The 144,179-nt window shown below is 39.1% G+C and overlaps 4 protein-coding genes and 1 long non-coding RNA gene across 5 annotated transcripts; 3 read left to right on the forward strand and 2 right to left on the reverse strand.

The window, feature by feature from the left end:
* The first annotated feature begins 6,177 nt into the window (after positions 1-6,177).
* On the forward strand, positions 6,178-24,831 carry LOC115434717 (uncharacterized). Its single transcript, XR_003937581.1, has 3 exons — positions 6,178-6,189; positions 19,776-19,779; positions 24,701-24,831. It is a non-coding gene; the product is annotated as an uncharacterized LOC115434717 (long non-coding RNA).
* An 8,255-nt stretch (positions 24,832-33,086) lies between these two features.
* On the forward strand, positions 33,087-64,841 carry jag1b (jagged canonical Notch ligand 1b). The gene is given in 28 exon segments (XM_030155170.1): positions 33,087-33,425; positions 33,671-33,976; positions 40,343-40,394; positions 43,105-43,304; positions 43,306-43,363; positions 43,819-43,879; positions 46,492-46,588; positions 46,590-46,623; positions 46,711-46,834; positions 49,818-49,930; positions 50,558-50,671; positions 50,772-50,885; positions 51,336-51,382; positions 51,865-52,038; positions 52,487-52,637; positions 53,530-53,694; positions 54,272-54,385; positions 54,536-54,649; positions 54,820-54,933; positions 56,569-56,685; positions 58,184-58,211; positions 58,642-58,727; positions 59,358-59,471; positions 59,972-60,081; positions 61,030-61,269; positions 61,861-61,992; positions 62,220-62,361; positions 62,946-64,841. Coding segments are annotated over 28 exon segments (3,654 nt in total). The 5' UTR covers positions 33,087-33,368; the 3' UTR covers positions 63,422-64,841.
* A 663-nt stretch (positions 64,842-65,504) lies between these two features.
* On the reverse strand, positions 65,505-100,782 carry slx4ip (SLX4 interacting protein). Its single transcript, XM_030155171.1, has 7 exons — positions 100,426-100,782; positions 93,060-93,149; positions 92,613-92,739; positions 77,820-77,897; positions 75,627-75,715; positions 67,538-67,644; positions 65,505-67,442 (listed from the first exon to the last, which is right to left on the reverse strand). The coding sequence occupies exons 1-7, from the start codon at positions 100,450-100,452 to the stop codon at positions 66,695-66,697; spliced, it is 1,266 nt and encodes a 421-aa protein (XP_030011031.1). The 5' UTR covers positions 100,453-100,782; the 3' UTR covers positions 65,505-66,694.
* Positions 100,783-103,199: 2,417 nt separating this feature from the next.
* Positions 103,200-106,592, forward strand: mkks (MKKS centrosomal shuttling protein). Its single transcript, XM_030155168.1, has 4 exons — positions 103,200-104,361; positions 104,972-105,153; positions 105,234-105,344; positions 105,436-106,592. Exons 1-4 carry the CDS (start codon positions 103,380-103,382, stop codon positions 105,862-105,864), a joined length of 1,704 nt encoding a protein of 567 aa, XP_030011028.1. The 5' UTR covers positions 103,200-103,379; the 3' UTR covers positions 105,865-106,592.
* A 1,376-nt stretch (positions 106,593-107,968) lies between these two features.
* Positions 107,969-117,487, reverse strand: memo1 (mediator of cell motility 1). The gene is made up of 9 exons (XM_030155169.1): positions 117,042-117,487; positions 115,251-115,332; positions 115,082-115,150; positions 114,857-114,969; positions 114,258-114,369; positions 113,689-113,831; positions 113,466-113,542; positions 112,836-112,940; positions 107,969-112,637 (listed from the first exon to the last, which is right to left on the reverse strand). The coding sequence occupies exons 1-9, from the start codon at positions 117,100-117,102 to the stop codon at positions 112,506-112,508; spliced, it is 894 nt and encodes a 297-aa protein (XP_030011029.1). The 5' UTR covers positions 117,103-117,487; the 3' UTR covers positions 107,969-112,505.
* Positions 117,488-144,179: the final 26,692 nt, after the last annotated feature.

The following is a 144,179-nucleotide window of genomic DNA, read 5'->3' on the forward strand; positions in this document are numbered from 1 at the left end:
ACATGAAACTGTTGTATCCAGTTCCTATCCAACTACCCCCACCCACCCCAAGTACTGAACCTTTGTTAAATTTATATACAGCCATACATAATACACTTATGTATTTGTCTGACAATTTGACAATTTTACTCACTAGTTACTTTGAAAACCACATATCTCCAGATGTGCTGCAGGATAAAGTGTTTTTAGAGATTTGTCACTTATACATAAGCCAAATTTTGGTTTACTGGAAAATTGATTTCACTGAGATATATGATTCTTACATGATTCATTGCTGTAGATTAAACTGCATAATTTAAAGCAGATCAAACGAGCTCAACCATAAACATCTACAGCAATAAAATACAACATAAACTTTATATATTGTATATGTAGCACTAATATTTATCCCCAAAACATCATATATATAATAGTAAAGCACTAACAATTTTACAATTTTACTAACAGGGACAATTTTACTGCACAGTCACAACTTTTACTTGTCATACTGCATATTGCATAAATGTATTTTGACTATACTTACTACTTTTACTCAAGTAAAGGCTCTGAATAATTTTTCCACCGCTGACCACAGCTCAAACAACGAAATGGTAAACCGGTCAATGTCCTGGGGTTTGTTTGTGTTCTTGTTGTCCTACTGCGATGCATTTTGTTGAAGCTACTTTCTTTTGCTCTGTCACCAGCTATTGAGATGAATGCAGTGAACCTCCTTTAACACTGAACAGACAGCAGCAGAAAACCAGCGTGGTCGAGCAAACACTGACAGTTCTGTGTTTGAAAGCCTGTGAGTGCTTACTCCAGAACTTCTGATGGTTTTATGTTGCGTCTAGACTTTAATAAGTGGTTGTGTTTTCCTGAAAGCACACCCCAAATCTCTTCTAAAACTGCTATGGCGATGCTTTAGTAATAAAATACTACATGCATGTGTTGTTGAGCTGGACTCAAATAAACATGTTCCTAATAGACCCAAATGTGGTAAACCTACCGAAAGTACCCTGTCATCAGAAATAGCACCCAGTCAGTGTACGCTTCTCCTCGTGCACTACAACTATACTTTGAAGAGGTTTTTATGAAATAGATAACATAAAGACTGTAAGTTTGGAGCTTTCATACAACCCAGCATCCAATATTAATGCCTGCACTGGCTCATGCAGCTGGCTAAACAAATCTGCATTTAATATTGTATGAATGAACTACAACTTCAGCAACTCAGCTCTATTGTTTTTAAGCTTTTTGGATCATTTCAGTGGTGTTCAGATTTGGAGGGATTATACACATGAATTTAATGACTGTGGTAAAGATGGCAAAGTTACTGTAAAGTGGAAAGCATGAATACTTTGCATTTTGTAAAGCCCAGACTCAAAAGCGTAATTTCAGTCGAGGGAAACTTTTACCTACTTTGTATTCCTTATAGGGGTCATATTTTGCTTTTTTAAATGGAATTATGCATTTTAAAACATTTCCGTGTGGTCTACATAAACTGTAAATGCTATGTTTGGGTCTGAATTCTTCATTAATTAAACTCCACAGGTTAACCCTTCAACCCTATTTCTGAGTAATGACACCAGAAAGGTCGTTTTGAGCACTGGCCCTTTAAATGCAAATGAGCCACTTCACACCCCACCTCCTCCAGTTTGTTGACCTTACTGCTCTGTCCCATTTCTCCGTACTCTGGGAAATGTTCGTTGGAGGTCTTGACCTTATATGTGCAAATGTGACGTAACTAGTTATAGACCAACAAGAAGTGGAAGGAATTAAAACTGGTTGTAGAAATCCATTCGATTTATGCTAGAATGACTATAAAAATAGCTTTGCTGCACCTGGAGGGTTCAAATTCCAACTTTTTGAACTATTAAGGTCTCCAAATACACAAATAAATGTACCAAAGACAAATAAAAATGGGTTTAGCAAAATGTGACCCCTTTAACATAACATTACATTGTTCATTCGCCAGTGAAATTTCCAAAAAAGAGATATGGCTGAAAGGCTCTCTACTAATTTTTATTTGAAATTCAGCAGCATCGTAAAGCTCAAGGTAAGTGTTTGGACTCTCTTACTTTATATATAGTGGAACTACATAATGTAAATGGGTATGTTTGCTCTATACAACTCAGTGACAGTTAATTAGATATTTTAAGATGTGTTAAAGTTAATACTAGATTGCATCTCAGACTGATGTGAAGTTTTGCAACAGAATTAACACTGTATTGCAGTAGCTGTTTAAAGTGGCCTAATGTAAAAAAAATTAAACTGGAAGAGAAGATTAAATGCTCAATATTTAAGATTTTTTTTTTTCATGTTGTCTGTTTTGAGCTAAGAGACAGTTCTGCTCCTGCAGTTGAACAAGCCTTTGACTTCTTGCAGTCTGCATTTGGTGCTGTTCAGTCTCATTTAAATCAGCTAAGGCTAGTGTTAAATACAGACAAATCCAAAATTATGGTCTTGTCAAATGGAAAACGGCTTCCCTCTCAACTCCCTAAAACAAACTGCTTATCTTAAATGACTGCACCGCCTCAAACACAGATATGGATCAATTTGCAAATCAGTGGAGTTCCTCAAGTCATGCTGTAACTCTGCAAATAAGGCTTTAAGCACATGAGCAGCAGCAAATTTTACAAATTGAACCTTTTAATTTTAAGCTAGTTTAAATGTTTGGTGCAAAAATAATTTTATGAGGTTTAAAAATGCAGCCCATGAGTTTTTTTTAGTTAAGTTAAGTTTTAGTTTCTTTTTTCTTTACTATGTAATATTTAATTGGGATTATATATTCAAGGAGCTATTTCTTCATAAAGATGACAAAGTACTATAATGATTACATATGGAAATGTACTGTTCCGTTCTGAATAATTCATGTACACGTGGAAAAAGAAAGTTAAGGGCTATAATATGCCTGTATTGTTGAAATACAACCCACACACTCCTCTAACAGTAGTTTATGAATTAGTCTGGTCATTAAGATCTGGACACGCTGATACATTTATCTACCATCTGGCTCACCTGTGACCCAGTTTGATTATTCCTGCAAACCAGATCCACCATCAGATAGTCCTTCTCTCAAGAGACTCTGTAAGTGTATAGGCTTAAGTCCCGGTCCTATGCTGACCTGTCGTTAACCTGAGAGGATTTTCTTTAGATGTCAGTGAAAAGCATTCAAGTATGCCAGATTGAATTTCTCCTTTTCTGACTTTTCATTTCAAAGCGATAATGTTGAGTAGGTAGAGAAATCCAAGAAAAAGGACAGTTTTGAGTGTTGGATTGAAACTTTGAAATACATAAAGATTATTTCTTAGCCATTTAAAGCTTTGAGGAAAACAGGAAAAAAACATACCTTAGATTATGAGCATATCTGAGTTGAGGCTGCTGTTGAAGTGCTAATAACAAGACGCAAACTGTTCACAGGCTCAGACTCACCGTTTCTCTTTCTGTTTCTCTGAAAGGATCATTATAGAGGTGGAAGTCCACAGAGGAAAGAGAGGCCTTTGGTGTTAATCAGGTGCTGATTGGCAGCATGGGAGCCTTTAAGAGGTTGGAAGACCTGAAGAAAAAAGGGTCATTATGCCTGAATACCACTGCATTTCCTCCCTATTGTTGTCACTGGCAGCACTAAGATCATGTCATAGATCTGGTTTCATCTTTATCCTCCTAGGTTCAGCATCACTGAACTTAGATGTGCACTAGTCACTTTAAAATCCCAGTCCTGCTCTTATTTCAGGTAAAAGCACAAATAGCAATGTCCAAAATGTCCCAAAACTGAAGGAAAAATCCTACTTAATATTCTGTTGGAGGTGGAGCTAGTTTGGACTTCCTTATATTCACATTTATATACAGGGATATTAAATAAATCTAAAGGGTCATTACTTTATTAATCGGAGAGAAAAGAAGAAAAGCAAAGATCTGGTAAACAAATATGTTTTCAGTTCTTGGACTGTTCCTCTAATATTTGATCTGGTGAGATTTTGGATTATGTAAACATTAAATTGAAAAAACAAATGCTATTTGGTGAAACATGAGCATGAGTAGGAATATGAGCCTGTCTTGTTGCTGCTTTCTGTGAAACATTAGAGACTAAAAAGTTAGAAACAACAATTTTAGTCTTTAATTAAGTTGGAAATTGAAATGCTTTTTAAATTACGAATTGCTTCAGATCTTCATCATGTTCAAAGTAGTCGCTTAATGGAGTGGAAGTAAAATAATGACTGCACTTATAGTGATTTTCCACAACTTTACTACATACACCTGAACTCTAAGACGCCTTTCTCTCCAACAACGATACAAGCTACTGAGATGTGACTGAATCTCACTGGGAAAAACTGGATCCCACTCTTTCATCCCCAATTAAAGCCCCTTTACAATAAATATACTCTCAAGATCTTTTAGGAAATGGGACACGGGTTGGTTAATTGGAGGGCTGGCAGGGTTAAACACATCCCTCAGCATTACAATCTGTCACTCTGCAGCCATGATAGTGGGATTCCAGCTGAGAACGTCCAAGGACACTTAAAGCTATAGACACTGCCACCCAGCTGTGTGCTGTTCACCACACACGACTTCACATTCCTGCTTGTGTCTAATGCATTTTGGAGGTGCTGACAGCACAAACTGTACTGCAAAAACAGCCGTAAACAAAAGATAAAAATATATGTACATATAGCCAAGTGGTCTTATATGAAGCAACAAATATACCAACAGAGTAAGTAAACTGGATGCCAGAGAAGATGCCAAAATTTACATTTAAAGGGGTCGTATTTTGCTAAGCCCACTTTTATTAGTCTTTGGTACATTTATTTGAGTATTTAGACCCTAATAGTTCAAAAAGTTTGAATATGAACCCTCCAGGTGCTGCAAAGCTATTTTTATATTCATTTTGCCAAAAATCAAGTGGATTTCTACAACCGGTTTTAATTTCTGCTTAATTTGTTACGTCTATAACTAGTTATGTCACAACATTTGCACATATAGGGTAAAGACTTGATGAACATTTCTCTGAGTACACCGTAATTGTTTGTCAGCAGCACAGGTTGTAGTAAAAGCTGAAAATATGTCCAAACTTTGAGTCGATTACCTAAAATGTTCAGTCGTTGGTTGAACAGGACAGAGCAGCACAGCCAACAACCTGGAGGGGGTGGAGTGAGAAGTGGCTCATTTGCATTTAAAGGGCCAGCGCTCAAAACAACCTTTCTTGTGTCATTACTCAGAAATAGGTTGAAGATGGACCTGTGGAGTTTAATTAATGAAGAATTCAGACCCAAGCATAGCATTTACAGTTTATGTAGACCACAGGAAATGTTTTAAAATACATAATTCCATTTAAAAAAACAAAAAAAAACAAAAAAAAAAAGCAAAATTTCACTTCTTCAGGACCAAGTGGCGTCCTTCAGGGCTGAGCATTGAAGTCAGTGTGAACGTGAATGAGTCAAAACCTGCACTAGAATGACCAGTGGGGGCCGAGTCTAAAAAAGAGTCCATGTCCATGGAGCGTCTGTACAACACAAATTACATGTTTACGGCCTGGTATAAATGCCAGTTTTTGTCTGTATAGTTCAGTTGCCTCTCCAAGACTAATGTATGGGGGTGAATTTTTGCATAACTGACATGATGAATATGCATAAATGAAGGAGTGGCAGCTATGATTGACAGGTGAGTGTCTTTGTCAGCTGTGTTTTGTTAGCTTTGACTAACAGCTAGCGTTAGCTGTGCTGCAGAGTCAGACATTTTGAGCTCTTGTTTATTGAATTAAACTTATGTTATTCCCTAATGGGCAGCTCTGCCATCGAGTCATGTTTAAGGAGTTACCAACAGACAGATTATGTCATGAATTTTCCTTTTTTTTTTTTTTTTTTTTTTTTTTTTTACAGTGTGCAACTTAGCTGCATTAGCTGATGTTAGCATCATTGCACACTAAATTATATGGTCTGTCAGTCAGCTAGCCTCTTAATTAGTGCAGGTAATTAGTGTTTCCCCTCTTTTTCTTTCCAAACTACTCTAAATGCAAATTTGGGCATTTGCTTTATAAAAAAACCAAAAAACAATGTGGCGACGGATATCTCCTGCATCTTGAGGGTGAATATGTGATGACAGAAACATGTATATAGAGGTTATGTTTAAGACAGATGTAGTACTTTAAAATGGAGATGGTGAAAACAATCTTGTTCCTTTGCTGACATATTATGCAAGTCTTTAGTCAAGCTTGTTACTGCTTAAAATTAACTCTGTGTTGAGATAAAATATACTTTTTGTAAAAAGCTGATTTTTTTTTTAAATGAAAAACTTTCTTGATAAATTATGTGTCTTTTACAAAAAAAAAGCATAAATAAGGCTCTTTTATGCATTTAAGTTCATTTTTGCACATTACTACATTATTTTAAATATCTACATTTTAAAAAACGCTAAAATTTAAATAATCCTACAACACATTTTTTCAATAATCGCTTTAGTTTTGCCATCTAAACTCATTTCAATCACATAGACTTTTTGCTGTTTTCCTCTTCCTCTCTGGGCCTCCCCATGATTGAATTCTAGTTCTCGTAGTTTACCTCTGCCTGTTTAACCCCAGGCTCTCACAGGATGTGGCATGAATTACATGCACACACCGTTCTGCTTAGATTGTAATCTTTTGATAATATACAGCCCATTTCCACGGTGCTACATACAGCTGATAGGTACGGAGTTAGTGTAGTTAACGCCTCCTTTGGCATCCAAGTAGCCTAAGTATTGCATTAAAATTATGTGTCCCAATGAAGCAATTTTGAACAAGATGCTCTGCATAGTTTCATTCTCCTGTTTACTCTTTCTCATGGCCTAATTGCTGTATTTTCTTTAATTAGGCTAACACAACACAATTGTACATGAATACATCACAGTTTGATTAGTTTTCCATTGAGATGTTGCAAGATAGCAGTGAAGATAGTTAAGGAGGGAGGGGGCTGTCACATATTTGCTGCCTTGTTTTAACACTAAACGAGGGGTGTTTTCTGCTCTTGGCAGTTTGTTTAACCACTTATATGATTGGATTCTGCTCATTAATTTTCCTTCTGACACAGCCCTATGTTAATCATTTTTTAACTGTTCTTTTAAACTGCCACTCTCAACATCTATCCAATGATTTAATGTTGACATTACACAGTGAGTTGTTTTTCTGCCACTGATATATTCTATTCCTTTGATGCAAAGAAGCGTTGTAATTCATTTTAACCAAATTAGTGCTTCATGTCACATTAGATTTGATATGGTGAGGTTTGGGTGCATTCTGTTAGGAGCATGTCTGGGCAGTCAGTCCACAAAAATGTACTGTATATCTTTACAACAGCTGCACTACGTAGGATGTATGGTCACCTTGACTAACCAAAAAGTGTAAAATAACATCCAAAAAGCGTTACTTGTATATATTTTTAACATCTTTTAGATAAATTGGACTGCTTAGTATTCTTAGAATAAGCACTTTCATTGTGAATCAGCAAGATTCTTATCATTACTACCATTAGGCCTCCCTCTCCAAGGAAACACCCAAATACATAGCTCATCTCGATAAGATGCCACTTTGAATAAACATTAGCCTGAAACTAATGCAGACATGGCAGTCTTTTTGTTGCATTTGCCTCATACCACTTTCTCCTCTTGTAACTGTCCTGTGATTTCCCAACACTACGCCAGTAGCCTCAACAGCCACAACCCATCTGTGTGCTGGTCACCACACCTATAAGACACACCCACAGGACATGGTTTGTGCCTCAAAATATTGGAAACATTAGCTTTCCTTCCATGTGTTGGGTAAACAAATATTTCAGTGGCCAAATAAATCCATCAACCATACTGAGAAAGGGTTGTAGCATAATTGCAAAAGAGACCACCAAATTCATCCGGTACGTCATTACATTCAGATTCACACTCGTTTATAATAATTTGTGGTTTGTCATACTTTCTGGTAATGCACTGAAACAAAAGAAGAGGACTAGCAGGACCCCGGATACTGCAAATGTGCCTTTTATTATTTGCGTTTCTCCTTCAAACTTTCACGTTTGTTTAAACAGTTCTGAAAGAAATATCCAGATCATTTACCACACTGAAAATACACAAGTAAAATTTATGTGGAAGTTTGTAAGCATTATCAGCAAAGCACACTTCAGTTATGAAAAGCAATAGTATTTCTTTTGCAGTAAAATTCACCCTGTCAGTGTTTATCTGTTACATGTGAGGTTATTGGCTTCATATTAGAGCTGCATTAGTGTATTTTACTGCTGTAGCTGTTAAACGTTGACTTCATTTGATCTGCTTTATGTACTATTGGGTAGATATTTTAGTTCTCTCAAAAAGTCAACTTGACTCATGAGCTGAGAAAAAAAATTGTAGAAACATGGTTTTAAGGAAGAACTGTAATCTGCACAATAACTACGTTTGTCAGACAAATATAGTGGGAGTCATGGCAGATAAGTGTAAAACTGAATAACTCAAAGTACAAATCACTTAAATGTATACTTGTACAGCAAAGTAAAAGTACTCAATTACATTCCAACTACACACAAGTGGAGCACCACTTATTAAAAAGTTGTTTTATGTCCTGGAGGGGATTGAAGAATGAATACACAACCACAGAGTCATATTGAAAGCTGTTAATGTCAACTCAGTCTCTTAAAAATTATATTCACCATCAGTGAGTTTACAATGGTGTTTTATGGGAAGCACATTGCAATGAGTGCATTTTTTACTGCCATAACAAACTGGTATGAGAACAAACAAACAAAGCCTGTCAAAATAAATCTCAACGCAAGTATATTTCCTTTAAAACATACAAATCCCATTTCTAGAAAAGTAGTAGGAGTATTTTCTAAAAGGCACTACAAACTAAAATCTGTTTTTAATGTTTGTACTGATGCCACCGAGTTCTCTGGACCTCAGCTCATCTCACATGAACCAGGGGTTCAGTGTGTCAAAGATAAAGAAGAACATCCAGACTGTTATCAACCAATGGGTGAATGATGCAGAGGGAGCATTTGTGATGGCCTGGGGGTGCATCAGTAGCCACAGCTCAAATGCATATGACATATGGTTCTTTCAGGTTGATGTCTGGATATTTCAACAGGCCAATGCCAGACCTAACACTGCATGAGTTACGCTCCATAGTTCCCAAATGAATTAAAAGTATAATAAAGAGGAAATATGATGTAACGTCCTGGTAAACTTGACTGAGTTAAAGGCATCAAAATCTATTTATAAAATCGAAGGTGATCAGTACAAACACTGAGTCTTTTTTGTCAGTCAAATACATTTTCAAGTGAATTAACAAATAACAGATTTCATTTTCATTGTATTTAACAAAATGCCACATCTTTCCTGGAAATGTGGGTTTGTGTCTGACAATACAAACTATATTAAAAGTAAATGATATCTTGGGATAGTGCCTTTTTTTCTTTTAAAAGCTTGTTCTTTTTAAAAACTTGTACACGGCAGCACCATGAATGGTTTGACACAGTGGAAGGATGCAGGCCAGCTGTGGTTCTGGTCCAGCCGTTTACTTGTGTGGGTCCAGACAGATCAGTGTGAGGGAGGGTTTGCTGCTGTGAGCCTGCTCCACCTAATCCCAGGCTGCATTACTCAACCGGTCCAGTCAAACAGCATACAGACGTGGGGACTTCCCCTTCCCTCTATAGACATAGAGGAATACTGTATTGCCTCATGCACCACTGAGGTAATATCATTACTTCAACTAAATCCTGCAAAGCCTAACCTGAATATTGTCTTAAGAGTCCAAACCACATTCTGTGAGTTCATATGCAAAGACCAATTTGTCATATGAAATTTTAAAGCAATAACGTTGCAATATTTTTAAAGCATCTAAACAAATCTCACGGTGCAATGTAACCAAGCTTTTCCTGGTTGTAACACTAGTCTGCTGAGAGTTCTAAAGCACAGCACATTATGACTCCTGCCAAAAGTATCGAACAATGCTTTTAGTCATTTTCATGTTTTTCCCCCTGATAGATACCAAATCAAACCTTCTAGAGGGGAAATCCATCACATGGGTGTGCAGCAGTTCCACGAGGTATTGTGTCTTGCACGCAACTCTAAAATTACTGCTATCCACAGTTACTGGCAGTCTTTCAACACCTGCAGGGTGTTGAGGGGTGTCATTTCTAAAAAGCTCAGAACACCATGGGTAACAATGTTCATATCTGTTGGAACATGGCTCATAAAGTCAAACGCCTCTTATCACTGGGGCATAAATATATGTGAGTTTCTTTTACATTATCTTCAGGTTAAATAGGTGAAAGTCACAGTTGATTAGTATGACATATTGTATTCCATTAAAGCAGTAATACATGTGTTTTCTGTGTTAGTCACACCACAGAAAAATTTAATCAACCATCCAGCCAAGGCTGAATGACTCAATAAATTGCCAATTATATAAAATTAGGTTTAAAAATTGCGAAAAAATAAAGCAGTATTTTCTGCCCTGGAAGGCTGATGGTAAGTCAGCTGAAGGTGGAGAAGCAGACACCACAGACACAAAGCATGTATCAGTGTGGACAGAGGCAGCAGAGACAGTCATGATAAGATTCTAAATACAGCACACACTTAAAACTGCAGTTCGTCAATGTAATGGCCTCAGTTTGGTGTAATTCTAGTGGTCTGAGACTGTACGTACTTCTATGGAAAACTGATGCAGATTTTGTCTAATCACTGGTGCTTTCAGGTAGAGGCAAATATGGGGTTAAATATGTGATCGACTGCTGAACTTACTCAGTGAAATGTGACTCCATTGCTTGACTCTGTGGCTCAAAAGCCTTGGATTGTGTTTTCCACAACAGCATGAAACTATGTCAGGTCATTTATATTTATCTTTAGTCTTTTGATTTGGACAGAGAGGAGAGAGATGCAGAAGGACAGTGCATTTTATAGAATTCTGGCTGTTTTTCCCCCTAATTTTGGGTCTTGCTTTAACAGATTTAGATCATTTCCAGTTTATCTGTATCACTGAAAAGCATAACTTAGCAGTTATTGAGTGGGACAACCAGTATAGATGATGCATTCTATGTTTTATACTGTTACAGTGCAGGAATCATATAATAAATATGGCTCCAGTGCCTCATCAAATAACCATTTCTGTCCAGCCCAAAAAATTCTTAACACAAAAACTGATGAAAAACTGTTCTAACCTATAATTCAGTTCTTCAGCTCATATTCTTTTCATCTTTCCTGTCCAGTAATCATTTTCTGATGCACAATGTGTTCAGAAAGAAATCTCAGAATTTATTTTACATGGACTTCAAGAAGTGTGAACCTCAGATTGGCTGCTGTAAAGACACACAGGTTAATGCGGGAACAGCACACAAAGTAGAATCTGGTTCAACGCTGACATATTTCCTGCAATAGATAAATATGAACTTGAAGCAAAGCGTTTGGTCTATCTCTGAAAACAAACAGGGCCATATATTTCACTTGGAATAACAGAGATCAGCTGTATCAACAATGGTCCTCCTACTGCAGCCAGCCACCTCAAGTGAGAAATCAAGTCTGAGAACTGTCCTCTGAGTGTATTTGAGCAGACATGAGGCAAAACCATTGTCATCCAGCTGAGGGGGGATACTGAAATTATCAGGATTTGATACTTTAGACTGCAATCTGGTTCAATAAGCAGTCTTAATTCAACACAAGTGTCACTGCTTGAAAAATGTTCTAGCAAAATAATAACAGTGGATCTTCAAACAGACACAGCTGAAGAACACTTCATGGCTGTCATGATTTGATGGCAGTATTATGCTGGAGAGGCCTGCCTAACTTTGCACACGCAAATAATCTGTCTGCTGTTTGCACTGGCACAGCTGTTTGCATTGCCTTTGTTCAGCTGTCTGTGAGCTCCCTCCCTTTCCCGGTTTGATAACATAATACTTTGAGCGTGTTTCTAAGGGGTAATAAAATGAGAACGAGCCACTATCTGCCTTTTGATTGAGCAACATCAGATTTAAACGCATCCAGTCAACCTGGAACATTTTACTATCCAGTGTTTTTTCTCCCATATATTCTGAAGACATGAAGCGTGTAGTTGAGTTGAAAGGCTCTGAGAATTATTTTCTTTTCAAGTTAAAACCAAACCTCAAAGAGACACAGATTTGTGAGTCTTTGAAGTTAACTCTGTCACTCAAAAACAGAAACTATGTCAGAAGGAGAATGTAAAAGATTCAGCTCTAATTTGCGCTGCCTATAAACAACACCATAAAATTAATAACACTAATTTGCCTCTGTGAATACATTCTGTTGGAAAATAACAGGTTTCTTTTTTTTGTTTTTGTAATCAACACGAACCTTGAAAACCTGTCAGTGAGAACTACTTGTTCATTGTACAATTACTATACTATTTATTTTGTAATGATTTCGTTACTGAAGTGTAACTCATCATATTTGATTGCCTGTTTCCGAAAAAAAATCTAAAAAATAGCAAAGCAGGAAAGTCCTAAAATGCATTGTAATGTAAGAGTTATTTTGTCAAGGCCAGACACCTTGCATTCCTGCAATGACATACAATCTCAATGAAAGTTATCATTCAAGGATCTGCAACTTTGTGGCCCTTCCTTCCATTGGCAGGATGTCTGGAGTTTGCATTCCAGCTCTCATAAGTTTTTTAGGTTTCGGCAATAAACGTGTTTTTGGTACTGTTTGCCTTGTTTGTTTGTTTTTTTTTTTTTATTTTCTTTATTTTCAAATCCCAGAAGACTTTTCTGGATCTAAATACAAAATCAATAAATACTTAGATATGAATGTAGCTTCTGAGAAACATGCATGAAAACCTCAAACTTTAGGTAGCTGTACTACACTGTCTCCCATAAAGTTGGAATCATTTAGTTTTCAGACACATTCCTCTTTTTATTCCTATTTCTACACATCAGTATTCACCTTTAACCAGATGTAACAATTACATACTGAGTCCCAGTTACTTTATCTATCAAGAAAAAAAATCCCATTGTCACAATTATTACATGAGAGGAAGTAAAAATATTTTATTCCAACTTTATGGGCAAAAGTGTATTTGTAAATCTTGATATGGATTGTATTTCTGGCCCAAAATATTGGCATTGTGTGGAGCCATGGTTGCAGAAATGACAGCATTTTATTCTTGTGTTGTGTTGTTAGTTGTTTTATTCTACTTATGAGGTTTTTCCACGTTTAGATTAAGGACTGTAGTTTTCTCAGTAGCTGTCAGAGCAACTGCACTTATTTTATATAAAGCTGTTAAATGTAACATTCATCATGCTTGAAATATGAGGAATTATTTTTTTCTGTGCGTTTTCTTTGTCCAAGAATGGGTGGCCCCACATGTGCTCTCCTGATTTAGGAGGTGGGGGTTTCTGATTTTTTTCTGTGGACAGAGAAATGGCATTTTATTTCATAGAGGGTCAAAGGATTGTGACCCAGTAGCTGCACCTTTGACCTAAAAAAACCCCACTGTCATTGTCAAGTCTGTCTGCTTGTCTGTGTGCCATCAGTGATGCATCAGAACAACGTGTTGACTGACAGGATCAGTGCTTGTCTGGTTTCTTGGTTTGGAGGAGATCTGATGATATGCATACACACTATTAAACACATATAGAAAGAATTAGGCTGCAGATACTTCAGCTCAGGAAGCTGCTGCTCTCGCATAAGCATTACAGCATGCTTAGTCACAGACCTGGAGGCTATAGTCTGGGGGGACTCTGTGTTTTGTTTCAGTCATCAAAGCTATTGGGTTTAGGGTCTCCTCTCTCTGCCGATCACTCAGCAACACTCATGGCCACTCGGACCTGAAATTTTACCCCAGGCTGCTGAGTGGAGAGGGTGGCGGGGCTGAAGAGACGTCTCCCTGGCCTTGCTCTGCACTGCCGGGGGTCACTTCGCCATTCTTCTGTTACACAAAAGACTTCTTCAAGTGCCTGTGTGACAATGGTCTTTAGATCACTGGGGCGTAATGATTGCTGGTTAACGTGAATGCACTCCATATTAATTGAGCCAGAATTAATATGAAGTTTTTAGCATTTTTTCAAGTTGGCAAGGAGACTTGTTAGTAGTGTCTAGTAACCATGACTGAATGTTTTCATCACTAATTTATTTTTTACATAGCAGACATTATTGTGAATCATGAATGGTAAGGCTGGTCCCAGACTTGGACTCCATTCTGAGTCTGCTAATGAGCACAGCCTCTCACTTTTAGCAGTAAGAGCTAACATAATGTCAAGCTCCTCATAATGAACATGCACAAACCACATGTCTACAATAGGAGTGAAGCATGATTTCACAAGACAAGCCTTTAACTTAGCACAAAGGAATGTCAGATGTGCTGACACAAAAGATCTCCCGATTTTCTCACTGATTTACATAAAGCATAAAGCACTGAGGGAGATGAGACATTCAAGCATTAAGCACACCACATTAAAATGCATTCAGGAATTCTGATTAGGTCAGAATGAAAAACATTATCAAATAAAAATAATTAAAACAAGGTTTGGATTCTATGGTTTCCAGACTGTTTTTGTTTAGCCGCCATCATAAACAGAGTTTGCTGGGTCTGTCAGTGAATTACAAAAACATTGGGCCCCTTCTGCTGTGCCGACCTCGATTCACAGATCCTGTGAGACTTGCCAGCAGTTCGCTCTCTTTCAGCACAAGTCGACTCGGCCAGTGACAGACAGGCACCGTCGTGTCAAAACACTGTCTGCTTCTGCCAACCTATAGCCTGCTCCAGACAGCATGCAGCGAAGCACAGTTTCACTGCCACCCTCAGCATCACTTACATATTTAAACATACATTCTCATGTATCACAGCACCTGCAATTTATTAAAAAAGCATTATGTCTCATACTTGTAAAGCAATACAGCAGCCTTGTCTAGTTATCAGAGGAGGCAAAAGTACACACATTCTTTATTCTTGTAGAAGTAGCGACACGTGTAAATGTACAAGAAATGATTCAACTTCTTAATTCAATTGAGAGTGAAAAAGTCCAGGTACTGACGGGGACTCAGAAGTGTAGAGGTGAATCTTTAAAGGACATTTCTGTGGCTATTTTGCTGCAAAATTAACAGAATCTCATGTCATCTGAATATACTGTGAAGACTATTCAACCATCATACTTTAAATTCTGGGAATGACTAACATTAATTTTGCCACAAGGTGCAAATCTGTCAGTCTGTCCTTTTATATAATATTCTTTCTGTCGCATTTTATGATATGCACTGATGGATAATCCAAGGGATCATCGTTTTTATGGGTTAATATCCAGTGCATAGGTTTTAATCATTCTTGATATTGTGAGAGAATGTGATAATGCAGCATAAAATAATCCGTAACTCCCCCAATGCATTAAAACTCAAGTAACAAACCTGTTTTGAAAATGAAAGGAGTAGAAAATGAAGATGTTTGTGTTCAAAAGCTGTGAGAAAATACCTGAAAACTCTATTCAGGTACTAATAATGAAGGATTTGTACTTTGTTGTTACACCCCCATCAGTTCTGGTTATCGGTGAAACGTTTACACTGATAAATGACCACTAATCACTATTCTCTCTCTAATCTACAGCCTTCTTTATCTGCTCCACCCTTCTAAAAAAGACCACTAAATATTTGACTCAGTCTTATCCTGCTTCCCCCTCAGCTAACTTTAACTACCTGTAGCAGCATTTTAGTCAGATTTTTTAAATTCTCTGTGTTGTTTGCTTTGCTTTGGTGTTTTGGACCATTTAGTACAGAGCAACCACAACAGGACAGAACCGGGCACAGATGCCAGTTTGCTGCAACTGGACACCTCTTCAAAGAGCTGTGAGTCTTCCAAACATGCAGACCTATCTTTTTGCTGACCTGAATTCAGAGGGAAAGACTCACACTAAATGTTGAGTGGATGTTTAGCCTGACTGTGCTTTAAAGGGGTCATATTTTGCTAAACCCACTTTTATTAGTCTTTGGTTCATTTATTTGTGTATTTAGGGACCCTAATAGTTCAAAAAGTTTGAATTTGAACCCTCCAGGTGCTGCAAAGCTATCTTTATATTCATTCCGGCAAAAATTGAGTGGATTTCTACAACCTGTTTCAATTCCCTCTTAATTTGTTATGTTTTATAACTAGTTATTTCACGACATTTGCACATATAAGGTCAAGAATTCCGATGAACATTTCTCAGAGTATGCCATAAGTGTTTGTCGGCAGCAGCAGTTGTAGTCCATACTGAAAATATGTCCAAACTTCGAGTTGATTACCTAAAATGTTCAGTTGTTGGTTGAACGAGACAGAGAAGCACAGCCAACATTTCATTTGCATTTAAAGGGCTCAAAACGACCTTTCTCGTGCCATCATGTAGAAATAGGGTTGAAGATGGACCTGTTTAATTAATGAAGAATTCAGACCCAAGCATAGCATTTACAGTTTATGTAGACCACAGGGAAATGTTTTAAAATGCATAATTTCATTTAAAAAAGTAAAATATCCCTCCTTTAAGAAAATCGCAGCTTGTTTAAGGTGCTTGAGATCAGATGGACACATAAAATTAATTACATGGAACCTCAGACAAAGCCCAGCCAAATAAAACCCAGTATGTTGTATTGGGATTTTCTCCAATTTCTTATTTTACTTGATGCATTAAAGGCAGAGTTATCACATGTGGAAATGTGTTGCTTTTACATGATGTAGGAAACATGTAGATTTTGGAAGGAAACAAAACCTTATATAATTTAACTGTCAAAGCCTCAAAGTTACAGAGCATAACTTACTTCCCAAGGTTTGTATTCATTTTATAACTCTAATCCCTTGCCTTTTGCTGTGTTTACTGTTACATATCTAAAATTCCTGCCTCCATTTGTGTTTCAGTTTAATTTCCAAGAATAACTATAAACTAACAACCAGAACTCTCAAGACAGTCATTTTTGTTATTCTTTGTTACACAAACATGCAACATTCACATTGCAACCTGATGAAAACTGATAATTTGAAAAAATACTACACATTACAATATGTTGTCTGTACGACACCCACACACGCAATGCCTACATGCTATTTGTCATCATGCTGTGTGGAAAATATTGCTCGCAGTGACAGCTTTATGACTACTTCACACAGTATTTTAAGAGTCATGGCCAAGGAAAAAAAAGAGATGGCCATAAAACTCTCCTATTGCATATTAAGCCATAGTGAAATTTAACCATACTGAGGTTTACCATTGATCGGGTGTCACTGGTTCTATTGAACTGACTGAACAGAAGCGTGACATAGTCTTTGTCTCCGCAAGCTTGGAAATTTGTCTACAGAACAGAATATGACATGTTAAGTATAAATCTGGTCAAATAAATTAACAGTCAAATGTTTGTCTTCCAGCCCTCAGTCTTTGGCTTTACATCATTCAGCTGCAATTCTTTTTTCAATAGTAGATGTATTAAAAACAAAATGAAAAGCAGAGCTGAAATAAGTGCTATAAAATGGGGAATACACTTTTTGAACACATACCTTCAAACATGTTAAGTTAGGAAAAAGAAGTTTATTTTATACAATGTTCTTCATGTACATGGGAGACAGAGTAAATCTCAAAAGACTCATGATCTGAACATTCTCAGCAGCAGATCAGCTCTGTGGTCTGAGGATCTGCAGAGACAAAAATTTAACCACAAAATTTTGGGGAGTAATGAGCAACGTTCATACGCATTAACCAGACATAACTCTGGAATGTGGTTGAACATTTTCCTTCATACATGACAATAAACCAGTAGAATAAAACTACTAACCAGTAGAATTAAAGCTGTCAACTGGGACAACATCATTAGTGGTACAGATGTAGAAGAAGAATTACTCCAAACGGTACATCAGTAGCACTAAAACTAGGCACTTATTTCTGGACTTTTTATTAACCCTTTATAGGGAACTCAAAGAAATACTCTGAAATTCAGAATTTCAGCCTTAGTTTGTTATTGGAGAACATAAAAAAGACTTTATTACTTTTGTGAAATTAAAAAAAAGTATTGTTATGTAGAAAATTAAGGTCAATGAAGTTACCGTATTTGGTTCCTTAGCCATAAGTGGCAAAAACCCATGTAAGGTGAAAGGAACATGTATTTTAAAACATTGGAACATCACTTTTAGAACATTAGACCATAAGTACTGATCCAGACACCTGTCCACATCCACATTCTCCCTCTGAACATCATTCCTTACATTAGTACCATTACTTCATGGTACCTAACAAAGCAGGTACACTCACTGTTCATGCAGACGTGGACCTTACAGACCACATTAGACCTGAGATTGTTGCCTCACTGTCATCACTGTAACTGTTGCTGTCACTGTCTTGTAATGTATGCGGAAATTACCAAAAATAGTCACTTGCTCGATAATGGGTAAATCTATGCTAATCACCTCTGATTTTATAGTTATACATCAATATACAGCAAGTGCATGCTTACTATTAAAGTGTATTTCATTACAAACTAGAAGAGCACTTGGAGAGCGCAGACCTCCGCCAATGCAGATCAGTGCCCTGCCCCCCGATCACCACCAAAATTTAATCATTTGTTCCTTGTGCCAGTATCAACATTTCCTGAAATTTTCATCCAAATCTGTCCATAACTTTTTGAGTTATCTTGCACATGGACAGACAGACAGACAGACAAACCAACACCGGCAAAAACATAACCTCCTTGGCGGAGGTAATAATTACACTGCATCCATTCATTTTCTGAACTGCTTATTTGTTATAAGGATTGTGAATGCACTGGAGTTTATCTCAACTACCTGTAGGTGAAAGCGGCATACACCCTAGATGTGTTGTTCATCACAGGGTTGACATGTACAGCTGAACGTCCATTCACATCAGTATGGGGAGAACATGCACACTGACTGGTGCTGGAATTGAACCCAGGACCTTCTTGCTGCAAGGCACTAACAACTGCACCAGTTAAATTACTCACAATGAGTAAGATATTCTAAGTCAGGGGTGTCAAAGTCATTTTAGTTCAGGGGCCACATACAGCCCAATATGATCTCAAACGGGCCGGACCAGTAAAATAATAGCATAATAACCCATAAATAATGACCACTCCAAGCTTTTCTCTATGTTCTACAGTGGGAAAAAAGTTAAATTACATTATGAAAATACTATCCTTTAAAAAATGTGAATAGCATGAACAACCATGAACAACCTGAAATTTATGAAGAAAAATAAGGGCAATTTTAACAATATTATGTCTCACCTTATTGTTTACACATGTGCATGACAACTTCCAGATCACAGTGGATGTACAAAGGCACAAAACATTTAGTAACAGGCAGAATATTGATAAAATTTCATGTACTTCTCTTAAGACATTTCATGTTGTTCATATTTGTTTAGGTTATACATGTTATTTGTGAAAAGATCATTTGTAAATGTAAACAATTTTATGTGATTTTACTTTCTTTGTTTTTTTTACACTAAAATCTTATTATTTATAGGTCATTCTGGTAGTATTTTACTGGTCTGATCCACTTTAGATCAAATTGCACTGCATGTCACCTCTGAACTACATTGAATTTGACACCCTTAATTGTTAATATATTCAGTGTAATTTTTGCATTTCACAAATTCCCCTGACTGACCAAATCGTTTTGACATCCCAGTTTTAAATTTGCAAATACTAAAAGTGTTAATGAATGTGGTGTTCACACAATACCCAAAGGAGTAGTTCTACATGTTTATGAACACTTTATGTAGAAATGAAATCTTTAACCCATAAAGACCCAGTGCTACTTTTGTGTCAGTTCCCAAATGATTTTTTCTCTCTATTTAACTTTTCTTAAGTGATGTATCATCATTTATTATAATATTATTCTCTGTATTTTGCATTTTTTCAGTGAAAATCATCTATTTTCTTTTATTAAATTCACTGATCATGTAGATTTTCTTAAAAGGTCAGATTAAAGTTTAGGGTTATTATATCAGAAACAGAAAACTGAAGAAAAAGTGATTTTTCCAGCAAAGATATCAATAACTGAATATAAACCCAGTGTGTCCATCCACTGTCACTGATCCAACTCCATGGGTTTTACTGGTGAATCAATTTTGTAGAAGATGACGGTGTTTCCACGGTAACTTTGGAGCCTCTGAACGTCCAAATGGGTCATATCTGATGACCATGAAAGGATGATGAAGTGTATTTTACACCAATTATTTACATATATTGATAGGATTAGAGGATCAACAGGTATTAAATAGTTATATCAGTAAATGGCTTAGGTCTAAGGCGGATGTTTGGGTCTTTGTGGGTTAAGTATATAGAAACATAAAAGCTGTGTGATATCTAAGCACAGACACTTTTGTTTTCATATTATGTGTGGACCGGTAAGCTACACTGCATAATACAGTGGAGCCTAATATGATGCAGACACACTGAAAGTATATGACATATGACAGTCTGTTGATTTTAGGAATGTTAGTGTATTCTGATTACCTCCTATAAATTGTAATTGTAACTAAATACAGTTAATCTTGTTCTTTATTCTAACGCTGTTACATGCAGTGGTGGATTTTACATGGAATATCTAAACCATCTTTGTAGGTGTGGGAGGGAGATGTGGGAATCCTCATTTATATGTAAATAGATTCTACAAAAGACCCACAAAAATAATTTAAATTCCTTTTTCAGTTCAATCCAATATAATTTCTATAGCCCAGTATCAGAGATCTACCTCAAATGGGTTTTACAATCCATACATATTACACCTTCTGCCCCAGCCCCAACTGCCCCCACCCCCCCAACCCACCACAGAGGAGGAATCCCTCCTCCAGGTTAGACAGACATGTACAGACATTCAGATTAACAACAAATACAGGGGGTTTATGAATATTATGTAAAATAAGAATGTAAAATGTACATGAAGTGGAAGCGGTACAAGGCCTGAAATTCACATCTACGCCATGGGACCAAGACAAAAAGATGGGAACAGTCAGACATCACCAGGACAGGAGAAACTGAGCTGTATCCAGGTCAGTGATGAAGGGGACAGCGATAGGCAGACATCAGGCTGACTGATGATCCGACCTCAGGCATCGAAGCTAAAAAAAAGACAGAGACGGAGGCACATGGCTAAAAGCATGTGCAGTGAGAGAAAACAGAGGATTAGAATGATATTTTGTGGTTAAGAATATTAAAACATACAATATTATCCGTATCAATAATGTATATTTCAACCCATAAAGACCCAGTGCTACTTTTGTGTCAGTTCATAAATTATTTTTTCTCCACATTTAACCTTTGTTAAGTGATTTATCACTATTTATTGTAATATTATCTCCTTTGTTTTGTACTTTTTCAGTGAAAATCAGGTATTATGCTACATTTTATTTACTGATCATGTAGATGTACATAAAAGCTCAGAGTAAAGTTGAGGGTTATTATATTAAAACAGAGAAAACTGAATAAAAAGCAGCTTTTTTTTTTCAACAAAGATATCAGTAATTGAACATAAAAACACATGTATCCATCCACTATCAATAGTCAAACTCCATGGGTTTTACTTGTGAATCAGTGTTGTAGACGATGACCATGTTTCCACGTTCACTACGGAGCCTCTGAAGGTCTAAGTGGGTCATATCTGATGACCATGAAAAGATGACAAACTGTATTTTACACCAATTATTTCCATGTATTGATAGGATTAGTGGATCAACAGGTATTAAACAGTTTAGATCAGTAGATGATTTTGGTTACTGGTGGATGTTTGGGTCTTCATGGGTTAAACTACATTATGCCCCTTATCAACATACTACCCAAATGTTTTTAATGCACAGTAGAATCAAGACTAGTGCTCAAACAAAACAAAACAAAACAAAACTGTAAATCTCTTAGAAACTACAAGTATGAATGAATATTGAACTATAAGTAAAATCTCTATTCTGTAAAAATTCTAATTACTGCCTCTAAAATGTAGTTGAACCTAAGAATAAAACAGCAGACAATACTCAAGTTAGGCACAAACACCTTAGATTCTAGTGCAGTGAAAGTGTTCAGTTATTACAATCCACAAGTGACAATATCCATCTTTTTTTTTTAACCCATAACTGTTCATCCATTAATCCTATCAATACATGTAAATAATTGGTATAAAATACAATTATTCATCTTTCATGGTCATCAGATATAACCCATTTGGACGTTCAGAGGCTTTGTAGTTACCATGGAAACACCATCATCTTCTACAACATTGATTCACCAGTAAAACCCATGGAGTTGTCTCAGTGACAATAGATGGACGCACTGGGTTTATGTTCAGTTAATCAGAGATTTGACTGAAAAAGTCACTAATTCTTCAGTCTTTTCTGTTTTGATAAAATAACCTTTGACTTTACTCTGACATCTACATGATCAGAGAATTAAATATGGAAAAATAGATGATTTTCACTGGCAAAAATACAAAATTCAGAGAATAATATTATAATAAATGGTGCTAAATCACTTAGGAAAAGTTCAATAGAGAGAAAAAATAATTTTGGAAGTGACACAAAAGTCACACTGGGTCCTTATGGGTTAAGAAAGTTCAAGGTGATGTTTATCCAATGCAGTAAAATGTTTCACAAACATATCCAAATCTAGTCCTGTTCCTCAATACTTAGGTGCAGGAGGCTCTAAAACAAGCAGATTTCCCAAAAGTGGAAAAACTTAAAGTGTTGATGCAAAGAAAAAAATAAGTGGCCAAAATAAATGGAGGAGCCAAAACACACAGTAACAGTCAGTTCTGCTGTATAGTTGCTCGTGTTCCTTCTGGTGATTTAACCAGTATAACGGACCTTTAAACAAGCAACATGATTACAACTGGAATGAAAGTAGGCTCATTAGTTTAACATTAACAGGTAGTTGACATGCTCCAGTGAAGTTGACCGTTCCAATACTGTTTCTTGTGAGTGAGTTCCCACATATTTCCATGTTCTCTGTGACTGCTCTGATCTCCTGCAGTGCAGTCACACACACGTCTATAAACAAACTCAATATTGTCCTTCCCTTGTTAGTTGACACTGTATAATCTAATTGTCAGTATATTGACTCAGTAAATGTTGGCATTGGATCTAAGCCCAGGCCGAAATATGACAAGAAATACGTTTATTGTCATATAAAATTAACAGAGCACACTTTAATTTATTGCTATGAGGAAAAGTGTAAAGTAAACACACTGAAGTACTTCTTCAATTTAACATGAAGCTCACAGTGGTTAAATTTTTTTTTTTTGGACTTCAAAATACCACATATTCATTTTTAATGTCATATCACAGACTCACATCCAGTTTCCTGAAATAACATTATGGCTTTCAATCTGCAAACTTACAAAAACAACATCAATTCAAGCTGCAAACCTCCTCACTCACGACTGAAAAGATTGACCATGAAAACATACATAAGCTCACAAATGCCTGTTTTATCTCAAGACTCATTCCTGGTGCGTGATCACACATTCTGTACATGTGTGTGGGAGAGCTGGTGGATTTTGTTTACTTTAGAGGAAAGTGAAATGCTTGGGTCGCCTTTATTAAAACTGACAGCCCCATTTGGAAGCAATCATCAAATGTGTCATGGAAAAACCGCTACGTCATGGTGCAAGGGACGTCAAGACACTGCCAGCATCAATATTTTCCTTCAAGGCTGGCAGTGGCTGTCATTTGGACTGGGCTTATTTACATGTTCAGACAGTTTCCGCTCGACAAATCTACAGGTCATTATTCAAAAAGTTTGCTGTAAAATGTTGTAACAATCAGACATCGGAAGTAATGATACATATGTTCAAATACTTATAAGAGTGTTCAAGCATTGGTACAATATTTGAGTGTTGATTAAGACACCATTTTACCTTTATTCCATTCATTTTAACGGAAATATTTGTACTTCCTGCTTTTTGCATTCTTTATACATACATTTGTTTTATATGTTTTTTTGGGGTTTTTTTTTGTTTTAATCCATTTCTGTTCATTTTTTGTTTGCATGATTGCACCCCCCCCCCCCCCAGATCAAGATGGATGGACATTAATAACACACACACACAAAAAAAAGATGTTCTATCGATGTATCCATTAATATAAAGGTCTGGAAAAAAGTAAGAGACCACTACAAAATTATCACTTTCTCTGATTTTACCATTTATAGGTATGAGTAAAATAAACATTTTTGTTTTAGTCTCTAAACTACCAACAACATTTCTTCCAAATTCCAAATACAAATATTGTTATTATAGAGCATGTATTTGCAGAACACAACACATGGTCAAAATAACAAAAGATGCAGTTTTTTCAGACCTCAAATAATGCAAAGAAAACAAGTTCATATTCATTTCTAAACAACACAATACTAATGTTTTACTTGGGAAAAGTTCAGACATAAATATTTGATGAAATAACCCTGATTTTCAGTGACAGCTTTCACGTGTCTTGGCTCTCCTCCACTGCTGTTGGATGACTTTATGCAGCTCCTGGCAGAGAAATTCAAGAAGCTCAGCAATGTGCGATGGCTTGTGACCATCCATCTTTCTCTTGAAAATATTCCAGAAGTTTTCAAAGTGGGTTCAGGTTTGGAGATTGGGCTGGCCATGGCAGGGTCTGCATCTGGTGGTCCGTCATCCACACCTTTATTGACCTAGCTGAGGCCAGGAGCATTGTCCTGATAGAAGAACCAGTCCTCGGAGTTTAGGAACATTCCCAGAGCAGAAGTCCAGTAGTTTTCAATAGTTATTTTTTCATTCCAGTTACTTTTGCAATACTAATAGCACTATTTTTGCCTGTTGCAAGAAGATAGTGATGGCCACACTAGTGGTTTTTATGCTTCTCCTTCTTAAATAAGACATGGATCAGGTGTTTATTAAGTAGAATAAGGTGTGTTTGTGTTGGAATTCAACAGACACAGGAATGGAACGGCTGTCATACATGCACACATGCTGATTTCAGAGGAAATTGCAGTGGTCTCTTAATTTTTTTCCCCAGAGCTTTTTATTATGCATAACATGTGCAACAAGACAAAAGTGACATGAAAAATGGAACTGACAAGATGAGTTTCTTAAAAGTTAGAATGATTCATAAATTTGGGTACTATTTATACAATAATATAAACTTATTATAACAAGAGGTTCAGTTTGATTTGCACAGAAACAAATAGAAATATCCATCTAAGGACAGAGTTTATTTCAGAGCATGCATTTTTCACTTTTACTTGAGTAAATAAGATGTATTAGTACTTAGAGTCAATATGTTTCACTTATACACATCTGTACTTTTGTTATCTCTAGTATCTTCTCTAATCTTGGCTTCCCTCCATCACGGATGAACACCTACATGATCCAAAGAGTTGTGTGATCGAGGGACAAAAGAAAGGAAGAGTTTTGTCAGTGTCACCTCCTCCACATAGGAAGTTCGGGTAATTAGCCACACTCACCTCAAGCGAGTACCAATATCCTGTTTGAAGAGGACACTGTTCTGACTCAGTGAATCTGAGGGCAGCCCCAGACTCTGGAGACCACCTTGGGTGGTGGGGTGGGCAAAGCATCTTCCTGCCTGAGTAGTCTGAATCCTCCCACCTGCAGCTCTGTCACATTGATCAATGATTTAAGCCGTAAACATTCCTCAGAATTTCAACGTATGTTATTTACAGCAGGGGAAAAATCTAATCAAACACACATTTTACTCTCCACAGTGAAATAAATGTGCTATGACACATAAGACACTCACACACACAAACCGCTTAATCACATGATCACAAGGTCAGCTCAGCAGCATGAGACCTGGTATTGTTGGCCAGGTGGAAATGCTACGCTGGTGAGTAGTAGGCTACTACCCTAAGCAGGGATAATCTGATTTGTTTCACTGACTGCAGCCCTCTAGCCTCCCCTCCCCTCAAGGGATCAAACACCTCCCTAGCCATTAAGAATGTACGAGGACACACACACTGATGATCCATTCACAGGTTCTTAACCTGACACATGTGTGCAGTGCAGAGTGCTGATCCTATCATCACAACTCAGTTGACACAAAAAAGAAGAAATATGCTGCCATTATACATGTCTAAACACAGAAAATGTGTAATGAATATGATACAGAATTGAGGTGTCTGTCACCAGACACTTTTTCCTGACTAATAAAATCTAATTTGTTTGGATTAGACAAAGACTTTGGTTTGGTTTAAATATTAGACAACTAAAAATTAAACACAGACTTTTGTTTCACCTTGGAGAATATTTTCCCTATTAAACCCACAGATTTCTAGGTTAAGGCAATAATAGTGCTTTGGTTAGGGATGGGAAAGGGTTGTGTTTTAGTTCATATATTCAGGATTAATTATTAAGTATATAGTGAGTCTTTGTGGACTTTTCATGTCTCAAACCAAGCTACGGTATCATTCTGATTCCAATTTCTGAACCTGAGTTTTCCAAGGGCTGCTGTCATCAGGCACACACCTGAATGTCCCTGGACACCAGGCACGGACAGATCTACAGTCAGAGCAATAAAATATAGGAGGTTACAACAGCGGGTGAAGTGAATTTACCAAATCCTCAGAAGATTTGTCAGAAGTACAGCAAATGCATCTTTCATTATCAGTGAATGCTGCTGCAGCTGTTTGTTTCAAAAGATGGTTCCACATCAGCGGCAACCATTTTGGTTTATAAGAAAAGTGCAGTGGTTCTCCTCAGTCATCACATCAGTTTGACAGGGAGCAGGGCACGGCCCTCTGAGGCAGATGCATCTGGTTGCCATGCTGTAAATGCACAAATGCAACATGTTATTCTAGTGATTGGGTTGGTCATTTCTTGTGGCACTGATGTGCATGTTAAAAGGTAACATTTAAATGTACATTCCAAGTATCATTTACATGCACTGTAACCCCTTGGGAAGAAGAAAAAATAAGAGAGAGAGTCAGCTAAAATAAACATGACATAAATGAGTCACCCACAGCATCACCGCAGCAATTAAGCACAGTTTGAACCAATGAAAATCAAAACCTCTGCTCTCAACCTAACCCTCCATAATCCAATTTTTTTCTTAACCTCCACATAGCAGCTGGACTTCTTGTGCACAAACTGCACTGAGGTACTTACCACATACACCATCAGACTTCAAAATGCCATCACCTCACAGAACGGGCTTTCGAATAAATGTTGAAAATAGCAAACCGGCCACCTTTAACAGAGGAAAATAATATTTATCTGAGCACCATTAGCTGATACCATCTGTAACACGTTCATAAAAGCAGCTCCCATATACACACCATGTAAACACTGTGATACTTTTAAATGGGCTCAACATTAAACTACAGAGACATCTTCGCTCTAGATTTACTCAGATGTGCTTTTTCACTCCACACATTCTTTACTTTCATGCAGAATTACAGTCCATCCATAAATTCACTAATACACTGTGTATTGCCATGCTTTTAGCTTCACACCTTAAGTTTTTGAGATTCTTTTACAGGATTCAGATATCACCTGATATCATCACTAGCATTGGATAAAAGGGACGATTTCTTAAATTTGGCAAATCTGCTGGGATTCCAAATCTGTCCCATCCTTTACATTTTGTAGAAATATGTTATGACAACAATTATTAAATCTTGAAACTCATATTATCTTAAATCCTAAAGTTTGGAAACTTGTTTAAACTGTTCAACAAGTATTTTTTTCTGTATTTGTAACAGAGGTGTGACCAGAATGTCATGTGTGGGTGGGCATTTTGCTTGTTTTGGAGGGCAAAAAAATAATGTGGAAGTGGGGGTGTGTGAGGGGGTGAGCGTTCGTCATTGTCGGCCCGTGACTGTCGAACAGGGGTCGGTACAGCCCCAGCCCCCACAGCCCATGTCCTCGATTTGTAATCACCGGAGCAATAAAAGATTACAATAAAACTCTTAATATCTTAATGTAATGTGGAAAACCAAAACATGTATTTTTAATGAAAATATTAAAATAATTATTAGACAAGGTTGAATGAAAATGCACAGTTTAGAGTGAAATAAATATAATATTCTTGGGGAAGAACCAAGGTAATTATAATTGATGGAATTTAAGACCAAAACTATTAAAATTAAAATAAAAAAACTCCAAGGAATGCTTCTCTATGGGACTGTAAATAACCAATTGTTTTGCAAATCACCATATTTTCTAAGGTTTCCAATTTAAACTGATGAATTCATCAGGAGGAAAATATAAAATGAAAACAAAATTGCGAGAACAAGTAAAAGTAAATAGTAATGAAACTATCAAAAACTGACACAAAGCCCCAGCTCGCCTCAGATGGATTGATGGCGACAGTGAAGTTTATTTATTACAAGTCATGTCGTCATCTCAATATTGAACAATGTTATGGCATATTGCAGATTTTTCTCATATCGTGTAGGCCTACTGTCCACAAAGAAGCCGTTGTTGAAGCAACACTGTCATGTCACTTTTAGACATGGAGGAATGCAAGGGGAAATGACTCCCTGCCTTTGAGAGCCAGACAATAATGACATTAAAATAAATGAAATTTACGGAGAAAGCTGGCAGCTCTAAATCATTTTACGAGGGAATGCACCTCAGATTTTTGTAAAGGTATAGGGAATGGAGAGCTCACTAAGCACCTAATCCACCACCCTCTTGTTAGGGGTCCGAGTCTGAATTCAGCCAGGCTACAATGCCATGCACCGTTGATAGGAGGAGTTGCAAAAGGCTGAGGTAATTGGATTGGCATACAGCATTGAGTGTCAGACAACAAAAGATATCCATCTCTCTCATGGCTGTTCAGCTCTTTTGTTGCTCTGTGGAATTCATTTGGTCATTCACTCTACTCTTCCAAGCTCAGCAAGGACAGAAGAACAGGAGCAGGCCACCAGGACTGGCTCAGTCTGGTGGTCTCGTATGCAGGCCAGTGGAGTCACAGCGCCTGTGCAGCCTGTGTGTGGATGTGTGAACCACGGATCCCCCCAAAGCCCAGGGGTCATTTGTGTGATCATTACCATAATCACATTAAGGCTGCAGGAGATTAGCACCGTGGCCTCAGAGGAGAAATCCAGTCTGTGCTCCATGACGACTACAGACCATGCTGCTTAGATACCTATTAGCTGTATGATGGACAGGCAAACCGGCAGTCAAGTGGAAGAGGTGAATAAACCGAGGAGGATTCCTACAGCCTCACTTGTCCTCCGTAACAGTCTATCTGCAACTGCGAACTTTTACCTTTACATCAGGGGTGTCAAACTCTCTTTAGTTCAGGGGCCACATTAAGCCAAATTTGATCTGAAGTGGGCTGGACCAGTAAAATTAGAACATAATAATATATAAATAATGTCAACTCCAAACTTCCTCCATGTTTTAGAGCGAAAAAGTAAAATTATGCAATGAAAATGTTTACATCTACCAATTATCCTTTAAAACAATGTGAATAACATGAACAAACTGAAATTTCTTAAGAAAACTAAGTGCAATTTTAACAGTATTATGTCTCATTTTATCATTTACACATGTAATTTACAATTTACAGATTACAGTGGATCTACAAATACACAAAACATTTAATAACAGGCACAATATTGGTAAACTTGCACTTCAGACATTTCAAAATGTTCATATTTGTTCAGGTTATTTATGTTTTTTGTGAAATGATAGTTTGTTTTAGTGTAAATATAGTAAAATTACATGAAAATGTTTACATTTACAAACAGAAAAGTTTGGAGTTGTGAGTATTTATAGGTTATTATGATAGTATTTTACTGATCTGACCCAGCTGAGATTAAATTGGTCTGTATGTGGAACCTGAACTAAAATTATTAATATCTTCAGTGTAATTTTTGCATTTCACAAATTCATCCCAGGGGCCAGACTAGACCCTTTGTGGGCCAGATTTGGCCCCCGGGCTGCATGTTTGAGACCTCTGCTTTACATATTGTGCAATGGAAATACATTACAAATCTGAGGTATTTGTACTTGCATTTCATGGTTTGCGTCATGCTTAACAATGCCCATTTGTTGTCTTAAAATGACTAAACTATGGTCTGTAGGGACTGCTTCCTTTACTGAACATTTTAATCCAATCATTTGTCACCTTTAGTCGTGTCCCAGATTACGGTTTTTTTTATCCCCTTCCTGTCCTGATCAAACCATAGCTGTGATAACCTGAAGGATTCAGGTTTTTTTTTTTTGATTCATGAAAGGTTGACTTTTGAGACAATGCTGCATGCAATGCAAGAATGTTATGCATTGTTGTAGATTAAAATACCAGCTGTATGTAGTTAAAATAAGATCAACCTTAAGCATGCACAACAGTAAAATGCAACATACACATTCATTATCAGTAAAATGAATCCAAAAACATCATATGATAGTAAAACAATGAGCATTTTTCTGATAATACACACAGACTTTTACTTTTTTTTGAGTGTAGAACCTGTTGTGAAGTGAAGTACTACTATATAGTAGTAGTAGTAGCATGTAAAGTATCAGAATATTGCCTCAATCTACTGCCTGTCTGTTTTTATAAATGCTAAAGTTTGATATTTATGTTGAACAAAGAAGAGACTCATTTCAAGTTTGGATGTCCCTGGAGAAGACGTTGCAGGAATCGTACTCTTGACCAGCAGTCAGTAGGATCATATCTGTCATGGTCTTTTTTTTTCCACTGGGGTTTAGTCCTACCATGTCCACCCCCACCTCTGTCATCACACCAACACAAGCATCACCTCTGGGCAGGTCACAGGGCCACGACACACAGACAGGATCCCGCCACGCCTCCTCCAGCCTTCTACAATCTCCTGACTCAATTTTAGCTCTTGCCACGGAGGAGAAAATGTTCCCTAGGGTTAAAAACTTCTCCAATTAACCCTAATTACGCAGAAAGAGCATTTCAATGAGGCCTGTAACCTGAGATGTGTATCAGTTCAGCGACTGTGGTGGATGTCGAGGAGGCCATACCTTTCATCTTGAAGTTCAACAACAGGAAATGTGCCATCTGAATATTGACAGCGGTGATTTAAGACGGTGGGCGCTTTGAGCTCTGAATTTGAGCGCAAATTCCTACAAGACAACACATGGAACCAGCAATAATAAACAGAAAAAAAGTCGAGAAATATCGCAGAAGCTACCAAGCACATCCTCGTATCAGAGACTTCAAAACTAAAGATAAGATCCGTTATTTGCTTTGCTGCTTCAGTGAAAATAATGCAGCAGGGTTTACTTGTGAGATTTCCCACAAAACCTGAGATAAAATACAAGACCTTTCAGCTTATCAGGTACAAATGCATACAAGTGAGACGTGTGACACCCTCATAAACAGTTATAAAGTGTGATGATGAAACATAGTTACTGATTGATGTAGTCTTCTCTGCTGTGCTAGAGCTCCCAACAGTGTTTCCTTGATTGCGACCCATTGAATGACCTGTGTAATTGGTCCACACAGATCACTAACCACACAGCAGAGCGGTTCCTATCCTCACATATGAATGTGTATGTGTAGTCTTAGTCACTGATCCATTTCACAGATTACCTTCTTCCAGATATACACCTGGCCGCAATTGCCCTTCGACACCAGAGTGGGCAGAAAAGGATACCGGGGCAATAATATCTTTCAGCAGTCTGTCAGCCTTTTTTTTCTCTGGCTGCAGTGAATGAAATATTTGAGCTATAACTCTGCTTACGCTTCATTCAGGCTCACATTTATCCTAGCGTTATGGTGGGCTATAAACTGCAGGATGACTGCTGTGAGTCATCGTATTCTGAAAACACTCCATTAAAAGTTCTGCATTCTGCAAACTTCACTTAAGTAATAGAATATAAGTAAAATCTACTTAAAGTATGCAGAGTAAGTGTTATCACTCACTACTCAGTGTTATATCTATTTAATGCATGTTATCATTGTACATAATCTACAGCAATATGTCATATTCTATAAGATCCCAGGTTTGTTTTATTACTCATGTATTTAAGTCATTGAGCTCAACTCAACCTTAAAGGAACACTTAATCCTTAACACTCATAGTCAACACAATGGAGATTTTCACTGGACTGGAAGTGTATGAAATCTGAGAAGAGCTGAGCCAAAAGGTTAAATCTTGTTTTTGTCTATGTTATAGAAAATGTGCAATTTTAATTAATTTCTAACAAAACAGAATTCAAAAGTACAATTTCTGTACTAAAACTATGCTCCACATATGACTGGAATAACACATTTACAATTAATTTATTATAAGAAGCAAACAGGTGTCATCATTATTATTATTATTATTTTTTTTTTTAGCAAGAATGTCTCGATTTTGTGATTTTTCACAATTTCCAGAGTAAAGCCTTGAAGAATTGAATTAATTTGACACATTTCTCATTCCTATTGAGAAATAACTTAGGCTTATCAATATAATGGAGTGATAAGTAAAACACCTACCTGTGACATGTTTTAAGTTGCATAAAATGTCCTAACTGACTCAACCACTTATTCCTGATATCTATCAACACATTGCTAGCGGTCATATTTTAAATTGTTTTGCCTCAAAGGTTTGTTAAATATGAGTGTATGCTATAAATGCACAGATATTTGACATTTTTTCCATGGTGGAATCTTAAACTTCATCTCCAAGGCTTCCATTACATGCAGAAAGATGTCTAACATACCATGCATTTACTGAAAAAAGCCTTGACTCAGCTCCTGGCCTTGGTGCAAGCCCATTCTGAAATCCAAATGATTTAGTGTGCTACCTAATTGCACAAATCTAGAGGAGAGTAAAACCAGCAACCCACCTTTTAAGATGACATAAATCTTAATGAGGTAAAATAATAGTATAAATTGTGGTAACTACAGTATGTGACTAATGCACAATGGAGGAAGATAAGGTCTCCTAAAAGATGGGAGAGGTAGGGAAGGATGCTTGTCTGAAAATGTAATTCATTTATGTTTAGGTTTGCGGTTGTGATGACTTATGATTATCAATATGTCTGCAGGTCATAGTTTATTTCCACTTTTATTTTCCACCACAACACTGCCAAGGAGTCTTTAGGAGCGATCCTGTGTGTATGATTATGTGGGAGGGCGGGTCCACGGTGCTGTGCTCATGAATATGGAGGTGCAGGCTTTGCAGACACTCCCTCCCTGTTGAACTTGTGCAGTGAGTTCCAGTTCGGAGCAGCAGCAGTCAGTCAGTCAGTCAGTCAGCAGTAGTGGACTCGGCTGCCGCATGGCTACTGTGTAAACTTTCTTCAACAACAAGTGGAAACTGTCGGATAACGAAGAAGAGCAGCCGCCTGGACAGTGTGAGGGACATACCAGGAAGAGGTTTTCCATGACTCGGGGACCTGTGCTCTGCTGATCAAAGTGTTGTTTCCCACTCGTGCATGTTTAAATCAGAGGAGAGCTCTGGTGCCGTGCGTCGGCCACACGAATAGAACAAACCAGTGGAACCAGCAGTCCGGAGGCATGATTCTGAGACGGGGCTCAGTCGTGGCTGCCTTTTTACTCTGCTTTCTCACCAAGGTACGTGGATTACTACTTTAGGAACAGTGCGGACAAGTTTTCTCAGTGCTTTGGACTAATAGTGGTTGCATGTCCCTTCCATTCTCGGCTATGCTAACCTTCCATGTCCATGCGTCTGTTCCCAAAGTGCGCACAGTTGAACCCGGGCCACTTCGGTCCCTGCGTAAAGTCTGCGGACGCACTATTGAAAATGTGTCTTACTGAGGTGTCCCTTTCTGTTGCACTCACTGTTCTGTCTTCAACAGGTGTCAGAGGGATCTGGACAATTCGAGCTGCAAATCTTATCGATGCACAATGCGAACGGAGAGCTGCTGAACGGCATGTGTTGTGATGGCGCACGGAACACGGCGGATAGAAAATGCACACGGGACGAGTGCGATACGTTTTTTAAAGTTTGCCTGAAGGAATATCAGTCGAGAGTTTCCGCTGCAGGGCCCTGCAGCTTCGGAATGGGATCTACGCCTATCCTCGGAGGGAATACGTTTACTTTCAAGAGCTCTGTGAGGAATGACAAATCCCGGATAGTTTTGCCCTTCAGTTTTGCCTGGCCGGTGAGTTGGAGACTTCAAACACAGCTCTGGGCTTCTCCAAACCACAGAAAAGAGAAAATGTCTGTTTGTGTGGCAGTTCAGTGCAATTACTATGCGCCAGTCACCTACCTCGACCCCAAAAGTGGGAGAGAAAGCACAACAAACAAAGAATGAATTTGTGTTGTGGTAGTGAGCTCTTTGTGAATTCTCCTTTTGAGGAAAGACCCCCTGGTCTCCTCATTATCTGCGTCAATTAACCAGGTGCAGGGACTTTTCTCTCTCAGGCCCAGGCCTGTCTTTACTGTTTTTGTACGATATAAGAATGAAGCACAAAGAAACCAAACATGCAGTGGGAAAGGACAAAAATAGAGTTTTGACTCAGTTATTTAAAAGACCAGACCGCCACCAGTATGACCAGACCCGAAAGTCACACACTTCATCACATAACTGTCCTTTAAGTAGTCATCTGCTAACATCTCCATGTAACACTAGTTAGATAGAGCTTTAAAACAATGCTCATATGGGTTCTTCCTGTTCATTAATGTCAAAAGATAAAAGTCATATGAACTGGCAGATTCCTCCTCCGCCTCCTGCAGATCGTCCAGTTCAACAGTACATTAACTCCAGAGTGAAAATCTTCTCCTTCCCTCAAGTGTCAGCTCTTCTTCATAGGGTAAATAAATGGTCCTAACATGGCTGTGGGAGTGTTGTAGCTCTGTGAGAGATGATTTGCCATGCTGGAGCACATTTCAGAGTAGTGAAAAGTAGGACTCTGCACAGACAGACTCACTGGCCCCACAGCTTGGCCCACTAACTCCTCCACTGTGCCTGATGGGTGGAAGGCTCAATCCATCCACTGTGTGTGTCCAATCACATCAGGGCTATTTTTACCTCCATCTTCATGGAAGTTCTTGTTGTAAAGTCAGGCGTTGTGCATTCAGATGGTTATAAACACACAGAATTAGGGGAAAAATGTGGAAGATCGTTCAGGATTTCCTCACATCTCATAGGACTTAATTTGTTTTTCGTTCGGTTCTTTCTGTTGAGGGCCGAGGGGCAGAACAGATCATATAGATGGTTTTTTCCCATATGACCTGATAGGCAGTAGAACAATGTCCTCAGCAGGGTAGCTTGCAATTTGATATGGTCTGTATTTTTTATTTGCTCTCTACTTAGACACTGGCGCCTCACACCTTTTAAAAAGACAAAAGTTTCTGTTTATGTTCGCTCTATGGTAACACTAAGTTGGCATGAACACTACGTCCCAGATTAGTTTCACTGTATTGAGTGAAAATCATTCCTACTTGAAAACAGCATATGTTGACGCTAAGATGAGACAGATTACCATTTCAAGTTTCAGGAGTGCCTTAGCTTCACTCTACCTTAATGACATTTTGATTGTATGGATGCCCTTTTTGAGAAGTTGGAGATGTATGACAATGTCAGATTAGAGGTGATATATAGCCAGTGATGATTATTTAATTTATTTTTGCAGCATCGTCATTTAACTTTTGGCTGTCTGTGCAAATTTTAAAATGTCAGGTACAGACATTTCATACAGTGTTACAGTAGAAAAGTTAATGTAGGAGCAGACAGACATGGACAGAATGGAGCGACTTGTTGCATTCCCTCATCCTTTACTCCAAGTGCTTTACTTCAGTGCACATTAACAATCGTCAGGTTAGGTATGATATCACTCTTTGTCCTTTTCATCAGTTGATTGGCTGTTGTGGACAGATGGCAGTGTGGTGCAATTGGGTTGTTGGGTACTCCGAGTTCATGAGGCTTTCCCCCCCTCTTCGTTCTCTCTTGTGAGCTGCATGAAGTTGGCCTCTTGTCCAGGCCAAGGGCTTTGTTTAAGTCACGCTCGGTTGGACCTCAGGCATTTCATCGCTTTAACCTTGCCACCCACAGTAACTGCTGCACTTAATGAGGCTACACACATGTGCTTAGATCAGGTAGGGCGAGAGCCAGGCATCCAGCTGAATGCTGTCGGCTAGACATCTTTAACATGTCGGTGTTTTAGAGGCCTGTATAGATTCACCGATGGCTGCTTTTATTCCACAGAGAAGTGTGGGCCCAGCTACCAGACTGAAGCAGGCCCTCACAGTGTATCAAGCAGGGACAATGGGGTGCCCTCAGTGACTACAGTGAGGATTACAGAACATAATAGAGGCAGTGCAGCTGTAATGCCAATGCAGGGCAAGCAACAGGAAGCAGTTGTAGTAGACTCAGCAGTGATGAAGTTGGCTTTTGGGCAAACTGTGACCTTGTCTGTGCAACCACCTCAGAGTGTTTAGCTACAGCATAAAATGCAATGAAAGAAATAAAAAAACCTTGCTTCCTAATTTATTTTTATGAACACTTGTCCACAGACTTTCATAATAGTTTCTTTGTTGGGCGATTTCACAAACAGATCAAACTAATCTGGCAGTCTCTACTTATGTTTAATTCTATTACACCAATACGATATGTCATAATTTTCATAACATAGCGCTGGCATGTCTGTTTAGAGATGGAACACCCTTGGCATGACGGTGATTGATTTGCTGACAAGTCAGAGCGGCTTGAGAACTGGGATTAGGTGAGTTATAGAACAATAGTCAGCTCAGCCTTGAGGGTAAGCGCTGCTGGCAGCTGTGGGAGTAATGACACGTTTTGTTTTATATAGCCTGCTCTGATGTGGCAGTTAAGTGCAAATTACTCAAGTGAAAGAGGGGAAAAAATGTGTTCTTTCTTTTTTTTCTCTAGCTTACCCTGTCCTTTACTTTAACGGGGACTTCTTAAACTTGCGGTGTAAAGCCAATGTGTCGTTACATAATGACTTTTGATACGTCGCTGCATTTCAGAGTCTCGCGAACCCTATGGAACTGTGACATGCATAAAAAATGCTTTTAATTGGGATCATCTGTTCTGTGTTTTTGTTTCCCCAAATACTTAGTGACCCTTCAAAAAAGACTGATGACTGGCTGATTGTTTAGTTAAATGCTTGATATGACTTTCATTCCTGGTCCCGGGTTCATGTTTTAATCTTGTTTGACTTGTGAGAGATCCAAAATCTGTTTGCTGGGTCTTTGTTTTCATTGGCAAAAGGTAAGATTCTTTTGTCAGGGTGAGGTTCTGTCTATCCCGGATGATGTACCTTCACAGGATATATAATAAGCTGTTGATTGTTCAACAGTCTTTCTCCAACTCTTGTTTTGATGAAACTCTCCCAGCAAACAATGCATTCCTTCCTTCCAGTCCATCAGTGCAGTGGCTTTGAAGGTGATTAGAAGAGTTGTCTTTTCACGACTAAGCCTGAGTTTTATGGCAAACAGGGTGTGTTATTTAGCAGAACCAATCATTGGTTAGATCTCAGGTTGATACTATTGAAGTGATTGACTCAGGAAACTGATACAGAAGGTCAACATCCCCTTGACTAGGCTGTTTACATTTCCTCTGTGCTGAATGTAGGCCCAGACTAGTCTAATCTGTTTTGCGTTGGCCTTTATTTAGACCTTTGGCTCTTGTTTTTGCCTGTAAGTCAGAAAGACATACCTCTTTTCTTTTGGTAGATTACTTGGAATGGTACATCAGATGGCTCCATTTTCAGCTGAGGGCTGGATGAGAGGCCAGTGTGTGTGTGTGAATGTGTGTGTGTATTGGGAAAATTCCCCTAGTAAGAGGATTCAGTAGTGTTCTTTGGCAAGTTGGTGTGATTCGAACTGGAATGATCCTTATCACTTATGTTACTTGTCCGTTGGACAGTGTCTGTTTGGCCGGGAAAGATAAGAAGACATATGGCCACACTTATTGCACTTGGACGTGTGTGTGCGTGTGAGAGAGAGTCCTCTGTAGTTCAAAGAGAAGTTGCGAGTCAGCTGGGAAGCCTGGGAAAAAGTGAACCTGGCAGTGGCAGACGGTTCCAAGCTGATAACCGCCGAGGAGTTATGGAGTGTTAGTGAACGAGGAGCCAGGCTGTATCTCACTTTCTGGAAGCAGTTATTTGGTCTGAAACTAAACATACCAATATGAGTGAGGCTACTTGTTGGATCAAGACCATTTAGAGTCCTCTGACACTTGGTTAGATAACACAAATCATGTCAATCTTGAGTTCAGCTTTAGTAAATTATCAATGCACTCAAATAGTCACAGTAGATCAAAACTTCAGACTCATTTATGAACTGTGGGAATTTTAGAGTGACGTTACAAACAAATGTGAACAAAAGCTGAAAACCAGTTCTCATGCCCTAATTATATTAATAAAGAGCTAATAACATTATCAGAAAGTGGCAATGATGATCACAGTGCTGCAATAGCTTCCATGTCGAGACAAGTCCAAATCATGCAAGACCTGGGTGTGTAATCAAGTCTCTATAGACATGAGCCAATAACCTATTAAACCTGACAGCTATCACTTCCAGGGGAATTTACAAATTTCTTTGTTATATTTTTGAAGTATCACACTTTAACCAAATATTAGGATGTTTTAAGTGTTTATTTGGCTAATGTGCCTGGAAAGACAGTTCATAAAATGCTGGGATCATTTCAGAGGTCACTGCAGAGTGACTGAATTGTGGTAAAATACTTATTCTGACGCAGTACAATTTTCCCCCTACATCTCATAGTAGTCACAATGACACTGGTTAAATGTTGCAAGGATCATTCAACCTAAAATATCATTAATATATTCAGCCTATTGTGTCAGAATGAGTTCCTGTTTTTGGTGTGACTCCACTGAGCTGTGTCATTTGTCAGACTTATTTTTAATCCACTCCAAATAACTGCCAAGTTCCAACTTAAAGTGTCTCACAGGTTGTGAAAGATCGATCTAAAAAGATGTTCATATAGAGGTGTTACTTGCTAATGGTAAATTAATGCTTTTGTGGTCGTCTCAAGCGTTGGCCAAGTGTAAGCACCACACCGATAACATGATACTCTTTAATGCTTGAAGAACTAGAGGACTCTTGTTCTTGGTGTAATATAGCAAGCTGTAGGTTGTGTTGTAGTAGTCAATGATTAGGTATCACATTACCACTGACTCACTTACTCGAGGTCTGTGTCAAGTAATTACAGCCAATTGTGAGTCAGAATATACTGTAATGCCCGTGTTGCCAATGAGCACTGCATTTCACATAATAGGTACTCTGATTGCAGTGAAATACTGGCACAAGACAAACAAATGTCTTTGAGAAGATGAAAGTTGAATGGCTGACAAGACAAGGTAAGCCCTAAAAAAGATTCAGGAGTGAGTCATCCCCTTTTCCTTTAGTGGAAAGTGAACAGGGGTTTTCCTTCAAGCAGGTTTGTTTACTGTGAAGTCATTGCAGCAAAGAAGGCCGTGGTGCCGATGTAGAATTTCTGAAATGCCTCGGAGCAGGGATGTGTGTGAATGTAAGGAAGAGTTTCTGTTGGATGTTTGAGCTGTGGAGGCAGATTGTCACCATCACATACTTTCTCTCTGACTCTGTCGTGCACGTCCACAGACACATTGTTCGTTCCCCCGTGACTGAGGCACAGGCCAGTGTGAATGTGTAAGTCGATACTGGTGTGAGCGCTACCGACCCCGAATCAGACAAAGCGTTTCAGGAGTGCTGAAATCAAGACAGGCCCTCCAGAGTGTAGCACTCATTCAGCCTCTCTCTCTGCCCCCTTGGCCCTGCCATTTTTTCCTTCCTTTTGTCTCACCATTCATCACATATACTTCTCCTCTTCGTCTCTTAATTTTTCTGCCTAAAGTCCGCTGTGCTTAGTCTAGTCTTATTCTGTTAGAGGCCTACAAATGAGCATGAAATTGAAAAACCCATATACATTGCAAAACAGAAGTGTCTGTGTGCTTTCTCAGAATTTTGGAAATCATCCACTGACTCCTCTCACCACATTTCATAAACATGTGGAAAAACTGTATTTGGGAAAAACTGTTACCGTGGCTGAGATGAAGACATGTTTTTGGCACTGAAGGCTGAGGTATCCTTTTTCTGTGCTGTTTTTTTTATTTTGACTTCTTCTGCTCATTACTCCAGATTGTTTTGTGCAGCCCTGCTCTATCTAGCTGTTTTCTGGTTCATCAGACGCCCTCCTGCTGTTTGGAAGGGCAGCTGCTCTAAACCACTGCTCATACTCCTGAGATCATAGAGCATAAACCATGGGAATTATGCTGAAACCAGACAAAATAAAAGTGCTATTTATCCCTTCTTTATCCTCTGATTACTGATTATCTGCCATATAGTTCCACAGTAATAAGCCTCTACATGAAAACACCATGTATGACCTCAATATCAGTTTGCACTGTTGCTAATAAACACAAAATAGGCTGTGGTGGTCCACCCACTAAATGTATTCAACAGGGAATTTATTTTGAGAATGTGGCTAACGTATCTTGTATTTCTCTCTTGTCTTCTCCAGAGGTCCTACACTTTGATAGTGGAAGCCTTGGACCTCAACAACGAAACCGGTGGTGAGTATTTGTCCTTGTCTGCCTTCTCCATCTTGCCTCACATCTCTTTCTGGCTCTCCCCCTTCCTCACAACTCAGCAAAGTCTGGGAGGAGTCGTGTTGAAGGTCAGCAAAGGAAGTTTATTCTTCCTGAACCCCTATGGCCTCTTCCACACGGTCCTCTGGGTGTGCATGTGCATCCGTGTTAAGATGGCGTGTTGACAGGTGCCTATACGGAGGGAGAGCGCGACGGAGGAAGAAGAAGTAGTGGGGTATGAGCAGATGGGGGAGGGGATTTCAGGCAGAGAGAGGGAAGTATATCAAGGTAGAGGACCAGGAAGGCGTACAAGGGGGCTGCTGCCGCTCTATGAAAATGTTTTCATTTGGCTGATGACTGATGGCAGGTGCTGCTAGCCAGGGTCGGGGTCACACTGTCTCACTGTCACTGAGGCGTGAAACACAGAGTTCATCCGGCTGCCCGGGCCGGTGCTGAGACCGGCCGGCAGCCACAATGCGGGGGGCCGAGGCCTCTGAGCTATGAGCTATGCTGTCTGTAGGTTAGAGTTACCTCTGGCACAGGTGGGCTACAGGGTGAGCTCATAGTCACTACACACACAAAGGGAAGGTTACACTTAAAGACTGTGGTTGTTCTTACCGTGAATATGGAAAGAACAACATGGTACTGAGCTGAATCTACATTGGGGTTTGATTTCTGCCATACTGTGACCTGAGCATGTTGGCCAGATTGGTGATGGCGTGGTGATTCCAGCTGAGGGAGGGCTTTATCCCATGCTTGTTTATGCAGGTCTGTTTGAGGTCAACAAGGTTTCAGTCTTTTCTGCTGTATTTGCCGCTCCCCAGAGAGCTATTTAGGGCCATTGGGTGTGAAAAGCCCCCTGAATGTACACACTCAATGCTGGTTAAGCCCCTCTGAGCTCCACTAGGCTAGCTCCCAGCTCTGTTAGCTTCATATGTCATGACTAACCCTACTATCATTGAATGTGGAATAATGCATATCAAAATAAAAAGATGCTTTTTTCTTTAAACTGCAGCCACACAAGAGTTTGATCTCAGCTTTTCAAATAAGTTAGAAGGTTGGATTTTTCAGTTTGTAAGATTAAGTGGAACAGAGGAGAGACAGGTAAAGTGCACATAATGTTACTTGAATTGACACTATTTGATACTGTAAGTGCAATAAAAGCTTCTCGTCCAGTGTTAAACAATCTAAAGCCAAAGATGGAACAGTTATTTAAATTAAATGACTGAACTTCAGGCCAAAATATTCACCCAACCTGAATCTGGTGACAGTGGTGCTCATTCTAGCAACTCTGTTCTGGTAGCAGATAGCAGCTGACTCTGGTTGGAGGCTCTGCTGCTGGTAACATTACAGCTTGGAGGAAAGTGGAGGAGAATGTTTGTTGCTGCTTAGCATGCCTTCACTAAATACTCTGTAATAAAGTACACTGACATCTTAGACATAGCATCAACATTGACATTTATTCACTCTCTATTGTTATTTTTAATGTTTTTAAACAAGAAATGGTTGCTTTAAAGCTAGATTGAAGTCTTGATGAGCTTTATGAAGCTTGTCTGGTTTTCTGTTTAGCTCTGAGCCAGGCAGCAGGTTGTAAGGATGTGCTACTCCTGATGCTGCAGGCCAACAGTCGGTAGAGAAATGCCTCACTGCTGAGGTCTGGATTCCAGATTGCTGTGAAATGTTACCAGGCACTGTGATTTCAGTATGCCTCCCACCCCACTATATGCACTACAGAACAGTAAATAAATGACAGTGGGCCATCCCCCACTCTGTTGCATTGCATCATACTACACAGAGGGGCGATTCACCCAGCGGTCAGCTACCTCTGCTCGGGTGAGTGCAGTAAATAACTCCTGTGACACATTTTTTCATTCTCTCCCAGGTGGAAGATTTAGATAGCAAGTAGCGAGTGGTACATGTGTGAATGAGTGAGTGGTGTTAATGTGCCGCTCTTGTATGAGTACAGTGTAGTGTCTGGAGATTGGACTGAGCATGTTTGCTCAGTTTAAGTATGTTTGCTCTGTGTGTAAAGCTCATACTGCTCTCGGCTCCCAGGTCAGTCTTTGCCCATTTGACAGAGCTGTGACCTCGTCTTTGTTGACACACACAGAAAAAAAAAACTTTTCCTGGTCTGCGACTGAAATTTTCTAAAGAGCTGCATGATGGGCCTTTGGTTGAAAAGTGTGAAAAAGAGTTGGCTCAAGACCTTCATGACTGGTGTTAGAACAAGATGTATGTGAGAAAAGCAGGCTGGAAAAAGTGCTGATGGCACACTGGCAGACTTCCCAGTGGTGACTGTGGCATTGGGTCCTCATGCTGTAATTTATGGCGGCTGTGGTTCTGTCCTCGCCTGAGCAGATGCAGAGGGCAGCATTGGAGAGCAGTAATATCCTCAAGCTGTAAACCTGAGAATCAGAAACCAAGCAGAGAGAGCTGGAAGAGGGAGCGTGAGAAAAAACACAGTTAAGAGTGCTCATTACATGCAGGCTTTTCCTTTTTTCTGCATTTCCTCCTTGTACTTTGCTTCCTTTCCAGCACACATAGTTGCTTTAATTACATATAATCTGCTATCTTGGAGATCTTCTGCAATTTGTGTTCAGAATTTTTGGGTTCCCGCTGTATGATCATCCAAATATGCATTCCACTTAAACATTCAATGAACATGAACTAAAATAATTCTGAAATGATGTTTTAGGTGCAGATGGGAAGTTGATAGAAAAAGCCTCTCACTCTGGCATGATCAACCCCAGCCCTCACTGGCAGAAGCTGACACACAACGGCCCCGTGGCCCAGTTTGAGTACCAGATCCGGGTGAGCTGCGACGAGCACTACTACGGCTTCGGATGCAACAAGTTTGCAGGCCCCGGGATGACGTTCTTTGGGCATTACACATGCGGACTACAATGGAAACAAGACATGTCTGGAAGGCTGGTCCGGACCTGACTGCAACACAGGTAAGCTCTCCCCGGACTGATGGGTTACACCGCTTTTTAAGACCAGTTTGAGACAGCTGGATTAGTATGAGAACTATGAATGAGCAGAAGCTAGACTGTAATCTGTGATTCATGCTGATGCTCTGTCTGCTGATATTGAATGGAGACTTTGTTCGTGAAGTCCAATGGAGTTTTCTTTTTTTCCACTCTGTTGAACTTTTCATTGCCTCTGTGACATGGAACAATCTTATATCCACAGGAATTGAATTTTTATTAGATATTGAACTGTGATTCGTGGCTTATGATGATGGAAAGGCTTGGCTACTTGTCGACAGCAGTGTTTATTCTCTGTGGTTAAACTGTAATAAATGGTAGTAATTATCATTTACTGCTGTAATTAAGAAGTGCTAAAAAATTGAGAGAAGTTTGATTTGAGTTACCAGGCAGTAAAATAACTTATCCTTTCCCTTCTCTAGCAATATGTCGACAAGGCTGCAGCACTGAACATGGATCGTGTAAGGAGCCTGGTGGATGCAAGTAAGTGACTGAGGCTGCTCCTGCTTTTTTTTTAAATTTTTTTTTAACCTCCTTATGGTTTAATAGTCTGTTTGACAGCATTTTTGCTATGTGAAATGTCAAATGTGATTTGTTCATGTGCCTTTATTTACCATAGAGGCCCGTGCCAGAGGCTTGTGGTGTGGATCATTCAGATATGTAGGAATTGTGTCCAAGCACCAGTTTTGTTGTGGCATGGGTCTTTGTACTGTATGTGCTCCGTTTTCCAGCCAAGAGACTATCAGTACCAGGGCTTAGGCTGAGATGCAGGCTGAGTAGCTTGTAAATCTCCCACCGGGCTTTAGACGAGAACTGCAAGTCGAGTAAAGGAGAGGCTCAGCTGCCAAGGACTCCATGTCAGAAATGTAGTGTTCCCTCTAATGGGGCAAGTGTTATCAGTCAAATCATGTGTAACATTCGGATGAGCCTTAAAGTGTATTGTTTGTGTAGCTAATGGCTTCCTAATGCTGTTTATGCACACAGCCAGAGGAAAAGCCGGGTACAGATGGATATCCGAGCTAGGGCATTGTGTGCTGTTGTATCTCATCCTCATCCTGGAGGAGGTCCTGCACTGCCCTAATCTCCCCGCTGGTGCTTTCTTAATTGTCTGATTTGGCTGTAAATCAAGCTACAGGGACGATCAGGTTTGTTCATTTCTGCAGCAGCCTTTGTTGTTCTTCCCAAGCTTTTGACATCATCAGGTTTCTTGTAAGTGCTTGTGTGGCCACTGGCAGAACAAGAGGTTGGATTTCTTTAGTCTCTGTACAGGTGTGGCTATATTTTGAAGATCTTGGTTTATGTGCGCTCTGCCAAAAAACTCTCCAAGCAAGCTCTGCTACTGTTGTAGTCAGTGAGTAGTTTCCCATGATTGAGAGTTTAAAGAGTGTTAAACAACACCAGTACATGGCAACATTCACTGCATGTTAGGGCAGCCTCCAGCCAAATGTATTATCATTAAGGAATACTAACACAATGATGAAACGTAGGGCGAAAAAACCCTTTTGTTAACTAAAATAAACAAAAAATGCTCCATAAGTAACTGAAACTGCTTTGTGTGATTGTAAAACTAACGTTAGTAAAACTAAAGAGAGACATCTTGTGCAGTTGAGTGAATACATTGTTAAGTTGATGTGATATTATATTGATATTACAGTCGTTTTTCTGATTTCTTTCAATCTGGTTCTGACAAATTTGCCACAATGTAAAAGTAACACTAAAAAAAACTTAAAACGTTTCAAACAATTAAAGTAAAAAAGGTTGAAAACAGGTTTAAAACTAGTTGAAACTAAACTGAACTTCAAAACAGAAGGTCAAAATCAAGAAATACAAACTAATGAATAGGCTGATTTTTTTTTTTTATAACCTCACCACCAGTTAATGCTTTAAATGTTAATGATACCCTTATCTTTCATTGCTTCACACTCAACAGTGAACTTGTGGACCAAGATTGCTGCAGAACAGAACCGGTTTGATTAGTAGTACGTGTATAGCCACATCTTCCAGGCGTCAGAAAGAGTTGTTTTCATGTTTAGGTTCAAATGTTAATGTGCATAATCTGATGTTGCACTCCCAGTAATTTAGCTGTGTAATAACTGTAAATGATTTAGGATCTTGCTCTGCTTCTCATGGAGAGGATTAGCACACTTTTAAGAATAGCTGCTTTAATCACAGACTGAGGTTTACTTAACCACCACGTTTATTTTTACAGTCCGTCCGTTTCTTGAGGCTAATCAGCGCACCGCTCCCCCAGAGGGACACTGTGTTTCCTGTCCCTAGACTCCACTGTAGCACTGTATCACCACTTCACCACCTTTTAAACAGCAGACTTATCAGTCAGGCTGGAGTTGCTGTCTTAATATGGAGCCCAGGAAAAAAAGGGCCAGCATTATCAGTGTAATTATGGACCTGGACATTTTAGTGTTCAGCGAGCTCTCCTCCTCGGCCCTGAGGCACAAACTTGACTCCTGACTCATGGGAACACGGATGAGCTGTAATGTAACAACAGAAAGAAGGCTGAGCTGGCTCTCTGCAAGGACGGAGCTACTGCCAAGCCACAGGCACGGTGTTGTTAAAGAGAGCGTCTGGCCGCATGCTAATGTTAGCCGTGCTAAAGGTCCATTGGAACAGTAATTTAGTGTTTTGTTTTTTTTCTGTTTGGTAAACTGCTAAATACTCCTCTTTCCTGTCCCCAAGTATTGTTTAAGAGCTGTTGCATAAACAGCCTGCTACTTAAGATTCATTTGTGGTCCTTTTTAGACACAGCCCAGTTGTGAGGGCAAGAATACTGCCTCTTGTTTCATCTGTGCAGCTCAGTGCTGCATATGCTAATGTGTACTTCATTAAGTTCAGATTATTACTGGATTGCTTGGGATGGAATTTGGAATAAACAGAAGATTAGTGTATTAGGATTTTCAGATACCACGAGGATTTTCTTATGTTGCTGTGATTGTTTTGAATTTGCACAAAAACTCTGCTCTGTGGCATATGTGAAGATTACTTTTTATTATATTTTATTTATTATTATGTGTTATTGTTTTATGCATTTCATGTGGCCACTTTGTGAGTGTGACAGCATGGCTCTGTGTGTTTTGCAGGTGTCTGTATGGCTGGCAGGGCCAGTATTGTGACAAGTGCATCCCCCACCCTGGCTGTGTACATGGCACCTGTGTAGAGCCCTGGCAGTGCCTATGTGGATACCAACTGGGGCGGCCATCTTTGCGAATAAGGTTAATCTTCTCTTATTTCATTACTGAAGGAGTGGCCCCGTATTGTGTCAAAACAAACTAAAGCTCTGTGAAATGTTCCTTTCCCAGATCTGAACTACTGTGGCACTCACCAGCCATGCCTGAATGGAGGGACATGTATCAACACAGGACCTGATAAGTACCAGTGTACCTGTGCTGAGGGCTACTCAGGAGCCAACTGTGAGAGGGGTGAGTACTCTGATGCAGTTTATTTGTTTTTGCTGAAATTTCTCCTGCAAAACTAAATAGTTCATTTAGGTTTGAGGTTGAACATGATTCTTATTCAGACTCCACAGTAGGCTCATAAATAACCACTTTAAGAGTATGAATATTATAAGATTTCCCTTACATCAGCACCTTCTGGCAGAAAAGTGAAGCCCTTGCATCATCCTCCTTTAACAAACAGGAATTTTGTCCTGCAGAAAGTCAAGAGTGTGCTTGTCTACCACTGCCCTGATGAGTTTGTTTGTGTTATATTAACACAATAGTTCAGATCCAAACTGAAACACAAAAGTCACACAGTAAGACAAACAAACCAGCTGGCTGAGGCACAGCAGCACTTCTAAACTGGAATCATGCTGTCGTATCTATTATAGGTAATAAGCTGACCTCATTGAACCCCACTCCTAAAAATCCAAACGATCCTTTTAAAAATGATATTCCACTGATTTTTACAATATAGTTGTCAAAGGAGCATTACTTACAACCAAGAGACACAACTGCTGTGGATGAGGCTGCAGAGAATGAAACACATGGGCATCAACCATAGTGGAGAGTCTCATAAAAGATGAAGTTCCGTGTGGGAAGTGTAGTTCTGACCCACAGGAAGGACTGAAAGGCTGTAAAAATTTAGGCCTTGTAAAAGAAAAACAGTTTGCTCTAGCAAATCTTATTTTTGGACAATACTTGGCAATCAACTTGTAGTTTCTGTTGTATCAGGAATGTATGTTCTGTCCTGAGCTTACAGACGAAAGGTCAGAGGTGGCTTGAGTCTGTAATCAGAGGAGGTGGTAACTCAGCCTTAATCTATTTTCACTCTGCCTTGAGTGGCTCCAAATCAGGTAATCCAGCAGTTTTGATCTTCAGGGGTGGTCATCTCTTTGCTTTTTAGGCCTTAAAGACAGATGGGTGGGGTACTCTGGTGATGATGGTTTTTTTTCCTCATTAAATCTAAGACTATTGGTGGGGGGGGGGGGGGGGGGGGGCTGACAGCTTAACTGCATAGATGTCAGGAAACAGTGCCCTTCATAACTGGAGGTCGGCAGATGAGGAGTAACGTCAGGATATTGTAGCAGAGAGACCCCTGGGTGCAGTGCTGCATCCTCACCCCTCCTCCCCACGGTACTCACTGGTCACCTCCAACCGTCTAGTTATTATACAAGTAAATCATTCATTTTTGATTCATTTGGGACCTGTTCATCCTTAACTCACCAAGGCTAACCTCTCATCTCTCCCCCCGTGACCTCCCGCCACTCTCTCATCTTGTGCTGCGTTTCAGAAGAAGAATGGCGGGAGTCAGAGGGAAGTCACGGTGTTTGGTCAGGTCAACTTAGCATGAAAGATGATTTCCTGGTGGTGTGGTCTGCCGCGCGGGTAATGAGAGTGAGATGGGGGGAATTTGAGCGCGCTTTTGGACCGAGGGGGGGGGCGGAGGTTATGGGTGAGGGAAGGAGTTGACCCTTGGGTTAGTTCTGCTGACAGAGTGGTTGAGGGCAGGAGGATGATGGAGGCTGAGAAGCAGTTTATTTATTTGATTTTCTTGTAATATCGATTGCATATAACACATGGTGTCTTCCTGAGACCCAGGAAAATAAAAGTTTTTCCATTAATAATTGTCTCGATTGAAATGGCATAATGCAGATATGTTTTTTATTATTTGTTTTATGGAATGTCCTTTGCAGTGGGCAGTGATTTAGTTTTTTTTCAGTAAAGCTATGAAACTCTTACCCCCTGCAAGGACAAACATGCATTGCTGGGTCTCACGAGAATTTCACTGATATGTTTTAAACAGTAAATTTTTAATTTTTTTATTTTTACGCCTTCTTGCTACACAGTAATCCAAGGAGATCATTTACTGATATTTTTCAGTATTGATTTAACTTATTATCATGTGCAAACTGTGGTCATGCAAACTCCTAATCTAATGTGTGCATTAACTTGATGATTTCATAAGTGTAATATGCATTTAGCCTTTAACAACATATTGCGTAATGTGATTTGCAGCTACTTCATTAAAAGTTGGTGACATAACATATATACGTCATCAAGTGTAATGGGAATGGAACTTTAATGTTACTTTACCTGTAAGTGTGATTGTTGCCAGAGTCATGTCACACAGATTGTCATCTGCCAAGTTAATAAAAACAACTCCCACAGTAGGGCTGAATACGTAATTCAGGTATTATGAAATCACAATAGGGACAAGTGATATATCCAAATCATAAGAGGAAAATGTGTCACAACAAACCATTATAAATGAAACACTGATGCCCTGGACTATAAATCCAATTCTCCAGACATAAGTGTTTGACATAAGCCCAGCAAAAACCAGGGCATGAGGCGTTGGCGATTGTGTCCCTTCAGATAATAAATCACTTTATTTTGTATCCAAGTGCCTCAGACTTTTCTTCTGGCTGTTGTGTTTTTGCACGACTAACTTTATTAACATTGATGATCAGTTTTTACATCACTTCCTTTTATCCCTTTGATGATATTCAAGGAAAGGGAGGGAATGCATGAAAAACCAGTGTCCTTTATGCACTTACAGTTGGTGTTTTTTAACTCAGTGTAACACCCACCACTTTTTCTTCTCAATTTGTACTTTTCTTTTAGTCAAACTGAAATGCAAACCTTACCAACCCCATTAAAATCATGACTCATACATCAGAATAGTTGCACTATGTCTTCTTCTTCCTGCGTATTGTTCAGCCTATCCCATGCCTCTTCACAAGATCATCAAACTAGACCTTTTGTTACTGGTGTAATTGACAGAATTCCCTGCAGCAGACATTCCCTACTGTGCATTGAATATCTACCTATGGCAACGTCCATGTTGGCACAGTACAGGGATAATGCATAAATCAGCATAAAGAGCATCCAGAGTGGAATTTTCCTTAAGAATGAGTCACATGGGTGTGTATTTGACCTGCATGCAAAACTGTCCTTCTCTTTTTTAGCGAACATGCCTGTCTCTCTAATCCGTGCTCTAATGGTGGGAGCTGTTCGGAAACCAGTCAAGGATATGAATGTCAGTGTGCACCAGGCTGGAGCGGCCCATCCTGTGCTATCAGTAAGACCTGTAACCATCATATGTGCAACAACCATCGATGTAGTTCCATAATTCATTAGTTGCATTTAATGGTCTTTTCAGTTTTAGAAGAGCATAAGTTTTTTTTGTTTTTTTTTTTTTAATTTTGACCCATTTTAGTTTTAGTTGTGGTTTATTAGTCATTACAGGGGAAATAATGAAAGAACCAATGACCTCAAAGATCATTCATAAATTCATCATAGAAAGTTCCATATCATCCAAAGCCATTTTATTCTTATAGTGCACATCACTGAGAAAACACAAATAAAGGTGCTTTACCTGTAGTTGTATTTAAGGGAAAAGGTACGAGGTGCTGGACATTATTGTGGAATATTATAGTTATACTTATTCAACAGTAAGTTTTAGTCCAGTTGTGTTAGTCTGCTTATTACACAGATGTATGCTAAGAAAACCAATAATTTTACAAAAAATATTTACTCTAAATAGTTTATTGATCTAAATATGATTTGAGTTTTAGTTGGAAGTGCCTCCGTTAATACAGAAATAACAGAGTGTAAAATTTCAACCAACGAAGTTATTTTTCCACAAAAATTGAGCTCTTATCGTCTGTCATAGTGCTGTGACTAACCAGATTTGACTCTCGTGCAGATGTGGACGACTGCTCTCCAAACCCCTGCAATCACGGGGGAACGTGCCAGGACCAGGTCAACGGCTACAAGTGTCACTGCCCTTCACAGTGGACGGGGAAGACGTGTCTGATTGGTGAGCCGTGTAGCCTCTCTTCCTCTTCCTACCACTTCATGCCTGTCAACTGCACATGCAAATACCTCTAACCACCACCACACCCCCCCTCCCTCTCTAGATGCCAACGAATGTGATAGCAAACCTTGTGTCAATGCCAACTCGTGCCGCAACCTGATTGGTGGATACTTCTGCGAGTGCGTCCTTGGTTGGACGGGGCAGAACTGCGACGTCGGTGAGTTGAAGGCTGTCAGTTGCAGCTGTGGAACGGGGCACCTGTCCAGCCTCTGCCACCTCCTTTCCTTCTGCTCATTCACAAGCAGCAGTAAAACTATAATATGGAAGCATAAAGCAAGCAGCTGGACAAGTGCAGCCCTTTCCTGTGGTGTAAATGAATCTGTTGTATCATTATTAGCCCTGTGTGTGGCCGAGGCTGCACTGATTAGAGGTGGCTCAAAACAGTCCCAGGACTAGTTTCACTTGGCAGCAGACAGGATTGCTCAATACTCTGTGTTGCACTGATTCCACAGACATGTTATCCAAGTCTTGCAGAGCTCTCTCTAGCCTCCACAATGTTATTAAAGGCCTGTAGCATGGGAAACATAAAGCACAGACTTGTTTTTCAAAGACAGACTATTTAGTCAAGCTGTTCAGCATTAATCCTCAGATTTGTTTTTTTGTCCAGATATAAATGACTGCAAGGACCAGTGCCAGAATGGAGGAACTTGTAAGGTAAGTGTCGTGTCAAACACCATCAAGCTTTATCTTGTACTATTGCCTTTGTTTGCCAGCTTGTTTGTTTGTTTTAATGTCTTTTTGCTGAAGCTTGAGACATTTACAGTGGTTATATAAATAGCTGCTGTAAACCGTTCTCTCCAAACCGACAGTGGAATTGTTGTGGAATTCCTTTCTGAAATAAAATCTGAGGGGAGTGGGTTCAGAGGGCTTTCTAAGGGAGGGACACACAAGTTCCTTGACCACACTAGATTGAATTACCATAAACATTATTGTGTTGAGCCCGTGCCAGGAAAATGTGTTGAAATAATTGTTGAGCTGTGATAATGTTCCTCAAAACTTGTCATGCCCCCCTCTGCTTTGCTCTTCATTCTTTTCTCTGGTTTGACAGTTATTGTTTGGACCCCACCCTGCCAAAGCAGTTAATCAAATTTTGGGCCTGCTTGAGGTTAACCCTGGTTTCTCTCTCTCATTCTCAGGACTTGGTAAATGGCTATCATTGTGTTTGCCCCCCTGGCTTTGCCGGTGAGCATTGCGAGAGGGACATCGACGAGTGCGCAAGCTCTCCATGCCTGAACGGCGGGCGCTGTCAGGACGAAGTCAACGGCTTCCAGTGCCTGTGTCTGGCCGGCTTCTCAGGAAATCTCTGCCAGGTGAGACAAGACCACCACCGCAATCACAAACACAATTAAGCACACCGCCATTCAAGCCTCCCTGCTGACACTGAGCATCTTAAGCCCGTGCCCTCCTTCCATTAGACCCCTTTGTGCCAGCATTGCTGTATCTTTGGATTCGTTGTAAAGTTTCCTGCCCCACCCTCTTAAATGGCTGTTGTTCCACAGTCCTCCTTTTTAAAAGGGAGTGCTTTGTTGAAGCTGCTCCTGGCTACAGCGGGATACATTCTTCAGCGCTGAAGCCCAGACTCAGAGGACGGCTCCTATGTCTCTGCCTTGTTTTTCCCCTTCCTCCAAGTGCTGTGCGTGTGTTGTTTCCTGGCACAGCCTGTAGGGAGGATGCTGTGGGTTTTGCTCTGTTTAGTGTAGCAGAAACTATGTCAGCTATCAGGTTCACCGCTTTCTATTCAATACCTCTCTGTCCTAGCTGGATATCGATTACTGCTCACCCAACCCGTGTCAGAACGGAGCACCTTGCTTCAACCGGGCCACGGACTACTACTGCGCTTGCCCAGAGGACTACGAGGGAAAAAACTGTTCTCACCTCAAAGACCACTGTCGCACCACCACGTGTAAAGGTACGCCTCCTGCCTACAATAACCACTAGTTGAATGCTCAGTGTGTTTTTCCAGAAGGTTTTCTGAAAGGTGATCTGCGTAGCGTGCTGTAGTGAAATGCTGAATAAGGCCAGGTCTTCACCATTTGCCTACGTCGTTTCCCACGAGGGCAATGAATAGTACTCAATAGTTATATTTTAGTTTGGTGCAATGAAGTTTCTTGGCCAAGGTGAGCAGTTTTTTAAGTGTGGCTCCCTTGATGAATGCCCCCCTCCACCTACTCAGGAAAGCTTTTCCAACGATTCTCCCATTCTCTCAGTTCCCCGAAAATCTGGCAAAAGACTGATAGCACTGTGTGTGTTCTTGGTAATGACTTGGTGGGCTACCTCTTCTTTTTTCCCCCTCAGTGAATGTGCATATTTTGCTGTGTGGATGTGTGTGTGTGTAATTGAGTGAGTGGACCAACCACCGAGTCAGATACCAGACAGTGAGATTCTCGCTGCTCTTGGCAAGAATTAAGTGATTACATGGAAGCATATTCGCCGCGCTCTCTAACCTGATCAGACAGGGGGAAAGGAAGGGATTTCAGCGCACAGTGAAAAAGATCACTCTGACTTGCTTATGAAAGCATAAGAGCTTATCGCTGATTCTTCTATCACTCAATTTTCTTCTTCTCACACTTGCAGAGATACTGTTTGAGTGAAACTTGTTGGTATTGTTATCTGTTAGGGCCTGTTGCACTGATGACTTTATGAATTATTACTTGGTTTATTTCTCTGTTTTCAATAACATTTTCTTCCTGTTTGTTACCTGTTGGTAACCCAAAAGCAAACCACATTTTATGATTTGGAACATGCTGTTCAAACAGGCCGTGTCAGTTGTGTAAGTACATAACTATGCCTTCTCTCTGCAGTGATTGACAGCTGCACCGTTGCTGTGGCGTCCAACAGCACGCCGGGAGGAGAGCGCTACATTTCGTCAAATGTGTGCGGACCTCACGGCCGGTGTCGGAGCCAAGCCGGGGGCCAGTTCAGCTGCGAGTGCCAGGAGGGCTTCAGAGGCACCTACTGCCATGAAAGTACGTCCACCCTGTCATTACAGACCGCAGATCAGTGTACGATAAAGACCGGTTAGAGTTAACAAAAAATAAGACTGACACTAAAACATAATACTGTTACTGAAATGCAACTAAAATTCAACAGAACTGTAGATAGTTTTTGCTTGGTAGACACTGCAGTTGCTATACCTCTTATAAATCTATGTAAAATGAACTGAATTTAGACATAAATTGCAAAAATTGTGCCTTTTTTTGCTGTTTCCTATCTTATCCAACATTTATATTGAAAGAACTTTGCAGTCACTTCATCGGTCACATTTAGTCATTTACTCGCAAAATCATACTTTCTCATGAATCTTTTATTGATTACCAGCTTTTTTTTTTTTACACCAAATAAAACTTAACTGAAGTCCACACTGAATAGACTAAATAAAAATAAAAAGTCATAGAAACTGAGGTAAGTAAGTAAGCACTTTTTAAAACATGTTACAAAGTGCTTCACATAAAGGATAGGTCAAATCAAATCAAATGGTCAGCCTGCCAAAAGAAAAAATTCACAAGTCTTATTTCTAGTGTGTTTTCCTTTATTTTACTGTAGACATCAATGACTGCGAGAGTAACCCGTGCCACAACGGAGGCACGTGCATCGACAAAGTGAGCGTGTACCAGTGCATCTGTGGCGACGGCTGGGAAGGCGACCACTGTGAGATCAGTGAGTAGAATTGCTTGTTCTATGAGCTCAAAACAATCACGCACCTCTGTCATATGACTGTTAAATCCGTGTTTCAACACAGAAAGTTTGTTTGATGATGTTTTTGATGTGCCGAACATAAATCACACTCCTGCACGATGTCTCCACTAGACATCGATGACTGCAGCACCAACCCCTGTCATAATGGAGGGACGTGTCGAGACCTGGTGACTGATTTCTTCTGTGAGTGCAAGAATGGCTGGAAGGGAAAGACGTGCCACTCCCGTAAGAGTCCTTTTTTTTTCTCGCTTTTCTAGCACCTGTGTTGTCTGTCTGTGCACGCTCATGGTATGCGCTTATGGCTGTTGATAATTACCCAGTCTACTTATAGTGTACGTGTTTACTCAGACTCACATTGTTGCCCAGCTTAAGTATGTTGTAAATGTTCACTCCAGGTGAAAGTCAGTGTGATGAAGCCACATGCAACAATGGAGGCACCTGCCACGATGAGGGCGATACGTTCCAATGCAAGTGTTCTCCGGGTTGGGAGGGCACAACATGCAACATAGGTAAGCACCACCAAGGGACAACAACCATGACGACAAAGTGAAACAAAAGCATTAGTATGGTAGAGTGTAATACCACTTACGGCCACTAGATTCTGGCTTTGGAAACACCTTGCTCCATTAGACTGACTGAAATTCTCTATGATGTGTTTTCCTGGAGTCACTCTGGTCTCATCTGTTTGGTTTAGACCTTCTAGTGTCCTGGTGGTCCTTTTTGAATTAATACTTAGGTGTGATTGACAGCTCACCCCTATGATGAGTCAGACTTTTTTTTTTTTTTTTTAAACTTTTTCATATTGAATAAATGCATTTTTCACCTGACACAAAGCTTCACTATAGTTACAGGTTTAGGATCTATGAGAGGCAAAATGTTTTTACCTCAAATAGATAAAAAACACATTACTATGCAGTCGCGGAAAAAATTATTAGACCATCAAAAGTCATCAAAAACAATGGTTATGCAATCAAGTACTAACTCCTGTGTATCATGTGACTAAAACAGACAGAAAAGAAAACATGGAATGTCTAAAAGCACTGTTTTTGGCAGTACAATACCATAGATATTGATGTTACAACTGAAGTGATTTTGGTTATTATCAAGAAAACCATGGAAAATGGATAGATATCAGCTCTGAAATTGAACTCTTATGAGCTATTTTTGTTATCATTATAGTTGTCCAAACAAAAGTACCTTTAGGCATTAAAATGAACAAGAAATTGAAGAAAACAAGGGTGGTCTAATAATTTTTTCCACAACTGTATAACGTTCTGAACTTGGTTAGAAATGTGAATTTTTTTATTCTCCTGAGACCCAGCAATGCATTTCTGTGATCTGTAGTGGATAAGGGTTTCACGGCTTTAAAAGAAGAAAATCCAATGCAAAGGACATTCCATTTAAAAAAAAAAAAAAAAAAGTTTGTTGCATCTTGCTGTTTCCAATCAAAGCAATTATTTAAAGTAAAAAAGCCAATACTTTTTCTTGCTGGGTCTGAGGAGGATATATCCAGTAAAGCCAGAGCTCCCCCTGTTTGCATGTGTTTACAAATCAGTCGCGACTCATCCAATATGGCTGAGGCACTGTTGTATAGTTACACCGAGCTGAAGTCGTGAACTTTTCTATGTTTATGCTCCAAACTGTCGTCCACAAACCAATGGGTGACATCATGGTGACGTTGTCCATGTGTTTATACAGTTTATGAATTGCATAGAAACTGCAATTTACATATTTCACGTTTACAGACAAAAAGTAACCACACACATACAATATTTCTTTGTGGGAGAACTCCATCTCATCTCGGATATTAATCAGATTTGTCAGATCTGCGAGGTCCACAAACAGTTTTTATCCCTTCACTCTGTCATCGCTCCCTCCTTTCCCATCTCCCTCGCTCATTGCTCCCTCTCCTGTGAGCGCTGACAGATATCCGCTTAAAATCCCTGATTGCACTGACAATACACTTCAAAGTCATGGAATGTAGATTCCCTTGGAGAAAAACGGAAACTCAACCAAAAAAGCCAAACCACCAGCAGTCTCCTGTGACTGTTTTAAGTTTTATGATTACACTGATCTTTAAAGTTTGGGAGGAAAACATGCTGATAAAACTAAACCACCTTTTTTTTTTCGTCTTCTTCTTTCAGCCAAAAACTCTAGCTGCCTGCCTAACCCATGTGAGAATGGGGGTACCTGTGTGGTGAAAGGGGATTCATTCACCTGTGTCTGCAAGGAAGGCTGGGAGGGTCCCACGTGTACTCAGAGTAAGTGTTCCTTCAGGGGGAAAAGCATAAAGGTGGACAGTTATTACTGCTAAGTCATGATAAACCTCCTGCTGCCTCACACAGGCTTCACTCCTGTATCTGATTACATTTTACTTACTTTCCTCTCCCATCTCTTCTTGATCTGAACCTTTCTCTTTAAAGAAAAAAAAAATTAAAAAGTCTTTGCTCGCTCTCTCTCTCTGTCTGCCTGGCTGCTGCTGGCTATCAGAGGAGAAAGGAGGAGGAGGAGGGAGGCAGAAAGGGCTCAAACTCAGGAAAGTGGAGACAGATGTTTCTCCCCCCTCCTCCGACTTGTCCAACACATACCCCTCTCTCCCCTTTGCGTTCCTGTCCAAACAGTGACATGTCGGCTTGTTCTACAGCCCTCCTCCATTTCCCTGGCTTCCCTGGGATCCCTGCCCTACATGCATTTTCTCCAAAACAGAAATTCCCCGACTTTTGTGAGGGAGGGAGAACAAGACAGGGTGGGAATGTGGGTGTGGAGGTGATTTTAGTCTTTTGTTTTTTTTTTTTTTTTTTTTTAAATGGTGACAGTTGATTAAGTAGTTTGCTCCAAGGTTATAGTCATTAACGAAAACTAAAGTAATAATGAAAACAAGGTGTGAAATAAAAATACTTATTGACTAATTACAACTCTATTGTTTTTCTAAATGAACTAAAACTAAATTAGCAACAGTTTTACATTTTGTTGCTGTTTCCCGTCTCTTCATATGGCGCTGTTTGTCCTTTGTATTAAGTCAAGGCATATTGCAGTCGCACATCTGTAATTAAGTGTGCAGATATGTTTAATGACATTTAATTCTAAATCTGTGTCCATAACGCTTATTTTTATTTACCTGTTATTGCTATGACAGGTTTTTTGCCTTTACCAGAGTAAAAAGTTTTTTGTGGTTCACCGGTTTAAGCACAAATTTATAATAACAGCTAAATAGAAACGCACCAAATGGGTTTGTTTTCATCTTTGCCAGTTTATTGCATTTGTAAGCCTCATCGTTTGGCTGGATATTACATGCATCTTCCAATTTTATTTAGCCGTTTCTGGTTTATACTGGCAAATAGCATCACATCTGTTGAAATGTTGTTAGACTTTTTTCTTTTTTTTTTTACTTTTCCGTTGATGAATACTGTGAATTAAAAGTAAAAATACACAGAAACCTGAAACTAATACTAAACATAATGAGGAAATAAAAACTAAACTGGCAAACGTCCTGTAATAACTGAACCTTAACTGAAGTTGAAAACAAAAATTCAAAGCGGCTGTATGTATGTGTGTGTGTGTTTGTTTGCCCTGTGTTCTTACTAACTCAGAGTCATCAGGTTGTGGAGCCCGATTGGCCCAACACGCCTCTGCACACTCAAGCTCAGACGTGCTCTGCGCTGTCATGTGCACTAAACTGTTATATAGGAGAGAGGAAAAAAAACACACTCACTAAATTGTGTCTTTCTCCCCCTCCCTCTCTGTTCTTTTCTCTTTCAGATACCAACGACTGCAGTCCCCACCCATGGTAAGTGGAAGCCAAACATTTCCTGTAGATTTAAACAGATGTAAACAGGCTGCTCCTCCTGTATCGTAGTTTCTCACCTGCAGGCTTTTTCTCTTGCCGTCTCCCTGCTGAGAACCAGGCGTACACCCTTCCCTGTCATTCCTAAGATGCAGTCAGCCTAGAGTCTTTTGTGAACTCCCAGGCGCGACTTTGTTTAACCACACACCACTGGAGATCACTCCCAAAACCCATGCACACTTGTCCCATTAAGAGAACAAGTCTGATTGCCTTAATAGCCTTTGAGAGGTAGTTATTATATGTTGATGGGTGAGAAAATTCCAGTATGAATTAGTTTGATGTGAAGGGTGACCCGATAGATGCCAGTCTGTAAAACATGCCTCAGGGTGTCCTAGGATACAAACTCAACTGACACTCCGGGTTTTTTCTGCAGCTACAACAGTGGAACCTGTGTCGACGGGGATAACTGGTACCGATGCGAGTGCGCTCCTGGCTTTGCGGGTCCAGACTGTCGGATCAGTGAGTATTAACCCTGCGTCCCGCTCCTCCCTGATCCCTGTTTGAGCCATTGGGTAGAGCAGGCATGGGGCTGCAGGACTGGCGCAGTCGCTCCAAATGGAAGGTCTAGTCGGCCAATTATCTGTGCATTGGGCTGCAGGCCAGGCTGAACCATTTCGGTGTCACTCCATCGGGCCCTGCTGCTGTCCCCGGGGGAAACCGGCTTAGCAGGCCAACAGCTAATCAGCCATGCTCTCTGACACTGATTACACAGATTGTTTTCCCTCTTAAAGGCTTTCAGATGGCCACATTCTTTCCCATTGCAAATCCTTTGTTCTGCTAAGTCCAGCCTTTAGCTCCTGCATACCTGCTAATGATGCTGCTTTTAATAAAGCTGCATGGGACAAAAATGTCCAGGCCTGATTTAAAGCATGTTTGCTTGTTTTTTTATTAACTAGTGTGTGTGTGTGTGTGTGTGTGTATTTGTACATGTACATACTGTTCAAGTGACACATGACCTCAGTGAATTTAGCCTAGGAATTAGATTTGTGTGCTGACTGCTTAACCCAATATTTGTGTGCTGTCTGGCCTTGCTCTTTATTCCATAAGGGAGCCATTTCTTACCCATTACTCTCTATCCCTCTGTGGCAGATATTAATGAGTGTCAGTCCTCTCCATGTGCCTTTGGCTCTACCTGTGTGGATGAAATTAATGGATATCGCTGCCTGTGTCCATCAGACAGAACTGGACCCCACTGTCAAGAAGGTAAATGTCTTCTATAGACAATAAAGGTGAAACTATTGCCTGCAGCTTTGTAAACTGTCTTTGAGATGTATGTACTGTTATTTGTTGGACCGTGAGTCTTACTATGTAGCCAAGCTGCTAACTTCATTTGTCATCTCTCGGGTTCATTAATCTAGGTTTGCAAAGGTGTACTTCAGTTTTCTCTTTTAGCAGTTTAACATCTTTTCACAGGGGTTTTGCTTTAGGATAAAGTTTACTGTAAAATGCAAGTCCTTCAGTTACATTATTTTTGCCTGTGGCTAAAACACAGTGTAAATTACATGAGTTTAAACATGGCTCAAATGTAACTCTAATCTGCCCCCAGGTCATTGGTGAACTGTTGGGTGTTAAAAGGTTAATGGGTGTTTTCTCCTGTCAGTGTTGTGTCATTATTGCTTTTGTAAATTGTCAGACTGTGTGTCCTTATAAATATATTCTAATATTGGTATATCTCTAAAACCTTGATGTTTTTATCAACTCAGAGACAAGAAAACCCTGCTCTGTTAACGGTCACATCACCCCAGATGGAGTCAAATGGGACGATGACTGCAACACTTGCCACTGTTCCAATGGGAAAGTTGTGTGTACAAAGGTATGCTTTAAAATGCTGCTGACTCTATTATCTTGATGTATACATTGAAGTATTTATGGGGTTGTCGTCCAGCTGGGATGCACATGATGTCTTTGTCTACTAATGGAGAACGGCCGTTAGAGAAAAAAATGGTGCAGTAAATAGTTGCAGGCTGGATGTCAGCAGGTGGTTGTTTCTCAGACTTAAGGTAGGGCTGTCTCATGCTACAACAACACGGTGTCACTGGGTAGAGCTGGTTTAGGAATGACACAGTGAGTCATATCATATGAAGAGATGATGCCGTTTGTTTTGAAAGGAACACAATGGAACTAAAAAAAATATCAATCTACAAAAGACTGGGTGAAGGCATGGTGTAAACAGTAAAGGTGTTTTTAAATGTAGTAACTCCTTATCATGATGATCTAACCACTTGATGAACGAAGGAGCCTCCCTAATACCACTCCCTTCAAGAAAAATAAATAAACCATAAGATTTTATGTTTTTACAGCAGAGAATTATCTCTTGGAGTCACGTGGATACATTTGACCTAAAGATTAGTGACAGTTGAGTGGCTAACATCGTAAACGTATTATTTTAGTTTTGGTGTCCACTCATAGCTCTGTTCACTGTAATTTGTAAAGGTCAATCTGATAGTAATTCACAGTATCACCATCATGATTTATTACCATTCATAGAAATGGTACCATGAGACAGTGAATCTGGGATACCTGGTACACTGCAAAACAATCAACTGTGACACATCACAAAGTCTGTGTGACTGAAGAAAGAAAAAAAATTCACCAAGAATGTTAAAAGTAAATGTATTTATTCGCTGTGACAAAAAGTTTCTCTTCAACACTTTACTGAAAATATCAATATACATTCCAAGAAAAAAAAACAGCTTTAAATTATGTTAAGACTTAAGAAACATGCTGTAACAGTTTGATGTGACATTGTTTTCCTTTGCAGATGTGGTGTGGCCCTGCGTCATGTAAAGTGGGTGCTAAAGGTCATCGTGGGTGTCCGTCGGGTCAGAGCTGTGTTCCCATCCGAGACGGCCACTGCTTTGTGAGGCCTTGTGTTGATATAGGAGAGTGCTGGTGCTCTAACCCCTTATCAACTCCTCCAAAATGCCAACCGAGCTCTGGTTACCCGGACAACAGTTGCGCCAACATCACCTTCACCTTCAGGAAAGAGATCATGCCTCGAGTGAGTTACCTGTACACTGTGGAAAGAGATTGAATGAAAGGGTTTTGGGGTCATTTTTCATGCTTCTCCTCCATCATGGCTGTTCACTGAACGAGTGCAGCAAACTGTAAAAGATCAGGTTTTCAGAAGTGTTGAAACTCTTCCTCCCAGGCATAGACTCATACGTTTAAGTGTGTTGAACAGTTCTGTCATGTATTTAAATGTCTTCCAGGGAAAAAAAAAAAAAAAAAACCTCTCTGTGTTGCGTCGACTCCATCCAAGTTTTGGTGTTCCTGAGTATCAGGACTTTGTCAATCTCCTCTTAGCTCGACCGCACTGCAAGATTAATTTCAGGATCGTATGGATTTGAGTTAAACAGGACCACTGGCGACTCTGTCACCACATAGGATCATCACTCGCCAGTTGTCTAACAAGCATGACAGCAGACAGTGACAAGCATATGAGCCTGTGGTCTTTAATCTAAATGAGGTGGATCCCAACCAGATAGCATCTTGAACCCACTGCCAGAAATACAGGCCCGGCTCTTCCTTTTTGTGTCCGATTGCCCTCTAGTTTCCATTTGCATTGACATTTTCTTTCCGTTGTGCCCAGGGTTTGACTGTGGAGGATGTGTGTAAGCAGCTGAGGCGCTTGTACGTAGTGAAGAATTTCTCCTTGGAGCATTCTGTGTCCATAACCTGTGACCCCTCATTCTCAGCCAGCAATGAGATCCATGTCTGCATCGTGAGTAACTCCATGCGTTTGTCTGTCCCTATCAATATGCACAACACTTATTTATAGCCTGCAGTGTGCATTCTTAAGATGTGCTCCAACAGCTCCAATTTGTGGTGGATTTAGGTGTTGTTTCTTCTGTTGACAGCATATAAACACAAACAGTACCAGACAAGATCAATGTTACTTAGAGGCATGATCAAACTGATAAAAATCTGTCTTTTCTCTCACTTATTTAGTCTATCGATGACCATCAACTAGACCGGAGCCCAGTTAAGGAGATCACAGACAGGATTATTGATCTGGTTAGCAAACGCAACGGGAACAACACCATCATCGCCGCTATTGCTGAAGTCCGTGTGCCAAGCCCAAGCAAAACTGGTATGAACAGCTCCTAGCCTTCTAGTTGTTGCCTGCGAAGTCATCTAGACGTGCACACACCTGCATGTAAAAAAGATGTGGGACGATGATGTTAGAAGGGACGAGGTGGCGCCACGCTCTGAATATGAAAGCATTCCTAGCTCATAAGCAAATGTGCATATATGAAATAAAATTCCTTATCCTCCCACACAAAGTAGGCCTCCCAGGTCTACCATATCACAGCAGTTGTAATTGATCTTAAAAAGAAAATCTAGCCAGGAATTCGATGGAAAGAGCAGAGCTGCTTGGCTACATGGCTTCAGATTGGCTCAAACTGAGACTGGCTGGACTTGTAGTAAGACTCCCGCATGTGTCCACCATTTATCAACACGGTGACAGCAGACTGCCGCCACAGCCAAATAAAAGCCTCCTCCTCCCCAGTTTGGAGCTCAGAGGTCATGTTGCACTGGCAAAGCATGCTAATGATTTAGCGAGCTTGACGTAGCAATATAATGAAACCTATTGTGTATTATTTAACCAGGGTTAAGTTCTTAAACGCTTGTGTCATGTCTTTGACCTGTGTCTGCTTTGCTTTGTTTCGACAGACTACCTAGTACCCCTCCTCAGCTCCATCTTCATTGTGATCTGGGTGCTCGTGTTGGTCTCCATCTTGATGTGGTGTATGCGTCGCAGGCGGAAACAAAGCAATCACAATGGCACGTCGACCACTGGCTCCGAGGACAACACGACCAACAATGTACGGGAGCAACTGAACCAGATCAAAAATCCAATAGAGAAGCACGTGGGCCTGACGGTGGCCATCAAAGACTACGAAAACAAGAACTCCATCATTGCCAAAATAAGGACAAATCATCCCGAGGGGGATGAGGACGACAAGGAGAGGCACTTACAGAAGGGCCGCTTTGCCAAACAGCCAGCATACACACTAGTGGAGAGGGATGAGAAGACACCCATCTCCAATCCCAACTCCACATCCAAACACCCTAATTGGACTAATAAACAGGACAATAGAGACTTGGAGACAGCAAACAGCATAAACAGGATGGACTACATTGTATAGCAGACAGCTGTGTTGCTGTGCAACCAAGCGTAATACCTTCACACCCCGGTGGTGGGTGAAATGGGGGAGCTTTGGCATGTGTAGTTGGTAAACTGTCATGTCAGTCGTGACCCCACAGTATTTTCAGATATTCCCCGTGTTAATTTAAGTTTTGACAAGCTGGCTTACACTGGCAGTGACAGTTGCTTTGGTTGGCTGGAAACACAAGGCACTGGTATACATTTCAATGTAGAACTAGATGCAGAAGTGTCTTCCTATGCATTTCATTTCCCTTATTTTTTAAGTTAGTGGACACATGGAAGGGGCTCCTGGTTTAATTGTTGTACAATGACTAAAAATACCTGACGTGTTCAACACTAGAGCTAATTTTTTTAGTATGTGTTTGAATTCTTAATAGTTCAGTTTGGAGAAAGTGCCTTTTCAGCTTTAGACTACAGCAACTGTCAAAATGAGAAAAAAAGATCAACTTTATTATTTATTTTTATTTTTGGGGATTTGGGGGGGGTGGGTTCAATGTCAGCAGTTGCTGCCAATATGAAGAATTTATGTGTCGATTAGAACATGTAGATATGTACATTTTTTTATTAATCATTGTGTATATTTGATTTATTAACTTAATAATCAAGAGCCTTAAGATATCATTCCTTTTTATTTATATGTTCTGTCTAGTTTGAAGGTTTTGATAGCTGTGGAAGCCTACCATTTCTTTCAATGACTTAATTTTTCTTTCCATTGCATTCTGTAAGAGCCAAATTTCAAAGAATTTCAAAGAAGACAAAGGATGGGCACTTTTGGCCTGAAAGAAACTTTGTTTTGTTTTTCCACACATTTGACATTTCATTATTTGTTGCCAGGACCTTGATCGAAAGCAAGTGAGGTTAGGACAACAAAAAAAATCCCGGCTGCTTCGAAGGATGGACATGGTGGCAGACATATTGCTTGCCACTAATGGATAAATACTTAAGGGAACAAAATCCTTCAGCAGCTTCAGTTTAACCCCGCCGATACGATGCGTTTGAAAGGCTGTCCAAGTCCACCAGCTCGCAAGGCAAGTCACATCAAAATGACACGCCAGAATTCCCATCTGCTTTAGTCAGCGTACTATCATAAGCTAGACCATGAGTACTTGAACAGTAGGGGGGCAATGGGAACACTGTAGAATCAGATAAAATACACTGCCTTGCTCTGCAAGAGTCTGTTTGTTTCTGTGCACATTTGTTTCTTTTTAAAATGAGGCTCTTAAAGACAAACATGTTTTATCTCATTTGTTAACCCTTTGAGATCATGGCAACATTTTGTCCTACTTTTTGACTTGTGTTATGAACTTGAGAATTATGTGTTGATCTGGCAATATATTTTGAAAGTCATATTTATTAAATATTTTGTATGAAAAGAGAATTAAAGTTGTCTTTGTTCTGAAGAGCGAGTTAAGCGTCTGTCTGTGATGAATCAAGCCAAACATGTCAGAGCATATGAAAGGTTTCTCATGCAGCTGGCGTGGGAACTGCTGCTGGAGAGACATCATAGACTTGAGCAAGGTCTCTGTCCAAATGTGTTTACAGCTAATTACGTTGTTGCGAGCACTCCTTGTATTAAGTCAGTCCTAAAGACAAAAATACTCCCACTCCTCATGATCATCAGACAATGTTGTCCTTGTTTGTGTGGTTTAAGTAGCAGCCTTATCTGCAACCTATCGAGCTGGTGAGCCTGAGAAGCTCGATGTAGTCGCCTGCCGAATCTGTTTGAAAGGATTAAAGCCAAAGCAAGAGATTACCAACACCTAAGAGTGACCTTAAACATTAGGATAGGATAGGGTCAGCCCCTCTAATCCACCACTCTGTCTCGATAAGAACAGAATTGGCTTCTGTGAACAACAGCAGCAGTCTCATCTCTGATTACACCAACACTGATGGAGAATGGGAACAGAGACATACCGGTTTATTTGTAACATCACTGGTGTTGGACAGATTTTCACTGTGAGGTTGCCATGAACATCAGCCAGTCTGGACCCAATGTGAGCAAAACGCTGCAGAGATCTATGTGGTATTTTCATGCTGGTTGCTTCCAGAAAATTATCAGCCTATTTGCATATTTCCACAAAGAGTTTATTTTCCCCAGGGAAAAAACGCATTTATTTACATCTTAGAATGTCTTTCCAGTGGAATAAAAATAAATCAAGAATATTGTATTCACACAAAAATATGTCATGAGGAGGAACATCTTGGTTCAAAGCAGAGCAATTAGGACAACTTTCTCACTGAGATCTAGATTTGCAGCCAATTGAAAAAAATAGAAATAAGAAAAAAAAAAATAGAAGAAATGGTCTGTTTATATTGGGGGACAAGGTTAGTAGTTTCTTGGGCATTTTCTTGGATGATAATGACATCTAATGTAATTGAACATCACCATCTAAATGTACATGTTGTGGCACGCTACTTTAATATTTATTGGTTTTAAAAATGTTGACCCTTACATAAAATGTTATTTAAAAAAAAATAAGCAGTTAACTGGTGGCCCCTAGGTGCCGATGCTCTCTGGGCCAGTATGGTCATAAAATTCACAAGAAGAAACCATGATGGCAGCATTCCTTAAATCCAGATTAAGTCTTGGAGTAACAACTACATTTTAACCTGAGATACTGTCAACATGTTCTATTGTGCCTTAAAAACAGCTCAATACAAAGCTGCAAAATACCCTCACATTTCAGGCGCTTAGCAACTAAGTGCTGAGCAACTTGTATATGAATGAAATGTAACTACGACAATACATTTTTGAAAACAGGGTGATGAAATAAATCTGGAAACAGCAATCAATCACACCAGTGCTTCAGCAGGGAAACTGGACAGTTTTCAGACATGTAGGAGCCAGTATTTGAGACTGAAAGCCATGACGTACTGCATGGCTCCTGCTTGTCTGAAATCCCCAATCTTTAACACAAAACCAAATCTAAACTCCAATTAAAGGTTTTTGACTTTCATTTGCAAGCCTCTCTTGACCACCACTACTTATGGGTGGAGGCAAAGTCTGTTTCAAGTATTTGACAAAGCGTAACTCAAAGGCTCATGTATCAACGCACTGTAATGTGTTCAGCATTTGATCTGTGTGTGCATTGCATCTACAGTGTACAGTGTGACTAGACGTTATAGTAAAATGTGACATGTGTACAAATGCAAGTCATCAGAGGAGACTGTGTGGGGTAAACATGGAGCCTGACACAATATCAACTCTATCTCCGTGGCGTCAGGCATCTTCACTGTAGCTTGTCTTTCCCACTCAGGACCTCTTCAGTCGCCGTAATCTAGAGGTTCTGGGCACATTTTCACTCCCCTCCTCTCTGAGTGTGGATCTGGAACTAATAGAGGAGCCTGAGGATGCAGGCTTGACAGATAGGCCCCTCAGACTTGCGGCCAGCCTGTTTTGGTTTGTCTGTGCCGTGTTATTGCTTGTGAGGGGGAGCCTCTGGGCCCGTTTCCCTGGAGTAAGCAGCTCTACTTCCAGTGTGGTTTTCTTGCACTCGGAGACTGGGAAAGCCTTGGACTCTGACTTGGCTTCTTCTGGAGATAGGGGTGGCAGAGGAAGAAGGTCACGCTTGGATGTTTGTGAGGAGCACGGGATTGAAGGAGGTTGCGTTGTGGCTGGAGGTCGGCCAAGACACGCCCTCTTGGCCCTCTGTGGGTAGGGGTCTTCCCCTGCATCGCTTTTGGTCTTGCTAGTCTCCTGACTGATTTTATATGGGCAGAAAACTCCAGAGACCTCATTTGAGTTTGTGTTCTCATTCTGCAGCATTTGGGTCAGGCCCTGCTCATGATTATTAGCAATCTGAGCTACAGGCCCAGTTAAGACACTGGGGTAATGGACCTGGGGCTGTGTTTCTGGTGGGGAATTCTGTCCATGGCTCACAGTCCTGCTGAGGTTTAAATTTACCTTCTCAGATTCAGTTTCTCTTTTGTCTTCTGGACAGTCTCTCTGCTTCCCTGTAATCAAGCCGCCGAGCTCTTGCTGGACACTGGCTTGTCTGGCTCTGAAAAAGTTAAAAAGATAAGACGATATGAACAGATACATGAGTGTCTGCTCTGACTGGTGGAGTTGGAAAGTTCTGCATTAGCTCATACTTACATCTTTTGAAGCACAGTCTTCTTTGTTTTTGCGGGGCTGTTTAAAGGCTCTTGGGTTTCTCCCACTTTGGAAAAATATTCTGATCTGCTTTGTTCACTCAGCTCAGTCTAGAGAAGACAAACAGAATCAGTGTAAACAAAAAATGTTTCTTTTGGCATTCCTTGGAAAGGTCTGCACCACAGATAGTCTGTCATCAGATGACACTGTCAGATATGAAAAATTACTTTTAGCACATTGCTCTAATGAATAGAACTGAGCACTAAATAGGAGTAGATTTCAGCTGGAGTTTGTACAAAGGTATAGAACTTTGATCCATCTAAATCCTGGGTAGTGTTGTCTCATTTTTAACTAAATATCTAATTATTTGACTGGAGGAAATATAATATAAAACATGGTACTTTATAAACCACTGACCAGGTGACATAATTAGTCACAGATTTGTCACAGACAGCTGAGACTATGAAACACACATCACTCCACCTCAGGCACAATTTAAACAAAAAACAAACAACTGTTAAATAAGACTCACAAGATGATGGATCAGGTTAAAGGACAAATCTAAGTGAAGAATTATAAAGAAAAAATACAAAAACAGACAAAAATACATGAACAAAGACTGAGACACAGGTTTAAAACTATTGACTTTAACATTTATTTTCTATAAACACTTGCTTGGCTGAAAAGCACCAGGCTGAAAGTTCAAAAAGCTACACGCTAAAGTCTTCAATATCAATGATGGACATGCGATCCTCCGAGGCAGAACAAGGAATGGGGCAAATATTGGATCTCACCAACGTGTGCCCTCAACAGGCCACTAATGAAGGTTAATTATACATCTTTTCCATGGCTGAGCCAGAACAGACTATGATTTATGAGTGGACAAGCAATGATGGTCACAAACTGTGCAGAACTGAGTGCCTGTCAATTATCCCACACTAATTGCATGACAAAAATTTGCAGCTAACTATTATCTCTGCTATTGAGATGGACTGAAAATATTGAAGAGCCATATGCTTGAGTAACTCACTGTACGCAAACACAACTACAAGAGTCTACAGTCATGGAAGACGCTGAAGTTTTGTTTGAATGAGATGAGGGTTCCTTGTTCTGTGAAAATATTAAAAACTACGGCTATCGCATTAGCCACGGAGGCCATAGTAACTAGAGTGATATGTTTTTCTACATGGATAAATTCCATAATATGTAGTCAAAAGGTTATGAAATGTTAAACGTTATTTCACTGTTTTTTACTTTGAGTGTCTGAACATGCAGCTGCATCCACACATTTCATGGTATCATCATGTAACTAAAGCATAACATCATATTATCACGTGAGGTTCAGTGTTGACATCATCACACTAACATGCGCACAAAGATAGGCATAAACATGGGCCGTTTCAGACATGGCAGTGCAGTGTAAAGTGTGGAGACATGGAGGTGGTCTCAGACTCAGATACATTATATCCATTCAACCATCTGAACAGAAATTATCCTGGGATTGATTGATGCCTAATGAGCTGATGTTGTCTGTGCATTTGAAGCCGAGTGCAAAACTGTGTCATAATAAAGCACACAATTGTGCGTATATTTGAAGTTCCAGTAAATTCAATCATCACTAAACTGTTCGCAAGAGAACCTTCAAAGCAAATGGAATGGAGTTGTCATACTGACATTTCATGGATGAAAAACATTCCTCTTGTTTTTGAACCACATGCTGATTTAATTTGGACAGAAACATTGCAAAGCCAGACTGTTAAAAAAAAAAAAAAAAAAAAAAAACAGAAAAAAGAAAATGCTATTCATGAGTGTATTTATCTGCATGTAGAGCAGGGAAGTGAGATCCATGATCACTGAGGATGCATTTGAGGATGCACTATAATCCAAGGTGTGTGCAGATCCACTTAGAATGCATGTAAATACAAAGGCTAAACAGGACCATAATGATGGGAAACTGGTCTAATAATCACCAGTTAGTTTTGCATACAAACAGTAACAGCAAATTACTGAGGCTGTTGATGGAAATGTCACCATCTTTGTCACACATTATGTGTTTTTCATTTTTGTAAAACTGTCCAGTAGGCGCTGAAACATAAAACAAAACAAAACAAAACAAAACAAAAATCTTCATACCACATACTACAAAAGTGGTGGTTGCTGAGTTTATTTTAACAGCAAGCACCCCTCAGATAAATATTATTTGAAAATTTCACTGGAAAAAGTCAATGGGTTCTTTAAGATATAAATATATATCATCAATGTCCTTGCCAACCTTTTGTAATACACCGTATGACCAAGAACACAAGGGGGGCAGATTAATTGTCCCAAGCCCTACAGACAGACTAAGGGCATTGTGGCTTAGCACTGTGTGTTGACCTAGCAACTGCACTCTGGTCTGTGGTGTGGTGGAAAGGATAAAGAGGCCAAACTGAGGGAGGGGAGTGAAAGAGGCCGGCCAACAGGGAAGTGGGTGGATACAACAAGAAAGAAAAAAAAGAGACAAGATATTATGAAGTGAATAGGGGAAAGGCAGAGCATTTAGAGGGGAGTGCAACAAATAAAGAGGCACCCCCCCAGAGTCATACTGCCTGACCTCAACAGTCTCTCCAGTATGCCCACAAATGCAAGAATCCCCACACAGGAAGCTCTCCACAGGCTCCTCTTTGTGTAGCGATGGAGTCATACTAGTGTGTGGGCAGAGGTTCGGTCTTTACGCTTTCTCATAGACAGAGCCACGGCTAGCCTTGGGTTTGGATTTGGGACAGTGAGACACATACAAACCCATCCACACACAAAGTTGCATTTGCTTATGCAGTCACACACGCCCACCCCAACAACAACAATTCTGAGAAAGATGTGGGTGCTGCCATTTGCATTGTAATGCCTTGATATGTATTCTCATCTGTTTAATATGAATAAATGCTGTTTGAAAATGAACATGAAAGAAAAATCAACAAGAAGCCAATGGGAGGTACTCTGGGAAACTTTTAGTGCCTTTCTTTTCCTGTCGGCATGACTTCAAAAGCAGGAGAAAAAGAGTGATGGAGGGGAAGGAGGATGGAGAGAGGAAGAGGATGGATATACATAGCAACAATAAAGCCAGACAGAGACAGGGAGAGATGGCGCGTGAATAATAATCTCCATGGGTTGTATATTCTCTATATAGCAACTGCAGAAGAAAGTGTGAGGATTAAAGTTTGAAGAAGGGGGTGAGAGGGCTGTGTAGTTGGAGAGATGGCGCATGAATAACATTATAATTATCACAAGCTATGTGGATAAAACAGTAAGTATTGTGTGGGAACAGAAGTGGTCTAATCTGGTAAGGAATGATGCAAACTCCCAAAAGCTGGAGCATGTCCCGTGAAAAAGGAGGGAGCGACAGTGGTAAATAAGAACATCTACCCACCGCCACCACCACCTCTCTCTCGCAGCAACAATGATTTAACCCCCCTGCTGCCAGCCAGTCTGCTCGCCCCCACACAGAGCTGCAAAACACTTTTCGTGATGCAACATGTAGAGTAGACCAACAGTGCCCTCCCCGGCCAAAGAGCCTCCAAAACAACAGCGTCCTACCACAGGAGCTGCAACGAGACAGCACATCTGGATGTCAGATTATAAAGATAAGCCTGGCAAAAGGGCAAGGAGAGCACAGGGAATGAATCACTTGCTTTAAAAGGATACTTGTACCGATTCTCACAGCTTGTCCCAACTCTGAATAACTGTTGGGAACGACTTCAAAAAGATAACCTACTACAGGCTCCATAAAATACAGGGAATGAACAGTTTCTCCTCTGCCATCTTAGATAAGGTAGGAACACAGATAGGAAGATTATGTCGCTATCTTTTAATGCAGCTGCACTTGAAAGTAATGTACTGATGCTGAGTGCTTTAAAATAGCCCACTGCAGCCGAGGATGACAAGCCATTCTTGGTATCCAAAGACATTATTTTCAGGAACAAAGAAAAGTGGGCGTTTGGCATCTTAACCATGTATTTTTCAGTTGATCCAATGCATCTTGCAAGTATTTCTTCTGAAAGCGCAAGAGGTCGCAGACGTTTCTCAAGTCAAGACACTTACCAAAAGTATCTGCTCTGAATGTCCAATAAACATGTCCATCAACTCATACTTTTCCCAGTGATATGACAACTTGCTTTGGGTTACTGTGCCTTTTTATCTCACCTAACTAAAAAAAAAACACGGATATACCATTCTATCAAGCCTTTTCTTTAGTTATCTCTCACAATATTTTGATTTATACTACTTGAAATGCTTCAAGTCCCTCGTAGTATTGAAGTAATAAAAATGAGACATTTCTTTCCACTGGAAAGTCTTTGAACAGCTCTATGATGATGACAACAAAGTATACAAAATCCTCTAACTGGCACCGAGAAACAACAACACTATTTCATTGTCAGGCAGAATACCTCCAGCAGAGATGGTTCTGAAATAAGTCCACAGATTCCTCCCCATCGCCCTCCACCCACCCTACTCCCACAGAGGAAACATGCCCTGTTTGTCTAAGCTCACCACATCTTCCTTGCAACAAAGTCAACAAACATGCATGGGCACATACTTGTTTAAAATAGAGGATGTCTCTTACAGTATGCCTTAACAATGACACAAGTTTCTGGATCCACCCAAGTGTAGGGATTAAGACACGTTATTGACTGTATGGCTTCAAATCAGTGAAAGCAGTTCATGACCGATTGGAACAAAGAGACATGATTATGTACGGTATCAGATTATAGCGATTTATTTGGCCTTGGCGGAGAAGTGATCAGCAGACAATGAGCGCTTGGGAAACACTGCTGCTAGCTGTTGCGAGCTGTGAAGAACAGAGGCGTGCTGAGGTCATGAGTAAACACACGGGCCCTTCCAGAGCTCAGAAGAGGGGGGGACTGGAAACACATCTGCTCTGCCTTTGATCCCAACTTCTGTGGCCCAGCACGCCACTCACCTCAGCTGCCCACTCTGCGCCTGACTAGAAAACAATGGCTACAATCCTAAACACTAACTCCTCATTCCCATGCTGCCCTCCTCACCGTTGGTGCTGACTCACAATGGGAGTTTTAGAAGATGTTTGAACCTCAGAATGTTAAAAGAAGAAAATAAATTGTCCTAGAGATGCCTTTTGTTTGCTTCCCACTGTCATGCACAAATGTAGCAAGAAAGTTTGTCCGTCCTCTGCAGACCAGCGTTCGGGTCTGGGTTTCTGGGTCAGTGCTGATATCGGCCTTTTAATAGATCGAATATCAGCTGGTTGATGTCACCCCCAGAGATGTGGTGGGTGTCAAGACTGAACAACTCTCAGCATGACTGTCTGTAAAACTGTATTCAAACAGCACTTTAAGAGCTGAAAGAAGCCTCTAACTATTAAGTCATTTTATTAATTTTTTCATTTCTTCTCATGTTATCATGGACAGGGTAGTCTCACTGAGTATAAATAAACAGACAAACCCACAGATTCACTTTACAGAAAAACCTACACAAACATGATGGAAATATCCAAGTACAGCTATTCTAATACTGTCCTAAAACAGAGAAAATCAATAGTTTTCTTCTCATTCCTTCTAGAAAAGGCTGAAGTTCTGCATCTCCTCTTCTGACTGAACCACAGCTGAGGATATGACTAATACTGCAGTACAGTATACAAGACACATACAGCAACCTCAAGTGTGGGATTGAGCTGTTGGCTTTCACAGGACAAAAGGCCAACCATGATGTCACCTTATTTCTCTCTCACAGCAATAACCTCCTGACCTTATGAAAAGTGCTAATTTGATGAGTCTACATTTCCACTGCGGTTAAGGATTTTTGTTCGACAACTCACCCAAAACTGAGTCCTAACAACAAAACCGAAACCTTCCTAAATACAGGGAAACATGGCATTTTTTTGGGACCAATGAGCCTGTGCTGTCAAGAGTTGTGGGATAAAAGACCCCCTCTTAAACATATGAATACCTCTGACATGGAACTCCAAATACCTCATTATTTTTAGACAGCAACATTATTAGGCCTTACATCAGTTGTGACTCACTCAGTAAACTTTTTTCATTTAGATTTTGGACTTTCTTGGCAACATTAACACTGCAAAAACTCCCTTTCTGACAGATTAGTGGAGAGCCGAGGATGTAAACAAATAATTGTTTTTGTCATGTGAAAAACTTCAGCCTTGCTGTCTGGTATCTTTCCCCCAACAAACCACGCTCGAGGTTGGGCTAGTGAGAGCCTCACCGCAAGACTCCCACCCTCCAATTCCCTCTGCTTGTACTGTATGAGCCCAGAGAACCACATCCTGAGGAGAGGAACGCAATCGACAGCAATGCCTCCTTGAACTGGAAAATTGGTTACACAATCTGAACTTTTCACTGACGACGATGTTGCTCCACTAAAAATATTACAATCGCTGCTTTCATTGGAAGCCAAACTGTGGAGAGTGCAGAGACATTTCAAAGGGAACAATAGCAAAAACCCCATAGAAAAACAGCAGGCCACTGATCATGGGATGTGAAGGCAGAGATGTCTGTCCTTGATGTGAGTGCCAAGGTGAAAGGCTCCACCATGATTTCCCAGAATGCTCTGGGGAGTTTGGGATCAAATAAGTACTGGCCAAAGGATTGCTGTGTGTAATATGAATGGACAAAAAGAGCTACAGTAGTAGGTCTTATGACCCATGGGCCAGAGAGCAAGATGATATACACAACATGGACATACACTGGAAATACCCCTTTCACCTAACTTTATCTGAGTCCAATCAATCAAGTCCCATGACATCTGACTGTAGACAGTTATGTTAAAGATGTACTGGATACTTAATGTGTTTTTTGAGCCGTAAACTACATTATAAAACTCCACATCTATGTTGGTGTTAATAGTGACATTTTCTTACAAGACAATGTAAAAAAAAAAAAATAAAAATAAAAAAATATATATATATATATATATATATATATATACACTGTAAATATCAAATTCCATGGGTTGATAATGGCTCAACAAGGCATCTACTGTTTCAGTCAGCAATGCAAAGCCAATGCTGACATAACAACTGTTACATAGTCAACTGTTGGGACACATTTATGCCATGAAATGTATTTTTTTTTTTTTAAAAGAATGCCTAACCAGTTCTGCAGTGGGAAACTGTGAAACCACACCGGTTTCATATACATGCTGAATGAGACTCATCATTCACAGTTCACACTATATTTTTCTGTTTAGTATTTCTCAGTTTTGGCTCAGTAGTGTAGACGAATGCTTTTCACAGATGTAGAAGTACCAACTCACCATTCAGGTAGTTTTATCTGTCTGGATGTAGTGATTCGGGATCCAACAGGACAGCCTAATATTGTTGTTAATGTGGTTTTTAACATGGTATCAGGGGAGTGGGTCATGCTAAGTGTGGCTCCAGTGTGTCATCAAGCCGTAATTTCTGGCTAATCAAAAACAAAAAATCCCAAACACAAAAAAAGATGAAAATCTGTTGACCGGACTCAGTCCATGATTCAGTAATACATGGTTCAGTTTTTTTCACATGCTATAAGCCTATATTTGCTATTTGCTACAAAGACACTTTAATAGTAGTTGTAACAGAGGGTATTTTGCAATTCCGTGAAGTATATGATATGAAGGCCTTCTGACCTTCATATACAATACATTCTGTTCTGAAAAGATACTAGTGTTCATGACTCTCAAAAGAAGTTCTTCATGATTTCATTTTTATGTAACATTATATACACTGTATATAATTCTGCTGAATCCGTTCTGGCAGTTCCCAGATAATACTGACAAACAACAGCCACATTTCTGAGTTGGCCACAAATCAACAACAGTACAGCTGAGGTGAAATTGCAGATATGTTGAAACAGGAAGTATTGATCAGGGGGTAACTCTGCCACATCAGACCCCACTGACCTCTCCTCAGTAGGCCCTTACAGGTCCGTAGCCCCCTTCACACAATAAAGATAAGTACATATAATCAGTATAAAGTCAAAGCACAATTTGGCAGCGCATCCCTATAATAACACACAGACGTATGCAGGACTTTCTGCCAGGCGACTGGAAGAGGAAATAGAGGAGTATAAACAGGACTCACCACGGCCAGGCTCGGGTTTCCATGGTGTGCTGAGGCATCCTCTAGACAGCTTACACACACAACATAACGTTCAGGAAACACACGCAAATCTGAAGACAGGCACAAAAACAACGCAGACCAGAGTAGTTAATAATGTGGCCTCACCTCTAATTACGAGTCAGAGTCAGACAGAGGGAATTGTGGTGGAGAACTGTAAGGGCATCTACAAACACCAAGTATTTACTACCCCTGAAACCGAAAGGAAAATGACAGCTTACAGATAGATGTTGAGTTTTATGAACTACCTAAACAGCATGGAATATTGAAATATTAGAAAGTTTTGTATTAACAATATGTCTTGGGGCTCCTATAACTATTTTATTAGCTTCAGAACTGGAGAGAAAATGATCAGAATGGTACTATTACATTAGTTATAGATCACAAAAATCTTTAGAGATATTGTGATTTTGTTGTATAGAGTCCACAAGCTGCAACATAAACCACTATGTTGATGAAATAGGGTGACAAAACAAAGTTGCAGTTAATTATAACACCATATATTAAGCTTACATCCTTCGTCATTGGTTTTGCTTCACTTTTGTGGAATAGTGGTTTAAATAACAGGTAAAGCACATATTTGCTTAGCAGGCAAATGTGTTTCATACACTAGTTCATGAGGAGGATACGTAAACAAAGACAATATTCATAACATTATGTTGATGGCATTGCTCATTGCTCAACTGACAGAAATGTTGCTGCGCTGTTTGGAATCAGACAACAATCTGAATTTGTACATCCATACATTAAACAACTTATGAAAACACTGCGATAACATTCATGGCAACAATAAAGATTTCAAGACGATAATCCTCTTCACTTCATATGACGTTCATCAGCCTAGAGGCAACTTTCAACATTGTTCACACACATGATCTCATAATCCAAGAGGCAGAGTCATGGCACTTATCTGACTACAGCTGTGTGATGGATGATTAGACAGATTTTTATCACCCAACGGCTTTTTAAGTGACGCCAGCTTTTTAGAGACTTCACAGTTTGTCGTTTATTCTTGTTGGCATTTTAGAGTTGCGTATGAAAGACAATTCAGGTTTTTCAGTGGTTGATTCCAACTATTTAAGGGCAGTGGCTGCATAAACAGTGACTTAATAGAAATGAAAGTTAAAGGAACATTTACGCAACTTCTTTTTTTGTTGCATTGTTCGTTTACTTCAGTAGATCAATATCACGAGAATAATCACAAATGTAAACTTCATTAAAACCACACATTTTTTGATGTCACCATAACTTATTTTGATAACGGAGGTATGTTTTATGTATTGTTGTCTTTATTACATGTACAATGCTGTTGTTTCTGCTTTAATGTATTTTGTGTAACTACTGTTAATGTATACTGTTCCTGTAACTTTAAAGTTGAACATAAAAGTAAGTTAAAAAGACGAATGTAAATTAACTGCCTAACTGCTAACTTAGGCACATTTACAGATGTATTTGGTTACTATTAATATCCATTGCCCCTTTCAAATAAACGCAAATAAATGACTGAAAACAGGCTGAAAATAGAAAATGTGCCACCCTTACAAACAGTTGTCCATAGTCTTCATACTTTCCTCCTAGTTTCAACAACAAAAATATCTTAATCTGTTTAATACCTTCATATTTCACATGGCTTTATCACCACATACAGCTAACACAGTGAAATTACACAACCTTTGACCCTAGAAGACTGGGGCTAATTTGATGTGTAACGGACCTGCTGAGAGAAACCGTCATCTCAGTCTGCAACAGGTCAGTACTGCTTTAACATCCAGGCCCCGAGGGAGTAGATATTAACTTTACTGACAGGAAGAGAGCCATGTTGGTCCCATGAAAAGGTGGCTCAGGGTCACAGGCACTAGATGGGCTATGGAGATAGATTCCTACTGCCCTCCACAGACGGCCCTCCAGTCTCTCTCTCCCACTCTCAGTAGCTTCTCAGGGGAACTACTTAATGGCTGCCTGTTCTCAACAACACCCCAAGCAGGTAGGGACAGGACATAAAAACAAGTGAGGGGGAGAAAAATCAACATGTGGACCACAGGAGATGACTTGCTTTTTCTGTGGGAAATCTGGCTGAATGTGAGCCTTTGAGACATCTATTTCTGAATCCTTAAAATGGGAATAGATTCACTGAAAACATGGAATGGGTGTACGTACCTCCATAATGCTGCTTGACAATGCACTTGAGGCTGAAGTGGCGCTTTAGAAAACTGGCAACTAGACTGAAATTTTTCCCTATTAAAAAAAAAAAAAAGAGAAAAAAAGTTTACAGTAAAAAGAGCCGGAACACACAGAAGCAAAATCAGTTGCACATGTGATCACTCAAAACATTTATTCAGTTTTCCATCTTGTCACAAAACAGCTATTGTTGGCAATACAATCATTGTGTTGGTCATGCAAATGTTACTCAAGTGAGATACAGCGGTTAACTGAAGAACATAATATGCAAATAGTTTTGATTCAATAAAAAGTCCTTCATAGTCTGTGATCGGCTCCACTAGAAATACTTCAGTTGCACACACTACAAGTTGGACTCATAATATGATAAAATGCTCTGTCTTGAATAATAATGGGTATCTGATACGTTTTCAAACAAAAAAACCCTTTAACGACCCTGTTAAAATAACATCTCATCCTCCTCCAGAGTTTCTGAGCAGGCAAATCATGTAATTTATTAAGTTTAAGAACTGGACATAAGACATTTCCTGCTCTCCTAGAAAAGTTTTTTCAGTGTATCTGAGAGTGAAGCCTTGATATTTGCACACTGTATTTGTTAAAGATGCGGACTGAACCCTGATTGGCTCAATTATGTGTTACGTCACAAATATAGCTCAAGGGTATACGCCTTTAACAGCACTTTCAACACATGAAAGTGAAAACATCCTTACACTCTGCACAGATATCAATCTTCATGGCAAAGATAACAGTGAATGAACATGAATAAATGGAAAAAAAAAAAACATGTTTATGAGGGGCTTTAAAATGAAATAAATCCAACAACTGAATGGTGCAATATCCTCAAAGCAAAAAAACATATGCCCATTTCTGCACACTTGTGCTGTTAACTCAATTTGTCATGGGCCACGTCTGGATAACTTTCTCCTGCATGGATGTGTTATAATTCCACACTGTCCTCACTCCTGTGTTTTCTCAGTGTGAGGGCTGGCATGCTATCAAATGAGCTCATTTAGTTATGGAGTGAGAAACTATTTATTCTGTATTAATTTAACTGACCTCCCAGTCTGGCAAGAGCAGTGAAACCAAGTGCTATGTCTCTGCCCTATTTGTCATGGAATGTTTGTCATGGTATGTAAGATCTGCTGGGCAGAAACAGTGGCCTGTTGCCTAATCTAGCAGGAATTTGTTGACTAAAAGCAAGGGTCTGGCTAACACGCTATACAGTTGTTCTTTGTAAACAAGACAACAGTTCTGGGAAGCTAATAGAGTCTGCTGGTCCATCCTTAGAGATCAGCCAGACTGCCCATCTACCTTTTCCCTCTCCACTTAATGATAAAATAACTGTAAAACTATGCATATCCTGTTTTCCCCAGCAGTTACCCTTTACCTCTTGTTTTCTCATGCTGCTGTGACTATCACTATTCTAACCCCTTGCACTCGAGGCCCTTCTCAACCACAAATTACACAAATTACAATATCAAATAAAACTTTTGGACAAGTCTCTTGCAGAGTGGACTTCTATGCCTCTAAGAGTGCACAAACATAAACACACAACACAAAGCACAAGCCCACACACAAGTATAAAGAGACCTGAGCGAACACTTCCCCCTTTTAGCCAATGTCATCGCTCCAGTTTAAAGCATCTAATTATCGTCTTCAAAAAGCAGCCGTCTTGTGATTCATTGGATAATGACATGCAATTACAGAGACAGTTTGCCACAAACTGCCACAGGTATACAGTTAAATGCACTGGTCAGTGAATAATGGTACCGCCACTGCTTTCTTTTTCTGTGCTTACGGCTGAACTAGTTACCAGAGTTGACAGTTTAACACATTATCAGTATGACAGAAAAAGCACCTGTTACTGTGATACTAAACAATTTACAGGCAGCCTTTTTCTGAAGACAAGAGCATGAAACTGTTGCTGTGTGAAAACACATTTAGGTGAGAATGTTATGGAGTCAAATTAGAATTTAATTTTGTCAGAACATCTTTTAGCTAATGAAAGAGCTGGAACTTGACAGTTATTGAGCTTGAACTGAGAAAAATATAGAAACATAATATCTAAAACTAAAAATAACATTAAAAAAATTATTTACTGAAATTTAAAGAAGGTATAATTTTTTACTTCCACTGCAAAATGTTTCTTATGTTTTACATCATGCATTTACATTTTGAGTTTTGAATAATCACTTCTGTAAAAAAAAAGGAAAAAAAAACAAAAAACAATCAAGATTTCTGACTGCAGATTCTCAAAACAAACAAAAAAACATACACACCTTAGATATTGGTGGATGGACTCGAGCTATAATATGCAACATTTTGAATGAAACTTATTTTTGACTAAGAAGTCACAAAATAATTATTTTACAGATTGTTTTGTTTATCTAGGTAGACCCTACAGGTAGCCTATGAAGCAATATCTAAATAAAAATTACTGAATTACATTTCTGTCAACCTGTGACTCAGCTTTCATTTTATGGAGTTTATATTCATGTTAGGCTCAAGGGAAATAAGGATTCAACTTATTTTTAGAGAAGTTCTTGTTTGAAATAAGAAAACTAGCTGAAGCCTGTCATCACCACTCACCTGTGATCTCCAATGTGGTAGGTTTCAGGGCCTTTTGTTTTAAATGTTAGCCTCAGCAAGTAAACACATGCACATTTGGAATAAGGCAGGGTGATTGGTACAGCTGCTTAAAAACATTCCACTGTTGTCTTAAAAAAATTGCATGCTAATTTGGCTGATAAGTACAGGATCACTATGCAGCTGGAGGATTAACTGTAGCAAATCACAAGATTAGCTTCAAATCAAATCTACAAGATGGCACATTAACATCAGTGTTTGGTTTCAGACCCCAAGTGAATTAAAACAGAACAAACACAACAAAAACATGGCTTTGTCAAAATTAAGACTGCACAACATTGACATATTTCAGTACAAACATCATGACAACATATGCTTCTCTCTTACTGTATATGTCTAGAGCTAGGGCAGTCCATCTCTCAAAAAGGGAGTGTGTGTGAAGCATGTTCCTATAATGTATCTATAAGGCTTTTGCACATTGTATGCATGTTTGTACAGTGCATTGCATCATGCTTCTACTGAGGGAAAAATCTAATATTCTGCTCCACTTTAAATAGCAAAGCCCTGGTCATCTTTTGCCCATTCTGGATGTCTACCCAGAAGGAATGCAGATCTGTATCTGTGTTTTGTTTTCTCTGCCCATTCTGGTGCAGAGGGGACCAGGAAGCAAACATCTTTCATTGCACATTCATGGGTTTCTATGTTTTTAGAAGCTTTGATTTAGTTCGTTACACTCTTTATCCTCATGTTTAGCTCTACAACTATTCTCACTGTTTTCCCTAGAGGGTTGCGCTTGCCAATTCCCAGGACAAGTTTGACAGGGACGTCTGGACACAGAGTTGGGAACCAGTGAAACAGCATGGCCTGAGACATCAGCTGTTGCTCCAACTTTATAACGTCCTGCACAGCGCAGAGTTTCTCTTGGCGATCTGCCCGGGCTCTCTCGTGCTAAGCTTACATTCATGTTTCTCTCTCACAAACAGTTTGCTGGTGCCTCCTCTGGGAATGAGTGGCCCCTTTCTGTGGCAACTGTGGACCACAGTGGTGCAATACCCAAATCTGCAGAGTAGAGACTTTAAAGGGTTTCATTTATACTTCCTTCAAGAGGAGATGGTCTTGCTTAATTGTTTTGAAATGCAATGCACAACAATATTATGACAGGTCAAATCAAACAGTAAACAAGCCAGCACGCCATGTTTTCAGAAATGTGGTAGATAATATTGTAACCGCTTGTATAGGAGACTTCTGCCATCTTGTAACATACCGCAGAACAACTGCTGAAAAAAGACACAGACTCCACAGGATTAGTGCCAAGGCTACAGTACTGTACTTTCAGCACACACACACATACACACACACATCCCCGCAGCTTTCACCACTTCCTGAGAAAACAATGAAAGGAAAGAAAAGTCAACAAACCAAAAGGCATCCACAGTGACTGGGACTGTAAAATGGAACAGACAAGGGTGAGAGGCATTGAGACCAGGGTCAAAGGTAAGCCCCCATGGAACAGACTTCATTAACTTCAGTCATATCCTGAGGAGATCATTAAAACAGTCATACATACATAACCTACATAGCCTACATCTTCTCTCCATCCGCATTTCTAGCAGCCCATATTGTTGTGACTCATGGAGGAATCAGTAAGCATTTCTGCTTCGATATGGAGGAATTTTATGGAGTTCCCATCCAATAGCTTCAGTGTGTCATCACTCAGTGGATTTACTGTATTGTACACGCTAGATAAACTTGGTGTCTCAACAGTGTTTTTGCAATTGCAGATGTGCAAGAGAAAGACATCATTTTAGTATCACTGTGGCAGCAGTGTAACTGGATAGAAAGTAAAGATGATTGATTGTTGCTGTTCATTCTTGTTGGCAAAGCAGTTAAATCCAAACCAAATCCTGACTAAAATTAAAACTGAAGTCGAGGTCTAAAATTAAACTTTCAGACTCATAAGCAAAATAAGGAAAAACGCAGTGTCACAGTCAATTCTGCCAAATGCCTCTATGAAAAAAATGCTGAAAAATCCCTTAAAACTGAGGCATTATATATCATTAATGCTTTAAGGTCATTTAAATTATGCCAGCACTGCTTCAAAAACATGGCACTGTGGAGAAGGAAAATGCAATTACTGATGAGGTGCGTGTAAATGCAGGTTTTACAGTAACCTGGTTACTGCAGCGCACGTAAGAACATTCTTCGATTTCCTGCCATAAACTGATTTCTTCCATTAACTGTGTTTCTTGTGAGCATGTAAATGTAGTGACTGTGTGTCAGGAAAACTTCATTCCCACGCAACCCCTTTATGAACAGGAGTTGAATCAGCAGGACAGTCAGACATCAGTGCCTGAAGAATCCTGCTCTTTTGACATCTCTGCTTTGATGTGGACCCCCTCCCTCTGTCCTCAAGTGTGGGTGGAGAGTCGGGGCTTAGAGCAAGAGAGAGGGGTGGAGTGGTGAAGGATAAGAGAGCATGAGGAAGTTACCCATATGTAAGTGGGGGCTTTCCTGGAAGGACATCACTCTCTGTGTGTAACTGTAACTACGGCTGTAGCAGAGCACTGTGCCTTATCATCCTGCACAACGTCCACCTGAAACAATATTTGCACATGAGTGTTCAATTTAACATTTGGGTGACCCCTTCATCGCAGTTACAAAATATGCCGCAGCATGGTAGCTCAGGCCAACCCATAATGCAGCATGTGACTAAAGTGGTGGGGAGCATTTTGGAGCACAGAACAATTACCAAGGGAAAAAAATCTATTTCTCAGAAACATAATCTGATGACAGAAATGCAGTCACAATACAAAATGTCATATTTAATCATCATTATAACATAATTAGCCAAGAAGGCCACAAATCTCTCAAAATGCTGCCACTTTTTATATTAAACAGCATTCAGAATGACGAAGATGTAAACTGCATGTTCCGCATTAAAGCTCCTGGATTAATGTAGTGTGGTGCTGATTGTGGACTTAAGTTATGTGCTTTTCTGGCCCTTTAAAACTCAGATCAAGGTCTGGTTGGAAGTACATTATCTTTGCTGGCTGGCTACTCTGTATATCAGCTAGTCTGTGTTTATAAATCCAAGCTGATGAACCATGGCACACATGGAGATTCTATTTAAGCCTAGCTACTAGAGGCGGTGTAACAGTAGCTAACTTGGAAAAATGGAATAGTTAATCGATAGAAGTTGTGATTTAAAATATATATTGAAATTACATGGGACTAGGGATGTAACGATATGAAAATTTCATTTCACAGTTATTGTGACCAAAATTATCATGGTTATCACTATTATCATGGTATTGTTGAAATGTGCTCAAACTGTTCAAAAAGTACTTATACACAACCTGAAATAATTTAACCAAGTTGTATTTTGAGAAAAAAAATAGGACCAATGGCCCTGTAGCTTACCGGCCAAATTAAAAGCTTTGGGAAATGTATCCAGATGACATTTATTATCACCCAGTTATGTGTATTTATTATATTACAGAAATAGCCCATGTTTTGGTCATATTCCAATCAGATCTGTAAAAAATTCAAATTCTAACTTGATATCATTGATACTTACTGATTTATTGGATCAATCCACTTCCTATCTGTTATAATGGGAAAATTATTGAAAGTCGCACCAAATCCAGAATCAGATCCGGATCCAAATAATTTCACTAACTTTTGTTGACATCATCATAAAGAAGCTGTATACCAGGTTTGAAATCAATCGGAATTGTAGTTTCAGAGAAGAAGACGATTGAAATTTTTGTAATGGACGACAGATTGACAACAGACGACAATGGACGCCGCATGACAACAATAGCTTACGGCCTGTCGGCCAGTAAGTTAAAAACAACAACAACAACAAAAATGCCCAAATAAAATAATAGGCACAATGTACTTTCTGTTGGCAGAAACATTCAAATATTAACATGTAAACATCAAACATACAAATGTGCATTACAGATGGCACCTTATAGCCATTGTTTGACCATTTTCCATATCACGTTTGTGTTGAAAGTGCGGTAATCAAACAGTTATCATGATAATTAGAATTTAAACTGTAATACTAACTGTCGGGAATTTTACCGCGGTTTATTGTTATACCAGTAATCGTTACATCCCTACGTGGGACACAGACTTTTTACAAGATTTAATGGTCCATTATGTAGGGTTTAGGAGGAATACACAGTACTGCACAAGTCTTAGGCCACATTTAGCTTTCTTGTTTTTGGAGAGTTGAAATGAGCATATGTATTTATTTCTCATCCTCTACTCATCAGATACCACAAAAATAGAGGGAATGTGTGCACTTTTAAATGCATACACACAAATTTTAACTAAATGGGTTCTTAAGGTTAAAAGGCACTATTTACTGTGACCTCTGACCCCATGACATGAAGCAACACAGAAACATCCAATATGTGTTGAATGAAAACTGGTATAAAACATCAGAATTTATGCAACAAATGTTATAATGTCTGAAGAAATGAGTTAAAGACATGTAAAGTGCAAAGGGAGGTCATACTAAATACAACCATTTTGGTTTAGAAAAGCTGTTTTTTCTCTGAAACATTTGTTTTTACTGCTCCGTACTATACATACTTCCCATATATCAAGATTGTATCTTAATACACAGACTGAGAAATGCATATATGTGGTCATTCTAAATTTATAAAACCAATAAACCTCATGATGGCCCAGGACTTTTGCACTGTGCTGTATTTGAATAAATGGAATTTTCATAATTCTGCTTTTATTGCTATATAATGCTTTGTGAAAATAAGAATCTTTGTGTTTTTGTATGATTACAATAGGCCACTTACATCCATGTGTCCTCCTCCATGCTTCACCAACATACTTCCATTGTAACTCACAAACCAAAAACTGCATTTAATGGCCAAAAAAGGGGAGTCTAAGATGAGGATATACAGTCTGATGAAGCCCATATCTGCTAGACTGTAAACAACAAAATTAATCAAGAATGTAATCTTACTAAAGCTGACTTTGTTGTGTTTTCACCTTCCTAGGCATAATGCTCCATACCACACAAGAAGGCACCACCAGGACACCTGCCCACAAGAAAATCCACTGAGTTCACAGAAGCAGGGGTCACATTGAGCAAAGAAAAACAAGGAGATCCTACGAACAGTTTCAGTAATTCCTAAAACAAGGCATTCTGGTCAGGCTGAGCACTTTTCATGAGTTCAAGAGAGTGTGTGCCGTCTCCGAGACCAGAATGTGGTAAAGGGGAACAGTCACATGAATGTGATCCGTGCTCAGGCTCAGGCCTTAATTATATGGGAAAAGAGTGTGGTGTGACAGCTATGGCGGGGATTGTGGTTGTGTCCTAAGAGAGTGCAGCTGACCTCGTGGAGAGGGAAAAGTGGAGAAAGTGAGAAAATGTAAAGAAAGGAGGAGAGGAGAGGAGAGGAGAGGAGAGGAGAGGAGAGGAGAGGAGAGGAGAGGAGAGGAGAGGAGAGGAGAGGAGAGGAGAGGAGAGGAGAGGAGAGGAGAGGAGAGGAGAGGAGAGGAGAGGAGAGGAGAGGAGAGGAGAGGAGAGGAGAAAGTGTATGTGGAAGTGCAATAATAGGTACAGGGGTTAACAGTGGAGTCAGACTGTCCTATGTATTGCTGCTGAGTAAGGCCAGGGGCTTACAGGAAGGATTTAAAGAGCCACAGCAACACCACAAAGCACCAGGGGGAAGGGGGTTGCCCAGCAGGGGCCAGGGAAGGGAGTAGAGGGAAGGAGAGGGGCAGACTGGCTGGAGCAACTACTCTGATCGGGATCCATTTCCAGCCCGGGCCTTGGAATTCCTTTGTTCCTGTCACAGGTCTCCGTTTCCCCCTTGCCTTAATCCCAGCCTGCCTCACGCCCAGTAACATAGAACAGGGCAGGTAACTCTGCCACAGGCATGCCTATCTATTTACAGACCAGTCCCTCACATAACAGCGCCTCATATAAATAGTAATGGCTGTGGTAGCACAGAGTAGAAACAAAGTAGAATGAAACAGGTTCTCACAAAAACTACTTTTCTCACTCTGCTTTGACCCATACCAGGAGCAGACAGTGTGGTTGGACTGAACTGATTCAGTTTAAAGTGGACATACAACACACAACATACAGTATGTAGTTGAGCATTTCACTTGTAGCAGATAAATAGTTCTGTCTTGGAGCTATAAACCTTTAAAGATCCAGAGAGGCCAAAACTAAACCTATGACACGGCAGAACAAAAATTAACTGTCTTCCTTTTAGTCTCTCCACATCCTCCGCATTCTTTATTGGGAGGGAGATGGTCATTCGTAAACACATTCTCCAACAGTAAAGCTATCCAGCAACACTTGTGCTTTTCCCGCGATGGCCATAGCCAGGCTGCCTTAAGCCCCCTTCATAGAGCTGCCAAGAGGAGTCAGTGGTACACTGTGCAGCACTCGCAAAGCCCTCTCCCACGGCTATTAGTGACCATTCATCTGGGGAGCCTGGGAAAATGCCTCTCTAGCCTGCCGTGGCCATGGGGAAACAGGCTGGCAGGTGTTCCCTCCCCCTAAGCCCTGGCACCTGTGCAAGGAGAGGAAGAAGGACCCAGCTCTGCTGCGGCCTGAAACAGGCTCTAGGTACCACTTGGAACCCTTTCCAGAGCTTCTATATCTCCTCTGACTGGTTGAGAGTCAAAAACCATACAGAGCCGCTCTGCCTCACATGGTCAGATCAATGCAGCTGAATCAATATTAACAGTAGACACAAGACATCTGGTAATGTACTTTGGCAGTTTGAAATGGCATGTTAACTAAACTCCGTGTAAAATGGGTCTTCTCAGTTTACACTCAACACATATACACACAAATACATACTCCTATTACAAGCTGCAAAATCAATAGCCCATTTAGGTAAAACAATACACTACATAAGTAAATAAGGTATGGTCTATGACAAAAGCTTAAAATGAATGTAACAGTTGGTGCAGCATGTTGTATTGAAAATGGCCTGTCTGGTATGACTAGGTTTTCTGCAAAGCACTAATACCTTCATGAAGATAAGACACTGTTGCTTTTATAGAGCAAAACCACTGGCTTCCTTAATCAAATATTGTATTACAAAAAATGTATTCCATAAACACAGAGAACCTATTATCCACTTATTTTCAATCTGTAATTACTCTGAGAAATGTGGGTGTGTTCAACACGGTCTACCAGGGAGAATGCAAAAGGCCTCTCCCAAGCTCCACTTCCCTAGGCTTCTAAAGTCTAGCATGTCCACTCTACTTGTGCAGAGCCAAGATGTTGGTGGGAAAAGTTCCTTCTGTTCATCTCTCTAAAAACATAAATAAATCACATCACTATGAGCTAATCATGAAGTCTCAAGTAGCCAGAGTAAAAGAAACTAGGAAAGGGGGGGGCTGGCAGTTGGAAAATAACCTCTGCAGCTGAGATTTGAAGAAATGTCTTGGATTTATGTTGGCAGAAGACATGGGATAAGCTCCTTTATGACATGTGCACTTGTTGCTATACACACATATAAGCACACATACGTAAATACAATAACCCATACAGATAACTCAGATACAAACACTTGCACTGAAGGGCCTTGGAATGTTAAAAGCTGTTGATGGCTCATTTGAAGTGCCAACAGCTGAGGCTGTTACGGTGTTCTTACTGCTGTCTGTTGGCGGAAGCCCCTGTGATTTCACACTGGCACCAGCTCAAACACCGCCTCATACAAGACACCCCCCTCAATACCATCCCACACATAGCACCACACTCCACACTCTGACTATTCTTGGACCAAACATCAGTACTACCCTGCCCGACACCTTTTCCTATATGCAACACGCCTGTGCACATGTTTCACCACATACAAAACTCACACTCCAGGATACCCAACGCAGTTGTGCTCTCAAATAACATACATGTTACACAGACACAGACACAGACACACACACACACACACAGATCCAACCAGAAAACCAACTTCCAGTCCCTGCATTGGACAGACTGAAAGTCCTCTGAGGATTAGCAGGTTAGCGTTTGACCTGCTTGCAGAATAGACGACCCCAATACTTAATACCCACCCTGAGGTTTGCTGGGCTTCCCTCCCTAAGCCTATAGTCTGTCCTCCCCTTTTTATGGGTCCTGCCTGCCTGCTCACTTCTCACAGTCACAGTCTCCACCTTTACAGCTCTGCCGCCTCCCTCACATGGGACAATGAAAAGACCAAGAATGTCATTACACTCACTTAAGACCTTTAATAGGACTACACCACATGAACTGTGTAGGCCTGTTTGAGGCGCTATAGCTTTTCATGTTCTGTGAAGGGAAAATTCTTGGATATGGTATGGAGTCATGTTCCACTGGTTACATTCTATTTGGCAAAGCTGTAAGGAGCTTAATCATTTTAACATGCATATTTCACTGCTGAAATACTGATAGTCCCGTTGTTCACACAGTAGAGTGAGTGTGTGCATGTAAGTTTGTGTATGAGTGTGTGTGTGTAGTCGCAGTCTGTGATCTCCATCATTAGAGATGTCTGTCTCTCCTCAGTCTGTCATGGGGAATATGAGTCAGGCTTTTCAGTAACTTTACACTGTCAGCCTGTTCACACCTAGCCCAGGGGGAGGATATATCTCTCCAACACACTATCGCTCCTTCTGATTCTCACTGGTTCCGACTCTTATGAGAGGACAAATATATGCAGATACTCATTTACCAATAGGCTTACTTATATTTACTACACACCAGGAAAATGCATGGCGGTTAAATACAAACACATGTATTTACACTACCAGGCAAAAGTTTGGACTCACCTTCTTATTTAAATGACATAAGATGGACCACAGATGGCCAACAAGTGCTCAGCATCATTTGGAACTCCTTCCAGACTTTTGGAAAACATTTCAGGTGATTACCTCATGAAGCTCATCGAGAGAATGCCAAGAATGCACAAAGCAGTAATAAAAGCAAAATGTGGCTATTTTGAAGAATCTAAAATATAAAACATGCTTTGAGTTTTGTCACATCTTTTTAAACTACATAATTCCATATGTGTTCATTCATAGTTTGATGCCTTCAGTGACAATCTACAATGGAAATAGTCATGAAAATAAAGAAAAACCAGGTGAGTCCAAACTTTTGCCTGGTAGTGTAAATATGAATTCAAATGCACACACATGAAAACACAGTGGAGAAGACGACTATATGAGTGATGAGTAGCGTGAGAGGCAGCGCTGCAGCCACAGGAGAAACTTTATGGGGCCGACTGCCCTGTAATCCCACTCTCACAATCAGTCCTGCCCTGCTGAGCGAGCCCAATTTAACTACCCTTAACTGCTACCTGTGACAAACCTGTCTGCCTTACAACACACAGTTGGGGGTGTGGGTGGAAGCAGGAATGTACCCACATCACATGAGCAACGATGAACTGAACGTTCTTGTTCACACTGCAAAATAATTTATTGATTTTTCTCTGTTCATAGGGTTCCATATGTGCCAGGGCTGTTTTTGATGTCAACTTGTTAACTACAATTACAGATAAACACAGGTGTGCCACTGCCACATTAAACAGAACGTAACAAACATTAGCCATTTTAATGGACTTATATGTTGCATGTAAAAATGTGGCGGATACTTGCCAAGTTAAATAGTGCAACACAATATAAAGACTCCTATCAGCTCCTGCCTTCACAGGTCACACCCTGGGCGTAGAGAGCCACCGTGTCCCAACTAGTTCTGTTGTCTTTCCTCCCACACTGCTCGAAAAAGGTATCCATGAAACACTTTTTAAGATGTTTTGCAATTCCATTCCTCTCCTGCTTGCAGAGCCCTGTGGCCCACCTCCATGCACAGCCATATCCCTGCACTCAGGTCCAAGAGAATAAATAATGGTTTTGACTTCACAGCCAGAGTAAACCATTCTTATTTAGGAGTTGATGATAGACACACCTAAGACGAAAGGGAAGACAAAGATGACTCTATTCTAGAGGAATGAGAAGCAGTGAAATCAAAACAGTGTAAATGTTACTTGAACTGACAGCAATTCAACCATTTTCAATAAATTCCCTAAGGGAAACACAAAGGTAATGACTACCTGTGAACACATCAACTAACATCTTTTTTTTTTTTTTTGCTGGGGCTACACTGAAACTGCTAATTAGGAACAAAGATGGTCTATAATGTTATTTGGAAATGATGTACAGTGGGGCAAAAAAGTATTTAGTCAGCCACTGATTTTGCAAGTTCTCCTACTTAGAAAGATGAGAGAGGTCTGTAATGTTCATCAGAGGTACACTTCAACTATGAGAGGCAAAATGAGAAAAAAAAAATCCAAGAAATCACATTGTAGGATTTTTAAAGAATTTATTTGTAAATTATGATTGAAAATAAGTATTTGGTCACCCACAAACAAGCAAGATTTGTGTCTCTCACAGACCTGTAACTTCTTCGTTAAGAAGCTCTTCTGTCCTCCACTCATTACCTGTATTAATGGCACCTGTTTGAACTCGTTATCTGTATAAAAGACACCTGTCCACAGCCTCAAACAGTCAGACTCCAAACTCAACCATGGCCAAGACCAAAGAGCTGTCGAAGGACACCAGGAAGAAAATTGTAGACCTTCACCAGGCTGGGTAGAGTGAATCTACAATAGGCAAGCAGGTTGGTGTGAATAAATCAACTGTGGGAGCAATTGTAAGAAAATGGAAGACATACAAGACCATTGATAATCTCCCTCGATCTGGGGCCCCATGCAAGATCTCATCCCATGGGGTCAAAATGATCATGAGAACGGTGAGCAAAAATCCCAGAACTACACGGAGGGACCTGATGAATGATCTGCAGAGAGCTGGGACCAAAGTAACAAAGGCTACCATCAGTAACACACTATGCCGAGAGGGACTCAAATCCTGCAACACCAGGCATGTCCCCCTGCTTAAACCAGTACATGTCCAGGCCCGTCTGAAGTTTGCCAGAGAGCATATGGATGATCCAGAAGGGGATTGGGAGAATATCATGTGGTCAGATAAAACCAAAATAGAACTTTTTGGTAAAACTCAACTCGTCGTGTTTGGAGGAAGAAGAATGCTGAGTTGCATCCCAAGAACACCATACCTACTGTGAAGCATGGGGGTGGAAACCTCATGCTTTGAGGCTGTTTTTCTACAAAGGGGACAGGACGACTGATCCGTGTTAAGGGAAGAATGAACGGGGCCATGTATCGTGAGATTTTAAGCCAAAACCTCCTTCCATCAGTGAGAGGATTGAAGATGGAACGTGGCTGGGTCTTCCAGCATGACAATGATCCCAAACACAGCGCTCGGGCAACAGAGGAGTGGCTCCGTAAAAAGCATTTCAAGGTCCTGGAGTGGCCTAGCCAGTCTCCGGACCTCAACCCCATAGAAAATTTGTGGAGGGAGTTGAAAGTCCGAGTTGCCCAGCGACAGCCCCAAAACATCACTGCTCTAGAGGAGATCTGCATGGAGGAATGGGCCAAAATACCAGCTACAGTGTGTGCAAACCTGGTGAAGACTTACAGGAAACGTTTTACCTCTGTCATTGCCAACAAAGGTTATGTTACAAAGTATTGAGCTGAACTTTTATTATTGACCAAATACTTATTTTCCACCATAATTTACAAATAAATTCTTTAAAAATCCTATAATGTGATTTCCTGGATGTTTTTTTCTCATTTTGTCTCTCATAGTTGAAGTGTACCTCTGATGAACATTACAGACCTCTCTCATCTTTCTAAGTAGGAGAACTTGCAAAATCAGTGGCTGACTAAATACTTTTTTGCCCCACTGTACATTAGTAGAAAAATTCGTGGGTAAAATTTTTGAAAAGCAACACATTACTAGGTTAAACTGCTTGAGCTAAAGGTAAAAAAAAAAAAGTACTCAGCCAGATTTTACAATGAACTGGAAGGATAACGCAGTTCACAGCTAATTCTCTCCTTTCACTTAATCAGTGATAAATGTGACATAGTAGCATTTTGGGCTGGACATTGTTTAACACCAATGAGTGGTGACTACAGTCAGAGAGAAGAGGCTGCATCAGGGACAATATGGTGCATTTTTAAAATCATTTTTTAACTGAATAAAAAAAACACAACATGAAAATAAAGATAGTGGCAAGAATGAGAAACTGACTCCTACATGTCTGACTTTGGAGGACTGTAAGAAGGTTTCCAAAGTTACCTTTAACATGGAAAGCTGAAGCAGGTGCCAGCTCTTTCTTCTGTTTGGGCAATCTTCTGTTGTGGAGGAACTCTGAATACTGCTTGACTCTCTGCTCCACAGAGTCTCGAACCAGAGTTGCAACTTCCTACAAACAGTGGATGTATAATTCAATAGTTCCAGTGAATTTGGAGTTACTACATGTGACATTTAAGCTAAAGGTGGTCACAACAAAAAAACAGGACAGTGGTCTAAGAAATCTCAAAGCCACTAAGGTAACTCTACAACTGGAAAAGTGGGGAAACAGTGTTTTACAACAATGAAAACCCTAAGGAAGAAAAGACACAAGGCTCAAAGTCATTTTAGATTCCACGCTGTTGCCTTCTTCTGAAAAGGCCCCCACCGGAACAGAGACTACATATTCACTCACATGCTTTTTCACACACACCCTTCTCCCTGTGTCTTTACCTCGATGTGGTCCGTAGTAAACCAGCTGGCGTCCTCTTGGCCGCCCAGGGGCAGTACGTGGAGATCCACCAGCACAGCAAAGTTCCCACACTGTAACACAAAGAGGAAGGACAGCCACAGGTTGCTGAGGGGCATTGAGCTTGCAGACAACAAAGGAAATCAGAGTGTGGGTGATTGACAGCGAGACAAACCACAACGACCCCCTGTGTCCTCAAACATCACCCTAGGCCTCTCACAAGACTCCCCTTCCTCCAGTTTCTCTGTCTAGCCATCTATGTAGCAATCTTTCGAGAAAAATATGGCCTGTTGCTTTCCACTCTCACAGCATAAAGAGTATGTTCCTGATCTACAAGCCTCATAACACAGTCACAGCCCCAGGTCACAGGGGGCTGCACAAATGTTCAGAGATACACCATATAAATAAGGATTATCCTCATAGCAGACTAGTGATAACACTCCACATATCCACTCTAAAGCACTCCACATATCTGTACTTCTGCACTACAACTTCAGAGTGCTGTAGAAAGTATTGGGCTGCAGAGTGGATTCCTAAAGCAGTACGTCATCGTGTCAGCGACAATAAGCTACAAGGGACGGGGAGGCCAGAAACGCCGTGGCTGGTTAAGTTGCCGTTACATCTTACAGCTAGCCTGATTATGGTTTACACATGAGTGCAAAAGCTGCCCGCTGCAGAGAGCAAATGGATGTGGGTCTTGTATGAACTTCGCTTCTCCCAGGACAAGGAAGTAATGGATGGACTGAGACCACCCACAACATGACACAGAGGAGCAAAAAATACTGGCCAAAAATACACAGTGACAACGTACCAAAAGGTGTTTTACAGAATAAAATGGAAGCAGGAGCTTTTACAAATTCAGTGTCATAATACAAGTGAAAAGAGACTGTACAAACAGAAGAGGCAATTCATTTGATAACAGGGAATGCACACTAAAAGCTTTGTTTTGAGCCAGGCTTCTCCCCTGGGCTAAAGGATCGCAGACAGGATGACTAAACTCCACAACCAGACGTAAGAGATGTTCCTACAGCCTTGCTCTCAGGATGACGTGAGCAAATGAATTAACAGGGTGTGTAGAAGAAGGCTCCTACTACTTGTGTCCTACTTCTGGACAAAAGCATCCCAACTCCAAATTCTTTAGTCTCCTCTTCCTCTCCTTTAAAAAGGTTAGAAAGTTAGAGAGGGAGTCTGTGTCAGATGCATTAGAAAGGGTTTAACATTAAAATGTGGAACTGAGCAAACAACTTTTTCTTCTGAGAGGTTTAACTTTCTAATCATCTCTTTGAAAAAACCCAACGTGTGCTTCCTTACTTTTGCTCAAACATTAACTAGAGGATATGGCGCCCCCATATGACTGATAAGTGGATAGTTTTAGTCATTTTTGACCGCTGTCATCTTGCATTCATCTTCTGCAGAATGTGAGATCCTGCAAGTGTGCAAACATGCAATAAAACATCTGATTTCTTTAATAACATATTGTAGTAACAATAACACAAAGAACAAAATACCCACATCAAAAGACAATTGCTAAATGCATAATATTATTTCTACTAAAACAGAAGTTGCAAAATTTACTATGAGGAAAATAAATAAAACTATTGTTGCACAAGACATGCTTTCACAAAAAAAAAAGAATGCTGTGGACCATAACAGAGCCCCCCTTATGTCCAAGCCCCTCATGTATAAAATGTGTGCATGTTGCCTGTCACTATCAGCTCTTCCCTACAGATCAGTATTCTCTCCATCCTTTGCCCTTTGTCTCACAGCGGTCCACGGATGACTGGCGGCCTCAGCTGACTGCCTCCAACAATTATCAGTGTGTGGGAAAGCCTGGCAACAGAGGCTCTGACCTTGTCAGTCAAAAAGTGGGGCAGACTGAATCCCACTGTGGTTTCTTTGGGAGGACTTGAGTGCCGTTTTGACACCTTTCTTTTACTTTATGACGTTTAAGGCCTAAAGTGGTTTTGCAGAGCCTCTACTAGTATACAGTGAGTAATTAGTCGCAGGAAAGTTTGGTATCATCCACTAAAAATGACAATTATCTACTGTCTGTGACAGGTAGTACAACATTAATGCTCTAGTCTACATGGTTCAGAATTCCATAGGCTTATCAAAGCTCTAAAGAGCAGCTAGAGGTTAATTTGATCAACATCTGGGAATGAAGAGAGCTGTTTAAGGTACAGTCCCTATGGAGAGGCATAGCAGGGTGAATCTCCTTAAGTGGTTTCTGAGCTTCTAAATGACTCTGTGTTTAGGGCTGAAAGCCAGACATCTAGCAGGCCTTAAACCAACTTCTTTTTATCACATTAGACGAGCAGACAAGACCCGGCTGAGAGCTGGACATTAATGATAAACACTGGTCTGCCCCTCACACAAAAACGGCATGTGATTCCCTGGGCTTCTCATAAATAAGGGAATTTTGTCAGGAATGTAAACTAATCCAATCACACTAATGAGAAAACAATTTACTTGGGCCAGAGAAATCAAGGATGTAATAGAAGTTAAATTTCTAATGAAGTGTCATTCTTTGAGTCAAGCTCTATTTTTTTAAGTGTAGAGATCTTTAAAAAAAACGGACATTTATGTTGCGTCAGACGTAAGGAGAAACAAGAGGGGGTAGAATCTAATTTTACACAAAGGCTTTGACTACAATCACATCATGTGGTCTAAATTTGTGAAGTCCGAGCAAAAAGAGTGACCAGTGGAGCTCTATGGTGAACTCTGCCATGACCTTTGACCTTTCCCTGGCAAATGGGCTTTCTTTAGTGAGATCTTTGTAAGCAGCTAATACTCGTAGATTGAATAACACAGACCACAAGAGCCTTATCTTCCTTTAACATACCAATCTGTAACTCAGTATGCTCCACTAATAATTGGAAACCAAATACAAGGTAAATACTTGAAATGACCACCTCAAAACATAATATCAAATATGCCTTTGTCAATAAACTCTACTGTATCCTACACAAGACCCTCATAGACCTCACTGAGTTGACTTTACCATATATTGTTTTCACAAACTATGTTGTTCTATTTTCTTTGACACATTTAAGAAAATATTCTGAGTAACTGTCGCTGTTGTCGAAAAGAAAGGTCTGATAAAGGGCCAAGCTCTAGAGGAAGTTATTCTTTTCAGACATACGAAAGTGGGCCAGCACTGCTTTGTTCTCCACCTTGCACAGGCTTTTTAGAGTTATGAACAGAGGCTGAAGGTTGAATGAGAAGCTTCAAGGAGCGCTACTTAATACCAAATCCTTTATTGTGCCATCTTTTGTGTGCTGTCACACAGTGAGTGAATGGGACTGAGTCTTACTGGAGGCTAAGCTCAACTCCTCTATCCTAATTCTCCCCACTGCCAATCAGATAAGCATAACCTGCAGGGGAACAAAGGGTTAACAAGGACAAAACATTAAAATATTTGAGACCTGATCTGCACACAGTGTGCACCAGTACACAAAGCAATTTCATTATATTTATTCCCGAAAATAAACAAATTCTGACTCAAACCCTCTGACAACTCCTTTCCCTTTTCTGGTCTTCAGAGCTCTGGTCTATATCACTCTCAGTTCCCAAAACACTCTCTACCTTCCCTTATCTCTCTCCCAGACCCGGCTCTCCATCCTCCCGCCTATGCTGCTCCAAGTTGGGCACTGGGCCCAAACTCTATGAGCAGCTTCAGCCGCCTCCCCACCTCACTGCCCTTTGCCATTGCTATCGTGCTATATAAGAACCAGACCTGCTCGGACTGCACTTAGCTCAGAGGCTAACACTAACCAGCCACAGATGTTTACATTGGGAGAGCAGGGGCAGCAGATGCGGTCTCACTCAATAAAACTTGCATCTCTCTCCCTTTGTCTCACTCTTTTTCTGACATTCTCTCTTTCTTTCTGGAGTCTGCAAAGACCCAGGGGAGCTCTTTAGATCTGTGGGTGTGACAACCTTGCTCTCAGGCTTTATTTGCCTCACTCCCAGCTCTCTCTATGCTGTGAGTCACCTGGGCTTCCCCTTAAAAAAATACAATTCTGTTTTCTAATTTTTCAAACTGCCAGATACTGACAAGCAAGACTTGGGACTTCTATTACTGAGGCAAATGTTATTTACAGATAGAGTGCGGAAGTGTTTTATGTGCAAAGCTCCCTTCATTCAGGTAAATGTTAGCACACCTGAGTCCTCTTTATTTGATGATAAAAAGAGACACAACCCAGGAGTGGAATTCCAGCTGCATGAACAGACAAGAATATCTCCAGGTAACACTCGGCAAACAAAACTCAGCAGAAACATCCTTGAGAAATTGGTAGATGGAGAGAAACAGCAGGCTGGGACTTATTTGAGTTCATTAAGAAAGTGAATTCTGTATGACAGTGTAAGGTACAAGGGAGCACTGCTCAGATAAAAACTTTTTTAACCATGGTCACATGCTTTTTAAGACTCCCCAAGCTGGAAAATGTCAAAATGTTTCTAAGCAGAGTGCAACCATTGTGTACAGAGGCATGATGTGTGTGGCCCGATATGAGCTCATCTACAGAGTGACAACAACACTAAACAGCATGTAAACCTCTGACATTAAACTGTTCTGTGATACTTCAGATTTTTCAGTTTTAAACCACTTTGGTGTCTGGGTCAACCTATTACATTAGGTAGTGGGAGAGTCAGCAGTGCATATTGCTAATAGAAGGCAGACTGCAGGGCTCTTGAGCAGTAATGTCCTGGCAGACAGCAAGCGCTTCAGTGGATCAGTGGTTTAGCCTACAGGCCCTTTTCGGGAGGTCTGAGAAGTGGCAGGTCACTATATAACCTAAGCCTATTTAAGAAGAAGCATAGCAGCACCTCCTGCAGCTCCCCCGAGCAGGGAGGGAGGTGCTTTGAAAAATATTTTAGGAGAAAGGATCATAAAACACACTGGTGAACAGCCTACTTCAAATGGCATGTTAAACGCAACAATGTTTGCAACACGCCTTTATGAAACAATCCGTTTGTACAGATTTTCGTGATTTAATTCCCTGAGTAGTTTAGTCATACATTAAAAAACATGGTGGTGATGGTGTTTGTTTTGCGAAAGAGGAACCCAGGGTAGCGCCTTGAATGCTATTGTTTGGTCTGATCCCTTCTAACATACTTGTTTGTGGTTAGTTGGTTAAGCATGGTAGAGGCTCTTTGCATTTTCTCAGGCAGAGTAACACAACAGTATCATTATGTGCCCAGTGGGAAGGAACCTTCCGTGAACCTCCAGGGTTTTACTCTCCCACAACCAGCTGAGGGGGGGTGGTGGTGTGGTGGCCTGTATGCAGGCATGCATATGAAACAAATAAAGGGAATGAATGCAATATCTGGTCAACTAGGCACACATGGCATTACGGAGGATGTGAGAGATCAGCGCAAATGTCTGCAGCCCTCGTCCAAAACTCTCAATAAATGAAACATCAACAAAAGAGAGGCCAGCAGCTTTCCCTGCACTTAACAAAAACATCTGATGTGCATTATTCCTGACAAAGCATCAGACAGAGGATGAAGGGCTTGGATTTTTAATAGAATGAGTTTCCTCTGCTTCATATCACTGTGCCCATTAACAAAAGGCTCTGAGGGAGGTAGTCAGGTTTTAGACTTGCAGAAGGTGACCAGAAAGGATGAATAACAACATCAAAATGTGGAGGTAAATCCTGAAAATATGCATCTGCACTGCCCTCTAGTGGCTGAAGAAATACCACTTAAACAAAACCTTTGAAGAAAGCAAACAAAAAATATTCAAACAGAAGAATATACAATATATAGTAAGTGAGAAAAGCAAGAATAGATTCTCATATTGTTTTATAATATTAATCTGTTTTTGCAAAACTTTCAGATTTTCAACAAGATCAGTCACTTTTCACATGTACAAAGACATTCCACTCTTGTAATAAATCTAACTTAAAATTCAGTTTGTCTTTAAAGTTAACAGCAAAAACTTTATGGAATTAATGAATATCCATGGGATTACTGGCATTTATGTGTGTACATTTTTGACTAATTACAAGGCTTTCCAAGAAATGACAGATGTACAAAACATAAATTATAAAATATTACATGTATTAAATAAACTTCAGATTTTATTGTGTTGAACCTGCCCTCCTTTGTTAAAAGCCTTCATACATAAAACATGCAATAACACTGCAAATCAAGTGGCAGCTGGCATTATAGTCTATTTAAAAGTAGTACAATAAAATAATAGGCTTATGAACACCATCTTACATTTCTAAGGGTATTATATTTGTGAAAAGAAACATAAAACTTAAAAATTACGCACAACACTTCCAATGCAATCCAAAGCAGGCACATATATTATGTATGTGCCCCCCAAAACACACATACACACACACACACACAACGTTTGTTCAGTCTTAAACTTATGTATGCTTCATTTTTCATAGGAAATTTTTTAAATTAAGTGTGTTGTTTTAACAGCTTCATTTGAAAAAAACATATTTCTGCTCCAAATATTCTTATAACTTAAACCCCACAATGTTATATTCGTAAATAGTCAGAATCAGTGGCAGCTGCCCATCTTTCAGAGAGGGGAAGCTCATTGTCAGCTTACATCAAAAAAATAGTCAAGTTATTTAAACATAAATTCGGCCCTCCATTCCTCATGATTTGTGTATTTACAGTGCAAGAAATTAACAAGTAATTTCGTAGCGGTTTCTCTCTCGATTTCCCAGCAGAATGTGCGACGGTATTAAACTGAACTCTGTCAAGTGAAGGAGTAGATCTCAAAATAGCTGTCAATCAAATGGGATTCAGCCTTTCGACTGATCCTCCAATCAGCACGTAGAAGCTCAGCATCCAGCCCAGCCAAGGTCCACCAACAGCTTCATTCACCCCCAGAGATGCTGAGTGTCTGGGGGCGGGACAACATTGCGGCATTTATCCAATTACCGTCCAGTTTTGAGGCAATGAAAAAAACTGTTTCATGAAGTCCCATTGAAGTGCACGGACGCTGAACTTCTACAGGCAAATACATTGACCATAGATTGTACGAGAAAATAGTGCAACGGTAATATATGAGAAGTTAACAACATCGAGTCCGTTGATTTGTGATAAAGCTGATTCTGAACGAACTCGTCTTTGAGATGAACGTGTTCTAACACATTTGTAGTCAATGAAATGTCAATACAACCGCACATATTTAACCATTTAATTTGCGTAATTTTAGGGGAAGCTGAGCTTCCCTTGCAGTCTTTGAGAAATCGCCTCTGGTCAGAATGCTTCTTTTGAGGTAAACCGCTATGACTCCCTTCTCTTGTCACTACTTTCTTGGCTGTTTCTGTATTGAAAATTGAATGAACACACCATACAGTAGATCTTATTTTTTCTTACCTTAATAACAAATTTTGAAGGAGCCATTGGAGTAAGCGCAACAGTCCGTCCTGAAAGAACAGTCATGTATCAGATAGTTTGATAGGATAACAACAGCACCCGAAAACATAGAATTAAAAATATTGTATTATCACTGCTATTTATGAAGTTACGGAAGCAGACCATACTGACTATAAATAAATAGTTCCTTAAATTAATCATTTGTATTAGGACTGCACTATTTATTGAAAGGATTATATGTAACTATATATTAGTACAGGCTGATATTGCTGTGATTTGATAAGTTGTGCAGCTTTAATTCATATCTAATAAATGGATAATAAAATATCCTATCAAAACTAAAACCTGCCTTTAACTTAATTCCTCCAACACCCCAATACACTGGTACTAATTAAAACAATGACATGAAGTTATTGTGAACAATATAACTGATAAGGTCAGGGGAAAAAAATAAATGACAGAATAAAACACAGAAATATGACAGCATATCACGGTACATCAGTGGGATGTACATACCCTAGTTAATAGGATTAGGGCTGGATGAATTAAGTGTCAGCTTCTTTCAGTAGGATCTGAATCAGATAAAATACAAAGTTTGCTGTATAACACAACTAGTTTGCTGGATTAATTTTGAACATACATTTATCAAAAGTCAAATCAGAGGTGCACAGTTAATTGAACTGTCAGTCTGTGCAATTAAATTATGTAGTTTAAACATTCAGTGTGTGTGTGTATGGGGAAATTTTGATCAATAATCTACAGTCGATCTGGAAAGTATTCACAGTACTACTTTAAAAAAAAAAAAAAAAAAACATTTTCTTGTTACAGCCTCATTCCAAAATAGATTAAATTTATTTATTTGCCTCCAAATTCTACACACAGTACCTCATAATGACAAAGTGAAAAAAGTTTGTTTGAAATTTTTCCAAATTTATTGAAAAATAAAAATACAACATATACATTAAGTATTCACAGCGTTTGCTCAATACTTTGACACAATTACAGCCTCAAGTCTGAGTATGATGAGCTTGCCACAACTATTTTTGGGCAGTTTCTCCCATTTTCCTTTGCAGAACCTTTCAAGCTCCATCAGGTTAGATGGGGAGCATCAGTGCACACTCTGCACTCTGGCTCGGCCACTCAAGGACATCTACAGAGTTGTTATCTTGGCTGTATGCTTCAGGTCACTGTCCTGTTGAAAGACGAATCTTGCCCCAGTCTGAGGTGCATAGCAGAGCACTTTGGAGTAGGTTTTCATCAAGGATGTCTCAGTACACTACTGCATCATTTTCTCTCCATACAGATACACTGGAGCTCTGTCAAAGTCACCATCAGGTTCTTGGTCCCCTCCCTGACTTAAAGTCCTTCTACTGCAAGGGTCATCAACCCTGGTCCTCGAGAGCCACTATCCTGCATGTTTTAGATGTATCCCTCTTCCAACACACCTGATTCAAATGATAAGCCTATCATCAAGCTCTGCATAAGCCTGATAACGACCGTCAGGTGTGCTGGAAAAGGGAAACATCTAAAACATGCAAGATAGTTGCTCTGGAGGACCAGGGTAGGTGACGCCTGTTCTACTGTTATCAGTCAGACTGGCCAGGCGACCAGCTTTAGCAAGAGTCCTAGTGGTTTCAAAGTTCTTCCATTTACAGATGATGGAGTCCACTGACCTCATTGGGACCGTCAATGCTGCTGGAACGTTCCTGCCCCCTTCCTCAGATCTGTGACTCCAAATCATGTTCAATCAACTGAATTTACCACAGATGGACTCCAATCAAGTTGTGGAAACAAGATGCAACTGAGCACAATCATGTGTATCATGGCAAACGCTGGACATACTTATGTACGTTATGTTTTTTCTTAATAAATTTGCCAAAAATTCTATTTTTTTTTTCCCATTGTGTTATTAGGACGTATTGTGTGTGTGAAATTTTGAGGTATTTCGTTGTGAATATTTCCCGAAACTCAAATTCCAATCTTGTCCAAAACAACTGTAATACGACTGCACCACATTGCACAGACCAAATATAGATTATACCACTGATTTTCATCTCCTGTAAAAGGCTGCTGTACATTTTACTGACCTTCGATCACTCTGTTAAGGCCGTATCAATTGCTACTGTATTCCACAATAATGACGGTAACTAACCTTAACTGTCGAATAGCTTAGAAAGTTAAGAACACGTTAGTTAAAATAAACTAAAGAGATACAACCATATAACAACGCCTCCCTTTGTGTTGCTACATTAAGATAATTTCAGTTACTTCAGGTCTATACCGCCAACACATTCAAATGTTTGTCAAACTCTCGGGCTCCAAAAGATGACGTCATAGTACATTTGTAGTCCCACGAGTGTCAGAACAATGCCGGCGAAAACCTTCGTCTTCATTTCAACGGTAGTTAACTGAGTATAGATGTAAATAATATAGTTATATGTATATATTGATTAAATAAGTCTTAACACAGTTTCAGTAGGAAAAGCGACTGCTGCCACTTCGTCAAATAAGACCCTATAGGACCCAACGCTATCGTCGATGCCATGGAAACGACTGGCAAAATGTAAAAGAATGAACAAATGTCAAAAGCATATTTCATTAATTTGAATTTAAAAATTCCTTTCAGAGTACATAAAATAATTTTGTGGGTCGATACGCTGATTTTATGTGTTATGGAATGCTTTTTTTTTTAAAATTCGTAAAAAAAAAAAAAAAAAAAAAATGCAATTAAGATCAGGCAATTCTAAAGGCAACTCTACAGGCGTTGCAGTCAGTCAAGGCGGAAGCAGCAAAGTTAACGATTTCTATTGAATGTGGCTGAAAATTTCATAGAGATAATCGCCGATAATGTAAGGTAAATGGATAGCGCAGTCAAAGTACCCACAGTTAGTTAAATTTACGGTGTCTGTAGTCCTCCTAAAGGGAAACTGCTTCACTGGTATTTTATCGCAGTGATGTCTCGAGTCGTAAAGAAATCTCCATCAGTTTGTACGGACCTTCCCCTGGACAACACTGACATTTGTAACAAGCTTAGTCTTCTGAAGCAGCTTCTGATATCATGCTTTGGTCCTGCAGGTAGATTGAAACAAATTCATAACAACATCGGGGGGCGTGTTATCAGTACGTCCACCTCCTCAGTACTCCTTTCAGCCTTGTCCTCGTCACAACCTTTTATAAATCTAATAAGAACTTCAGTCCTCAACCACGTGTCTCGTTTTAATGACTGCGGTTTGTTTACTGCCATTCTCTGTCTGACTCTTCTTGAACAAGCCAAGCAGTCTGGACTCAGAAGAAACGTGTCCATCATAGTAAACAAGCACCTGCTGGGTCTGTGCACCAGTTACCTTCAAGGACAAAACTGTGGATGTAAAGTTAAACTGGACTTCTGCAGCAGTCAGTATTTCATCACTTTAGCTTTTAGTGTCATCTCCAGCAAACCTGCATGTGTGCTAACCGAGCCAGAAGCCCTTCACATCAGCAAATTGGCTGTCCAAGCTTTTTTGCTGACTGTTCCCTGTAATAACACTGGTGTTGCCAGGCTTGGCAAGACACTGACTGTCTGTGTTGAAGGTCATCCTGTTCTAGACTCTGCAGTGTTTCCAGGTTTGCTAGTTGACATGCCTGACATCTTCTTCCTTAATGCAGAAAATCTACATGGTAGATCACTATGCACTGTGTTGTTTAGTGCATCTCTTGCTGGGGACCTTTGTGAACTAGGAGACGGGAACATTGAGTTGCATGGTGATGCAGATACAGACTCACAGATCCTTGATCAACTCCTGGAGCTGGGAAAACAGGTAGTTCAAGATGGAGTGAATCTGTTTGTATGCCAGAAGGTCATCCACCCAGTCCTACAGCAGTATCTGAGGGGGCAAAGTGTCACAGTGATAGAGAGACTGGGAATTAGTCTCATGGAGTCACTTTCTCAGCTGGCAGGTAGGTTTCTTCATTTGTTTCTGTAGATATATCATTGGAAATATCATTTATATTGTTCTTAGTCTATACCAAAGTTGAGGCTCAGGGCCCTTGGACCTACTTAAGGAGATGATAACTTTTAAATTACTTTTTAAAACCCATTTTATGTCACTATTTTCTCTCATAGACTCACACAGCAAAATGAAATATATATATATATATATATATATATATATATATATATATATATATATATATATATATATATACACACACACACACACACACACACACAAAATACAATTAAGTTGGTCAGTGAAAATTTTTTTTGCATTTATGACATTTAAAGAAAAAAAGGTGTAAGCAAAGTAACAAATCAGAGTTTAGTATTTTATTGTATTTTAGAAAATGCGTAGGCTTGTTCTAAAGGATGGATAACACATTTTAACGATGTACAGAGAAACATGAAGCTACTGAAGGGAAATTAAGGATACATTCATGAATCTTATGAGTCTAAATTGTCTGAACCTTTGTGTTTAAGTGATTTCAAATAGCATCCACATGACATTTCTGCATTTTTTTGAGTGTCTGAGTTCCTGTTATTTTCCTGTAAACTTAAAAAAAAAAATAGGAGCCCAACCTGTGGCCACATTACATACCAGAATCCCACCCAAGGCTTATGGGAAGGTAAAGGAACTCACTATTAAGCAGTTTGGATCCAAGACAATGCTGCATATACATCCATCTGGGGAGTCTGCAATTTGCACAATGATCCTCTGTCACAGGAATGACACAATGTTAAGTGAGTTAAAGGTGAGTTAATAAGTTAGTAATTTCAGAGATGGATGGATGGATTTGTGGATATGTTTTCATTCATGTTTGTTGGACTGTAGGTGGTGTGCCAGAAGACAGAGCATGTGTTAAGGCTCACCCTAAGGGAACCATGTGCCCTCATGGGAGGTGGGTGCACTGAGACCCACCTAGCTGCTTACATCAGAAATAAGGTGAGATTTCTTATTTAATCTTAAACCATTTGGCATATATTCATTTCAGAGAAAACTCACTGTTTAGGAATATTCTGTATTTTTATCCTAGTGCATAAAAGAGGTGATAGAGTCTGCATCACTGTTAGGCTGCTCACAGACTGAGTACCTGCTCGGAGCAGAGGGATTCTGTCGCTCTCTGGAGTCGGTGGCTGCAGCGTTGGATCACAAATGCGGGAATTCTTTAACCGATCTGACTCATGCTCACTATTGGACTCTTCCTGCAGATGTGGTGGAAGACCACATGGAGAATAGTTTGGGTGTCTGTGGCTGTGGATTAGTGGAAAGTTGTCCAAGTAAGAAGTGGACCTATCTAAACACCAAATACCCAGAATTCTCCCCTGCACCTGTGTCTAAAGGCACTCATCTGCAGGTACGAGTGCTTGACTCCTTCACATCTAAACTCAGTGGACTGCAGGTTGCTGTAGAGACTGCTAATCTTGCTCTGGATGTTCAATATATAATTCAAGATACAAATTAGAAGAATTTGCATTTCATCCAGTGTAGAATTATGTTTGTACTGATGACTGAATGCTATTTTTTTTTTTTATTCACTTAATTTTGGCACAGACAGAAAATCAATTAGAACCTTGGAGCTGGAGTGGGTCATAGTCCTGTTTGTTTACCTTTGCATTATGTTATTTATTTGTAGTTTACATCGTTTTGTTACTTATTATACTATATAATATAAATTATACTACATAATTCAACAGAGTTAATCTCTCTATTTGGTATAATTTCTGAATTTCTCAGGTCAATTTACCAGCCTTGTTCTCCACCTATATGTGTACCTGCACTATGGTTTCATCAAGCAGTCCTGTTGTAGTTCACCATTGTTAACACTAGGTGGGGCTGCAAGGTTACAAACATTTTTTTGTATAGAGGACTAAAATGCCCTCAGCACATGGTTGTGGTAATTTTCCACTCTTTTTTTCTTTGTTTCAACAATGTTAAAACCCAGTGACTAACAAGCAACCTCACCAGTGGTACCTCAGTATTCAGTGTTTTATGACATTTTGTAGTTTGTTGTTATATTCAGTAGAAAATAGGTCACTGTATAGTTTTTGTATGTACAATTTGTTAAATGTTCATTTGAATTTGCAAAATCTTTCCTTGTGCATCACTAGATTTATATTTAAAAAAAAATGCATGAAACATTTTTATACAATGTTCTCTTCTAATCTGAAATAAAATGAGTGTCATTTCTGACTAAAATACTCTTGTGCTGCTGTTTCTTTTTTCATCCACTCTCTCAGGAAGACGGATAATTTTTTTTAAAGAGATAAATGGAATGAGAGCTTTTCTTCGCTTAAATAGTCTTTCAAATTACTTTTGTAAAACCTCTGACAGAAGAGAAACAGCTACAAACCATTACTCTATGCCTGTGGTTCACATATGGCTCATTAATATGGAGCAGTGTGTCTGTCAGTGCTGCAACGTGGTTAATACAGTGACTGTCTTATCTTTGAAGGTAAAAGGCTCTAAGTCCAATAAAACACAGGCTAAACACAGCAAATGACGGTGTTGTAAGGGATCAGATAGACAGAGCATTGCCAAATTCTCCTAGGCACTTCACACCAGACTCATTCAGACAAACCTCTGCAGAAGATTAAACACAGGTCAATATGAGCACAGAACAAATGAGACGTTATCCAAGTGTGATCCGTATGCCTTACCTGTAGGCATCCTGTAAAAGACTTTACCTGGTGTCCTCAGGTTACGGTGAATACAGTCACTAAACACTGTATGTTTAGAGCCATTCCAGTGTAAAACTATTCATTCTATTGGAAAGAAGTTTACATCAGTCAGACAAAAGGTGGTATTCTCTGATTACAGACTGTAAATGTGAATATATTTTAGTTTCATTATTCCTCTGTGACAGTAAATTGTACTATCCAAATAAACGTGAGAACCTACTGTTTTGATTTGGGAAATATTGATATCATTTGCCATTCTATATGTTTAATAACTTTTAAAACCTTTTGGACTTTCAGAGGCTCCATAGTGAACATAGAAACATCATCATGTTTGGCAGCAGTGCATCACTAATACAACCCTGTAGTTTGAAGGACAGTGATTGTATACGCTTGCTTTTATGTTCAGTTAAGGATATAGTTAGCTGAAAAATTCCCTTTGGTTTCAATTTTTGTCTGTTTTGATGTAATAAATTTTTAATTTACTCCACATGATCAGTAAATTAAATATTGGAAAATACTTGCTTTTCATTAAAAAATAGATTGAGTGAAAAATAGAGTTGTTTTGCAACCATCTGGTAGTTTACAACCGAGGATTTTTTTTTTCTAATCAACATAAATAAGTGATATTAAAAATGATACCATTAAGCTTCACTGTTCAGGACAGGTCAACACTCTATTCCTCATATTGTTTTATCCCTCAGAGTCAAGCAACAGTTTCTCTACCTGGAAATATGTTTCTAATTTGACTGTTGCTTTAACCTAATATTGTGCACCTAGACCTAAAGTACAGCTAAAGACCCCATATAAGGACTGACTAAATTAAACATAATTGGCTTTACATATATACCTGTTTGCATATTTGTTTATATTGCCGTTTAATATCTTCAATTTGTGTGAGCTTGAATGTGTTTAGAAGATTTTTTTTTTTTTTTTTTTACTTATTCTAACCAAATTCAATCCATGTCATCTTTTCCTTGCTGTAGGTAATAGATAGGTACTTATGCTGTCCTATGTAGAGGCCAACTTGTATGTCAAGTTAAAATACAAGACTAGTTATCTCCAGTTGTTACAAGGCAACATCAGAAAGTTGGATTTTCACAGATCTTGAGAAACTGAGGATGAATAACTTAAATTAAATCAAATGAGGAAATTTAAACCTCACAAATTTAAGACTTTTAAGGTCTAATATTTATTTCTTAAAAATGAAGACTTTGTCAGACTTTCTCAAGGACCTGCGAATAATATTGAATCTGTAACAGTAAATAACCTCGAAGATAATCACTCTAGTATATTTTCCCCACAAAAACACATCAAATAACCAAATTCCGGCTTTTCCCTTTTAAAGCAGCACATGCCACAGGTCCCATGAGCAGGCACCTCCCTATGCTGGAGGGCTTTTAAGAGTTAAACGAAGAATAAAGGCATCTCTTGGAAGAAACAGGCAAATCTGGCTGGGACTGTCCGACAGGGAGGATAGAGTACCACAGGAATACTGGCCTTAATGTGATGTAGAAAGTGCCACAATCTTGTCAGGATTAAACCATATCTGAGATACTTGACCAAATCCTCACAGCAGTGCATCACACAGGTCAGACACTCAGGATCAGTCAATAATCTCTTCCATTTATAAAGTATTCTAAAGCTTCCCTGTACAGTTGAGTGGACATAAACAGCTCCTCTGACTCATCATTAAAGCAAAGAGAGAGGTGTGACAGCGTGCTGAAATATTTAACAGCACAGGCTCAAACACTGATAGATGCTGATTATTCTTTAAACCTTGGAATGTGAGGCACAAATTGCTTAATTTCCCACAGGTACACAGTGAGCGAAGACAATTACACTTGGAACATAATAGGTGTGAAGTAAAGCAATGTCCCTCGCCTCCAAATACCAGTCCATCTTGTTTACAGACACACATCTGCAGTAAAATTATGCTCTTGTTCATTGCTTCGTGTCATTTTGCCGAATGGAGGCTTCTGTTAATTCCTTTAAAATAGATTTTTCTTTTATAAACATTACCAAAGAGATACATACAAGGAATGGTTGACTAAACAAGTGGACTAGTATTACCATAAGTGGTTTGTGCAATGCAGATATGGGAAAAACAGCACACTGAAATAATTTTACATTGGTTTGTCTGTAATCCAGGGTATTTTTAGGGTGCAACAAGAATATATTAGTGGAATTAATTACACAAATCAGTTTTGTCAGTCTAAATAGGACAGGGAGAACAGGACAGTTTTAGTTGGTAATAAATTATTTTTTGAGCTACAAAGACTCACTAAGGATAACCTGCTTGCTTTCCTCTCTTAATGACTCAAAAACCTGTGCAGCAACTAAATACAGCTGTAAAGTCAGCTTTGGCCTCCAGTATTTCTCTTTTGGATTCAAAAGATAAGATTTGCATTAAGCACATTGTAATCAAGTATTATCCAATTACTACTAGTATTTTTTCAAACAGGTCACTAGTACTTTACCCTCAGTTTGGCAGTACCAGCTGGAAAAATGTAAAACCTCCCATTAGGGTGAAGCTGATCATCATCATCATACACAGAATTCTGAAAGACGGGGAGTTTATGAATTCACTGACACATTTTCACCAACATTTTCGTTGAGCTTGTCAGCTGCAGTCACTATGTATTTCACTGATGAAGGAATATAATCAATTGGAAATGAGATAATTTAAAAAGTGATATCTTAACCATGTACTGCAAAACAGGATTCCATTCAAAACATAATATATAATACAACTTTGAAATGAACTCACTTTACTCTTACAAGAGATTAAAATGGGTTCATAATACTAGGTTCCTGCAATGACACTGGTGACATTTACCTAAATGTCCCGACTGCAAACTGATACAGGATTTAGGATCAACATAGTACAGATTTGTTTTACCAAAATGCCAGTCTGAGCAGTATGCAGCACTGAATTATATGTTTCCATTCATGTTTGATGGGTGGTAAACTGGGTTTAAGAGTTTACAATAACTTTAACACTTCATCTGTTTCTGTGGTTGAGATTTTGTTGAAATTAAATACATTCATTAAAGACTGAATACAAAATAAGAGGCATTTAATTTCAATAATGAAAGTCAATAATTTTATGAATAGCAGAAGAACAAGACACCAGAGCAGACGTGCTTTTCAGTACATTTTACTTTTTTTGTAACATGAATCCTCGGCCTTTTCTGAAGAGCCTTTTGGGATGCTTTGTCAGTGGAACCTGAGATCAAAAAACTCCATTTAGGGAGTAGTTAAGTAGTATTTTTTTTTCTTTTTTTTTCTTTTTTTTTTTAGGTTTGTGACGTGTAATTTCCCATTCTCTAAGCAAGAAGAAAATAATACAAAAAACAATTTCTAAAAGACAAACAAAGTTCCATAAAACAGAAAATGAACAGTGTTGAGGTTCAGCCTTTGTCTCTACAGGAATGAGGTGAGGTGGAGAAAACAGAACACCACTCCCTGCTGGATAAAGGAGATAACAGTTGGTGCCATTTTAGACCAATAGATGAAGGGTGGAGTCGGGGGGGTTAAGGTATCGGGGGTTAGGGGACAGGTCACACACCCCTGGAGTGCTGGGTGGCATTGTTGGGAACTAAGCAAAAGAAGGATACATGTAGAGGGAAAACTGAGGATACACATTCTAATATAAGACTAAAAGTGAGAATATGCTTTAAATGTATATGTGTAACAGTGATAAAAAGGCACAATAGCACAGTGTGTCATGCTTTACTAGTTACCTTGGAATTAACATCAGAGGTCAAGTTATGCGGGGGATTCATCTTTCAATCTGTGCCCACTTGGCTTAACGGCATGTTGTAGCTAAATGTTCAATTTTATATGTCCCCAGTTTTTTCCTGCGTAGGCTGTGAGAGCAACCAATATTAGGAGGACTGCATTATCTAGGAGAGGAATATTGACATTATGTGCTGCCTATATCATACTGTTAATGAAATCCTATTCTGCCACTGTAAATGACTAGCAAAGAAGTATTTCTAACAGCAGATCTAATTATTCTGAAAAAGAATGAAACCTCTTTTCTTTGCTGATAACGGATTATTCATCTTAACATTTCATAATACTAATATTTATTATGTTGTGTTGCAGATACAGTAAAATAGAGTAGAAACATCTGGGAAGATTGTTAACCCTCAAAGCAAAGCATTACATCTTTATATTTCTAAATTGCAGACCACCTGTAACTCAATTTAACCATATCCAATTGGTTTTCCGACTGATAGGTAGTTACCGTGAAAAAAACAAAAACACTACAACTTTGCTGCTCTTACACAACTGAATGTGTAACAAAAGACATTTCTAGCACAAAAGTCAAATTGCTCAAGTCTCCTATGCTGACAGTCTAACAACTACAGAAATTCAAAGTGGCAGTGTAAACTAAGACAAAAATTTACACAATATCCAGCTTTGATTCCATTTCTGTAGCACCTGCGACGGCAGTCCAGCCCTACAAAAACATATCTGTAATGCTACAAACAGAAAATTAGGATCTGGGAGGCATGTTGCACACACTACTTTTATGGGGAAAATTAATCACTGGCTTCAGAGCATAAATGACACCACTGTTTTTGCTCAAATCCACAAACTACTTGAGTAAATACTATCACATCTAATAAAACTACTTAAAGAGGGAGAAATAAAAGAAATAATGTAAGAATAGGTAATATTTCATAAAGGGATATGAGAGTAATAATGTTTTTGGTTTCATACCATAGGGGGGTTAGTGAATTTTGTTGGTTGCAGCCCTTTGTTAGCAACTAAAACGTATGTTGAGCAATGGTAAGATTTACCTATGACACTGGTTCTAAAGTTTAAGTCATACGTAGCTTGAAGCAGTAATTAAAAACACTCAATTTCATCTGGCACCAATATTCTTGAATTAATTTCCATTAATTTCTGCAGTTTAATTTTCAGTCCTTTACTGAGGCAAATTACATGAGCACAGATCGCCATGAGCCCAGATGTAAAGATTGCATTGTAGCGACTAAAATCCATTTTTTTTCCAGAAAAATAAAAAGGGGCTAAAAGGACAACTACAGTCCTTGCTAAAAACCCAAATGAAATTTCCATCTCCCCATGCTTACTCCAAGCCAAAACAAATTTGCACTCTTCCTATCTCCTCTATTCATTTTCTCCTACATAATCTCAAAACTGCACTTCAAGCAAAATATTTCAACCAAAAGCTCTGAGACACACTTCAAACTGAGAGGAGAGTGCAGAAAGGCGAGAGAGCTGAGGGAGAAACAGAGAAAGGAGACTGTATTGGCTTTGAGTGTCTAGGTCCTTCCTGCAAGTAGTAGGCGTAACTGGGGTGGGGTGAGTGGGAGGGTGTCTGGGTCAGGTTATGGCGATAGATAGTAAGAGCGGGGTGACGGTGCTGCAGTAGCCCCTGTGAAAGTTGACCTCAATGGACGGTGAGTGCTCCAGCAGCGTAACTCACAGAGCTGTCCTGCCAGTTCCTGCACTCACTTGACTGGGCGTAGTTCAAGAAAGTGAAGTTCATTTCTAAATCCGACTTCCTCAGCTCAGCCACAGCCTGCAAAACAGTAACATCACTTAGTCACCGATTCACACCATACGGTATGCCAGGAATGTTTACTCACACATGGGCTAGAAGGAAAGCATCACCATTACACGATATTTACTCTTCCTCACTACCAGACAAACCCGTCAATATTTCAGCACAATCCGGAAAATGATACTCCTGGTGAGTATTTCCTTCTGTTGTACTCACATTTAGCAGCACTCCAATTGGGTGACGCCCACAGATGGTGTTACGGTACTTCTTCAGGTAGTTGGTGAAAGAGATGGGATCCAGCTGCTCTATAATGCCCATCCCCTTCACAAGTAGAGAAAATTGGAACAAAAGTAATTTATACTACTCATTTCTGTAAGTTAGTTTAAGAAAACAAAGTCATAACAACAAGAAAGCCACCCAAATCAACATTCATATCCTTTATGTTCTAGTTTTGCAAAGACAAAGCATCTAATATGTCATTTCAGTGCTGGAAAAAGGTCTGGCTGAATCAATTATCATTGTGGGGTAGGGTAGAAAACCTCTCTGACTTTTTTTAATTTCTTTAAATTAATCACAATTGTCTTGAGTGACACTTAAGATACAACGACAACTTACAGTCAACCAATGACAGGCTTATTTCCACAGGCTACTTCCTGTGAGTCAGACTACCTATGCCCTAATTCATCTTACTCAAAAGCAGTATTTTTCACAGGCAAAAACAAAATATAGCACTAAAAGTGCCATGTCATCCATTTAACAATTTCCACTCCTCAATGCAAACAGCCAAATAACCCAAATAAGTTCTTATTGCTACTTCTCGCCTTATTTTAGTTAAACATAGTTTACCATTTTGTCAAGATGCTCAATAGACCTGTAGATCTCTCCTTGAGATTCATCGTAGTATGTATAACGGAACCGCTGGCCTTTAAAAAAATAGAAATATACATTAGTACAACACTCCACACTGTCACATCACACTATCTAAAGGAGCACAAGTAATATTTCTAGTGGAAGGATTATTCCAAATATTAGTCATTTTTTAATACTTGTGTCATTAGGTTACACTTACCCCAATGGCAGAAGTCAGAGGAGATGATGAAAAGGTTGGAAGGGTCTGCCAGGTACTTGCTAAGCAACTTCCCATACTCCTGTTCCCGAGACTCACTGAGGGCTCCAACAAGCACAGGGACGATGCTAAACTCGTCTTTGTGGCTGCAAAACGGAAAAACTAAATTTAACAACCTAATTACTAAAACTGAGTGTCAAAGTCAAAACTCTTTTCAAGTAAGTGCTGCATGGTAAAATCACACTAATTGTCCATTATATACACTTGATATATATACAAGGAAATGCGCTAATGTGCTTTGCTCTCTCCATTTTTCCTGATCCCTGCTCTTCCAAGAAAATGCCTCTGACTCCTGCCAACCTAACACCTAACAGAAGGCTGTTATCAATTATGCACAAACACTTTCCATGTGCCACTGCAGCAATGTGTTCCTCATTTAGAGCCTGTATAGAATGATCAGAAATAATAACAAACAATCCTAAAAGTGCCATTGTATTATCTCTTATTTTTATAAGACAAAAACCTTAATTCTGTGAGTCCCCTCTCCTTAATGTCACACCAATGTCAATTACCTTTCCATGGCTTTAGCAGTGTAAGGCAAGTGCATTTCAATACTGTGCTCATCTTCATCTGCCTTCAGACTCATCCGCTCAAACAACCCAGTTTTCCAGAGGTCAGCATAAACTGTAAGACAGAGGTGAGTTTGATTTTAATTTGTGCATGTAATCATGACCATGTCAGCTGATTAAGTAATTTTTGGAGCTCTAGACTCATTTAAATTGAGAATCGCGATAAGTGCCTAGCTGTGCAAAACCTCATCATTGAGACAGACTTTACACCCATAGCCTGGGAACTGTCTGGTCCCTGGAGGAATTTTAAAAGGGTATTGCCTACAAAGACTTCTTGAGGTCTGCACAGTAGTGTTCTGTAGAATGGATATTTGGGGGAAAAATGCAAAACATAGCTCTCTTTACTTTAGCTTGCATGTTTTATTATTTCTCTCTCTGAAACAGTCCAGTAGGACTGGAAAAAGGTGACGTGGTTGTTTAGTTTTTTTGGCCTTAATTGTGCAATTATATTTCACAAAATACAACCCAAGCTATTGTGTTATATCAACATGTAAGATCAAGCAGCAAACACAAAACAGCAAAACAAATCAAACAATGAATACCCTTCTGGTCGATCCTCAGGTCATAGAGGGGTGTTCTATAGACTTCTGCAGGTGACAGGGCACAGCGGGAGAGCGGCACATGGTGTGAAGGTCCCAGGATGAACACCCTACGACTGGAAGACAACATGATTTAATCTAGCACTACACTGAACTAATCACCTGTTCACACTGGTGAGGATGATCAAGAGAAGAAACAAACAAATGATGCAAATCGGAAAAACTTACGTAATAGAAGGATCAACCTGTTTGTAGGCATGTGCTGCACATGCACCACAGTAGGTATACCCAGCATGTCTGTTCAGAAAGAAAAGGAAAAAAGAAAAAAAAAAAAACATGCAAGATCAAAATCAGATAGGATCACAGGTACCATTTAGAAATGTTCAGATGTACTTACGGTGCAATGATGGCTCTAGCAGGTCTGATCGTGGACTGTGCTTGGGATAGCCAGCCTTCTAGTTGTGCGTTAAGCTGGGACCCTAAAAGGTTAAAAATGTGATTACATTTTCTATCGCATAGCAATATGAGACTAAGAATGACATAGGAGATTTTTAAAAATTAATGAATAAAATTGTTATTTTCTCATTTGAATAAACATTTTCACTATGAAAAGGTATAAACAACCCTCCTTGTATCCCTCACCTTGAAGTTATATGTGTTTGGCAGAGAGTCATACCATTTTATATCTGTCAATTATCAAAATAGTTGCACTTCAAAGTTTGTTTTTTCCATCCCATTATGAATTAGTCGGTTGTTCAGAATCATGTTTATTGCCATGTAAGTAAACAGGGTTAACTTTACTAAAAATTTGCTTCAATGGTTTGGTGCATGCATAGAACATGGAGTAGGTAAGAAGCATGCAGTAAAAAATAGAATAAAATGAACAAGTAGGTTGAAGGTCTTCAACCAAAAAAATCAAATAAGAATAAAAAAACAAACGACAAATAAACAAAACATTGTGTATTTTGCCAAATAAATATTAATAAAGTTGAGGTATAACTCCAAAAGAAAGTAACCCAACTGTGAAAATACCATTTCTGACAACCATTTAGAAGCTGGCTCTTTGAGGTGAAACATTTACTCATTTACAGTCCAGTGCAAACCTTACTATGAGTTTAAATATTAAAATAATGTCCTTTTAAACTTGTTAAGTGAGCACGGAACAGCACTTTAAGTGCTATTGTGGAAACTACCAGATACTCTTATAGATACTCTATGACCGTGTACAAAGCATCTAACCCCATGTCAACATCAATGAAATATTAGCTGACTAATTATTCAATGAAGTCTCCTCTGCAGAAAGAATAAAAATGCGAGCATAATTAGTTGAATATGAAACAGACAAGGACATCGAGATCTGGGAGGATTATCGTTAGCTGTACAGTCTATAGGCTGTAGCTCTATAAGAGAATAGCACGGTTTGGTTCGGCTGTAGAACAAGTACGGACATATTTAAATGCCAAACAAATAGTTTCTAACTTCGTTATATCTTACAGTTAAAGAGGATACACAGACATATTTAATGATTGTATTTAATGAATGTAAAAGTAGTCAGCTGGTGAAATGGAGGAAGGGGTGCAACATAAACCTTCAATTTTCTGCCCTGCCCTACCCAGTCTTTTGTTTCATGGCAGGAGTATTTCTGCACTTCAGTCAAGCAAGTCAGGGTCAGAAACCAACCCGACAATAACAGTACAAGCAGCTCAAGTTAAATAGTCGCTGACAGACTGTCTCGATAAACGGCTAATCAAGTCAAATAGATGGTAACGATAGGCCAGGAAGTTCAGTACTATTAGCCAACAACAATAAGCTTTTAGTATCTTAATTACTTGGCCCAAATCCGAGCCTATGTATGACTGTATTTTAAATATTGCCATCGATCGACCCCAAATGAAGTGCTGAACAAGCTCAAACTACCATGCACCAAACAGGATAAGATAGGAGGCAGTCAACACTAGCTAGCTTTTATGTTAGCTTTCATTTGCTGGATACAGTCTACCCCTAACGTTTGATTTCATCGTTTACGTCGGCAAAATGTTTGTCAGGCCGTTTCTGCAATCTGACCGATGTCAGACGTACAGAATAAATACCCAATATAACAAATAAAACTCGCTGTCTCAGAATGAAAATTCCAAAATAGGCAGCTAGCATGCAATGCTAACACGGCCGGTTCTCTGTTGACAGTTACCCGAGGCAGAGTACCAGCTCCCGGCGTGACTTGCTTCTCTGCACACCACTCGGTTCGACATCTTGGTTCCCAAGCCGCCTATCTTGGTTTGCTTCACTTATGTCAGGCGAAAAAAAAAAAAAAACTGCAGACGCCGGTGTTAGCCAAACCAGGGAAGAAACAACGCCTGCTAGCTGACTTGTTTGTGTAGAGACAAAGGGTAGTTCGATTGGCAACTGGAAAAGTGGCTAACAACCTCGGTCTACCGTCAGCTGGCCGTTGGCTGTTAATATGAAGTTAGTCGGGAAAAGCAGCTAATGACAACAACTTAGCCAGTCCTGGGATATTACCGAGTGGTTTAGAAAGGCACAAAAATACAAAATATTTGTAATGTGCCAGCACCGCACGACCAGGACTACAACAACAAACCAAGAGCTGTCACAGTCGATATCCCAGGATTACTGGTTTTAATGTAGAGCCAGGTGAAGGGCGTGCCAAAGAGGAGCCATGGAGTACGTCAGAGCACATCGATTGGTTGAATATTTAAGCAAACTAATTTGATTCGCGGAGAAAAACTAGTGGGCGTAACCGTTGCTAAGATGATTGTTAGATTATAGATGTGCACAGCCGGATGTGTGTACGTTGTGTGCCACAGGTAATTTTCTTTTATTTTTATAAAGTAACATTTAAAAAAAAAATCAATCTATCTATCTGTCTGTCTGTCTGTCTGTCTGTCTATCTATCTGTCTGTCTGTCTGTCTGTAAAATAGAAATACAAATAGACCTACAGACTGATGATGAAGTAGGCCTATATACTTTAGGAAGGACCTGAAAGTTCTGTTTTATGACACATTGCAAACTAAATGAAGTTCTCAGGGTTTACAGAACCCTGTCTATAGGAAAAGTGCATTGTGGGAATGGGGATTCCATGTAGCTGCAGCAGCAACAAAGATGGCAACTAAGCAAAAGCGGTTTCTCACAGGTTCAGCAAGAAAGCAAGCCACATCACTACAACGTAAAATTATACAGTCCACCAGCGTAGTTTTAAAGAATGAGTATAGTCCATGGATGGAGGTAAAGGTGACATTTGGATTCAGTACTCACAAAGAGACAGCAAAATTGCTGCTGTCTGAAATTCCCATTCCCACAATGCACTTCATGACAACATTTCCACAAAGGCCCAAGTGATGTTTCAGTTTGTTATGTAAATAAGCAGATTGTGTTTATGATGGAGTCATCTTCGAAGTTGTTCACCGTGAGGGAAGTGATTCAGGTGCGTAAGCATGGAAAAACTAGTGGATTAGTGATAATTAAGCTATCACTCAGGTTTTACAAATTTGAAAAAAAAAATTGTGATCAAAGTCATACACTGCTTTAAGTTTCACAAATGATGAACAGGGCATAAGATTTGTACTGTACAACAGCATGTTATTTGTATGATTTTTTTTTCAAAGATATATTATTAAGGTATAAAACAGTAAAAAGAATGTGACAGTGAATAAATTGTCAATGTATATATAATTTTTTACAATGCAATGCAAATTAGATATACCATGTGCAAGTACTAAACTAATATTAAACATAATTAACTTTAATAAATTTAAAACTGTCAGCCCTGCAATGAACTGGTGACATGTCCAGGGTGTACCCCTGCCTTCGCCCATAAGTAGCTGGAATGGGCTCCAAGCAACCCCCATGACCCTAGTGAGGATAAAGCGGGTTCAGAAAATGAATGAATGAATGAAAATCATTTAAAACTTGCAACATATACACTGAACCATAATTATTTTGATCTCAGAAACATCATATAAGTTACTATCAATTTAATGGGTTACTATTTTAATGTGATGTAATTACTTTCCCTTTTCATACTTTAAATACATTTTGCAGAAAATATATTTACTTAAAGGTAAAGTATGTAAAGGATATTTCTTGCTTTTGTTTATGATATAGATATGGTGGACTTCATGCAAACAGTTCATATTTGAGGCCAAACTGTCTTCATCACCCCCTGGTGGATGGCTGCAGTTTTTAAGTAATAAATCCCACCCCTCCATTTCACAAACTATAAGTTTTTAAGTAGATTTGTGGTTTCATACCCTTCTTTATTATCAGTTTGGTTTTAATATCATACAGTGTTGAAAAAAAGGGTGACCAGCAGCTGTAGTGACCAGACACAGGAACCAGTCACACAGCTGTGATGTTCCTGTTTCTCTACTGTGCAGAATCTGGTTTTAAATTGTGTTACATGGGCAACATGGCAAAAGTGACCAACAGATTTTGGCTTCATTCTTATACAGTAGGAGGAAGCAGTGTTGAAACATCCATCCTTCCATACATTTCATGGACAAAAAAAAAAATTCAAGTTGGGACATGCCCTCTGCTTAGTGGCAGATATAGAGGTGGTTCAGTGAGCAGTGGACTGAATGATGGTGAGGGAAAAACATGAGAAGGGAAAAACTGAAATAGAAAGATAAAATTTTATTTTCTGATAGTTTTTCTGCTAAGATTAGTGCAGTGAGTGAGAAAAGCGCAATGAACCAGAGTCACTTCATGTTCAATAGTACTCAACCTGTGCATGTAACACTTATTGTCTGGATTTACAAAGTCACTGCGTCAAAGTCACCTCTAAGAAAACATGCCAAACAAAGCAAAACAAGAGAAAAATAGACAAGACAGGCAAAGGTTCATTATTATTTTTTTATTTATTGTTTTGGAAAATGTTACATGCTTCACAATTTCCACTATCTGATCAGAATCTGAGTTTTGATGGACTAGAGTTTAGCATTAATGTTTTAACTTTTCCTCCCCCTCTAAGATACACAAATGGCTGTCATATGAGTTCAGAGTTAATATTAGTAAATTAATAATTACCAATCTTTGGGATTTAAGATTAGTAGATTTTTCATGTGAAGCAGATGTTTTGTATATCAAAGATCCTCCAAACAAACTGATCTGTTTCAAAGGGGTTAAATGGAGAAACTGGTCTGGCTTTGCTAACATCCCCAGTTCCCCTTCACTTTAAATAAAAAGAAAGTCTGCTATACACTGCACAAAATGAGTCAGTAACTATTTTTGCTGGATCACACGTTAGTGTTCCTTTAAAAATGTAGACATGCTGAATATTTGACCTCTCAAAAATGTGAGGATTTGATTGTTTTTCCTATGCATGACTGTAAACGAGGGACTGATTTCTTTTTCAGTCTTTAGTTTCTGTTACATTCTTTGTTTGCCTGCTTCTATTGTCATTGAAAATGCTTGTATAACAATGGTGGATTTACCTACCACCCCCCTGGATAGCTTGGGTGGATAGCTTACTAAACTATCCATCCACATCTACTTCAACATGCAAATGTATGCACCCCAAGGCTCTCCTATCTCTTGTATTGGAGGGGGGTCTACTGAGGATGTGACATTTAGGATGACAGTCTATATGGTAAAGGGAGTTAAATCTAAATTAGACTAAAGTCTAATCATGAAGAGACAACTGTCTATTCAAGCAGCATTTGGGTCTGCATGAAAAACAAACAGGCAGCCACACAAGGTATGTAATGTATTATTATTATTATACAGTGGGAACTACGGAACTGCATGGACTGAATATTAAATATGTTTGAACACAGGCAGTGACTGAGTGATAACTGAGTCCAACCTTGTTAAAGTCCAATCTTTGCTTTGGTTCCAAAAGTGGTCACATTAATTGCAATTAGCATGCAATGTATGTTTTCCTGCTGTTTTTAACCTAGTTCTCTCAATGCTGCTTATTATTATTATTATTATTATTATTATTATCATTATTATTATTATTATTATTATTATTATTATTATTATTATCATCATCATTATTATTATTATTATTACTATTACTGTCAAATCACATATCATATGACTGTCATACTTACATTGCTTGTATATTGTTGTTATGACTACTATTACTATTATTACTTTGTTTTTTATACAGTATATTGCTGCTAGTACTTTCCAATGTGCAATTGCACACTCTAATCTAATCTAATCTAATCTAATCTAATCTAATCTAATCTAATTAGTGAGGTTAAATTGCACTTATTTTATTAGTATACGATAATTAAAATAATAGTTTTATGTGATTTGAAGCATTTATAATGTTAATTTTGCTGTGCTTCCCCCCCCCTTGGACCCAACCGGGACTCTAACCCTGGACCTCACCATGCTCCTGCCCCCCCTTCCTTTTTTACTGTGTTCCTCTTCACACAGAAAATACTCACGTCAAAATAGAACAATACTCAGTTTCAACAGTAGATGGTGGTATTGCTCAATATAAAGTGAGACTGGTGCTGTAATCCTGTATAGGGCTCAGTCTCAAAATAAGAGTCATTATGCCAACAAAGCTGTCAATACTAATGAGATACTTTATTACTGTTGTGTTTACAGGTGAAATGCAGTACATGCAGTTGTGTTTAATATCTCTGATGTTTTACAGCTTTGGGAATATTTATTAGACAGCTGATGAGATTGTGTAGAAATTCAATATAAAAGTCTTTGAATGTCAGAAATTTTGTTTGAAATTCATCAAATTAGTTTAAAAATTACAAAAATCTATAATAGTAACAGGAAATTGAGATGATAACAAAATACATTGCACCCTCAGTACATGAGCAAATTGTGCTCAAACATGAACCTTTTAAAGGGAATGGACTCTAATGGCCCCTTAAAGCCACAGTAACAAACCAAAGCACAAATCAAATTCAGTAAAATTATCATGGAGTACCTTTAGTTTTTGCATTGATGCATGATGTTGCAAAATTAGTTTAGGCATTGACTGGATACAGTACAGCCTCTCCAAACTTGTTTGGCAAACTTGTGCAGTGGTATGTGGGTTGGAATGTGCCTCCCTGAGATTCAAAGATATGAACTGGAAGTGACTGACATGAGATCTTTACTGTTTCAGAAAAACCTGTAGACTGACAGCTGGCCAATGACTTGTGAAACACACGTTTTAAGATAACAGATTGACAACATATTAAGATTTGCTTGGTGTAATATTGAACCCAAAGACACAGCAGTTTTTATCTGTTGTGTAACACCTGCCCAGTGGAGAATCACATACAGATAACAATATACTGTACTGTCTTTGAGGCCTTGCACATCTACAGAGAGTCTCTGTATATTCTCAAAAAGCGAGATGAGAAGGGTTTTTCATCATTTATGATTTACTGAATTAAATATACAATCGCTCTGTGAACAGTAAAGTGTGCCTCAGAAATACAAACTAGATAGAACATCAACCTTTAAGCGGCTGTCTTGAGAAATGAGAAATATGAGAAATTAGATTATAATTTTATGCATAAAAATGTCTGCAGTCCAAAGAAGAGATGGTGTCCATCATTTAAGATTCACTACATGAAACAGTCTTATTCATCAGAAAGGTTGGGTCAAACTATGTCTCATTTTAATACACTGTATTATTAGATGAATTAATATTGTAATATGGAGAAAAGATTATGGTCAGTTAAAATGTATGCCGTTCGTCTTTACTTTCTGCACACTGTGGTGTTACTTTTCATTAATATTATGTGTCTGGTATTTTCAATCCCTGATTTATGTTTTGTTTTTTTGTGAAAAACCAAAAAAAACAAGACAGCTTGGTTGCCTGATTCTTTATTCCAAGTTTTAGTGACTTTTCACTCCACTAGACAGCAGACTTTCTTTTGTTAGTAGCTTTATCTTTCTGACCTGGGTGATATTGTGCTTGACATTTATCAACACAGATGGCTTGACCCCATGTCCAGAAAAACAATCATCTCCTGTCTTGCAGTCTTGGTTCATTTAATTATGGCCACACAGACTCTGGGCTCCTTCTCCATCCGGATAGCTGTAGTTTCTGGCATTTTTCCTGCTTTTCTATGAAGCTGAAGTAAATGTATTAACATTATAGCAACAACATGTTTATTTGTGACAGATCTCAAGTATTAATCACATATGCACTTGCAAAGACACATAAGCTTCATGACCCTATACTAACATAAGGGTATGCATAAATCATACCCTATATGACTTAATTATCATAATTTAGTATAGCATGGAGCTCTACTTAAAATATTGATTGCAAGATAAGAAATCTCCAAGAAAGCAGGTCATTTACAAACACTTGCTGTATATTCAATTGTTATGGCAAACTCGAGCTTAGTAAGTTTTTTTTTTTGCTCTCTTGAAAAGGTCAGACAGCCCTTAGATCCTTGTAAAGTGTCCAGCAGCTTATTAAATTCCCAACATGATTTGCAAAGTTTATTTTGATTATAGTTTGAGGTTTTTCATTTGATAAACCAATGAAGGTCATACATTGTTTAGACACAGCTTCAATACTCGCCAGCCCTACGTCCACGCTGGAAGGGAAAGAGGATGAGCTGGCATGCTTTTTCTGTGGAAATACTTTAGATGGTGGGAGATCTTTTGACTTTTCCCTGTTATTCCGTTCCCTAGAGTTCTAACAGATTGACCGCGAAACATTTAGTCTGAACTTGTGTGTGGGCTTCACTAAACAGAAAATATCAGAACACTGAAAGCTTTTTGATGCCTCATATTCTTTCTGCAGCCGCGGAGCCCTTTGCTATGGCAGTACTTTTGATATTTCCCAGCAGGATACAACGGTCATTTTTTTTATTGTACACCACAAAAATCAAACAAACAAAAACCCCTCATCTCAAACAGCTTTAAGGGTTTATCAAAGACATAAGTGAAGAACCTTTGAATACCCACAGCTTGTCTGATTTTCTTGCACAAACCTGTTTGAGTTATCATTCTGTAAAGAAGCATAAATTGGAAAATGTTTTTTCAAATCTTGGCAATCGGGTGTTAACAAATAAATATTTTTTAAAAGTATTCAAGTCACAATTCGTCAATCAGATTATTAAAAAGACGCTTCACAGATCAATGTACCAATCCATTCAGTAATTTCAACATAATAAAGAGTAGCTAAAATTATATCTGGAGACAAGCAGATATTTGTTTTTTAAAAATAATAAAAAGATTTTCAGGGTTAGAAACCAGCTGCCAGAAGTCTGTTTATGTCCTTAAATCAAGGAAATAACAGAGATATATTTGAAAAACAAGCTGATGCGCAGTGAGACAGATATGCCAACTAACTCCGCAGCCAGGCAGTGAACCTCTGGACAGTTTGACAGGAGGCTGGCATTGTTTTTCTCTCTTTCCATCAGGTTTATGTAAGAAAGACTAAGATAAATGTACCTGCTGTCTGTAGACAGATGAGGCAAAAACAGAGAGAGACCTTCAATAACAGAGCTCATGTTAAAGGATCATATGACTGTGATAGAGCAGGTATATAGACTGTGGTTTATGTGGGTGTTAACACTACAAAAAATATCATATTGACTCTGTTGTACACAAATAAAACTAATCCTCTCCTCACTAACACCTCACTAACCTTTCAAATTAAATGTTGATATTCAGTTATATTAGTGGATCAGGTGCTAATGTTTTAATGGTGGTTCAGTGAAATAATGACCTCATAATTTTCCCACTCAATGACTCAAACACCTCACTACTTGTTCATTAAATTTGACAAATGTCAGTGGGAGCTGGGCTCATCATTTCCTGAACACCCACACTGACCAGAGAAAGAAATGATCCCTTGGTTATTGATGACTCAGACCACTTGCCCTCCTACTCAATCAGTGTAGCTGGTCGCAGCTTGTCATTACACTTCTTTACAAACAGAGGTTCAACTTTGGCAGGGTTACACTTCCATTTGTCCTGCAGATCTCACTTTGCGCTTAACAATAACAATAAAAAAAGAATGTCTCCTCTCAGAGGCTCAGGAAAAATATGGGCAAAAACATCTACGCTGCCAGACTCATCTCATGTCCCAACGCTGTGTCTATCTGTCTAGTTTTAGCCCAGAACCAAAACCTTTGGATTTTTGTTGCCAAATTTTATAAACCATATTATATTTACTTACCCACCTTTCTTTTCAGTTTGAAGTATCCCAGTAAAACCTTTATACCATTGTTACTTTGATGCCAGTATTGATTTCTACAAATATTTTTTGCAGTGGTGCACCAAATATTATGCTATACCTTTAGTTCATTTTGAGCTACCTTGGTTGCCTAAATGTGCATGAGCTTCACCGTAATAAATGTGTTATGGCAGCCTTACGCCTGCACAGAGCATCACTTGGCATCTTAAAGCTGCCAACCCATCCTGAATTTCCACAACAGAAAACACTACACTCAGCAAATAAAACATTGAAGATGCATCACATGTATTCATCTTTCTTGTGTGTTTTGTTGACTGTGCACACATACAGGTGTGGCTTGTGTTGTTAGGTCATATATATTTCATGTTACTTGTCCATGTCTTTTCAGAAGATGTGGGATGAAGACAATCTATTCAATATCTTCATGCTTTTTATGACAGTGATTCAAACTGTACTGACATGATGAATATTCAAGTGTTTCTATGTGTTCTTTCTACTTCACAAATAAAAGGTGATAAAAAAAAAAATTAAGCTGCAGTCCCAAAGCATAATCAGAGGCAGAAGTGATGATGGCAATGGACAACTATGTCCCAGTTCTGTTTATATACCCGTCTATCCGGGTTAATTAGTATGTAAATTCTATCAGAGGAATATTCAGATAGTGACTTCATACTTAATCACCTTAATCTGGAGCATCAGCTGCTGTAACATGTGAATTCATCCAAGCAGAAACTGTAGCACTACAGCAAAACATGCCCCAACACCTTTTTCCCAATAAGGCGGTCCCATCTGCAAAAGTGATGGCTCCTTTTGTATAAACAAGTTAAATTAATATCTAGTATATGCACATATTTTAAACCCAGAAAGGCTGATTTGATGTGTTTGTCATGATCTACTTTAATATCATGGAGACAGGGTTTCACTGAAATGGACACTATTGACAGTGTGGACCATACAGCACAAACATCGAAAAATTAAGAGAAAATATTCATTAAAGTTGGAATTTTTTCCCCCTTTATTCTTTATTGACAATTCGTTCAAACATTTCAGTAGTATAAATTCCAGCCGCTGTGTGTGTCAACCAGATCCCCCAAATGTAATTTTGTAGCTGCACACATATCAACAAGATCCAACGTGATATCATGAATTGGGTAAATATACACACCATACATGCCACTTTTAATTGGCATGTTGTCTGTACGCATTATAAGCTTTCCGGATGTATGTTAATGCTGCATCAAATTCCATGCAAATAGTGGTTAGGGTTAGGGCTACATTCAGGATTAGGGTTAGGTTTAGGGTTAGTGTTAACAGTTAGGGATATGTAAACTGGAGATCTTGGCGTAAGTTGACTCGCGATCAAATGGCGGTGAATAACATGCAAAAGGATGAAAATTCGTACGTATAGCACACCAAATGCCTTAAGAACTGGCGTGACATAGTACAACGCGATTTCATGAGATCAGTCTGCAAGATCAAGTAAAGTAAAATGAAAAGGAACAATGTACAATTAGGGAGTATTCTTTTCTCTTAAAAAAATGAAGACAAACAAATGGGCTGTGAAAATAAAATCAGGTTCATGGAGAATTGCATATTGAATCACTTTTTGACCATTATGAGCTAAACTATTACTAAGTGCTGTCAATTTTTCCATATTGTAAATGTCCATTTTGATGTGCATTTAGGGTTAGGATCTCCTGCAATAACCACTTCCTGGTAAACAACCAGAAGGATGTTCATTAAGTACTTGTCTCTTTTCGGCCATTCAGTCAGTCAGTCAGTCAGTCAGTCAGTCAGTCAGTCATCTTCTGAACTGTTTTATCCTTGAGAGAGTCACAGTGGGTGCTGAATCCTATACCAGCTATCTGTGAGTGAAGGAGGGGTACACCCTGGACGTGTCACCAGTTCATCGCAGGGCTGACATATAGAGACAAACAACCAATCACTTTCACATTTACACCAACGGGCAATTTAAATTAACCAATGAACCTATTAGTGTATGTCTGTGGATGGTGGGAGGAAGCCAGCATACCCAGGGAGAACCCATGCAAACACATGAAGAACATGCAAACTCCACACAGAAAGGTCCCTGGTGTTGGAATCAAACCCAGGACCTTCTTCATTTATAGTGTATTTCCAAAATACATTATTTTAATCCTGAAAAAATAACAATCCAACATGTCTTATAAGGCATTGTGTATCTCCTCTAGTAGTCTTTGGTAACTGGACAGTCCCAGAAAATATGGTGATGGTTTACAGTTTGGTTACCGTATTTCCTCCAACATACAGAGGTGTTTCCATGAACTTGGACTTTCATCCTCTTTGAGTTGGGTAACATTCTTTATCTAATATGTAAATTGCATGTGAACAAAAAAAAAGCAGCATTTTAAAGCTACAGTTAAATTATTGTATTATTTCTTCTGTAGTATCACCATGGCTGTAGTAGGGTAATTCTGTTCCACAGAAATGGGACACCGCTAAATAAAGGAGCACCACCTGCAGAATTTATCATCAAAGCCCAGAAAACATAATAATCTGATATAAATTCGTGACCACATATTAAAGATTATCAGACAGTTACAAAAACACTATGAATCTGTGCTCTAACAGTGTAGCATCTGTGTTTGTGCACCTGCTGTTCTGCTGTAAAACAACAAAGAGGTGATGAAGTTAAAGTGCTCAGATCTTGGTAACGATCAGCATCTGTGTCTCTGTCTCTGCCAGTGTGGAGCTTTTTCCAGCTCAACAAACATTTCCCATCCTGTCATTAGAGCAGATTGGGTCTCTGTTGACCTTTTACTGTAATTATGTTCTGTCAGTGCGGCCTGTTTGCCACTCTCAGACTAATTCATATTTGGCTGTACAGAAGGAGCAGACCGACCATTGTGTTTAATCCACAAGTGTGGCCATTTAAAACAAGAATGAGTGATGATAGATGACAGGTAAATTAAATACATTTAAGCCTAAGTTCGGAGAAATGTGTCTGTCTTTCATTCAATTCTCCACTGATAGAACAGAAAATAAGAACAGAAATAATACATCCATTTCTTTTAGCCTTTTTTTCCAGAACAATGGAAACTTCCAGCTGAACACTGACCCATTTTACTCTGAAGTGAGATGCTGTGAGGAGGCTGATTTGAGGACATTGGTGATATTGCAGTGATGTATGAGGGGTTTCAGGGTGTTGTGCCCTGATGCCCTGTAGAGGAGAGTCTAAGGGGGAAAATGCGGGGTTTTAAAGGAAAATCACAACTGTCTGATGCATTACTTTGCTTCTATTAGTAAGTGGATTGCCTCTGTGAAATACATTATCTGGCATTTCTGAGAGATAAGAAAGGAATGTAATGAAAAATTTCCAGAGTAATAGCAAGAAGGAAAGTTGTAGGAAAAAGAACAACTTATTCCTGTCGGTATTTCTGTCATAAAAGCTGTAGAGTTTTTGTAGGAGTGAAGTTATCACTTAAGCTGTTCTCTGAATTTCCAGTCAATTTGCAGTCTGCCAACATTCGAAAAGAGGAGAGTTCAGCTGGACTCTGTAATCAATAAGTATCACATTTTGTGGAAGCAGTGTGTGATGGAGTAACACAGTGAACACCTGGTGATGAGCAGTGTATTACACTTCTTAGTCCACTAATGCTTGAGATATTTCAAATGAAAGAGGTTATAAGTAGCTGTGAATAGAGGCTGGACATCAATGCCAAACACATCCCACGCTGGATTTTGATCCGTGTTTGGTTCTCTTGAGAAAAAGGAAATCAAACCACTGCAAAAGGTATATCAGAAAATGTACGAAGATTTTATGTAGTTTACGGTTTGTGTTTTTGTTTTCTATGACTTCACAGTTTTAACCCATAAAGACCCAAACATCTACCAGCAACCAAAACCGTCAACTGATATAAAATTTGAATCCCTGTTGATCCACTAAGCCTATCAATACATGTAAATAACTGATGTAAAATACAAATTTGTCATCTTTTCATGGTCATGAGATATGACCCATTTGGACATTCAGAGGCTCCGTAGTTACTGAATAAACACTGTCATCTTCTACAACACTAATTCACCAGTAAAACCCATGGAATTGGATCAGTGACAGTGGATGGACATGCTTGATTTATGTTGAGTTATTGATATATTTGCTGAAAAAATCCCTTTTGCTTCAGTTTTCTCTGCTTTTGATATAATTACCCTCAACTTTACTCTTAGCTTTTATGAATGCTGACATGATTAATAAATGAAACGTAGGAAAATACCTGATTGTCACTGAATAAGCACAAAATACAGATAATAATATTACAATAAATGGTGATAAGTCACTTAAAGAAAGTTAAATATAGAGTAAAATTCATCTGGGAACTGCCACAAAAGTAACACTGGGTCCTTAGGGGTTAAAAACACTTCTACTGCTGAAATCACCATCATCATAATGTCATGATATCCTAAAACCCATCTGTGCCCTGTATCCAAACCAAACTTTTGCCCCATAATATTTGACAAGGTCATGGGAAAAAAAGGCAGATTCTAAACCTAAACCTTGCTCTGAACTACATCCAAATTCCCAATGACTCCTGATGCCAAAATAGATTGACACTACAGTTAACGTCACCTCCTTTCATGAGGAATTTGTCAATAATGATATGAGCAATATATTAACAGTCCGTGTATCTTTTGGTAATTGAATTTTCTTTTCAGAAACAAAAGAAAAACTAGTGGTTAATTGATTCTTGTTTTAAAATAGAGGAATTAAAATTGAATTTCAAGGTGTTTTTGTTTTCAGTCTCAAAACAGATAAACCAAATTTAAAAAACAGATTGATTTTCATTGTCTCTTTCTAGCAACAAAAAAGAAAGTTAGTACCTAACAGAAATGGAAAAACGGGCCAAAAATGACTTTTTTTTTTTTTTTCATTTTCTGAGATCAGATGTTGTCATTTTCAAGGAAAGAGCGCTAATGGCTAGGTCACAAAGATTCTTACAAATGATGGGTTTGTATGAATCTTCCAGTTCATACGAAATCTGGAGTTCGTCGACATTCAGGGAGGGAGCGTGTCTACGATCCTTGAGAAGATCATATGAAATGGTCCATAAATCGTTCGCACGGTGTTCATAGCCATTCTTAACAGCATTTGTGACTGAGGCTTAACTTTTTTTTTGTTATTAGAAAGAGAAAATGAAAATCAATCCATTTTTAAAATTTGGTTTATCTGTTTTGACACTGAAAAAGAAAAATGCCTTAAATTTAAATTTTAATTCCTCTATTTTAAAACCAAATCAATTAACGACCAGTTTTTCTTTTGTTTTTGAAAAGAAAATACAATTACCAAAAGATACACTGACCACTAACACATCTCTGATACATGTGAGCAACCACATAGACTTAATGAAAAACAGAGAAAAGAGGGTGAAAAGAAATGGTGTCTCCCATCAAACTTGTTGAAAGTGACTGAGCGTAGGAGGGGAATTTGATAAATTAATCACCACAACAGGATGAAACCATGCACTGAAATATGAATGAGCTTCTCTGAGGTTGTACAAATGCAACACATCCACAGACACACATACAAAAAAACAAAACAAAACAAAAAAACCAGCATAGACTGTGGATGTGTGTGATATTAATTCCACACTTACAATAAATCACCATACCAATTTCTCAGAATACATTACACTTGGAATTAGGAAATTCATCATAAAGATTTACAATGGACACATTTTCATGCAGTTTCAAGGAGTGGATGTATTTATCATGTTATCAACTTTTTCTATCTTCCCTCCAAATTAAACTCTTGTTTTTACAGAGAAGAGACAAACACTTGTGAATATTATTGATGCCACATAGAACAATCTCTACAGCTCTGAATTGCTCACATTTACACTCTGGATCATTAATGCTTAACAGAATATGCGAAACATGATTTTCCCTAAATTGGATTTCAGTAAAATAAGACCTTCAGTATTATTTCTGTCTTAACCTTAGCAAAATAAAATGATGACCATCAAGTGTTTGTATGGAAAAAGTGCTGCATGTACCTCTGATACACTTATATCGCACATATTCGGTGGTATTTTATTACATTTATTATTATTATTATTATTATTATTATTATTATTATTATTATTATTATTATTATTATTATTAATAACAACAACAACAACAACAACAATAATAATAATAATAATAATAATAATAATAATAATAATACATTTTATTTATAAGCACCTTTCATGACACCCAAGGATACTGTACAGCATTGGATAAAACAGACAATGCATAAAATACAAAGACATACTATAAACAAATAGATAAAAGTGTAATTACAATACATAGAAATGAACATGTAAAATGGAGAGTAAAACTTGTGCTATTCTGAAGAGGTGAGTTTTGAGTCTGGATTTAAATATGGCGAGAGAGTCACTGTTACGGATGGATGGTGGGAAGGATTTGAACATCAGTGCTCATTTTGTTTTGGAAAACTATCTAATATCACCATTTGACATTTTATTTTCAAGTCAAATATGAGAATATATGCTGAAACATTATAGAAATTCATATTTTTCTTTTCTCGACCCAATCAAAATGTATTACCAAACAAATAGCACAGTCACTTTACTGACTAGAATATATAATAAATAATGAAAAGTATTAACAGCAGCTTTATGGGAGTGAAGCTCATTATAGAGTGAGGGAAATTGATTGACTGTCACAACCATTTAATTCAGATTTCAGAATTGTTGTTAAATCCTGCGCTAACATTTAATTAGATTTTTCCTTGATGGAGAACAGTGAACCTTATTTATGCAGTGACAAAACTGCTGGAAGATCTGATCATGATCACAATAACACGCATGAGCCAGTACACAAATAGGAAGAAATCAAATTATGAAGGAAAATTAACAGAACAAGGGTTTCACAAACAGCCAGATGACCTTATATTTATTGAGACTGGCCTTTGACTGAAGAACATGGACTGACCCTGACCTGTGGAGCAGACCTGTCAATAAGGATCCACAAAGTATCACCTTATTCTAAAGGTAATCCAAGCAGATGCCAAATTAAAGCAGAAGAACATGAATCATTTTGAGAAATATTACAAATACAATTCACCCAACAGGGATCACTGAATGGTTTGATAAGTATGCACATTGATTTGAATCATACGCTCTGACCTTCATAGTTATTAGATCTCACCCCAATCTAACACCCATGAGAGATTTTAGACTGAGTTAGACAGCGCTACCCAAATCCACTTAGCGTGGAAATCTGCTCCAAATGGTGCTTATACCTCAAAGATTTGCACTGTGTTTGTCAAGGAACACTGAAGCTATTATGGGGTCTTGTGTCATCCCAGCATCACAATACACTTGATGCTGTTTTTCCTTTAGTTTGTCACCCATTTGTACATGTATAAAGAGCAACTCATGTAATTAAATGCAGTACAGAGTGGAGAAGCACTGGTGGGAATGCGGTGGAACCTCAAAAAAAAATCACTTACTTCCCTAGATATTTCTGTTTTCCATCTCTTTAGTTTACCTTCTATATGTAGAGTCGTGCTCATAAGTTTACATACCCTTGCAGGATGTGTGATTCTTTGGCCATTTTTTAGAGAATATGAATGATAATAGAAAAACTTTTCTTTCACTCGTGGCTAGTGGTTGGGTGAAGCCATTTACTATCAAACAAATGTGTTTGCTCTTTTTAAATCATACTGACAACAGACACTATCCAAATGACCCTGATCAGAAGTTGACATACCCCAGTTCTTAATCCTCTGTATTGGCCCCTTTAACATCAATAACAGCTTCAAGCCTTTTGTGGTAGTTGTGGATGAGCCTCTTTATTTTCCCAGATGGTAAAGCTGCCCATTCCTCTTGGCCAAACACCTTCAGTTCCTTTAAGATTTTGGGTTTTCTTGCATGAAATGCATGTTTGAGACCTCCCCAAAGTGGCTCAATGATATTGAGTTCAGGACACTGAGATGGCACTCCTTCACCTTCACTTTTTTCTGCTGTGGCCAATGACAGGTTGACTTGGCCTTGTGTTTTGGGTCATTGTCATGTTGGAACATCCAAGACCGTCCCATGCGCATTCTGTCAGGGTATGTAAACTTATGAGCACAACTGTATCAAGCAGGATTGCCTCTTTATAGATAAGTCGTGTGATTTTGCACACCAGTCACCAGAATAACATGTTACCATTGCATTGCAAATGACTCATATGTACAAAAATATATTTCATATCAACATTTATATGTACACATGTAACCGGTTGTGTTGGCACCAAGTGTAGCCTGTCGTGTCAGATTCTGTGTTGTGAGCATTGTGTTTGAGGAAGAGACTCGTACATGAATAACTTTGGAGGCAGTCTCTGTTTAATCTTTATAGCCTCTGACAAAAGCAGCATAAAAACAAAAACCTCCGGTCAGTAAGTTCCATAAAGCATGCCCCTACACAAATTATATGACACAGAAATATGTTTTAGCACATTGTAAGCACTTCATAGAAAGTCTGAGCTAGCCAACAAACTTAAAAATGCAATTAGCAGAGGCTAAAACAAAAATTTCCCTGACTGCTAGGCCGCTTACTTCTCCCATGGAGATCAGGAACAATAGTGAAGATGTAAAGGTATGAAAACACTAGTTATAGTGGGAAGTGTCACACTATAAAGTAACCGCTGGGGTACAGACTCAAATTAAAAGTTCCACATACTGACTCGGAGGCCCAACTTGTCAGGTATTAACTAAAATCAACGAAAATAGAATAAACAGACTTTATGTAATTATAACTATAACTAATACACAATATTATTTCCATACCCACATTGCTGCTGAATAATTGACCCTGTGACACACGTATGTCATCATCATTGTCTTTTCACCTATTACTGAATGAAGCTATAATAACATCAGGTTTGCTCAGGTTAAGGTACTCATAGGACTTGATTAGGATTGGGGAAAGATACTGCAGCAGGGTTTGTCCACACAGACGTAATGAAAAAACAGTCACAGAGGCCTCAATATGTAAACTCAATCACAACCTTACAAAACCCTTTTCAGAGTCTAAATATAAAAACGTATAGCAGGCAGAATGCAAATGTTTTATATATTTGCCATGTATTGAGCAAAGGCAGATCCTGAAGGACAAGTTACATTGAGAATATACATATCCATGGTTTGCATAAAGTACAATGGCTACATTATATTCTGGTGAGTGGGTTGCATCATTTCGGCTCTCATGTTTGCAGCACCCAAAGGAACAGATTTATACCAGCTCTTTACTGTAGCTGTGAAATGAATAAGCCTCCCTCGTAAAGGGTTCCAGTAATGGATTTACTGGTGTGAAGTTGGAGTCTTGTCCTCTTGTTTAGCCTGTGGGGCTTGTCTGCTGTTCTGACCACTAAATGATCAATCTAAAAGGGGAAGGAATGCCTTTCGATCAGCAGATTGGCCTTTCTGGATAAATCTAATTAACTCAGGAACATGCCATTCCCCCCGTCACTCATCAACCCAAAATGTCACAGAAAATTGGCACCTTTGCTCTGGGTGCAGATAGAATTCATATGAGCCTGTAAAAGGTTCAGCACCCACAAACCGTCTGTTCATCAACTTGCAGAATTGAGACCTGATCATTTTTCAACTCCTCTTCTGGTCTGTATCATGCACCGGAATAGAAAATTAAGTTTTTCATCAGACCTGCATTTCACATCTCACACTGAACCAATATCTGAACAGGTAGAGTCTGGAAACCTAAGGTCACAAAAGGGCTAATAAACAACATACACAAGAAAATATGATGTTCAGGGTAATTTCGGTCTGCAAATGCGAAGTACATACTGACTTTTAAGAGGAGATAAGTGGGAATTGCACCACATTCTTGCTTCCAACAATTTAATGCTTAATTCAGTTGTCACATTTCAATACATATACGGGTGTTTCTACGAAACTGGTCTGAGGTCATCATTAGGTACATCCTGGGGGGAAATATGTCTAAATTTCTCTTTTATTATTGGGTCTAAAAAGCTGGCAAAGTGCCAGCTACCAAAATGTACCCAGTTTTATAGAGGCACCCGTATCTCATTTTTTGACACATGGTAGTATGAAACACACCCAGACATACTATTATGACAGTATAAAACCAACTTCTCTAAGGCTAGGAAATGGATGGAAGTTAGAATTAGGAAAAATATTCAGAAGAGGAAGTACGCCATGAAAGATGTTTTAATATATTCAAGACAGGGTAAATACTATTTTATTGTATTGGGAAAACAAAAAAACACCTAGATACTCAATTAGATTGGAGCAAGAACCCTAATTTCAACCAGCTGTGTCCGTGATTCGTTATATGTTCACGAGGTTCTTCCTTGAGTCCAAGTGAACGTTTTTGCCAGATTTGTGTGAATTCCAACAAGGTTTGCCTGAAATACCACGCTCATAAGAATGAACAAGACAGACATGAAGTCACAGTGATCTTGACCTTTGCTACCAAAATCATTTAGGTTTATCCATGTGTCTGTGAAAATATTTGTGCCAAATTTTACAATATGCTTTCAAACCATTCTACCATACCATACTCTATTCAAACCATAGAATCAGCCAGAGCTAGGTTTGTGTAAATAATACTAATACTAATAATAATACTACCACTAATAATAATTGTAATCTGTGATTTTCATGCATCTTGTAGGCGATATGTTTTTGCACTGACAATTTGGCACAGTGACAAGGAGGAAAAGACAGAGGGGTCTAAAATGAAGAATAATTGAGAGCATGTTAACTGTGACAGGCGTTATATCTCTATTATGGAACTTGTAGGAATATATGCTTTTAAGCATGTTGTCGAGCGTCTTTACCTTTAGGCGAGCCTGGGTGAACGTTATAAAAAGTATGAAACATTTCTAAAATATAAGCGCTAATACAAGCAGCATAATTATTATTTGAAATACTTTCAATGCATCTATATGTTGATAACATCTGGCAACAAATCACATCACTGCAATTACAATCTATAAAAATGATAAGATTATTGAATTCAGCTGTTAAATGCCAAGCTTGTTTGGCTGACAGAAATGGTAGCTCATGCAAAGATGACAACTACAATGTAATTTCCTTGGCATACTAGATTTAGTGCTTGAATATAACCAAAAGGAAGTGCCAACAGCAGAAAAACACACTACGTATCTGCAGGTGGTGCAAATAAATTCAGTGACATTTTCTGAATATTTGTTGCACAGAGTTCAAACTGAGACATTTATTTCTCTGTAATCTGTGATGTGACCCATGTAACATCTTCCGCTAGGTGTAAATGTCACTTTAGTGAGAAAGATCCATGGACTCTGGGAAAATTAGCCAACTGTTTATGAAACGTAGATGTTGTCATCTGGAGAGGTCTGGGTTATCAACACTGAGGGTAAATGAAATGTTCAAACAGCCACTCATATTTTAGAACTAATACCACTGGTAACTTTATCTCTGTGTGCCTCACATATGTAGGTATATTGAGGAAAAGATGGATTTATATGGATTTTTCCAGAACAGGTCAGGTTTGCAGGGCAAGCCAACATGGTGATTCATGTCAGTAAGAAGTAAAACACTTTGTGACACTGAAATCTGGCACTGCACTAAAAGTTCCCTCACTAGTCTAGCTCATCAGAAGTACTCAACAGAATAAGAATGAATATTTCCAATACACAACAGCAACATTCAACAATAACACATACTGACACAATTTCCAAATTACAATGTCATTTACACTGTCAGTGGGAATAAAAAAAGGACAGAAGGCAGGATGGTCAACAACAATGTTGGAGCTGAAACTATAGCCTGAAAATGACCAAACACATCTTTTTATGTGTTGTTTTCTTTTGTAGGGATTTAGTCATTTTAATACTGCGACACGATTCCTCATTTACAAGAGTCCCACCCAATACTTCTTCTCTTCTGAAAATATTTTGTCAATGCGCTGTCACAGCATCCTGCACCCAATGGTGCCCAAAAACAAGCCAAACAACCCAAATAAAGGTCTGTACATACCCCACAAGAACAGAGAAAACTGTTTGTTTTCTGTAGGTGGCAAGAACAAGAGGAACAAATTTGTTTTGGGCAGGATATTTCATACTTCACAAGAAATTCAAGTGCAGAACTCCAGGGATGTCCTCCACTTTTCTCAGTTGGACTGAAGCCTCTCTGTATTGAGTGTACTTGTTTTCTCTGTACTGTGCAGGTTTCCTCTGGTTTCCACCTCCTTTAGAAAACAAACAAACTGGGTTACGTAGGTTAATTCTCCTGTCAGTGCCCCTGACCACTTTACTGATGAAGATCTGGACTTGGCTCCCGAGTGTTTTCAATGGCAGTTCACTGTTTCTACTGTGTGTTACATGCTGATACTAATTGCTAATGCTAATGCTAGGTACTGTGTGTGTATTAACATGGGGAAAACACATAGACTGAATTTTCCTATACAAGGATAATAAAGCGAGTTCAATTTTAACATTTTTTAACTACACCCAATTCAAATTTCTGACCAATCACACAATAGTTGTTGGACACCACATGAGAAAAAAGTTCTGCCTGGATAATGTGTCGAGAACAAGCAGGTAGAACTCCCCAATCTGGGAAACAACAAGAAAAAAATGACGTCATTCTTTTCTTGCAGCCCTGGGAGAGAACAAATTTCTCTGTTCCTGTGGGGTATGTAATGACCTTAACTTTCACCCTTATTCCCAAATGATAGTGGAGGGTTCCAGACCTATCTACTCCACTGACACAGCACTAACAAAGTGTGGAGTTACAGGAGGTATTGGAGGGACTATAACCTTGCTAACTCCTTAAACCGGGTGCTCACAGTGTAATTTTGAGCTGTCCAAGACATAAGACAAAAAAATGTGGCAATATCTTTGGTGGTGGCTAAAAACAAAAAAACTAGATGGTTGACCAAAGATAGTCTGGGATGTAATTCTGACATGACTTGTAGTATGACTTGCACTACAAACTCTATACAATTAACAGTTTCCTCCTTCATCTTTGTATTTATCTTCATACAGATTTGTATTATATTTGTATAATAGCACAAACATTACCTTAGATACACTGTTCATTGTTTGCAACTTCAGAGACAAAGAAAGTCAACGTATTGTACTTTGGCTTGTGTTGTAGTCTGTCTTTATACATGTCATACCCAAGTTTATTGGATCCATTTTGCATAGTGAGGCTGTGAATAAACTGAGAGGGCTGCTGAAATCTCAAAGTCTGTTGAAGTGTTTAATCCTCCTTCATGATACAGGCCCCTAGTGAATCAAACATGTTTTCCCAGACAAAACATTTTCTACATTTATGAGCAGGACTGACTCATTAGTCACTGATGCACCACACCTATGGGACCCAGAAAAGCTTTGGCAATGTTTCACTGTGGCAAAATCCCTGTAAGGCTGGTATTTATCTGGAGTTTGGGACACTGCCATCTGTTTTTTTAGGACATACATCTTCTAAATATTTCTGAAAAGATAATCCAATTTATTTTGGATGTGAAAATTATGTCTTTATTTTAGCTGTAGTAACAGGTTTATCTCTTCTATACAGTTTGTATGTACTTGTACCCTGCCAGACACTGATGAGGCACAGAAAATGTATTGAGTTTGAGCTGACCTGTTATCTTAACAGTTAAGGAAATGGCGATGTGGATAAAGTGATGCAGTTTTAAACAGAGAAGTGCATGCACAGCAAACCCTCCCTGTAAATGCAGGTTAAATAAATAAAGTCAAATGGTTGGCCTTTTGTTCTGATACAGTCCATAAATAGGACAAAAGAGTCCATAAATACCAAACAGAGTTCTGTAAAGCAGAACTGTTTCCCACGGGCATTATTCAGCTCTTGTGCACGTCTTGGTTCCCCTTTTTGGACAAAGAGAGAGAGACCACTCAGCTCTTAAAGCCTGTAGTCATTCAGCTCTATCTTAATAGAGATCTCTTCCCCAGCCCAGACTATCTGCTGAATCGAATCTATTTGGCTTTCAGTGCCAGCTCAAAACAAAAGCTGGTTAAGAGTTATAGTAATATCAATATGAGGGGGAACACCCAGTGGTATTTACAGTGCATGGACTAAACTGAAGCTGCTTTCAAAGGAAGTTTAGTCACTCAGATTTCAGCCAGTAAGAAATATGATGATAAATCAGACTCAAGTCAACAATCATAACCATGGATACTCTCTATAAATGTCATTTACATGGAAATGTTGCAGCCTTCTATTCTGTTCACAAATAGGGTTTTTTTTGGGAACATCTGATCAAGGTCACTGCCGCATGCCCAGACTTTGGAAATGCTGATAAATACACTCTAATCATGTATTTGCAAAGATTTTGTGAAGCACAGATTCAAACTGAAAACCTTATTCATCTTTCAAATGTAACAATCAATGCCACTCCTTTCTAACTAAACTTTTGGCCAAGAAGAAAACCTGGTGGTCAAGAAGGTCATTCACATTTCATTAATTGTTAATTGGAAATTTGATTGTACATACAAACTGTGGAAAGTCTGTTATGTAAGAAGGGCATCATCATAAAGATGATACTTTTTGTTATTTGACTGAGGTTATTTGAAAAAAACAAAAAACAAAACCTGACTACAATTACAATAATGTAAGTGATATCTCTGAAGAATTCTCTTTCAAATAGAAAACTGTCTGTTTTCATTTTCTTGACAAGTAAAGTCTTCTTTGTTTAAATGAAGTCTCTGGGAAACAACAACCAGCCCTGGCAATCACAGCTACCTGAATCATTTTGGGAAATCACTGTGCAGTCAATCAACACCGCCAATCACAGGCAAGGTGAGTTTAATCAGGCTGGAAAAATCAATTTGCCCCATGTAAGGCATGTCAACGGCTTGGAGGATCAGCAGAGCTGTTAAAGTGAGGCTATTTTAAAGCAGATTAGTTTAGGACTGATTAGCTGGTTCTGCTCTACTACACTGCCTCTGCCAAGCAGAAAGCACATGGCAGCCTTCAATGGTTAGGATGCTGAGTGTATGTGTATGAAAGTACTCTATTAGGGGGAGGTTGTTTGGTTTTTTTACATTTATATTTTATTTCATATTCCCCAGCATTCAGCTGTGCCAAATAAACTCAAGTCAAATGCAGAAAATTAAGAGTGCTTTCTGAAATTCAGAATCATAAGTTGCCTGAAATGATTATTTTAACTGTAGCCATAGGCAATCAAACAAGAAAAGAAGAGGAATAATGAAATGGATCATGAAAGGCAGTGGGATCTGTGAGACTAACAGCAGTAATTGTAAATTCTCAGATTGTTAGTGTCATTACAGATTGTTTCATTTAGTTTCTGTTTCCTGATGATAACACTCTAGAGGAAACAAATGCAATGAAAGGTGTTTGGAAAGAAGTCAGACAAAAAACACTAACAAAAAGAAAGATTCAGCCGTCTGCTTCTATATATTTGTCATGTGGTTTCAGATGATCAGGGATTTGTACCAGCAGAAGCAACATTAAATACAAATATAACATGAGCAGGGAGGAGAAGGGGGACTGTGGAAGTTTAAATGTGAACTACTTAAAACGCTCTCAGATGCATTTTTGAAGCACTTTAATAAATTACCTTACTGTCATTGCACATATAACGTTTTACAGTGGTGCTATGGGTACCATCTCAAAAAAACTCTGAAACAAACCTTGCAGCACCTCAACACATGACTGATACAAATTCATCTCTTTTCTGAATGTGAAACGACTATAAACAGTGCCTGCCTTTAGCTTAGAGTGATTCATTTCTAGTTTTGGATGCATCAGTAAGAGGTTAGAATTTTCAACAAACACCTGGGTACAGATCCACAACTTCACAAGTCAAATTTTCTGCTCCTCGTGCATTTTAAAACCTTTTAATAAAATGCACCTTCATTATAGGGTTTAAAGAGAAACACCTTCTGCATTAAACAGCCTCTACTGAGACTGTTCAGGCTTAATGCTGAAAAAAATCTACTTCATGCTTTAGTACCTTAAGAATAAAGAGTTCATAATTACCTCAAAGGCTATGTGAAAGGTTTTCAATGACCCGAAGCAAAATAACCTTCTGGAGAGTAGGTGTCCAGACTGAGGGCAGGATGATTAAATAAAACCTAGCACTTCTGCAACCAGAGGTTAAAATAATGAAAGCCCTGTTAAAATCGTAATTAGGGAAATTAATGGCCGCTAATGAAGCCACTGTGGTGCTTGAGTGCTGAATAATATTCACAGTGTTTTAAAGGTTCAGCAAACAGGAATACATGTAGTTTGATGGTGCAACAGGGTCCTCCATTTCCAGTGAGTTAAAGAACGAGAGCTGCTCTAGACAAACAGCTCCATGGAATCTACCTGAAGTAGAGCTGAGCGATCTGACCAAAAGATCAAATGGAGACAATGTGAAATAGAATGATGATATAAATCACAGGTTTGTAGCCCAGTGGTGCAACAGCCGAAAAAATTATCCGCTATAAGAAAAAAAGAGATTGTGATTTATTTAAAAAGAAGTATCTGAAAAATAAAAGTACCCCTTAAATAAAAATAAACTTGCATGAAAAAAAAAAACTATCTCAATAAAAACAAGCTGTAATAAAAAATTAATTTGTTCAAAAGAAATAAAATAAACTCGTATGATTTAAATAATATTAATAATAATCTCCTCAAATAAAATAGACTTCTACAAAAAAATATGTCTCAAAATAAAATTAAGCAACATCAAAAATTAAATTCAGTGTTAGGTTTTGAAATATGTTGCCCCAAAATAAATATCATCCAAACGAAAAAGACAATTACTCAATAAAAAATATGGGTGTTTGAAAATATAAAACTTCATATGCCTAAAAAGGAAAACCCCTTCACTTTTTAAATAAGGTTTATAAAAAAAAAAAAAAAGAAAGGAAAAAAAAAACATCATCCACCTTTTCAATTAAGGGGGACACTGTTTACCTGAAAGGTCTCTTGCTTTAAAATGAAGGCCACCAAAAAAAAATAAAAGCATGGGCTGAAAATTTTTAAGGCCCTCAGCTAATGTGGCTAATGCTAAGGAAGTAACCCATAGGAAGGGGAGGTGGGTGCGCTAAAAATAAAGTTATTATAAAAATAGATACAATAATATAGTTTGCAAAGCAGTTAAATGATTAAATAAGGTTCCCTTGTTATAATTTATAATTTTTCGACGATAGCTTGAAGAAACCAGAAAGAGATCTGCTCATTGATGCAGTAAACAATGGTCTACATCTGTGACAGAGCAGTGTTAAGGTAAAGACACACCAACCTGATTTTCGGCGTCAGGCAGTCTGGTGAGGTCGGTGACATGAGTCTGGTTGGTGTGTTCCGTGCGATCTGCCGTTGTTAATGTCGTTGCCAGTCTTTTCAGCAGATTCAACATATGTAATCGGCCACTACCCGTCGTTCAGTCGGACCAGTCTGATTGATGGAGGGATAGCCCTTGACCAGTGAATCAGTGAATGAGCAGTCTACATGTGAATACAGCTATGCCAAGGTACTTCACACTACAACTGTCTCCTATAATAGGCCATTCACTGCTCCTATTGTATCTGAATAAGTGCCAGTCAGTGTTGACTATGGACTTTATTCATTCCTTCATTCATTCCTGTGACATCTTTCTTCTTCCACAATAAGAAGCCTGAGCTGACGTCAGTGTCTTCTTATTAATAGCCATCCATTCAACGGGTACAACAACAATCCTTCTTGACAACTCAAAACTCTCTGCTGACAACAATGACTGATGACAGTGAGCTCTGTGTTTTGGTCTAGAGCAGTGTTTTTCAACCTTGGGGTCGGGACCCCACTTGGGGTCACCTGGAATTGAAATGGGGTCATCTGAAATTCCTAGTAATTGATAAAAAATGAAAATAAACACTTCCTAATAAAAAAATATATGGTGAATTGAGAGAGACAATCACAATACATAAAAGACATGACGAACTCTGAAGCTGAAACTGAAGCACTGTGGTTCTGTTTATCTTTCAAATGTTCATTGTGGCTGGTTTAAGATGCTGCAGCTCTTTCATAATTCATAGTTTGAGTTATTGTTTGTTCAGTATTAATTGTCAGCCTTGTAAATCTAAGCTGAACTGACTGTACATATCCTGACCAAGGAAAATAAAATTCTCACTTTGTGCAGTAATCTACACCTGGCTTTTCTGCCTCTGTCCATAATAATATACATTATATTGCCTAAATGTGTCTAAAATTAATGTTTATTTGCACAAAAGTTTGCCGAATTTGCAAAAAAAGTCTCCATTTTGAATGTCTGGGGTCGCCAGAAATTTGTGATGTTAAAATGGGGTCATGAGCCAAAAAAGGTTGGGAACCACTGGTCTAGAGAAATGTTCCGTCATTTCCAGTTTTTATGTGTTGCACAAGCGCAGAACATACGCTCACGTTGGTAGTCAATTTGGTGTGTTCTTCACACTTTTTTGACTGTGTCAGAGAGATGAGAGCCGACTGATAGTCGGGCTACCTTTTCTGGTGACGATCGGAAGTCGGGTTGGTGTGTCTTCGCCCTTACTCTTCAAGGACCTAGACTGTGGCCGACTGCTACAGCTTAATTTATTTCTCTATTTCATAATGACCTGAAAAACACAAAGCTTTTTTATGTCAGGTGGTACATTCGGTACTTGCTCACTCTGTGCTGTGTTTTTCCACCAGTTGAAGTCATTATTTTTTTAGTGTTTATTTCCACTGGCAGGTTTGAGTGGACTAAATGATCGTAATAAAAAATACTTAATACTCAGTAGCCAAGCAGCTTTGACCCTACAAACAACCCATAATGCATTATTCTCTGGGGCCATTGAAAATGAGTCAAGTTTGGAGTGTACTGTTATTTACTATTAATGACGCAGTATGAATGATTCCACTAAAAAACAGATTCAAACATACTAGGATGAACAAAAGGCTACAAAAGACGTTCATCAGATTGTCAAACCTTTATTAAAATGTATGGAATTACAGTTATTGTTTTTTTTGTACAACCATAATAATATTTAAATGACTCTTTCATTTTTATTTGAGAGATAATTATTACCTCCGCCAAGGAGGTTATGTTTTTGCCAGGGTTTGTTTGTTTGTTTGTCTGTCTGTTTGTTTGTCTGTCCGTTAGTGTGCAACATAACTCAAAAAGTTATGGACAGATTTGGATGAAATTTTCAGGGTTTGTTGGAAATGG

The sequence above is a fragment of the Sphaeramia orbicularis genome, chromosome 15 (genome assembly GCF_902148855.1).
Source record: "Sphaeramia orbicularis chromosome 15, fSphaOr1.1, whole genome shotgun sequence".
NCBI classification, from domain to species: Eukaryota; Metazoa; Chordata; class Actinopteri; order Kurtiformes; family Apogonidae; genus Sphaeramia; species Sphaeramia orbicularis.

Excerpts from the sequence above, each read along its gene's own strand:
- slx4ip (XM_030155171.1), bottom strand. The coding sequence starts at position 100,452 with ATGGCTCCTTCAAAATTTGTTATTAAG. Across the intron at positions 93,150-100,425 it reads CTTCAAAATTTGTTATTAAG|TGTGGGAACTTTGCTGTGCT; the intron begins GTAAGAAAAAAT and ends TTTGTGTTACAG. Across the intron at positions 77,898-92,612 it reads TTCAGCTTTCCATGTTAAAG|GGAAAAATTTCAGTCTAGTT; the intron begins GTAACTTTGGAA and ends TTTTTTTAATAG.
- mkks (XM_030155168.1), top strand. The coding sequence starts at position 103,380 with ATGTCTCGAGTCGTAAAGAAATCTCCATCAGTTTGTACGGACCTTCCC. Across the intron at positions 104,362-104,971 it reads GTCACTTTCTCAGCTGGCAG|GAGCCCAACCTGTGGCCACA; the intron begins GTAGGTTTCTTC and ends AAAAAAAAATAG. Across the intron at positions 105,154-105,233 it reads CAATGTTAAGTGAGTTAAAG|GTGGTGTGCCAGAAGACAGA; the intron begins GTGAGTTAATAA and ends GTTGGACTGTAG.
- memo1 (XM_030155169.1), bottom strand. The coding sequence starts at position 117,102 with ATGTCGAACCGAGTGGTGTGCAGAGAAGCAAGTCACGCCGGGAGCTGG. Across the intron at positions 115,333-117,041 it reads GAGCTGGTACTCTGCCTCGG|GGTCCCAGCTTAACGCACAA; the intron begins GTAACTGTCAAC and ends TTAACCTTTTAG. Across the intron at positions 114,370-114,856 it reads CCTGAGGATCGACCAGAAGG|TTTATGCTGACCTCTGGAAA; the intron begins GTATTCATTGTT and ends TCTGTCTTACAG.